This window comes from Ipomoea nil, unplaced genomic scaffold (assembly GCF_001879475.1).
Source record: "Ipomoea nil cultivar Tokyo-kokei standard unplaced genomic scaffold, Asagao_1.1 scaffold2921, whole genome shotgun sequence".
In the NCBI taxonomy this organism is placed as follows: Eukaryota; Viridiplantae; Streptophyta; class Magnoliopsida; order Solanales; family Convolvulaceae; genus Ipomoea; species Ipomoea nil.
The window spans coordinates 1479835-1621749 of NW_017619349.1; the positions used below are offsets into that span (position 1 = coordinate 1479835).

At 32.8% G+C, this 141915-nt stretch overlaps 14 protein-coding genes, 1 long non-coding RNA gene and 4 other non-coding genes across 22 annotated transcripts in view; 8 read left to right on the forward strand and 11 right to left on the reverse strand.

The window, feature by feature from the left end:
- Positions 1 to 10089: 10089 nt before the first annotated feature.
- On the forward strand, positions 10090 to 11971 carry LOC109161142 (protein UNUSUAL FLORAL ORGANS-like). Its single transcript, XM_019309492.1, has 2 exons — positions 10090 to 10968; positions 11285 to 11971. The coding sequence occupies exons 1-2, from the start codon at positions 10230 to 10232 to the stop codon at positions 11842 to 11844; spliced, it is 1299 nt and encodes a 432-aa protein (XP_019165037.1). The 5' UTR covers positions 10090 to 10229; the 3' UTR covers positions 11845 to 11971.
- A 2517-nt stretch (positions 11972 to 14488) lies between these two features.
- LOC109161143 (phosphatidylinositol N-acetylglucosaminyltransferase subunit C-like) lies at positions 14489 to 16044 on the forward strand. Its single transcript, XM_019309493.1, has 2 exons — positions 14489 to 14714; positions 14926 to 16044. Exon 2 carries the CDS (start codon positions 14950 to 14952, stop codon positions 15862 to 15864), a length of 915 nt encoding a protein of 304 aa, XP_019165038.1. The 5' UTR covers positions 14489 to 14714; positions 14926 to 14949; the 3' UTR covers positions 15865 to 16044.
- Positions 16045 to 16813: 769 nt separating this feature from the next.
- On the reverse strand, positions 16814 to 20259 carry LOC109161141 (putative pentatricopeptide repeat-containing protein At2g01510). 2 transcript variants are annotated; one of them, XR_002050889.1, is made up of 3 exons: positions 19973 to 20259; positions 17261 to 19811; positions 16814 to 17157 (listed from the first exon to the last, which is right to left on the reverse strand). XR_002050889.1 is itself a non-coding variant. In XM_019309491.1 (2 exons), exons 1-2 carry the CDS (start codon positions 20038 to 20040, stop codon positions 17429 to 17431), a joined length of 2451 nt encoding a protein of 816 aa, XP_019165036.1. In that variant the 5' UTR covers positions 20041 to 20259; the 3' UTR covers positions 17191 to 17428. The 2 variants fall into 2 exon arrangements, 1 of the variants encoding a protein (XP_019165036.1); XM_019309491.1 differs by lacking the exon at positions 16814 to 17157 and having other exon boundaries at positions 17191 to 19811.
- A 2438-nt stretch (positions 20260 to 22697) lies between these two features.
- Positions 22698 to 26395, reverse strand: LOC109161005 (sphinganine C4-monooxygenase 1-like). The gene is made up of 3 exons (XM_019309303.1): positions 25934 to 26395; positions 23866 to 24444; positions 22698 to 23196 (listed from the first exon to the last, which is right to left on the reverse strand). Exons 1-2 carry the CDS (start codon positions 26147 to 26149, stop codon positions 23893 to 23895), a joined length of 768 nt encoding a protein of 255 aa, XP_019164848.1. The 5' UTR covers positions 26150 to 26395; the 3' UTR covers positions 22698 to 23196; positions 23866 to 23892.
- A 4175-nt stretch (positions 26396 to 30570) lies between these two features.
- On the reverse strand, positions 30571 to 34200 carry LOC109161004 (protein HGH1 homolog). The gene is made up of 9 exons (XM_019309302.1): positions 34051 to 34200; positions 33814 to 33936; positions 33049 to 33246; positions 32852 to 32930; positions 32280 to 32425; positions 32057 to 32170; positions 31432 to 31563; positions 30738 to 30851; positions 30571 to 30621 (listed from the first exon to the last, which is right to left on the reverse strand). Exons 1-9 carry the CDS (start codon positions 34102 to 34104, stop codon positions 30574 to 30576), a joined length of 1008 nt encoding a protein of 335 aa, XP_019164847.1. The 5' UTR covers positions 34105 to 34200; the 3' UTR covers positions 30571 to 30573.
- A 635-nt stretch (positions 34201 to 34835) lies between these two features.
- On the reverse strand, positions 34836 to 40988 carry LOC109160999 (asparagine synthetase domain-containing protein 1). 2 transcript variants are annotated; one of them, XM_019309298.1, is made up of 14 exons: positions 40820 to 40988; positions 40426 to 40726; positions 39870 to 40063; positions 39634 to 39769; positions 38820 to 39077; positions 38528 to 38625; positions 37896 to 38010; positions 37640 to 37745; positions 37189 to 37282; positions 36574 to 36770; positions 36276 to 36375; positions 36083 to 36199; positions 35560 to 35616; positions 34836 to 35303 (listed from the first exon to the last, which is right to left on the reverse strand). In XM_019309298.1, exons 1-14 carry the CDS (start codon positions 40913 to 40915, stop codon positions 35196 to 35198), a joined length of 1977 nt encoding a protein of 658 aa, XP_019164843.1. In that variant the 5' UTR covers positions 40916 to 40988; the 3' UTR covers positions 34836 to 35195. The 2 variants fall into 2 exon arrangements, with proteins under 2 accessions (XP_019164843.1, XP_019164842.1); XM_019309297.1 differs by having other exon boundaries at positions 38528 to 38631; positions 40820 to 40915.
- Positions 40989 to 41080: 92 nt separating this feature from the next.
- TRNAT-CGU lies at positions 41081 to 41152 on the forward strand. The gene has a single exon. It is a non-coding gene; the product is annotated as a tRNA-Thr (tRNA).
- Positions 41153 to 41673: 521 nt separating this feature from the next.
- Positions 41674 to 41745, forward strand: TRNAT-CGU. Its single transcript has one exon. It is a non-coding gene; the product is annotated as a tRNA-Thr (tRNA).
- A 243-nt stretch (positions 41746 to 41988) lies between these two features.
- TRNAT-CGU lies at positions 41989 to 42060 on the forward strand. The gene has a single exon. It is a non-coding gene; the product is annotated as a tRNA-Thr (tRNA).
- A 180-nt stretch (positions 42061 to 42240) lies between these two features.
- On the forward strand, positions 42241 to 42312 carry TRNAT-UGU. Its single transcript has one exon. It is a non-coding gene; the product is annotated as a tRNA-Thr (tRNA).
- A 1169-nt stretch (positions 42313 to 43481) lies between these two features.
- LOC109161001 (magnesium transporter MRS2-5) lies at positions 43482 to 47875 on the forward strand. Of its 2 annotated transcripts, none has more exons than XM_019309300.1 (7): positions 43482 to 43664; positions 44644 to 45253; positions 45535 to 45605; positions 46173 to 46301; positions 46389 to 46733; positions 46903 to 46950; positions 47532 to 47875. In XM_019309300.1, exons 2-7 carry the CDS (start codon positions 44824 to 44826, stop codon positions 47760 to 47762), a joined length of 1254 nt encoding a protein of 417 aa, XP_019164845.1. In that variant the 5' UTR covers positions 43482 to 43664; positions 44644 to 44823; the 3' UTR covers positions 47763 to 47875. The 2 variants fall into 2 exon arrangements, with proteins under 2 accessions (XP_019164845.1, XP_019164846.1); XM_019309301.1 differs by lacking the exon at positions 43482 to 43664 and adding an exon at positions 43681 to 43822.
- A 521-nt stretch (positions 47876 to 48396) lies between these two features.
- LOC109161000 (probable inactive purple acid phosphatase 1) lies at positions 48397 to 53932 on the reverse strand. Its single transcript, XM_019309299.1, has 13 exons — positions 53815 to 53932; positions 53231 to 53424; positions 53031 to 53122; positions 52773 to 52839; positions 52515 to 52637; positions 51944 to 52036; positions 51717 to 51846; positions 51360 to 51441; positions 51037 to 51169; positions 50512 to 50717; positions 50300 to 50425; positions 49623 to 49932; positions 48397 to 48804 (listed from the first exon to the last, which is right to left on the reverse strand). The coding sequence occupies exons 2-13, from the start codon at positions 53411 to 53413 to the stop codon at positions 48493 to 48495; spliced, it is 1857 nt and encodes a 618-aa protein (XP_019164844.1). The 5' UTR covers positions 53414 to 53424; positions 53815 to 53932; the 3' UTR covers positions 48397 to 48492.
- Positions 53933 to 59297: 5365 nt separating this feature from the next.
- LOC109161006 (PLASMODESMATA CALLOSE-BINDING PROTEIN 3-like) lies at positions 59298 to 61618 on the reverse strand. Its single transcript, XM_019309304.1, has 5 exons — positions 61366 to 61618; positions 60805 to 61044; positions 60619 to 60658; positions 59665 to 59862; positions 59298 to 59616 (listed from the first exon to the last, which is right to left on the reverse strand). The coding sequence occupies exons 1-5, from the start codon at positions 61421 to 61423 to the stop codon at positions 59610 to 59612; spliced, it is 543 nt and encodes a 180-aa protein (XP_019164849.1). The 5' UTR covers positions 61424 to 61618; the 3' UTR covers positions 59298 to 59609.
- A 6964-nt stretch (positions 61619 to 68582) lies between these two features.
- On the forward strand, positions 68583 to 71494 carry LOC109160760. The gene is made up of 5 exons (XM_019308998.1): positions 68583 to 68989; positions 69138 to 69210; positions 70246 to 70297; positions 70518 to 70587; positions 71185 to 71494. The coding sequence occupies exons 1-5, from the start codon at positions 68834 to 68836 to the stop codon at positions 71269 to 71271; spliced, it is 438 nt and encodes a 145-aa protein (XP_019164543.1). The 5' UTR covers positions 68583 to 68833; the 3' UTR covers positions 71272 to 71494.
- An 870-nt stretch (positions 71495 to 72364) lies between these two features.
- Positions 72365 to 74643, reverse strand: LOC109161031 (protein KTI12 homolog). Its single transcript, XM_019309333.1, has 2 exons — positions 74503 to 74643; positions 72365 to 73607 (listed from the first exon to the last, which is right to left on the reverse strand). The coding sequence occupies exon 2, from the start codon at positions 73565 to 73567 to the stop codon at positions 72659 to 72661; it is 909 nt and encodes a 302-aa protein (XP_019164878.1). The 5' UTR covers positions 73568 to 73607; positions 74503 to 74643; the 3' UTR covers positions 72365 to 72658.
- Positions 74644 to 85528: 10885 nt separating this feature from the next.
- On the reverse strand, positions 85529 to 87326 carry LOC109161034. The gene is made up of 2 exons (XR_002050865.1): positions 87267 to 87326; positions 85529 to 86178 (listed from the first exon to the last, which is right to left on the reverse strand). It is a non-coding gene; the product is annotated as an uncharacterized LOC109161034 (long non-coding RNA).
- A 35037-nt stretch (positions 87327 to 122363) lies between these two features.
- On the reverse strand, positions 122364 to 127733 carry LOC109161032. The gene is made up of 8 exons (XM_019309334.1): positions 127594 to 127733; positions 126323 to 126382; positions 125740 to 125859; positions 125413 to 125491; positions 124810 to 124896; positions 123949 to 124011; positions 123301 to 123394; positions 122364 to 122756 (listed from the first exon to the last, which is right to left on the reverse strand). Exons 2-7 carry the CDS (start codon positions 126376 to 126378, stop codon positions 123317 to 123319), a joined length of 483 nt encoding a protein of 160 aa, XP_019164879.1. The 5' UTR covers positions 126379 to 126382; positions 127594 to 127733; the 3' UTR covers positions 122364 to 122756; positions 123301 to 123316.
- Positions 127734 to 128956: 1223 nt separating this feature from the next.
- Positions 128957 to 133154, reverse strand: LOC109161030 (probable mitochondrial-processing peptidase subunit beta, mitochondrial). Its single transcript, XM_019309332.1, has 9 exons — positions 132396 to 133154; positions 131701 to 131865; positions 131474 to 131611; positions 131235 to 131383; positions 130799 to 130907; positions 130148 to 130246; positions 130000 to 130065; positions 129610 to 129717; positions 128957 to 129354 (listed from the first exon to the last, which is right to left on the reverse strand). The coding sequence occupies exons 1-9, from the start codon at positions 133056 to 133058 to the stop codon at positions 129265 to 129267; spliced, it is 1587 nt and encodes a 528-aa protein (XP_019164877.1). The 5' UTR covers positions 133059 to 133154; the 3' UTR covers positions 128957 to 129264.
- Positions 133155 to 134943: 1789 nt separating this feature from the next.
- The window catches only part of LOC109161029 (alpha-1,4 glucan phosphorylase L-2 isozyme, chloroplastic/amyloplastic-like), a 7226-nt gene continuing 254 nt past the window's right edge, over positions 134944 to 141915 (reverse strand). Inside the window, exons 2-15 of the mRNA XM_019309331.1 lie at positions 141112 to 141344; positions 140908 to 141009; positions 140191 to 140367; positions 139765 to 140040; positions 139265 to 139536; positions 138669 to 138786; positions 138164 to 138577; positions 137639 to 137791; positions 137282 to 137410; positions 136758 to 136994; positions 136543 to 136619; positions 135825 to 136011; positions 135526 to 135726; positions 134944 to 135303 (exon numbers count right to left, since the gene is read on the reverse strand). Of these exons, the coding sequence (XP_019164876.1) occupies positions 135187 to 135303; positions 135526 to 135726; positions 135825 to 136011; positions 136543 to 136619; positions 136758 to 136994; positions 137282 to 137410; positions 137639 to 137791; positions 138164 to 138577; positions 138669 to 138786; positions 139265 to 139536; positions 139765 to 140040; positions 140191 to 140367; positions 140908 to 141009; positions 141112 to 141344 (2693 nt within the window). The 3' untranslated portion in view covers positions 134944 to 135186. The remainder of the gene's footprint in view (positions 135304 to 135525; positions 135727 to 135824; positions 136012 to 136542; positions 136620 to 136757; positions 136995 to 137281; positions 137411 to 137638; positions 137792 to 138163; positions 138578 to 138668; positions 138787 to 139264; positions 139537 to 139764; positions 140041 to 140190; positions 140368 to 140907; positions 141010 to 141111; positions 141345 to 141915) is intronic.

Consider the following 141915-nt stretch of genomic DNA (forward strand, 5'->3'; position numbering starts at 1 on the left):
GTGCTCAGTTGGTACCTTTGTAGCTCTACTTGAAGAAAAGTCATAGGATTGAATCCCAGATTCTACCTTATAATAGAGTCAGGTTTGCCAATCAAGCGTGAAATTATCACTACTGAAAATTATGGAATTTCCGACCACCTGAAAGTGATCTTAAATCAAGTCGAAAGCCTTGTTCCGACCGCTTTTGGTATCTGGAAAAACCTTTGTTGCTATTTCCGACCACTTTTTGATATTAACTTGATTTAAGATCACTTTTAGGTGGTTGAAAATTTCATAATTTCCAGTAGTGATATATAACACTAGGGATTGAGAGTGCAACTTTATATACAATAATGATACACTCTAAATTTGTTTAAATTAATTGACATAAAACAAAATTTTGAAAGTTAAACAATTCAAGATTCAAAAATGTTATTTTTCCCAATATAATATTTGGCTTTGTGCCTAAGCTAAAAGTTGTCCAACTGCTATTACTCGCCATAGAAATTATAATAAAATAATTATTTAAAAGAAAAAGAAGAGGTATAGTAAAAATTGCAAGAAATAATCATGGCCAAGGAAACTGCAGCCTGTTTTTACTCTTTAAGTTGTGAGTATCTCTTTATTCTCCTCTGAAGAAAAAAAAAATGATCTATTTAGCTAGCTAGAATCTTGGGATCAAATCAAGAATACTTAAGAAAAGAGAGATGCAAGGAATAAGCATTTGGCCGACCATGCATCACTAGTCAACCCCCCATGCATTCTAAGAAATTCTGTCATTTATTTCCACAAAACATTTCACCGAAAGGAGTTGCAAAATCCATTTAATTTGGTACACAACCTATTAACATAGTCTAACCTCAAAATCGGCAAACCTTACCAACCCCCCCCCCCCCCCCCCCCCCCCCACCCCCCTCAATGAATATGAGAGTTTTATGAGACTCCATATGTCTTATCAAATTCTGCTGCAATTATACCATGGACCAAGGTCTACCTTATATTGTAGACTCTGGTCAAAAGTACCTGCAGTTAATTATTTCTGTATCTATAAACAAATTGAAGGCACATCACATGGTAATTACAATCATATAACATGATAACTATAGACACAAACTATTAACTACAGGTATAAAATATGTTAATTGTAGAAACATTTTATGTGTCTGTATAACGATATAGAAATATGTTCAACAATAATTTGTTTTAGTGCAAGTGGGAACTATTGTAAATTATGTGTACGTATTCTAATTATTATTGTGTGGACCATGGTCTACACAATAATTTGCCTACGTATTCGATACATATAATATTGTTGTCCAAATTAAATACTAATTATTTGGGCTAGGCCCAATTAAATAAATGGTGGCAAATTATGTTATGTGCACATGTCCACTTTGCAAGGTGGGCACGACTCCATATCTATAATTTCTATACTGTAAATCTATAATTTCTATATTGTAGATTCATAAAATTTATATTTTAAATTTCAATTGTTGAATTCTGTTTTCACAAATCAGAGAACTATATGTTCATAATTTGATAACTATACTGTTTAGAAATTATGAATCTACTGTATAGAAATTATGAATCTACTGTATTTAAATTATGAATCTACTGTTTAGAAATTATGAATCTACAGTATAAAAATTATGGATCTACAGTATAAAAATTATGAATCTAGCTACAGTATAGAAATTATGGATATGGAACCGTGCATCACGTGCTCACAACATAACGTTCCATAAATGGTTTAACCATATGGGTATATAAATAATGTCTTAACCATTATTCAATGATTATTCTATTTAGATTAAAGTAATCTCACTGAACTCCTAGGATAATGCTCTAAATTAAACTAGCAATCCATGATATGGTTCATCTATTAAGGCTTCTTTGACACTTAGTATAATTCCTTATAGGATTGTTTATGGTTCGCACACCTTCTAATGGATCTCCGATTATATTTTCTCGCCATTGGATGATTTTTTGGGGTTCTAGATGGGATATCATATCCCTCTATGTCTAATTAGATTATTGTGCTATAGAAGGGTCGTCCTAGATGATGTTATAGGAGTATATGTTACACTCACTACTGGAAATTATGAAATTTTCGACCACCTGAAAGTGATCTTAAATTAAGTTGATACCAAAAAGTGGTCGGAAATAGCAACAAAGATTTTTCCGGATACCAAAAGTGATCGGAACAAGACTTTCGACTTGATTTAAGATCGCTTTCAGGTGGTCGGAAATTCCAGAATTTCTAGTAGTGACTTATGGTTGTTTAAAAATGGGTAATAGTGTCTTCTGTTGCTATGGAATGACTTTCTGTTTGAATCTCTACTATTGTAGGAGATACCCACTTAGCATACTTTTAATTTGTTGCATCATCATCACTAACCATATTAACTGATTCCATAATAAACTCGGTTCTTTTGTTATAGACTCTTCATTACTTTTTGGCCTCCGACCTTACGATAATTCAAAAAGCATTTAGTCCCAAAAATAAAAAAATAAAAAAAAAATGGAAGTACTGAATGTTCAGCCTAATTCTTGATAAGTTAATGCATGTCCTTGTGTTCATATGTCCTAGCCTTTGATGTCATAAGTCTGATTCATCTAACATTATCTTATACTTCATTTGTCTCATTTTATCTGTTATATTTATTATTCATTAGTTAAACCAACTCTTTCTTTTTTTTTTTTTTTTTTTTTTGTATTTATTTTCTTTAGTATTTTTTTACTTATTTTTAAATTTGATTTTTTTGTGTTTAATAGTACTTTTAGTGTATGGTAGTTTCTAAATATATAAATTTTGTATATTAATACTAAGCCTAATATTATAAAAAATTAGATTAAAAATAACTTCAGTCAAACCAGATTAACTGAATTATACACATAATATGTTAACTGAACGTATATAATATATTGCCTGCAAGTATATGATCTGAATGTTTTTTTTGACCGGGATCCATAGTGTAAGGTGGACACTGATCTATGGTATAGTTTATCTAGATTTTAACTTGGAGCAAAAAGTCTACAAAAATTAATACGAAAGAGTATAAAAATCCATTCATTATTTAAATATCAATGAACTTTTAAAAACTCTTTAAATTTTGAAATTGAATATCAATTGACTTTTAGAAAGAAGAAAAAAAAATATTTACAAAATTTAAATTAAATACTTATAATTTTTAAAAATTAATAAAAGTTATATGATTGAATACCCTTTAATCCACATATGTGAGAAGGGAAGAGGGATTGTGCACACAAACGCATTCAATCGGTCACAGAAACATAGGCCGGCGACCTGGCTTCCTCACATGCCAATGACACCAAGAAGATGGGATGATTTGGTTGTCAGATGTTGCCAGCAAAGCATCCAAATATCCTATGAGCCTCCCATGAATCTGTACTAAATAATACTATGCTTTGTCACCTCATCGTTAAACCAAGACACCCTTGAATTGAATAAGGGAATACAAAATATTTCGCACCGACTTAACTCGGTTCAGTCAACAATATTTAGAGAAGAGACTAAGGTTTGAACCTCAATATCAAGGCTTTGTCTACTGAGCCATTAGTAAGGTAGTATCTGTTCTATACTTTCTTCATCTGTTGCAGCCTAAAGAGTCAATACCCTAGCATCGGGATTTGATCCTATGACGTTCCTTCAATTAGAGCTATAGATGTGTTAACTGAGCAGTGGTGTTTGGCATATATATATATTTTATTAAGATGAAAATAACAAAATAAATTTTATGACTTAAATTTTTTCTTGAATCAATCAAAGTATATCATGTGAGTATAAAATAAAAAGTAGAAGTGCACATAATATTATCTATCTATAAATATAATATATCATCAAAAGTCATTTGCACTGAATTGAAGGATGTATGTCCAACACTGAAAGTCAAAAGTATTGAATTCATATTGACTGAAGTGTACTATATTATCTGAATTTACCACCTTCCCAAGTCCTCAATCCTATATAGGAGTGTGATCAGGTGCATACAAGACTTCCGGAGCAAAAGTGTGAATGCATCGGGTGGACAATCAGGTACTTTGTCTGCACCAAAATCCAACCATATATATATAGGTACACATTTGTAGTGGGCGAATCTGGTTCTGATACCAAATTGAAGCATGTGCTCCATCTCAACTAAAAGCTTAAGCTAATAGTTAGGTACACATTAATGGATATATGCTCACAATGAGAAATGAAAAAATTATGTTCATAGTTCATTGATGAATTATGTGACAACATCATGAATTAATCAAGTGATGAAATCTTGTTTACAAATTTAATTAAGCATTGCATCTCTGTTTAAAAAGTTGAAAGTTAGAGTTAAATACAATTTTGTGAGTAATACCAAACAATTAATGGAGAGCTATGTTAGTATAATATTTGTATTCGCGTGTTTTTAGTTAAAAGTAACTTAAATTATGAAAAGTTGTTTAAAAAAAAAAAACAAAAACAAATTAGGAAAAGCTGTTGGTGTGTTATTTTGTTAGTTTCTTAATTTTAGAAGGTATTGAACATTGTCAAATCAAGGAGATTCAACAAGTATGGAAAGCAAGTTAAAGAAGATTGGAGATTTAAATCCCAGAAGATCATGAAGGTTTCCTATTACTCTTGAAGGAGAAAATCTTGAAGATGTCTCTCATTATGATCTTCATTGAAAAAAAAAAAAAAAAAAAACTTGGAAAGTTTTCTTTTCGTGCAAGTTTGACTACTGTATAGTATTTTGAACTTAACTCTCTCAATTGAATTGGTTAAGATGTAATTGGAAAAGTATCTCATGTTGCTACATCTTTTTTAGAAGAAATCATTCTTAAATTCGAATAGTTAGGTGCTCGAAAATTCTATTTAAGTTAGACCAGTGAATCTGCCAAGTTTAATTTCCATCTAAATATGTTTCCTTTTACACTTGAAAAGATGTTTATACAAGGAAATAGTCGGCTGGGTTCATATGACTACTACATATTCCCAAAGGTGCTTTGAGAACAATTGGGGGATCAAATTCTATCATTCTAACAAGAGATTAAACAGTAGGTCACCCAAGGGATTTTCTAGGTACTACACTGGAGACAACAGTACAGTCTGACCTTGAGGAAATCAGTTACTATCATTTGTAAACAGGAGTTGCATCTGGAGGCAAGAGGGATCTTGTAGCACGAGGGAGTCATGTTCTCAATTCCCTGTGCATTACATAAAGAGTAGCGACGACATCAAGTGTTCAAGTTTCGTACTTGCTTGTATTAGTTTTTGTGTCTTATTTAATTAAAAATGCATAGTGAATTGAGCTTCTTTTTGGGCTAGGGCCTTGTCGATTCAACTACATTAAAATCTTTGTGTCTCGATTTTCTTTATGCATGTTTATCTATATGTTTGGTTGCTCTTTATGATTAGTACGTTATAACTCATAAACAAGTGATTGGTCTTCCTTAAATAAAACAAACGTAGGGATATGAATAATAATTCATGTGGTAAGTTTTTTTTTTTGAATGCTACTAGCTCTATTACAATATAGTATCTGTTCATATACTTTCTCAACCTACTGAAACACAAAGAGCCAATAACGCCTCCACTAAGGCTCGAAATCACAATCTTCCAAATGGAAGTCCAACCCGGATACCATTAGACCACATAGTCCTGGTATTCATGTGGTAAGTTAATCTTATTGTTTTCAATATAATAGTTCATGACACAAACAGACTGCACACATGTACTGTAATACGCACTACAATCCACATAATTGATTTGTGACTAAAATTTATTAGTTTGTCAATATCAAAGCCCGAGTTTTTTCAAGCTATTTTTTAAATTGGAAAATAATATTTGCATATACCTATCTTTTTTTTTTCTTTGAGCACAGATTTCTTCAGCAAAAGTAAGTATGCTAAAACTCAACATAATACCAAATTACTCAAGAGCTCTAATTAAACTGAAAAAGATTGGCATTATCTCATTCGATCCATACTTCATGAGTATTATTCGCATATCTAATTGAGCGGACATAATAATGTTTATTTTGGTTTACATTTACCAAGCATTAACCGATACGCCAAAAGCCACCTGTTAGGCTTAATTGCACAGTTTTGTTACCACTTGTTAGGATCAAACATTTATCACTATGCCAAAAGTCATAGCTAGTAATAGACGTAATTTTATTTTTCTTTATACCATCACATTTTAGAGAGACATAATGCTAGATTTGACCCTTCATATCTCTGTCCAACAATTTCTCTAACCATCTAGTGTGGGACTTGATCCTTCACGGGATTCCGGCAACAAGTACAAATGAAATGAGTTCAAGGGCTTGAAGTGGTACTCCCCTTCTCAAACAAATGCAAAATTTCCCAATCTGATCAGTAACCCTATATCGTTAAAAGGAGATTTCTTGAAGGGAAACACAATTTTCCAAATCTGATAAGCTCAACTTTTTCCATTTATGTGGGGGTGGCGACCCGATCAGGGACATCATAATAAAGAGATTGACATAAACAAGACATTGTTGTTTCTGTGTCTTGGGGGCCCTCAGAGGGAGACCCAGATTTACTTCTCGTACCAAAACCAAACAAAAGCCAACCGACTTCCTAAAAGACAACATTTATTACTCATTCAAAAAGGAAAGTTGTGAGGTAAACAAAAATAAATGAATAAAGTTGCTACCACCATCACTAGTACATGGGCAACTAAGTATTGAGTACCTATTAATGTTGTATTCGAATTGATAGGTAATAATAAATTTACTGTATCTTACTGGGTGATGTTGACGGATCTTATTTAGAGCAAGTCCAATAATTTGGAATTTTGCTCGGGTTTTTTTAGATCCTACAAGGAAAGAAAAGCAGGAGAGAAGGTGAAAGAAGGAAATAAAGAGAGAAAAAATAAAGGAATAAGGTTCAAATTGGCCATTGGACGTAACTTGAAAATGCAATTAAGCCACTGAACGAAAAAAAAAAAAAAAAAAGTACAATTAGGCCACTGAACAGTCAAAAAATGTGCAATTAGGCCACTGAACACTCCAAATGTATGCAATTTCACCGGATAGCAGGTTATCATCAATTTTAGCAGGTTACCTGCTTACGTGGCAGCTGAGTTGGTATTTTTAATAATTTTTAAATAATTTTTAATAAATTTTAATAATAATTTTTTTTTTAAAAAATGAGGAAATAAAAAAAATAAAAAATAAATAAAAATACGGGGTGGCCGCCCGTCATTTTTAAAAAAAAAAATTTAAAAAAAAATTTAAAATTTTTTTAAAAATTATTAAAAATGCCAACTCAGCTGCCACGTAAGCAGGTAACCTGTTAAAATTGATGGTAACTTGGTATCAAGTGAAATTGCATACATTTGGAGTGTTCAGTGGCCTAATTGTATTTGTTTTCGTTCAATGGCCTAATTGCATTTTCAAATTACGTTCAGTGGCTAATTTGAACCTTATTCCAAAAATAAATAAATAAATAAAACGTTGCCAGGGTGGTGGCCAACGGAAAAGCTACTTCTGATTTTTTTTTTTTTTAAATATCGCGTGGGTTTCACAAAAATCCTTCTTCTGCACGAACCCTATTCCTCTTTCTCCTACTTTCTCTCTCTGTCACTTAGGCTAACCCCATCTCTGGAAAGATGGGGCTTGCAAGTCATATTAGTGCATTTTTGGATAGTAATTTTGGTTTAATTGTAGGTTAAAATTGCACTAATATAATTCATATTATTTGGCTTTATTTTGTGAATCAAGAAACGTTGGGGTGAGAATGCAAAAAAAAAGGTGATTTATGAAAAATTGAATATGTACTATGTGGGCATATCGGAGAAACTGATAAAAGCAAATGAATAAAACATAATGGGCTAATCTTGTACCGTGAGGTCATGTCAAACATCATAATTGAACAATTTAATTATCAAATTTCAGTTTCAACTCATACATTTGTTTCAAATGCCAAAGGTCTCCTTCTTCATTACATGAACCTATACACTTTTTGAGGAGGTTAGCTTGAGGAACAGGGATATATTATAATCTTCATTGTTTTATAGAATCGTTAGGGATTTTTACTAGTTTTTCCATTCTTACACTTTTGAATTTAATTTCTTTCCTCTTTTTTTGAACTTTCTTTGGAAGACTTCAATGGTAGAGATCTAAACTCATTGTTTTTAGCTATGGATTATTGAAACTTTAGTTATTTTTGCAATAGTGAGTTCTTATTGTTCTTAATTTGGTCAAACGATTATAAGCATTAATTATCAATTTATCGTGCTTAATTACATGATTCTTTTTTAGTATAATTGACTATGTAGTAGCCAATACAGTAATGTCTTCTTGATTATGGATTGAAGTTTCTTGATAAAGGGTCCATTCTTGAAAATAAGTGGAAATTTCTTGAGCACAAATTTTAGATTATTCACATAATTTTTTTTGTCATCAACATTCTCCATGAAGCTAGCTAGTGCCTTCTCTAAGTTGCTTTGTGGTTGCTCATCAATAGCCATTGGAAAAACATTTTCTTGAGCACAAATTTTAGATTTGTTAGGAATAATTCTTAATAGATTTTGATGATGCAAAGGATATTTTAATTTATAGACATAATAGACCCCTCATTTCTTATATATTGTAAATCTAGACAGACTTCGTCAACTATCTGACTAGAAGGAAGCAACCGAAAGGAAGGGCTTCAGATTAAGACCGGAACGCAAGAGTTTGAAAAGAACATCCGAAAGGAAAGGGGATTGGAAGAGAGTACGTAGTCCAGAAGAAGTCTTTTGGAATCGTAACGAGAGGATAAAAGGCATTCAATGCTATCATCCAAGATCATGAGAACTTTATTGAAGAATTTATAAAGAAGATCATCCTCTCATAAGAAGCTCATATGAAGAAGAACAAAAAGAGCCATTAGACAAATGCAACATGTTTGACACCTAGGAGTATACATGCAAGATAAATTGGTGATAAGCAAGAGCGGCTCTTTTTGGACTAAAGTGTGCTTATACACTAATAGGGAAATGGTCTTTCAAAGTCCAACACTCAACCAAAATCATCTTTCAAGTTAAGGAAGTTGGGAGATCAACCTAGTAAGGAGGCTTCGATATTGACCCTTGGTTGCGCTAGCTCTGATCAGGCAGTGAAAAAACAAGTTGAAGATAGACTCGTGATTGTCTCAAGGACTATCAATTGGTATAAGTTGAACGTTTCGTGCCACTTTGTATTTCTGTAAACAAATACTTAGTAGAATCCTCCTTGGAATTTAAGGAGAAGAGTGAAGTAGGAAAATTTCTAAATCACTATAAAAATTTCTCTCTTCTCATTTTTATTACTTCTACTGAGCAACTAACGCAATACTTCGCTCACACACTAACACGTCAAAATCGTAAAACTTAGCTACATCTGTTTTACCTACAAGCTTCAAAACTTCCATTGCAAGGAAACTCAACCATTTCCTAACTTTGATTTTACAAAGTCAAGCTCACTTAGAGCTATTTCAAAAAGTTTACAAATATTTAGAATAGCCATATAATTGAAGCCAAGGTTGTGGTTGAGTGGAAGAGACTCAGTTATCCTTAACCAAATGTCAAGGGTTCCATCCTTAGTCACAGGTGCATGCCTACAATTCAACGAGTGAATTAGTCACTATGTTGGCCGATGGAAACCAGGTACACCCATATAATTGAAGAAGAGATGAAAAACTACATGGAACAAAAAAGGCCACGAAATACGTCTACTAATTTAGGTTATTGGTCATATAGTCTAGTACTCGTTTTATATATGTTTGTGTGTGGTGTGTCCTTTAGTCTGATGATTGTCCTTCCTAATTCCTATCCTCGGCCTTCACAAGAAAACACTGAAATGATAGATAGATGGATCAACATAGTGAAGACACAAGCTACGACAAAAAAGACTCTATAAAAGCATTGGCCCTCTCTTCAAAACAAGCAAACCCTAAGCAACCAAAGAGTAAAAGAAGACAAAGTGGAAGCCAAAAACTTATATTAGCCTCAATTCCTGCCAAGAATTATGTCTCTTTTCTGGCTTCCTCCTCTTTGGTGAAACTATCATATCCCTCTTCCTCTTGGCTCCCCCCATTATATTGCCTCAACAAATTAAACCCACCCCTCTTCTCTATCTTTGCTCCACTGAAATTTATGAGAACCCAAACCTCCATTTTGGTGAGATCTGCAGTTTAACTTTGTTAAAAGACAACCTTAACTTTCCCTTTTGCCCTTGTTTTTCCTCCCCTTCTCTCCTGCCTCAAAAATGGAAGCTTTTCATTCCCCACTTGGCTTTCCCTTTCCATATGGCTTTCCCACCATGGCAATGAACATATGTGGGACCACAAACCCACCACCCCCCATTGCCACCATTTGGATGGACAGTAGAATTTGGAGTAAACTCCCTCAGAGGCTAATTGATAGGATCATTGCTTGTCTCCCCCCACCTGCTTTTTTCCGGGCAAGATTAGTCTGCAAAAGATGGTATGCCCTTCTCTTCTCCTCCACTTTTCTTGAACTTTATCTCCAGGTATCCCACCATTGCCACTGGTTCATCTTCTTCAAGCACAAGACCTTGAAAACCTACATCTATAAAAATGGCTCTGATAGAGCAATACATGAAGGGTTCCTCTTTGATCCCTACACGCTCACATGGTACCGCCTTCCGTTCCCTTTGATCCCGCCGGGGTTTTTTCCGGTCACCTCCTCCGGTGGGCTGATCAGTTGGGTTTCTGAGGAGGCCGGCTCAAAGAACGTCCTTTTATCCAACCCCCTTGTTGGGTCCTTGATCCCAATCCCCCCAACTCTAAGGCCTAGGCTTTTCCCTTCAATTGGGTTGAACATCGCAAACTCTTCAATTGACCTGGTGGTGGCCGGCGACGACTTGACGTCTCCCTATGCAGTCAAGAATCTCACGACGGAGAGCTTCCATGTCGACGCTAATGGGTTCTACTCCATCTGGGGCACCACCTCTTCTCTTCCAAGACTCTGCAGCTTTGAATCAGGTATGTTAGATATATTATATTAAATCGAGTCGAAAGCAAAAAGTGGTCGGAAATAGCAACAAAGGTTTTTCCAGATACCAAAAGTGGTTGGAACAAGCTTTCAACTTGATTTAAGATACTTTCTGGTGGTCGGAAATTCCATAATTTCAGCAGTGATTATAACATTGACTTTCTTAAACCAAGTTCGAAAAAGTGATCATTCTAATTTCTAGTTTCGATATCTGCAATTTGACATTCACTTAAGCAATACATAATATTGATTTATTTTTCATCAGCAATCTATAGACTCTCTGATTTTGTGATACTTGATATCAAGGTAAGATGGTGTTCGCGGAGGGGAGATTCTACTGCATGAACTCGAGCCCCTTCAGCGTCCTCTCCTACCACCTCTCCTCCAACACCTGGTCCAAAATCCAAGCCCCGATGCGGCGGTTCTTGCGCTCCCCGAGCCTGGTGGCGAGCGCCGGGGGGCGGCTGCTCATGGTGGGCGCGGTGGAGAAGAGCAAGCTGAATGTCCCCAGAAGCCTCAGGCTGTGGGCACTGCAAGACTGTGGGAGCATGTGGGTGGAGATTGAGAGGATGCCCCAACAGCTATATGTGCAGTTCTGTGAAGTGGAGAAGGGGGAAGGCTTCAACTGCATTGGGCATGGGGAGTTTGTGGTGATACTCATCAAGAACTCATCAGACAAGGCTATGGTGTTTGATTTCTGTAGCAAGAGGTGGGTGTGGGTCCCTCCTTGCCCCTTTGTCCATCAAGATTCTAACAATGGTGGAGGAGGTGAGTTGCAAGGGTTTGCATATGAGCCCAGATTGGCTACCCCAGTAGCTGCACTTCTTGATCAGTTGACACTTCCCTTTCAGTCTTTCAGTGGTTAGTGGTTTAGTTTTAGTTTAATTTGTGGATTCATTTTGGGTGATTAGGTTAATTAGTAGCTAAGTGGATGGTAGGTCTTTGTATGTAGTTCATTATTATCTGATCTGTTTTGAAACTATCTAGTAGGGCTACTTTAATTAGGGTTTTTATTTATCTGTGTGCATCATTTCATTTCTGGCTATCATTTTCTCTTCAAATCTTCATGGAGATTAGCAATTGAGTATATATATATAGCATCTTCTTTAATAAGCTAAGTACAAGCTAATATATATATATATATATATATATATATATATATATATATATATATATTATAAAACAAGATATATATAACTGTTGCATTTGGCTGGGGCAACTCCGATCTCCAGTCAAGTTGGTCGGACGGTTGATTTGGTAATTGAAAGATTACAAATTTTTGGTTTGAGCTGATAGTTGTGGGCAACCTAGACTAACTAGTTTATTTACTTGTGATCCTTTGTTAATTATAGCTATATTTTAAGTGTCATACACTACATTTTTAGAGGCTAGGCTTCTTTTTTCTTATCCTTAGCTTGAATTGGGTTTTTATTACCACATTTTGAATGGATTAAGTTTTTTTTTTTTTTCTTGAACAAATTTAGTTATAATTTACTAATATAACATTTCTAATATTGTTTAAATACCAAATTTATAGGATTTTTATTTAATACAATATTAAATGTTTTGATGTTTTTTTTTTTTTGAAACACTATGATTGTTTACAATATAGAAGTATATGTTCTATACTTTTTCAATCTTTTTTTAGTACAAAGAATCAATGTTCCACCATTGTGGTTCGATTCTATGACCACCTATTTAGAATTGTAACAGATGTGTCATCACACTACATAGTAATTGACTTAAACATATAATACTTAGTATGGGGAAATGGTAGTTTTACTCCATCAATTGCGTGTGGGCAAATAGTCCTTTTAGTTCATCAATTATATGTGACATTACATTATGTGCCTAAGTCATCAAAGTTGTGGTAGAACTAGTTAATATAAGGTGATTGAAGCATTAATTTTGACATTTAAATGCTAAAACTATAACTTTTCAAGATTATTTTTGTAAATTTTGTAATATTTTTCTCCATGTATTCCCTAATCAACACTCTTTAAACTATAAATTTGATTTTATTAAGAAGAAAAATGCTTCAAAATTTCCCTAAAAATAAAAAAGTAAACAAAATTTGGATTTTGAGTATTTAACCGTCAAAATTAATATTTCTAACACATCATCACATCCACAATTTATAGATCAAATGTGATGACGCTATAATTGAGGGATTGAATAAACTATTTACCTACAATTAGAATATCAAAACTATCATTTTCCCTACTTAGTAATTAGTATTATTTATTTTAGGGTTTAATGGATGGTAGTCGACTATATATTATGTGTCAAATACTTACTCTTACGTTTTCTTCAATTATATTCCTAATAATCATACTGAGATTTAACTAATTTAGAACTAAATTATTGTTAAACTTTATAGGAAATTATATAATTGTCTTGATATCATCTATTACTCTATCCAGTGCACTCTAATCCAATATTTTTCTTTGACTCTTTGTGTTTTCTTGGTGCTTCAGTAGATTGAGAAAATAGTTAAGAACAAATATTGCACTCTGACAGAGTCGGTAGTACTCAAAATTTAATCTTAACGCTTTAATCGATGAATTGACCCGATAAGTCTGATGCCTTCCACGGATAGTCCAAAATTTAGTGGGTTCGCTCAATAGCCCAATTAATTTCTCGCATTATTAATTCTAAACTAAGTCCAACTCTCCAAGGTAACACATACATTACGATTTACCAATAGGTAACACATAAACTACGATTAATATGCACCAGATGGTGTAGTCTACGATTTTCCAATACGCTTCTTAATAGGTAACACATAAATTACGATTAACGTGCATATGTTGAAGAAGGTGAAGGAATGTGAAAGAGGGGGGTTGGGGAAGAAAGGCTATTTATATATTGCTCAAATATAACAGCATGCCCTATCCCTGCCACAAAAAATAAGCATGGTTGAAAAAATCACTAGGCGTTCGGGAGGCGCTTAGTCGGCGCCTAGGCGCTGTGTATTTTTTTTTTTTTTTTTTTTTAAAGTTTGTTTAAAATTTTTTAATTTTTAAGGCTGGACAACAATAAACTATTTAATACTTTAATAGTTAATATTAAAATATTAAATATTAATATTAAAACAGAGTTTGAACAATTTAGGGTTATTTCACTCAAAATCTTTCACTCAAAATGAAGTCGTTTTGAGTAAAATAACCAATTTAAAAAAGAAGGGAACTATAGCTAATTGATCAACTAGGCGACCTAGTCGGTGCCTAGGCCGTACTTAGGCGGCCTAGTCGGCCGTCTAGACCACCGATTATGGTGATACACTAGGCGGTTGTCCAACGCCTAGCGTCTAGGCGCCGATTAATCGGTACTTAGGCACAATTTTTACAACACTGATAATAAGTGAAAGACGTGCAGGTGACTATCAAAATGATGTCACAATCCATACCTCGCACACGAACCAAGTGGTGGTGCGCGTGTGGTTCTCCTTATCTTTCCCCTTCATAAGACTTCAAGCATCCCTAAAAGTGCATTTTGACGTTTATAGAGTGGGAAGAGAAAGATTTTGAATGTAATATAGGACAAAGGAAGTAAGGAACTAAGTAATTAAAGAAGCATTTTCTTTGAATGACTCCCAACAATGTCATCATATGACTTCCATTTTACTACCAATTAAAAAAAAAAAAAAAAAAAAAAAACCGTGTCTAGGCTCCAGGATTCAACCCAAATTCAGTTCGTAGCGTGCATTGAGATATCCGAATACCGATCTGAGCAGGTAATCTCTAAATCTCATCTGGGTTTTAGCTTTTACATGGGCTCACATTCTATTGCCTTCAACATGTTCGACAAAATGCTTAAGCAAAATATGTATGTATACCACTTTTTGTACAGGAATTATGTGATGATTTTCTTGTCATTATTATTGATTGGGCACAGCAGGATTGCTCATTTTACACTGTCTGTATATCTTACATTATGATTTACAGATTTTGTGAAGTTATATGACATAGATGGAAAGTATGAGGAGTGAGAACTCATTTCCAACACAACCTAAATGGAGAAAAGTTGCTTATGGAGGGATGCAACCTGGTTTTGATGACAATCACACAGATGAATCTTTCCTAGAAGATATGATTATGAATGCCAATGTGGTCAAAAGGGACTTGCTAAAGGTGATACTTGATTCAGTTTCAATTTCTCAGTATATTTGCACTGTTTGTCTTGTGGTTTTGGTTTGGACCTATACTCTCAAATCCTCCTTGAATGAAAACTCACTTTTGGTTTTAAATTTTAGCCTTCTTGGATTGGGTTTCTTCATTCTTCTCTTAACTGCACACATGCTCTCCTTCAATCTTCTTCTCGGTTACGTTCTCAAGATTTCCTTCTTTATTACCGGGCTGTATATGTTGTCTCCTGTCTACCATACACTTACTCGGTCTATAAGCTCGGATTCTATATGGGCACTAACGGCTTCTCTCCTCGTAATCCATCTCTTCCTGCATAATTACTCGGGATCCACTGTAAAAGCTCCCGGGGCTCTAGAAAATAATCCTACCCTTACAAGCAATATCTCTTTGAATGCTTCTATAGTGGCTTCACTTCTCATTGCTTCTCGCCTTCCGTCAAGGCTTCATGTATTTGCCATTGTGCTATTCTCCTTGCAAGTTTTTTTATTCGCTCCATTGGTCACCTACTGTGTGAAGAAGTACTCGTTCCGATTGCACCTGTGTTTTTCGTTTGGGTTAATGGTCTTGACATTAGCTCTTGTTCACCGGTTGCACACACTGCTATTTGTTTTGTTGCTGGCGGTGTTTATCTTTGTCAATTTCGTATGTCCTTATTGGCTGATACGGCTTCAAGAGTATAAATTCGAGATTAATGGCCCCTGGGACGAGGCAAAGCTTTGCTTTGCGATCACAGAATGAAGAACCAAGTCTATGGAAGAAGATCCAATATTGATAAACATATCCTACTTTAGAGTGGTACTTCATTTGTTTTGCAATTTCAATCTCTGGTTCTGATTTGTTACACTGCTCTGCCTCTGCTGAAATGTATCTTGATGGAAATATGTGAGTTTAGCTATTTCATATGGAGAGTTATATTACTCAGTAATTCTACGTGTACTTTCATTTCTTGCTCTTTATGATGCGTCGTGCTTTGATTGCTTAATGTAAAGGGATGGCAATAGGGCGGGGGTAGGGAGTATACTCCTCGTCTCGTCCCCCTTCCCACTTTCCAACGGGGCATATTGCCATCCCTAGATGTAAGGGGGTGGGTTATGATTTTTATCTATTCTTTTTTTTTTTTTTTTCCTTCAATAAAATTTAAACACTTAATGAGAGTGAAAGTTGGGAGTAAGTTTTTGGTGGGGGTGGGCATTTTGATTTTTTTCGTTTTGAAAAATGAAATCATTCAATTTCAAATTTTAGTTCAGTTTCGGTTCGGATTTCAGCTCGGTTTGAGGATTCCAAACATTTCCTAATTCTCTAATGCACATTTATTTATTTATTTATTTATTTATTTATTTTCACTAGTAATTTAAATTTAAAAATTTAGAAAAAAAAAAATCCACAATGCATATTTTAAATTTCTCCGTCTAAAATAAATCCAAACCAAATAGATTTCTTCACATGAGCCTACCGTCGAATAGCAATGTTGCAAACTCGCAGAGAAATGAGTTAGGGAATTGAGAATTTAGTATATATATATATATATATATATATATATATATATATATATATATATATATATATATATATATGGGTAAATTTGTAAATATAAAAATAATTTGATATAAATAAAATATATAAAAATAATGGTTCAGTACTTAGTTTCTTTAATAATAGTCCGCTCTCGGTTGGCAAAGACTTCATTTATTGACCGGAACAAAAGGGCTATTTTTTCTTTATGTTTCTTTTTCTTCCAAATACTGTCTACTGAACTATTGAGCTAAGCTCGTGCGGACAACAAACATCTCTCCCGCGCGGTTTATTTCCTGATACTGGTCATGTGGGACTCATCTGGTAACTTCATGGCGGCCTCACATGGAGTGGTTCATGCTCCTCTTGATCTGGCTCTTGCGCGGTAGTGATTGCTTGTAAGGAGGCTCTTTCATGGATGAAGGGGGCAAGACGTTGGGCCTTGAAACTGATTGCTTGGCAGCTCAAAGAGGGCCCCGAGCGTCCGACTAGCGCCTTCTGCAACATTGATGCCTCTGGCTGCATGCAAAAGAAAGCTTAGTGTGCAACTAGTTTCCACAAACTTAATCATGTATTCAAACAATATCCTAAACAAGGCACATTTATAAGGGAAGATACTTACAGCAGAGTAACAAACTATCATTTCAGTTTCGCCAATCATTTCCAAGGGACAGGCAGAGATTGTACAAATGTAATCGACGTTTTAGAGTTGCAAAGGTATCACAGCCTCATGGATAGCATAATCTAACAGCTCCAAGCAAATGAAGGATTCACTCGTTTACCAATTAAGTCACCAGTAGTCTCCACATGAACATGATCCATCTCTAAAACGATGGAATCTACTTGAATCTCGAACAATAATCTCCCTCCCAACAATTCTCGAAATTATTTTGATGGCAGCATGACAGTCTATACAAGCCCGCAAGTTTTTCATCACTACAATAGGTGACCCTTCTGGAGTACTAATCAAAGCAAAAGCAATAGCTAATCTTTCACTGTGATATTTAAGTGATTCTACTTTAATATCTTCATCTACATCGTGTATGGCACAACTCGTGTCTGGCTTGTACCCTTCCTTTTCCATCCGCTTCCCCAATGAATCAATTTTCCTTCTAATCGCCTCAATCTGTGGGTGGGCCCTATCATTTGCAGTAAATTTATGAACTATATGGCCAATTTCAACCCAGCTAATTGCTGCTACTTTCTTAATTCCCCTTTCCCTCATAGCCTTTTTCACCGATGCTACGTTGTTCCATTGGCCAGCCTCTGCATAGATGTTAGACATATTGACATAAGCAGCAGCGTCTCTTAATATGTCCATCTTGAATAGTTGCTCGGCGACTTTTTGAGCGAGCTCCTGATTCTTATGAATTCTGCATGAGTTCAAAACCGATGACCACAGGATCTCATCTGGCTCATACGGCATTTCAGTAATTAATTTTTCTGCCTCGTAAAATCTTCCCTTTCTGCACAGAACATCGACCATGGTGGTATAGTGTTCTCTCTTTGGGTCCAAATTGTATACTTGAGTCATGGAACTGAAATACTCTTGTGCAGCTTCGATGAGCCCATGGTGACTGCAGGCAGTTAAGACACAGAGAAAACTAACAGAATCGGGATGAAGACCTGATTCGATCATCTCCCCGAAGGACCTCAGGGTAGCTTCGCCATCACCGTTTTGAGCATGTGCTGAGAACATTGCATTCCAGGAGACTATATTTCTATCGGGCATTTCTTTGAAAATCTTTTTTGCATCTTTTATAGACCCGCATTTTGCATACATGTCCAGAAGTGCACTACCCGAGAAAACATTTGACATCAATCCTAATCTGATGACATATGAGTGTAACTGCCTCCCTAGTGCAACTGAAGCCAAGTTTGCTGAAGCTTTTAGTAGACTTGCAAAAGTGGCCTGGTCACCATGAACATTTTCTCTAGACATCTCCTTGAACACTTTCAGGGCTTCCTCGAAAAGACCCTTTTGGACATATACCGAGATTATGGCTGTCCATGAAACAGAACTGTGAGCCAGATTTGCAAAAATGGCATTTGTTTCCTCTAATCTGTCACATTTCGCGTACATGTCAACTAGAGCATTCCCCACTTGTACCTCTGAATCTGCTTTTGTCACTATTCCTTGTGCGTGGATTTGCCTTCCCATTTCTAAATTCTGAGTAGTTGCAGCAATGCTCAGCATAGTTGCAAAAGGGAACTGTCTTCTGTCAAATGTAGTGCTATTTAATTTACGGAAGAGAGTGAACGATTTTTCATACTGACCACCCCATGCAAATCCTGTAATTATAATATTGTATGAAACTCCATCCAACTCGGGCATTTCACCAAAGAGTTTATTTGCATCATCTAAATTGTCATGTTTAGAGTAAAAATCGAGCAAAGCATTGCCTACAAATACATTCCAAACATAGCTGGTCTTGATGGCAAGTCCATGAAGTTGTTTCCCAAATGCAGCATCATCTAATCCAACAACAGCACCTAGCACTGCTGCAAAAGTGAAATCTGAAGGCTTCAGACCCAAATGTTGCATTTCTTGAAATAGCTTTAGTGCTTCTTCATTTGAACCATGTTTTGAGTATCCTGTTATCATTGCATTGAAGCTCACTGAATCTTTTGCTGTGATTTCATTGAAGAGTTGAAGGGCTAGATCAAGGCGTTGGCATTTGCAGTAAGAATCCATCAAGCTATTGCCAACCATGGAGATTGAATTGAACCCCAACTTAATGATATGGGCATGAATCTGAAGTGCTTCTTTTGCAGTTGATGTGTCATCACAACCAGATAATAGTGTTGCAAAGGTGATATAATCTGGCTTCATCCCTGCTCTACACATCTTAGCATAGAGAGCGAAAGCTTCCTTGGGCTGCTTATTATGCGAGTATGCACCAATCATTATTGTCCATGACACTTCTGTACGTTCATCCATACTATCAAACATCTCACTAGCACGAGAAAGATTACCAGAATTCACATAACCTGAAATCATCATATTCACTGTGCAAGTATTTCTAGAAGGCATGCGTTCATAAAGTTCTTGGGCCTGAGCCATCTGATTGCTTCTAACTAAATTCTTCAGCTGGTAGTTGAGCCTAGATATTTGTGGGTCAAACCCAGTTTTGACGCTGAGGGCATCCACCGGAATTTCAACATAGTGCTTACTGCAGTGGGAACATTCTCAATTAAATATATATATATATATATATATATATATATATATATATATATATATATATATATATATATATATATATATATATATGCATATACTACAGAAGAATATAAGATGAAGCCAAAAGTAATAATTATGATAAACTAGTACCCACAGTAAAATCGCTTTGCAAACACTGCGACCGCACTCCAATGCTTTGTAGATTTTGAATAATTCATTATACTACAAGTAAAACCAGAAAAAGGTTATGAGCCTTTTAAAGTGCTACAACAAATCCAACAATATGATGATGGGACAAAGATAGGTGAAACTATGCGCAAATAAGTGAGTTAACAACAACACAACAGCATGTTCAGGTGATCAATAAATGATGTGTGTACTTAATGAATGTCTATGACTACGACTACTCAATATTCAAAAACCAAAAAGTCACCCACGCACGGATTGCGTGACCGTGTTAAACCCAATGAATGAACGAGCCAACTGGCTAGCTTGCCATAAAATGGGTAGGGAGCGACAATAGCATCAAAGGTTATTCTACCTTAGATGCTAAGGTCTGGCCGAGTTAGGCATGCCGACCTGGTTAAGTTCGGGGCGCTTGTTGCTAGTCTTGAACTTGAATACGAAGGAGATTCAACCATCTTTGCACGTATTCATACACTCCCATTAGTTTCCTCCTTTTTTTCATTTGTTCTATCTCATGTCACAGACTGCATTTTTTTCATCTTGGCCATTAATTTGAGGGGCAAATCCAAGTCACTTTCATACCATCTCTACCACCCAAAGTACATTTTTTAGGAATTTATCTCCGTAGTAAAAGGAAAATAAATAAATAAAAATTAATGGAATGCAACACACACAGGAACAGCTATAGGGAAAACTCACAAACAACCAGGGACGGAGCCAGGATTCCTTTTGAGTGGGGGCGAAGAAGCAAAAGTAAAATGAATTCAAAAATGTTCATCAATAACCTAACCCCAAAAATGAATTCAGATTTCAGACATGGCTTCATAATTCCATCATAATGTATCACTGCTGCCTCCTCAATATCCTCTACCCTAACATCAGACTCCTCATAACCTAAACTACCAACATGCCATCTTCTGTCTACACCCACTGTGTTTTTGTAGAAGGTTATCCAATAAAATCCAGTATACACATTCTCACTGCTCACATTCAAAACAATATTAGACATACTCACTGCTAAGTGCTCACATTCATATAAAAGCACATTCGACCAACAGTTTGATTGTGATTTCTTAATAGCAATCACAATTTTTTTTAAGGTTTACACCCTTTTTTTTCTTTAATCAATTAACAAAGTCTATTAGGCAAGATTAAAAACAATATTTTGGCAAAAACTTATGGACTAATTTCACATTCAAAACAATATTAGTCTATTAGACATACTCACTCACATTCATATAAATAAAATTAGAGAAATTAGGGCAAAAAATAATTAGCCACCAACCTGAGATTGTGAGACACTGAGACTGAGATTAGGAACCAACGACGACTCCCGCTATCCTGCTGGCGGCGACCGGTCACCGGTGTGGCCACCGACAGTGCGAGGACCGAGGCACAGCAGTAACAGAGAATGCGTTACTGTAAGGAAGAACAGTGGGTCGAGGCCGGAAGGGTTTATGGGTTTAAGCTCTTTAGCCACAGTGGTACTGCTACAGCACCACAAAATATTAAAAAAAAAAAAAAAAAAAAAAAAAAAAAAAAAAAAAAAAAAAACCTCGAGGTTTAGAGTTGTTGGTTCGTCACTTGACTTAAAAGTTATAACAGGAAGATGAAAAGTCTAAATTAGATCGCTTGTGTGTATATAAAGATTAAAATCTGATCGGTAAACTAATTGTGCGATTAGCAATTTATCCTGAAAGTGATCTTAGAATGGTTCCGTTGAAAATGAGATAACTTAAAGTTAAAATATAAAACAAAAAAAAAACTAAGAAACAAAACCAAAACCTTAAAACAAGTGATAGAGAGAATTTACTAAAATTTCATTCTCTAATTGCTTACAATTTGGTGGAAAATAATTGAGGATTGTAATTTAAATTTAATGAAATAATTTATTGGAAAGATTAATCCCATGATTTGATGAGTGGAAGAAAAATTGGCTAGGAATATTAACTTTTGTTAAGTTGAGTTTAGAATGATAAGAAATAATGAATATAAATAATAATATCTTCCTACATAATAATAATTGATAATAAAAATAAACTCTGTAGTAAATTATAAATTTAAAAATAGTATATTAAAATATTATAAATTTTTTAAAATCAAATTAAATTATTATAATAATATAATAAATATTATAACAATATTTACATACACATTATTTAATGACTTTCATCTCTAAACTATGCTCAATAGTCAATATAATATGAGGGTAATTTGATCATGCTAGGTTGAAATTTGTTCCCAAATGTAATGGGAGAAAAAGATGCCTAAGATGACCAAGAAAATATTTTCCTTATATTTGAGGATTTCAAATTCCTTTTGAAAAAAAAAAAAAAAAAAAAATTGTTCCATAAACCAAACAAATTATAATTCAATTTTCCTTCCCTTTTAGAAATTATAGTTCATTGAAAAATATTTTTCAGTGAACCAAGTGTTCCCTAAATGTGAGTATATCATAACTGAAGAGGAGTTTGACTTGAGAAACAAAACTAACATATTTAAACTTAAAATTCTCTTGTGTAAATCTCACATAATACATATAATATTATATATTCTTTAATGAAAATGTAATACCTTATACCTTTCTATGAATTCATAGAAAATTAATTTCATTTTCATTAAAACAAAATATTACACTTCTAACATAAAATGTACATAAAATTTTGTGAAACTAATATATAGAAGTGTATTTGTGCAAGCAACATAGCTTTCAATAATAGAATATACTCATAATAAATCATATCTTCTTCCAATTTTCATTTTCTGAGATAACAAAAGAGAGAAAAAGGACCCTTCTGTATACAATATACTGTTCCAATCCCCCAAGAACAAACCTTTCTTTCTGTACACTGTGTTCCCATCCCTCAAACAGAAGAAAAAGAGCAGAGTGCTGGCTCACAGATCGATCTCTTCATTTCCGCCTATAAACTTCCATCAATAATGAACCCCGCCACTGATAACAGACACTCGGTAAGCTAAGAATAGAATAGAATAGTCTTTTACGTTGACATGCTGGTTTGGTGGTATTCCCAAATCCCAATTCATCAATTGTTATCAGGATTTGGATTTAGGCTGCTGAATCTATAATGGTACAACGCGTTGCATTCTGTAAATCGCAGGGGCCCTACACCAGGTGGATCCACCGGCAATAACCAGAGATGCTATCTATACGATCAAACGTGCATTGCCTGTCATATAATGTCAAAACAAAATAAAACTTGTCAGCCAAACTTGCTCTTTCAGGTGTCATGAAATGAGCATCTTAGTCACATACAAATTTTGCTACCTTTTGCTGTAACTCAAGGATATCATTAATATCCGCATAACAATTAGTAGCTCATTAAGGGATCATGATGTTTTTCCCTCTTATTTCTAAATTCTAAATAAAGCAAGTTGTGCCAAACATTTACTACCTTAGATCTTAATTCACACCTCCATGTCTACTACTCGACTGATCATTACTCCATATCTTCTATAAGTTGCAACAAAGAAAATTACTCCAAAGTGATGGCATTTTAACTAAACCAGACAAAAAGAGAATAAGCAGGCCCCAATAATTCCAGTGTTAAACTGTTAATCCATATTGAGCTATTACAAATAACACAACGGATTTTACCACTAGCTTGTGTACTCCCATTTTTTCCACGAGTGGGAAATAAGAAGTCAAGATTAAGGAGGGGAGCAGAAAATCAAATGCTAAGATTTATACTAAATTCATTAATTAATCTTAAACACATGTATGAACTAAAGCAACTAATCATTTAACAATATATGCAAACATGTAGATATACACAAAGTACATGTTCTTGAGCATTTGAAAGAGGAAAGAAGAAAGAGAGAATTAAAATGGCACATACTCTGTAAGAACAACCAAGTATGTATTGTCAATAGTCCTTGCAATCTTTAGTAGGCCTAGCTTCCAAACCCCCATCTGCTCTTAGTTGTAGTTCGTAAGGCATATAAGTACCAAGTATTCTATCCCATGTCACAAAGAAAGGTTGTGAAAAGTTGTATTTGTTTCCATAAAGCTGGTGATGGATGTCATGGTATGCAGAATTATTCTTAAAGAAGATATGGAAAAGGTTCCCCGGAAGCCATAGACCACAATGATCATCAACTGTCTTTATAGTAGCAAAGGAGAAAAAGAAGATTGAAGCTCGAGGAGACATGCCCGAAGCAAGGAAAGACAGAGCACCACCAATAGTATCAAGAATCAGACCCTCAAGAGGATGATTGTATAAAGCTCCAAAAGCATACGGGACAACAATCCGGTGATGTTGAGAATGAATGTGCCGGTACAAAAACTTGTTTTGATGCATGTACCTGTGCATAAAATACTGCCAAGTATCTAATACCACCATTGCAATAATAAATTGCCTTGCAAGAACAAGAAATGATTTCTGGTTTATAGCAACCTCACCATCATTTCCAGTGACCTGCTCAAAAAGTCAATGTATAGACATACATGAGAACAAAAAAGATCATATCCTCACATGAGAGAACATATGACAAACAGATGACCACGAAAGGAGTAATATTAGATTATTAGCTTTAGAATTGTTAAGCACAAGGGAACAAAAGCTCATAATAAGCATTCATTTTCAATATTAAGTAACTATTTTGGATAAAGAAATTTTATATATAGTACCAAGGTGGCAGGAAAGGAATAAAATAAATTTGTATACCATATAAATATTACAGAATCACAAGGCTTGGATCATATCACATGGATAATAAATGAACAAGTGAATCAGCCATCATTAATGGACATTTGAAATACATCCATGAACTGACCAAATGATGAATAAGAATGTTCTTAGGAATAGTAGGAGATACAATGCCTTGCTTTTACTAATTGACTTATAAACCCAGTCAACTCAACTAAATCTCAGTCCCAATAAAGAAGAGGTCTAGTACATGGGTTCTATTTCTTAATTTAATTCTCCCCATGAGCCTTCTGCTAGTATATTGCTCATAACATAAATGAAACAACACTGACACTAACTGATTGGTAGACATAAAGAAAATGTTGTTCAAAGATTTTGCAAAGAACCCACCTGGTACCATTGAGCAGTAACTCAAAATGCCAACTCCTTTCCAATTATTAAACAAAGCAGAATAAAAAATAAATGAATACAACAACGACCAGTGAGGCAGTTTAGAGGTTGACTTCCAAGCATGTCATAAATAAAGAACTGATTGGTCTATATAAGTACAAAACTGAGGGGCACCAAACTGGTATTAGCATTTAGCACAGACCACTACCCTTAAAATTATTCAGCTAGAGCAACATCTATTTAGACCTCCTTGTCTTAGCAAGAGCCACAAAATACACGAGTACTCAATTTATAGAAACGAAAACCAATTTTGAGTGTAGCCACACAAGATTGATTGTGCTAATTCCCCTTGCTTAAATTCCTAATGGTGCTACTATATTCATTATTCCCCATATAAAACCAAATTTCTCCAATCTAAGGACTAGGAACTTTCAAACCTGCACCAATCTTTTTTTAGTACTACTGACTTTGTTACCATGCAGTATATGTTCATAGCTACTTTTGCAACCTACTGAAGCACAAAGAGTCAATACAGCCCCCATTGGGGCTCAAACCCATGACCGAGCCACTTCGTGCCACTAGACCACAAGGTCATTGGCCGATTAGTTATACTTATTCCTGCAAATTCCAACCACATATGGAATCCAGACCAGTTTATAGAAACTTTTACATAAACTTACAAAAATTCTTTAAAGTAAGATCCAACAAACAAATACAACTAAACTAAATCCAGCAAAGGAAGCTATTAATGATCCTTAAGCTCATTAACTTAAAACTCCTTTTATCTAGGGGACAACTATAGATCAAAATTCAAAAAAATTATTCTAAAAAACAAAATTTTATAACATGGATAATTATAAAATCATACCGCGAAGAGGATGGTGGCAACAATTGCCTGCACCGCCTGCTGGAGAACAACACCTTTCACAACATCCGCCTTGGAAACCAAGTTCTTCTCATCTTCTTCCTTCTTGGAATGCAGCCTGTAATTATGCAGACCTCCCAGGATTGAGTATAGCCCTGAATAGAGCCAATACACCACTATCGGCATAAACGTCCCCAACAGTTCATCTGAAACATCCATTTCCCTCTATACTCTCTTAGATGAAAATATGTACGTATATAATGTTCCGTAGTTGTATATAAATCTACGTACAAAAATATATAGAGAGATAGAAGGGGAAATTTAAAGCTAGGGTTTCAGATGAATTTGTTTGAGAAGGATTGAAAAAAATTTCTTTGGAAATATATAAATTGTCGGGTAGATGACGTGGCAAAACGGCGGCAAAGAACTGTTCCGAATCCCTGATGGTTAGCTACTTACCGACTGGTTATTGCATGGAACATGATACACACTTACACATAAAAAGTATATTATTTATGTACAATTGTATATAAAGTATATTATTTTGTATATTACTTCGTATCAAATAATGTATATTTAATATATAAATAATGTACTTTTAGTATATTAAAAATGTAACTTATATTCATAAAAATTTGAGTATTAAAAATATATTATTTTGTATAATATACATTTAATACACAAATAATGTACTTTTAATATATTAAAATATATTTTTTTTATGATATATGCAGTATTGTGTAGACCATGGCCTCCTACATAAAAATTTGCCCTACTAACTTCTATCCTTTGGGCTCTGGCTTTTCTCTCTGAACTTTGGAGAACAAATTAAAAAAATTAAAAAATGACATTTTTTTTTTGAAAGTTACTGGCTCTATTACATTGTAGTAAGTGTTCATATACTTTCTCAACCTACTGAAACACAAAGAACCAATAACGCCTCCAGTGAGGCTCAAACTCATAATCTTCCAAATAGAAGTTTAACCCGGGTACCATTGGACCACATAGTCCTGGGAAAAAAAAAATGACATATTTAGTCCATCAATTGTGTAATAATGGCAAATTTAGTCATTTAATTTAATTATTATAAGAATGATCTAATTTAGTCATTGAATTATTCGGGTGACCATTTTAGTCTCTCACAAGAATTTGCAAGCACCATTAGTCTTATATATCTAACGTTGATACGAAGTATAAAAATAAATCTTGAAATGATGTGAAATTATTTTTTATCCCACATAAAAAATATTTGAAAGATGAGCTCCTTTAATATAGAGGAGCAATGCTCCTCTTTCAAACATAAATGCTTACCCATTCTTTGATGGGTAAGCATTGAGAATTCAAAAAGACTCATTTATTTTGAGTCTTAATAGCTCCTCATTAAAAAAAAAAAAAAAAACAAAAAAAAAAACAAAACAATAATTATAAGGGTGTTTTGGAAAAAGTTTAAATTTTTTCCAAAATGTCTTGCGCAAACACGGTAAAATGCAGTTTTTTGTAAAATTGAGGGTTTGGATCAAACCGTTGCTCCAAACCACCATGTTACTAAATGTTGATTTTGACAGGTGAATCCGTTAAAATTTTAACGGATCTGTGAATCTATCAAAAATTTAATGGATCTGTGAATCTGTCATTTACCAAACAATCCCAAAGTTGGTGTTTGTTGTACTAGGAGCATACCTATCACTCCAACTTAGCTTGCATTTGTTTTGCATATTTGGTGTTATAATTGTATCATGTTTATTTATGTATGTATGCTTTTATTTTCTCATATATGTGTTATTAATATTTAAGAATTAAAACACATTAATTGATTGTTGGGCACAAAATTTCACACATTAATGGTGTACTCCTACGGGGCGTTTTGTTGGAAGGAAGGAATTAAGGGAGAAAGTAATTGTAATTCGGTGGGAAAAGAATAAGGTGGGAATAAAGTAGGAATTAAAATTGCATTGTTTGGTAGGGAGGAATAATGAAAATAGGAAAAGTGATATAAAGACTAAAATATCCTTTGTGTAATAATATTAATAATAACATTCAAGGACAAATATGTCTTTTCCTTCCCTCTCCCTTTGCATGAATTCATTGAATTGCAATTCATAGGGGGGACCTATGAATTGCAATTCAATGAATTAAGGGAATTGCAATTCCTTCCAACCAAACAATGTAGTTTATCATTTCATTGAATTGCAATTCTATCATTTCATTGAATTGCAATTCTATCATTTCATTGAATTGCAATTCAACTCCAACGCAATTCATGCCAACCAAACACCCCCCTAATGTTTAATTTTACATTGGAACAAAGTTCAAATTGGCCATTGAACGAAATGTGGAAGTGTAATTTGACCACTGAACGAAAAAGAAAAAAGAAAAAAAAAAAAGTGCAATTAAGCCACTCAACACTCCAAATATATGCAATTTCACCTGATAGCATATTAACACCTCATCTAGCAGGTTGTATGTTGATGTGGACGATGACTTGTCATTTTTTTTCTCTAAATTTCCTTCTCATTTCTTTTTTTTTTTTTAAATCATTTTCTTGCATAAAATCTGTTGCAATACGCACCTAGTCTTAGGGGTGTAAACGAATCAAATCGAGTCAAATATCTTACTATTCGATTTGAATTCGATTATTTTAAAAACTATTCGTATTCGATTCGGCTACATTATTCGAATATATTCGATGCGACTTGAATATTCGAATTCAAAATGTCTAACTTAATTTTTTAGATTCGAATATTTATCGAATACGAATAGTTCTCAAAATAATCAAATTCGAATCAAATATTAAGATATTTGACTCCATTTGATTCGTTTACACCCCTGGGACTAAGTGCATACTACAACAAATTTTATGCAAGAAAATGGGGTTTTTAAAAAAAAAAATGAAAATGATTTTTTTTTTTTTTTTTTAAAAGTCAAGTCATCGTCAATGTCAACATGCAACCTACTAGATGATGTGTTAACCTGCTATCAGGTAAAATTGCATACATTTGGAGTGTTGAGTGGTCTAATTACACTTTTTTTTGTTCGGTGGCTAAATTGCGCTTTCACATTTCGTTCAATAGCTAATTTAAACCTTATTCTTTTTACTTTTTTTCCTCCGAAATGTTGAATCCTCAACCTCAATGACCCTTACACCGCAACCCAACAAGGCATTTAGAATAATGTAAATCACAATAATCAATAGTTAATTTACATTTTCTCAAATCATATTTGGTGTTATAATTGTATCATGTTTTTTATAAAATAATTATATATAGGCCCTGTTTGGTAAAATGGCTGATAGCTGTTAGCTGATTGTGTTAATTAGAAGGTATAAATAGTTGATAACATTAGCTGATTGTAAAAAAGTGTTTGGTAAATTAGCTGTTAGCTGTTTGGTATAATTTCTTTTCTCAAAAAGCAAATTGAAAAAGTTGCTTGGAGTAGCATTTTGAATCTGAGCCTTTTGGAGTTAGAAAAAACTAATTAACCAAACATTTATGGTAGGGAATACCCCGACCGACATGCCTTTGTCCTTTTCTTCTTGTCTTTGCAGGTTGCAGGTCAGGTTTTTTGTGAAGAACCCGGTCGGTTCCCGACCGGGTAGTACCCGATTGGCGTTGCCGACCACCGAGCGGTACCCCTTAAGCGAGAGAGCTGGTGAGAAACACGTGGCGGCTCTACGCGTTGACAGGCAGGGCACCCGGGAAGGCGACACGTGGCTGCTACGTGGGAGGCATGCCGGACGGCCGGATTTGTGTCTCCGGCTCCGCGGCTATAAATACCCGCGATAGCAACAGTGTGAGGGACTTTGGACGATCGATAGGTTGTTGTTAGAGAATCCCGACCGCAATCAGTCGGTACTCAGAGCAACCACTTAGATTGTACTTAGGGTCTTCACCTCGATCAATAAAAGACATTTACTTGCTTTATTTGGTCGTGTTTATTTAATTATCGCATTACGTGACAATTAGTATTATCAATTTATATTGATATTTTAACTAAATCAAACAATTAATAGTGGTCAAATAAGCCAAAATTGATCTATAGACCAATTTTTTTACCAAACAGGGCCATAGAGTATGCACCAAATAGACCCTTACAAAACACCACAAGGTTAATCAGCCGCCAACCAATTTGGCTAAAATTACCTATTACCCCATCTATATATCCTTCTATTTTCAGTAATATCTATATATTACGGAATATCATTTATTTAAGAATTAAAACACATTAATTGATCGCTGGATAAGAAGTCTCACACAACACAACACGTGCATGCGGCTAGTATTAAATACAAGAGAGTGAATGAATTGGGAAATAAAATCTGATTAAATTAATAATATTTAAAACAAAATTTTATGCATCGCTACAAACCACAGCCACAAGACATGGTTAGGTTGATTGGTTCATGTTCACAGTATGCATTACTATACCCTCATCATAAAATGCTACAAATCAACCTACAATACAAAGATTGGTTCCATTTCATGATATGCATTAATATACCCTTTCTCCAATCAACACTATGAAAGGTTGTGTTTCATGTGGGGGCTTCTATACTCGTCAATACCTGGACAGTAGACTGGGCATTTATCCATCAGAAGTAATGGTTTCCATATACTTAAACCACATGACCGGCGAGATTTTGGCTGTTATTTGGCCGTTGATGCTTCTTCCCCAATGCTACCCTCTTGGATCAGCTAGCAAAGCAGAACATTTTGTAATTGATGAGTTTGAATGTAAGAGCCTGCTATTTACTAAAAAAGGCAGATAGAGTGGAAAAAAAAAGTGAAAAGAGAGTGGGATTTTGCAATACCAAGGAACCAACTCGCTCGTATGCTTCCATTGCTTTTGGATCTTCTTCGTCTTCATACCCTACTTGTAGTATCCTCGGACCATTCACGGACCAAAATGCACTTCGACCGGCCTCCTGAGGGAATCAAGTGCAGAAAGAGGGCACAACGCAAATCACCATTAAAATGTATGTAAATTATAGTGAAATACACCATTCTTTTTAGAGGGAAGGGTCAAATAAGCTCCTAAACTTTACTTGAAAAGTCAATTAAGTCCTTAAACTTTCAAAAGGTACAATTAAACTCAAACATGTTATTTTGGAGCATTAAAGCCCAAACCGGTTGGTGACCTGTAATTGCAGGTCAATAGGGTTCCGGCAACCCTCTGACCAATTTCCGAGGACAAATACCATCGACTGGCGACCATCAAAAGGCCAACTGGTCACTGGAGAAGGCGACCAACTAGTCATTGGAGAAGGCAGACCAACTGGTTGCTGGTGTTTGTCCCCGGAATCTCGCCGGAGTTATCGAGGATCGTCTTCAATGCTCCAAAATAACATGTTTATAGGTTTAATTGCAACTTTTGAAAGTTTAAGGACCTAATTGAATTTCCAATAAAGTTTAGGGGCTTATTTGACTCTTTTCCCATCTTTTTAATTCAATAGCCAAGGAATTTACTGTGGGTGACATCCTCCCAAAAGCACATGCCAAGTTTACCTGTAAGACGAGTAAATAAATAGCTTCCAATGATTGTACACGAATTTCAGGATCAGTCACAGGTTCGCGCTCAATGGAAAGTGCACTTGCAAGCTCAAGTGGCATTTTAGATGTGTCTTGCTCAGTATAGATCTGTTGCAAGTCAATCAACAAGTGGAAACAAATTATTAACTTCATCTGCATTTAGAAATTATAACAAAAATAATCATAATCATCATCATCATCATCATGCTACAATAAACATTATCTTTAATACCCAACTGAAGATGTTGGAAAGTGAAGAAATGAAATGAAAAAGAAGGCAGATGAGTCTTCATTAGTTATTCCAAACTCAAAAACACAAGTACACCTAGAGTATATGACCAACCTAAGTACTACAGCAAACCATCTTTAGTACACCCTTATAGTCATGTTAAGAATGTCTCGTCCCATCAAACAAGCTTCTTGCCATTACCCTTCTGTTCTAAAGCCCCTTTGAAATCATACGAGTGATGAGATGAGTACTTAGTAGAAAAATATGCAACTCTTAACAGGTATCAACATCATATAAAACTTGTGGAGATTCATTTTTAGCTTATAAAGGTAAAAAGCATTTGGAGTATCAGAATATGAATCAGTAAGTCACCTTATTTCCAGCAACTGGCAATAGGAGAGTTGGCCATAGAAACTCTGAAATTAAAAGCAAATTTTGTAGCTGATTTTCAGCTTCAAAGCAGCAGTTACGAATAGTTCCGGAGACCTATAGTAAAAAATTACTGTTAATATTAAAGAAAAGTTGCATTCCATAATCTCTACTTCATTATTATCCATATTGAATTAAAATGGATTTCTCACACACTGACACACACCCCTTTCTTTCGCAGCATGCTTCCTGAATCAAACTGCCGAATAATCTGCTTCAGAAGTCCTCGCTTGGGGTCCAGCAGAAGTTTCCTCCCTTCTTCTCTTTTTGAAATGTTCACCAATACAGAAGCCACATGCTCAAAAGGATCACCTGATGATCATAGGTTTTGATGAAAAATAATCTAAATGTCAATCAATAATTGGTTTATGGATTCAATCTATTCTTCAGGCTTAACTTTTTCTAACCAATAGGTAAGCGAAAGGATGTTCCCAGCTACTATGAAACCAAAATCGTACTATTTAGGCATGTGTTAAGGTTTATCTTATAAACATCATGAATTTCAGATAGTAGAGAAAACTGCCACGATTCCCGGTGTTACTACTTCTTAGATACCCTCATCCTTCTCTTCCTCATAGCCACCATAAGTGAAAATGTGAAATGGTCCTTTCCCAATCTCCCTCTGTCATTTACTTGCTCATTTTGTCAAATCAGGTGACCAAAGTTGTAAAATACAGGAAACAAGAAAAGAGAACCTACTGCAAAAGCCAAGGAAAATAGACTAGGATCTTCACACACCTTTATTCTCACTGGAGGATGAACAGAATGACCTCACGAGCTTCATGACATATAGGCCATGTATCTTGTCATCGCCCGACTAATTGACCAGGTAAAGAAATCAAGAAATTAGGAATAAGATTAAAATCCTATCAAGAGCTTATTCATCTTTAAGAACATGTTAATGTCAAATGAACAAAAAGGGAACAAGAAATAACCTTAATAAGGGAGTCAACACCGGCATCCAATTGTGTGAGATTGACAAGAAGCATAACCAGAAAATGAATAATTTCACAATCCTTCTTATAGAGAACCTCCATAACCATTTTGACCATACTCATCTCGACCATCTTACCTGCTAACTCTGGCTTTTGTGACAAATTCACAAGAGCTTGTGCTCCAGGTTCAGAAACCACCTAAATTGAGTGATCAAAAGAGCCAGGACAGAAAAGTTAATCATCCATAAGGAGATAGACCAAATTCCTTCATATATTACTTAAGACAAAGGCCACTACCTTGATATAGGACCACAAGTAACACAAACGAGAGGTATTGTTGATGAATTTTACACAAATCAGAGACCAACTATCTTATATAAAAGCTTTAGCCAATTCCTGAAATTATTGGGAAAATTGTAATTTATGCCCCTCCGTAATATGTCAATTATCAATGTCACTCCTAAATTATTAGTGGTGTAAATGTTGCCCCTCAATTTTCAAACCAGTACATATATTGCTCTTCCCGTACGAACGGGAGGAAAATTGAGGGGCAACATTTACACTACGAGAGGGGCAATATATGTACCGTTTTTGAAATTGAGGTTACACCTCTAATAATTCAGGACTGACATTGATAATTTGCATATTATAGAGGGGCATAAATTACAATTTTTTCCGAAATTATTTGTTCCTCATAGATATGAACTGTGTTTTTATCTAATTGAAACAGAAATAAACACATAAAAGCTACCAGGAAAAAAAAACCTTGTTTTCACCGAGCAGGCGTGACAAAGGCGGAAGCACAATGCTGGAGTATCTTCCCAGAGATTGCAGCCCATCGTCGGACCCCGTATAGTCACGAAGAATATCTACAGCCGCTTTCTTGATCTAAATTTGAGTGGTTTATATACACATACAAAACCAAAACCCTCGAAGTTTCAGTGGTATATGCAATAGATAAACACGATATTTATATATATGTGGATGAGAAATAATGCTTACGGGGGGAGAAGGAGATGAGAGGAAGCCAATGAGTTCTTCAAGTTCAGTCGCCATTGATGATTTCCTTCACAGCCGCAAACGTAAGACTACTGTCAGAGCCGCCACTGCAGGTTTTTCTTGAGCTCGGTAGTCTTTGCGACAGTCAAACGAGTTCTGAAACGGCGTCGTGAGGGTGATAGCATCTCAACATCTCCCTCGTTTTTATTTTCTTTTTTTTTTTCCTCATTAAAATAAAGAGTTAATACTCAATATAGTCATCGACCATGATTTTACTCAATTAATTTAGTCTTTGTTAAAAATTATGTTAGTTGACGATTAGAAATAGGGTTGTAATGGTAATTTCTCATTACAGTTGCTTCTCTCTTACTTCTCTACTACTTCTCTAAGGGCTAGGCATTCAAATCCAACTAAAAGAGCTATTTTAAAAAATTATAGGCAAATATTTATTTATTTAGGGTTGAAATTGATTTGGTGATGAAGAACTCCATTTTTTCGTGGAGCTTAATAAGGGGAAGAAGAATGAATAATCCCAAATGAGATGATGGATGAGAAATTACAATAAGGACCCTATTTCTAAAGTGGTTTAAGTCCCCAAATGTTTTGAATGAAGACTCAACTATAATATTAAAGTTGTGCCAAGGACCTTGTGGTTTAGTAACACCAAATTGCTTTCTCTTGTAGGTTCGAGCCTTAGTAGAGGCTATATCAACTCTTTGTGCTTTAGTAGGTTGAGAAAGTAGTTATGAACAGAAACTGCATTGTCGAGTCAGTAGTACTCAAAAAAAAATATTAAAGTTGTTCGATTTGTGGAATGTTGACCAACATATTCAATTAATAGATGTCTTCTATCCATTTGGTGACAACAAGGGAAATGAGAAAAGTGTTCAAACTATCCTTGAACAGTGCAAGTTTCCACTTGGAAAAGTGAAAATTTTCAAGTTTTTAGAAGAGATCTAGGGAAGAAGAGCATAAATAAGTTGGAACCTAACAAAGAGAGATATCTTCCCTGTTTCCTTAAGTTTTCATTCAACATAGCTTTGTCTTCTTCCTCTCCTCTCTCTCTTCTTCTTCTTCTCCTCATTGTTGCAGTGTGAAACCGAGCTTCTCCAAGCTCCAGTAAAGATAACACGAGAGTGCTAACAGATTTAGTTTGATGGCCCGTATATTACTACACTTCCGGCAGACGCTTGATTGGCAGCACGATTGCTTCCAAAATTCTTGCGATTTGATTCTCGTGCTATCCTTGAACCAAACTGTACATAGAAATGTAAGATAACTTATAATATGACTCAATTACGCAAAGCAGTCTCATCATTCAGGAATAATAAATCAAGGAATCTGAAGATCATTCTGGTTTACTGTTTAAATGGCCATTGCTTCCAAGGATATAAAGAAATTATGAAGGAGCTTGGGTGATATTTGAATTGGATATCCTGGTTTAGTTCCCTTGTGATGAAATTTTGTGCATACTGCAAAGTGCAAATCAAATGTAAAGTTCAGAAAGCACACCTGGATTGCTCTTTTGGGCAGAGAAGCTGCTTCAGATAATCCAAGCAACTGGGCAATCTTCATAAGAAAGAAGATTTCAACAGCATTCAGATATGTACATGGCATGGATACATAACTCAAATTTACAGTTTTTATATTTAGGGTCGGTTTGAAAACCAGAAAATATATTTTTTGTAAAATGATTTCCAAAAAGTGAGTCGTTTTCCGGAAAATATTTTCATGGACCAGGGTCCACCTTGTATTGTAAAATGAGCATTTTTTTCTTTGACTAAAATAAATATTTTCCATTGTATTTATTTTTCTTGAATAGCCAAACATCATAAAATCCGGAAAATGACTTCAGGAAGTCAATCAAGTAATTTTCCGGTTTCCAAACCAACCCTTATTTCACATTGAAAACTACCAGCCAGGTATATGTTTGTTTGATTTTTTTTAATAAAAAAAATTCTGTAACCAGATATGTAAAAAGCTAGATTTAGAATTGCAGTGTAAACTAAAAATAAACTTGAAAGAAGAGAAAGACCTCTCTCAAGATTTTCTTATCGCCGACACCACTTGGTTGATTCAGGTCAGCAATCTCCCACAAAGGAATATCAAGCAATGTCCTTATAACGTCCTCATCCAAGAAAGGAAATCTAGCCTGAAAAACATATAACAAGTGCATTATTAACTGGAAAACGCTACCGAAAAATGAAATACTAGAGTTACTGACATACCTCCTTGCCATTGTCGGCAATGCATCTATCATCTCGTCCTAGATTCCTCTTCCAAATCCTTTGCATGTCTAATTTCATTTCCTCACTCAACCCTAGCCAGCTATTTATTAAGCACAATGAACCAACCATTTGGAAGGAGCAAAAGACCCGTAATAAAGCCACAGTTGTAAAAGATTAAGAATTAACAGCATTATACCATGTTGGATAGGGGCCCAGAGAACCAGTATAATCACATTTTAATGCCCGTGAGCCTATTGGAGATGGAACATTTAAAAATCAACACATTCTCTAAACTCACCTTCCATTTCTAAATTTTGTCCTATGCCGGCCATATCCAGCACACTGCTCATCGGCACCAGAGCCTACCAGGAGAACCCTGGCGTCAGACTTATACTTGATACGTTCAAATCTTTCTCCATTACTAGCGCTCGTGTTTTGATACACCCAACCATCACCACCAGCTGCCAACCATAGTGCTATTCCAATATTCAGGTCCTGAATCAATTTTTAGGAATGACTTCAACATGTGATATAAAGTATTGTATTTTGATGAACAGACTGCTTCCCATTTTTTGGGTTTCTCCTCACATTTGTTTATAGCTTTTGGAAGTGTATAGCTAAACACCTTTATATCTCCTACATTTGATTAGTTTTTATTTCTTAAGTTAATAAATACAGTCCTTTATTGTAACTATGACCATCAATAATGCCAAAAGAGTAAATATCCAAACAACTTTTCTTTTCCAAGAACTCTCAACATACATTCAACTGAATGTCTGAATGTATTAAAAGCTCTTAGCAATAGTGATCTATTTGGATAAGTTTCAATTGGGCAAAAGCAACATACATCTTTTACTAGGAGAGATCATGTATGAAAATGCTTAGAACAGCACAACAGTCACAAGAAATGTACCATGTAGGTCTTTGCAGGATTTATAAGTGACATGACATGTTTTGTTTCGGAGGTCAACTTTAGAAGATCGGCATCAATTTCTACAAGTTTCCATCTGCAATTCAGACATTTCTACAAGTCAAACACCAAAGTGATTAAAAAAGAGAGACAAACGCAAAGATCATTACAGATAAATAAGACACAGAGCAGTAGCGACACAATAGAAGAACACATCGAATATTAACTCCAACAACCCTGGTAATGATCCAACATTCCAACTAGAGGGGCGATCTCATTGGATTTAAAAAAAAAAAAAAAACAGAGGTAAGCCTAAATTACTGCCTTGCTGAAATACCAAAACAGGGTAAGGAAAATTACTTTCGAAGAGCCATGAGCATTATGCCATTATCAACACACATCTTCAATATAAATGCCTTCTATTTCATGCAGAAGGACAAGGATAACTGCATACCTTCTTGATGGGGCAATTCTTTGAAGTTCCTTTAGACCTGCCCTAGCAGAAATTCTATCAGGGGCACACTGACCATCAAAGCTTACATTAAGTAGATCAATTTCATCTACATCCAAAAAGCAGAAGAAAGAATAAATTCTAAACCAATACTCTAGAAATAAATGATTCTTGATTAGGCAGCGAGAAAGGAGCTTAAAAAATAATTGTATAATTAAAATTCAAAAATATAATCCAGCAGATACACATAAGCACTCACATTCAGCATCCATGCACTGATCCATCAACGCTGCTAGTATCATAGAATCCAATCCGCCAGAAAAGAGCAGCGCTACTGGAGCATAGTTTTTATGATCACATCCAAGTGAAACTGCCTACATTAAGGAACATTATAAATACAACAAGAATATTATGAATATATTTAAAAAATTGAAAAATTAATAACATTTTTTATAAGTTTATAAAAAAAGTAATTGTAATTGAATCATGGTAAAAATTGGTTCAATAAAAGGAAAAAGGAGGCAAGGAGCAATAGGTAAAAGCAGCTTGTTTGACATAAAGAAAAGAGTTTATTCTTCGCAATCTTGTCCATTCCAGCATTTCCAAAAGCAAAAGGAAAATGTACTTCTGTGAAAATGTGGTGCATCAAACTCAAAGCACCAACAGGAATTACTATAGAAACAAATACTCCCACATTCACAAGCTAGTGCATCAAACGTAAGGCAGGAAAGGTCTTCAAAAGACATACAACAAGAAAGGAACATCAGAACATTAGTTTCAGATGTACCAAAAAAATAGAAAGAAACATTTTTTTCCTTTCTATAATTATGTATGAAGCATGGCACATGAGTGTATAATAGCAACACAAGTTCACATTAGTCAGTTGGAAACCTGATAAACTGTATCATTTGAAGTTCGTTTCATTACAGATTCTCTTAAAGCATTCATCACTTTCTGCAGTGGCAATGTAGATGAACACTGTATACGACCTGAAACTATTGGAAGAAAAAACTTGAGTCATGTTTGAGCCAAGCAACATGAAAATCAAATACTAGAGATTCCAAAGCATCTTAAATGTCATGGGACTCATGGCATCTAATTGCAAATAGTAAGAGTATGAGTATCACAGTTGTTTCTAACTGCATGCATAACATTAAACAATATAATTCAGTTCAAGTACTACCAGAATTATTGGGATTATTATCCTGCTCACGGCAAGAGACCTCTATCCGAGAAATGTGCAGTTCCTCTGGGGTGGGTTGTACGCAAGTTCTCTCCCACCTAATCAGTTCTTTAAGTTTTGGATCAGGCCAATCATGTTTCCTAATGTCACCAACCAAATCTCTATTGGTTTGATAAGCACCAATAGATAAACTGTACACTCCACATGGAAGTTCTTCCCAGAAGTCCACGCTATAACTTTGTTCACAGTCACAGAAGCCTGTAAGTAGGACTCATAGTAGACCATATATTAAAATATTGTATGAATGCAAAAATAATGGTTCATTATAGAGCATGCTTATAGATTGAAAAAAATTGCCAGCTGATGGCACATGCAAGGTGGTGTAGACTGTAGAGATATCAATGGTTTCTCCATTTCCTCTCTTAGTAGTTTATTTACCCTTTCCTAGTGATTGGTTTCCATTATCATCTGTCGAAAGCCCAACTCATAGTACTTGGGCATATTTTGATCTTAGCGGGGGAAAGACTGTGACACACCATGCCAACAGGCAGATATGATGTACCAAATGAACCTAATAGGCCGAGAATTTCAAGTCAAATTAGGTCTAAACAAAACACCCTAAATTGTTTAACCTTTGCAAATTTGCTGTTAGATTCATTATTAAATATTAATCTACCATTCTAATTATTGTCTAATGAATGTGAGAATTCACATAACTATCAAGGAAATTTTGCTAACGAATTACAGATTTTCTGAACTAGTATATACTAAGTAGAAAGAAGAGAAATGTAAAAGTCCATTGACAACTATGCACCTGAGCTTTCACAAGTTGAAGAAGGTGGTGACACAGAAGATAGCAGAAAACGAGAGTCCTCCTTAGTAGGCCAATGAACAAGAAGGCTCCGCCTGCCAAATGCATCTCTTCCAAACCACAATGTCTTTGAGCTATTCTACATGCAAGGACACAAAATTTCAGTAACACAGGCTTTAAAACGATGCATAATTGCAGCATTTAAAGTAAAGCTGAAAAGAACTTACCACTCATAGTACCTGCCAATATATCATAGCCCATGGTCCCTTGATTCGAGAAAGAAGCTCAGGAATTGAGCTCTGCAGTTGTCCATCAGAAAAATGAGATCTATTATGTCCACTTGAAATACAACAGCAGCATTCTCTCAAGGATTGCATCAGAAACTCCGTGTCATTGCCATTGCTAGCCACACAAATACCTCCAAAAACTTCACCTATAAATTACAATTTAAAAAAAAAAAAAAAAATCAGCTTTGGAAGGGAGAACTAGAAACAGGATGCATCGCCATTATGCCATACATGATACAGCTAATACCAAAGGATCTCATTTCACATATAATATTATCAGAATTCAGCAACAAGTTACATTTCCATTATCCAAATATGTTTTTTGTACAAATTAATCATCTTAATCATGTGTGAACACAGCATACACATATGAAAAAGCCAAAAAGGTACCAATGATTTTTTATGCTTCAAGACAAAAACGCACTAAAACCATATGGATTATCATTTTTCCACATGCAATAAACATGATAATAACGTAGCTTAATAACAATAATAATGTAAGCCGTACCATTGTATACAAGAATATTTCCACATTCATCCACCAAAGGCTGAACAATAGGATTAACTCCTCTAAGCTGCAATGTAGCCCCAATAAACCGTAATTCTCCAAACAATTCTTTACCACAACCATTACTGAGCTTGATGTCACTTTTTTTACTACAATTTTCATTATCAGTAATAGCAACAATTTCACATTCCCCTTCACCAAAAAAAGAGGTTTTGGAATGAAGAAACACAGTCTTGCTTCCTAAGCTGTCTGGACCTCTTCTACGCAAAGCAGTTTTGATATCTTCCTCTAAAAACAAAGCCTGTTTGATAAAATGTCAAAACAAAACGGAGAAATACTCGCGCAAATGCATAAATGTGAGTCAGTGCATCAACTTTCCGTAAAGTAAAATTACCTGCTGATGAAATTGAGGGGTCGGAGAGATGAAATCTGGGAGAAGAGACGATAAGTCGATGCGAATTCCGGAAACAATCAGCGCAATTCCACACATGTCGCTATCGCCTCTGTAATCTGCAGTTTTGCTTAAACCCTAATTTTTTATTTTTTGCTGCTGTGAAGCTCGAATTAGGGTTTTGCATGAACTAAATTGAGTAATTCTCTGTTCGTGTTTATTGAATACGAATATAATTTTTTTTATGGGAAAAAAGGACCGACAGCCTCCGTAGCATAGTGGTAGTGCGTTCGCTTCGTAAGCGAAAGGTCGCGAGTTCGATCCTCGCCGGGGGCTATTAGTTTATATATATAATTAAAATGTACTCCGTAATTACAAACCAAAACCAAAAAAAGCGCAAATTAACTACGAGATAGCATAGCACATGCACATCCCTTGCGTTGCTAAATCCCACCCTAATTTCTTAATTGAACTTTATGCATTCTACCTAACCTTTTTTGAGAATAAGAGAGGTCATTCTAGTATTTTCAACCTTACTTGGTATTTAAACCTTATCCTAATAACACTACTTTACATTTCTCATATTTGACAAGAAACACACAGCTCTCTACCTTCTCTATGGATTATTCGTGGGCGCAAATTATAACTACGAGTTAGTATTTTAATGCATAGCGGGTTCCAAGATGGAAATGTGTCACTTGTACTTTTCTAAGAGCATCCACATTTGTGGATTATTCACGGATTTTAAGAATGAGAGTATCAAAATGAGCGACCGCCTCCGTAGCATAGTGGTAGTGCGTTCGCTTCGTAAGTGAAAGGTCACGATTTTAAGAATGAGAGTATCAAAATGAGCGACCGCCTCCGTAGCATAGTGGTAGTGCGTTCGCTTCGTAAGTGAAAGGTCACGAGTTCGATCCTCGTCGGGGGCTATTAATTCCAAAAAATATAATTAAAATAAAAATAAGGGTCAAATAGACCATTGAACTAAATTATATAATTCAAAACATCCACATTTATGTGGATTATTCGCGGGCACAAACTAACTGCGAGTTAACATTTTAATGCCATAGCGGGCTCCAAGATGAAAATGTGCCACTTGTACTTTTCTAAGAGCATCCACATCTGTGGATTATTCACGGATTTTAAGAATGAGAGTGTCAAAATGAGCAACAGCCTCTGTAGCATAGTGGTAGTGCGTTCGCTTCGTAAGTGAAAGGTCACGAGTTCAATCCTCGTCGGGGGCTAGACCATTGAACTAAAACATATTATTTAAAAAAATGAAGAAGCACAAATTAACTACGAGTTAACATTTTAATGCATAGCGGGCTCCAAGATGGAAATGTGTCATTTGTACTTTTCTAAGAGCATCCACATCTGTGGATTATTCGCGGATTTTAAGAATGAGAGTGTCAAAATGAGCGATAGCCTCCGTAGCATAGTGGTAGTGCGTTCGCTTTGTAAGCGAAAGGTCATGAGTTCAATCCTCGTCGGGGGCTGTTAATTCCAAAATATAATTAGAATATAAATAAGGGTTAAATAGACCATTGAACTAAAATATATAATTAAGAAAAATGAACAAGCACAAATTAACTACGAGTTAACATTTTAATGCATAGCGGGCTCCAAGATGGAAATGTGCCACTTGTACTTTTCTAAGAGCATCCACATCTGTGGATTATTCACGGATTTTAAGAATGAGAGTGTCAAAATGAGTGATAGCCTCTGTAGCATAGTGGTAGTGTGTTTGCTTCGTAAGTGAAAAGTTGTGAGTTCGATCCTCTTCTGGGGCTATTAATTTTAAAATATAATTAAAAATGGAAATAAGGGTCAAATAGACCATTGAATTAAAATATATAATAAAAAAAATGAAAAAGCGTAAATGATGGAAATGTGCCACTTGTACTTTTCTAAGTGCAACCACATTAGTGGATTATTTGCGGATTTTAAGAATGAGAGTGTTAACATGAGTGATCGCCTTTGTAGCACAGTGGTAGTGCATTTACTTCGTAAGCGAAAGGTTGCGAGTGCAATCATCATTGGGGGCTATTAATTTTGGAATATAATAGCACACATTAACTATGAGTTAGCATTTTAATGCATAGCGGGCTCCAAGATGGAAATGTGCCACTTGTACCTTTTTAAGAGCATCCACATTTGTGGATTACTAATATATTGTTGGTTTTATGATTTTTAGGCAGTCAACGGCGGGCCAACACAACTAGGGTTGTGCAATCGGTTAATTGAAGTTTTTAAAAGTTTAACCATTAACCGAATCGAAGTTTGTAACCGAATCAATGTTTTTTGACCAGTTAATCAGTCAGTTGTAGATTTAGTAGATTTTTTAAAAATATTTAACAATTTAATATATATCAAAATTTTATCATGTTAAATTTATATATATTTAATTATATTGTTCGACGCTAAAAAATTTCAATTATATTGAGTAAGCTAGTAATAGTTGGTTGGTGATTTCAATATTTGATCTTGATTTTGTATGTGTGGGCTTTTTTTTTTTGGAGGTTTTAATTTTTAATTTTTTATTTTGAGTGACGAGGGAAACATTTATGACAGGATTGAAGGGTTCCAAATTTTTATTTTTTTTTTGAAAACTTAAAAAATTATTTTCTTAAAAATGAAATTTCACATAATATTTTCCTAAATTAATAAACACCAGAACAACGCACTGGTCAGCGACGCCACGCCTCGCCCCGACCCTTCCTGCAATCCAATAACCCAACATCACAACAAATTCCCCACAGAACCCAAGGCAAAACAAAACAATTTCTTTGCTCGGGTTTCAATCACGCAACACACCTTCCGATACAAATTCATGTCTTCTTGAAAAAAGGTGAAATCTTTTTTGAAGTGTTATCTTTAAATCCACGAGTGCACACATCCACTGTTCACCTCTGCAAGTTAAAGATCATTCATTGTGATGTTCAGTGCGGTTTTTACAGCTCAGTTTTATCTGAAAATGCATTTCTGGATAATTGGGGACCTTTCAAGGTTTTAATTGTTGTTTCATTTTGTAGTTGTTTAGGTACAAGTGGAAAATTATGATTTTTTTTTTCTCTGTTTTCTGATTTTGATTTTTTTGTTTGACTTATTAAAGTTATCTGAAATTTGCTAATGTCATGATTATTCTTAGGTTGAATTTGACCTAAAATATAAATCAAATTTTAATGAAAGTCAGAGGTTTAACAGTTATGGTTCCTAGGACCCTAGCTTATGATGCAGTAGAAAACAAGAACATTAGTCTTTGGGATTTCCAGTATAAAAATAAATGCATAGGTAGGTGTATAGATGGGTGAATGGTTTTCATTGCCTTGCTGCTTTATACTCCCTTTCTTCCATTTTATCTGTCTTACTTACTATTCATTGGTCAAACAATTCTTTCTTCTTTGCTTGTTTCTATTAGGTTTTCTTATAAATTTTTAAATTTGAATTTTTGAGTTTAATAGTACTTTTAATATAGTTTCTATATATATAAATTTTACATACTACTTCTAAACTTAATATTATGAAAAATTAAATTGTAAATAATTGTAGTCAAGCCTCGTTAACTGAACCCGACACGTAAAATGGGACGCAGGGAGTAATAAACTAAGCAGATTTAGTACAACAATGAAAAACTTGGGATCTGTTGTTCCAGGCCATGCTTCACGAGGAAAAGTAATTTTGCGGGTTTAAGTATGGAGTTCATTTTCTAGTAACAAAACTTAGACATTGGAATGGGAGAACTTAGGACTTTCTTCTTTTTTGGAATTGTTCTGTTTATGTAATTATTAGTTCATAGAATTTATTATCTACCTGAATTTGATATGCAGTGTTAATTCAAAATGTAAATGGATGGATGTCTTGACAAGAAGAGTGGTTAGTGCTTTATGTTACTCAGCTGAGATCCATAAGGCTGCATTACTGAAGAAATGTTAATTTTGAGTTTATGGCTATGAGGCTATCGTTCCTCTGTGAGACCCAAGTTGTTATATAAAACGTTAAAGAAGCAAATGGCAGAACCAGAATATCATTCTCTAACTTCAGATGCTGTTGAACCTAGGTCTTCTTTTAGCCATCAAAGGTTAAATGCTAACGTCAATGGGTCTGGGCTTCCTGGCCTTAAGAAGAGGGGGCATGGTATTGGGAATCGATCTTGGATAAAGATTGACCAGCATGGGAATTCAAAGGTTTTGGAATTGGATAAGGCGACAGTAATGAGACATTGTTCTTTGCCAGCTAGAGATATGCGGCTTTTGGATCCTATGTTTATCTATCCCTCAACTATATTAGGTCGTGAGCAAGCTATTGTTATTAGTCTTGAACAGATTAGATGTATCATCACGGCTGATGAGGTTATACTGATGAATTCTCTGGATGCAAGTGTGCTCCATTACCAGTCAGAATTGTGCAAACGTCTTCAAACGAATAAAGATCAGTCTGGTAAAATTCCTATATTGTTTGATGTTGAAATTAAGTCCTCAAGAGCCATTCATCCCGCTTTAGAAATAGTGTCATTTATTTTTTTTTGAATTTTCTCAATCATCTTGCATTATTGTCACCAAATTTTCGAACTAGGAGTAAACGTGCTGTAAGTTTCACTAAAAATAAATGTGCTTAAAGTAAAAGATGTACTACTCTGGTACTCTATTCTGTTGGAACGAGTTATGGTTCCTTTTGAAAATTACGGGTACTTTATGATTTGTTTCTGAAATTTGGTTCAGATGATCTTCCGTTTGAATTCAAGGCTTTGGAGCTTGCTTTGGAACTGACATGCATGTCGCTTGATGCTCAGGTATGCATCTTCCAATGCCATATGCCATTTTTGTGTTAAATTGGAAACGGGAATTGAAGCATGTGCTCCATCTCAACTAAAAACCTAAGCTGATAGTTGGATTGCACAATGCTCAACACGCCCCTTCACGTGTGCGATGGGTTCCAAGCAACACGTGAACCGTAGTCGCTTATCGGGTGACGTAGAGATTTGAACCCTTGACCTTTGGTCTAGCTCTGATACCAAATTGAAGCATGTGCTCCATCTCAACTACAAGCCTAAGCTGATAGTTGGATTGCACAATGCTCAACAACCGGAAAAAGGATATTGGTAGATTGTACTATAATAGGCTCACTTGCTGAAGTCCAGTTTGTTAGATTGGTAAATCTAAATAGCCTTGATTATCAAAGAATTGTATTTTAGAATGGAAGAAATCAGGTTAGATGTATTGGTGAAACATTTCTTTGTCCTTATTTAAGTGATACAAAAGTATGAATATAAAATTTCATCGCTAATAGGATTATCCTTCAAGAAAGACAAATTGTATGTAAGAATTCACTGGCTTTGACAGCATTGTAAATATCATAGGTGAAAGAATTAGAAACCGAGGTCCACCCAGTGCTTGACGAACTTGCATCATCTATAAGCACTCTTAATCTGGAACGTGTCCGTAGATTGAAAGGTCAACTGCTCGCCTTGACTCAACGAGTCCAAAAGGTTAGACTGTATATTTCATTGCTTTAGGTCATTATTGCTCGGGTAACTTCTTATACTGCTCGTACAAACTTTTCAATTCATCTCCAGGTTTGTGATGAAATAGAACACCTAATGGATGATGATGGAGACATGGCTGAGATGTATTTAACCGAGAAGAAACAGAGAAAAGAGGGTTTCCTTACTAGCGATCCATATGATCGCATTAGTACTTCTCGAAATATCAGATTACCGCCCAAATCTGCTCCGGTATCACCTGTGGGATCAAATAGCGGTGGAGGGCAGAGATTAAAAAGGGCTTTTAGCAGTATCAGCTCCAGCAAACATGGAAGCTTTATGAGTTCATCCAGCAATGGAGAAAATATCGATCAACTTGAAATGCTGTTGGAAGCATATTTTGTTGTCAGTGACAATACACTCAACAGCTTGCTGTCGGTAAGAGTGGCATAATTGAACCTCTACTTTCTCGCTCCAAATCTCTAAGTGTTGCTCATATGCGTTTTGGAGTAGACTGTTATTCACCAGATTGCTTAATGAATATCGTTGTTTTTAATATGAAGCAAAAATAATTTGGTTCCTCACCTTTTGTTCTCCGCCGATGCAGCTTAAAGAATATATTGATGACACAGAGGATCTGATCAACATAAAACTGGTAAGACCATATTACTTAACCACGCCACCCCAATTTTTTAATTTTTTTATTTAAAGGGAAAATTGTACTTTTCGTCCCTAAGTTATAAGGTAATTATAAGATTCGTCCCTACAAAACTCGTTGCAAATTTCGTCCTTTTTTCTAACAGGTCGTACTCACTATACGTTGCAAATTTCGTCCTTTTCTCTAACCAGTCGTACTCACTGTCCCTAAGCTATAACTGGCGTTGCAAATTTTGTCCTTTTTCTAACAAAACATTAGGGACGAAATTTGCAACGTCGTTATAGCTTAAGGATGAGAAGTGAGCACGACCTGTTATAAAAAAGGACAAAACTTGCAACGTCAGTTATAGCTTAGGGACCGTGAGTACAGCTTGTTAGAAAAAAATGACTAAATTTGCAACATCAGTTATAGCTTAGGGATGAGAAGTGAGCACGACCAACAAGTAGGAACGAATCCTACAATTACCCTATAACTTAGGGACAAAAAGTGCAATTTTCCCTTGAAAAGAGACATATTTGCTGTATATTCTTTAGCTGTGATGTGGTTGTCATTGCGATATTTGTTCATGTGTAACACAGGGCAATGTCCAAAACCAGCTTATACAATATGAGTTGCTTCTGACAGCAGCTACATTTGTGGCCACAATATTTGCCATGGTGACTGCAGTCTTTGGGATGAACTTTGAAGACACAATTTTTAATGACCCAGAAACATTTAACTGGGTTATTGCTATAACTGTAGCATTTTGTGGGGGTTTATATTCTTTATTCTTGATCTACTTTAGGAAGAAGAAAGTCTTCCCATTGTAAAGTTTACATTGGATTTGAATGGATCCAGTTCTTAGCTTTCTGTGGCAACATTGAAGGCCACTGTCCAAAATAACACTTCCACAATTAAAGAAAGCTTGCAAATCTTCTCTAAATACACTGGATTACAAAAATTACCATTTCTAAACATTCAAGTTAATTGTTTTCAATATTTTTGTGTTAATTTTTAGGTTTAAACCCTAAACTTGCGGGCCCCTCACCCCATGCCCTGGGGATTGTGAGAGAAGGTAAATTGCGAAATGTGCCTTGGTGATGCAAGGCCAGGGTCTGAGTGCTTGCTTTTTGCCCCAAGGCTGAGATCCTTCCTTAGGTTTAAAACCCTAAACCTGAGGGTCCCTCACCTTTGCCCTAGGGATTTTGAGAAAAGGTAAATCACGGATGTGACTTAGGGAAGCAGGGTCAGGGTCCGAGTGCTTGCTTTTTGCCCTAAGGCTGAGATTCTCTCCTATTGAGGATTCGAACTCAGGTATTTGTTGGGTCGCTACACCACACTCAACCTTTCGGCTTTCGCCACTGAGCTATGCCCGGGGGCATATTTTTGTGTTAATTCTTGCTTGACTGAAAACCCAGGCCATTTAGCAAAGAGGAATTCTTGTAATATTCAGATAGGAAACTATTTTGGGAAAACTCTATTTCATCATCACAAAATGCTCCAGTTATAACATAGATTTGAAGTGGATTGGACTAAGAAGTGGAGTCCTGTATCATAGCATCAAGAAGCAAGTGTTGTGCTAGGGCAGCTATCTACAGCACAAGCTAGGATGTCTCTGTAGTCTCTCGATATCCTGAAGGAATCGTAAACCTTACCATCTCTGCTCTTTTTGTACTCGAACAGCAGATTTGAATGGTCGAAAGCTGTCAGTTTCACGAACCCATGATCAAAGTCCCTGAAAAGACTCCACGACGGTTGGATGGGGGCAAAGTCCGAGTCCAAGATGCTTGCTCCTGCTCCACCAGCGACGACATGTATTGTCCCGTTCAAAGGTCCCTTGTAGAAGTTCTTCTCCTTGTTTGTGCAAATATTCTGTGGGATAAAAGAGAGAGGATGAACAATGCTTTTTGTCAGAAGAAAAGATAACAAGATGCTTTGTGGAGGAGGTGATTTCTGGTTTGATAGAAAGTTCTCTACATCTCAACTTAATGAAGCATTAATCATAATCTGGTTTGGGTTGGCTATATGGGTTCTATATTTCTCCATTTAGAGAGCTTTAGCACTAGTTCTGATCATGTTCCTTTAGTACTAAAGGAACATCTTAATAAAATAACGGGAAAAGAGTCAAATAGACCCTCCAACTTTACACGAGAAGGCAATTAGACCATTGAACTTTTGAAAGTTGCAATTAAACACTCCGACTTATTAAAATCGGTCAAATAAGTCTAATTTACTGGTAACCAGCAGGTTAGCGGTATGCAGGTCGTCGCTGGCTGCCGTTGACTGTCTCAAAAAGTCGACGTTGACCACCTGGGTTGCCTTCTCAACGGAGTGGTCGCCTTCTCATCGAAGAAGGCGACCATCTAGGTTTCAAAGGCAACCGGCAATTGACTGTCCCAGAGTTGTCAAAGTCTCGTTAGAACCTAGTGACCTATTATTACAGGTCATTAACCAATTTTGGGGTTCCAATGCACGAAAATAGCATGCTTATGAGCTTAACTGCAACTTTTAAAAGTTCAGAGAATCAGAGGTCTAATTTCTTTATCGTGTAAAGTTCGAGGGCCTATTTGACCCTTTTCCCTAAAATAATTGAAAGCTCATAGATTGTTGTCTCATCTCTTTGTCAAAGGATAGAATATAAATTGTTAGGACAAAAAAAAGAGAGCAGTCTTCTCAGAATTTGGGAATACCTGGTAAACAGGGCATGTTCGCTCATAATTGTGCACATGCCCGAAGATAGCGATATCAACTTTATACTTTTGCCAGAGCTTTTGAAGGCTCTCCCTCCCCATGGGTTCCTCAGTTGATCCTTGCTCAACATAGTATGAGCACGAAGAATAACCGAGGACTCGGTGTGCAAGGAAGATAAGCCACGGTTGTTTTTGTCTGTCTGCTGACGCCAGACAGTGTTCGATGAACTTATATTGCTCCGTTCCCTCTCTCCAGTCGTGTTCTGTGTCAGCTATGCAGAACCGGAACATGCCATAGTCAGTTGAGTACCTAAGAGCATACAAAAGACAAAAATGTTTACAACTATGTCACATTGAAACTCCCAAACTGACAAAGTCCCTAGCTTTTATGGGGTGTTTGGCAAATAGCTATTAGCGGATTGAGTTAGCGGGTCTGACTAGCTGATAGCATTAGTTGGTTGTAGCCGACTAGTAGAAAGATGTTTGGTAACTTAGCTGTTAGCTGATTAGGGTATAATTTATTTTCTCAAAAAGTTGATCGCAAAGCAGTTTTTTGAATTTTAGCATTTTAGAGTAATAAACTGTTATAAAAAGCTGAGTAACTAAACAATCATATTGGCTGTTTAACCAAGTCATATTGGATGTGTGTATTTAATACCAAAAATATAATCATATACCAAAACTTTTCTCGGTTCTCGGTGGGAGCATAAAACATAGTTTGAACCAAGACTCCACATTCTCCTCCCGAATCCATGTTCCCGTAGAATGATCCTGTTCCAGGCCAGTCGCGCTCATGGTTGCCACTGCAAGCCAATGCTATTAATCACCACAAAAGAGGAGCCAAAAACCGTTATGAGCTTGACAAGTTCTTAGAAGATTTGAAGTATACCTAGCAACCATGTAAGGAACAGTCGAAGCAATTGGCTCAATCTGAGCTGTAAACTGATCCCACTGTGAAATATATCCATTAGCATAACAGATATCTCCGATGTGGAAGACGATATCAATATCCTTTAAATCCTGAATGAGTTGCTTGGTAGTGTTAAGGGAGCCGGGTTGGAAATTATTATATTCATTGGAGCCATCAGCTTCATCCTGCATATGTAATGTAAAAGTTTACATCAAAGCAAGTTTATAATGAGAGCACTTTATTGAAGTTCAAAACCGGTATAGACCAACATGGCCATGACCAATTGAAGTTCAAAAGCCTGTTACTTTTTTTTTTTTTTTTGCATATGTTCGTATATACTTTCTCAACCTACTGAAATCCAACGAGTCAATACTGACTCCACTGAGACTCGAATCCATGATCCATGACCTCCCACTTGGAAGAATCACTTCATGCCGCTTGACCACAAGGTCTTTGGCGCCTTTTACATCTTTATAGTTAAGCTTCTATTAAGAGAATACAAACCTTTCCCATGTCACCAAAAATGACTACACGTTGTAGAGAGTTTTGCCCAGGGTAAGGAGAAGACTTAAACTGGTTTAATCGACCCCAAACATAAGTACCATTGAACAATCTATGCCCCACCTTGTAGGTATACCTGCAAATCTCGAGGAGCAAAACGGGTCATTTCACTGCTAAAATCAAAGCTTTAGAATGCATCGTGGGTCGAAAACCAAAACTCATCAAAATCAAATGGAAGTTGTGGGTAAATACCGAACAACAGTTCTAAAGACATGGATTATTTGCAAATCTCTAGTAATGGCATTGGATAGAAGAGGTAACATTACACTGAGTTGGGCCATAGCTCCTTCAAAAAACTAGTGTGAACAAACCCGGGATCTCGCCATCCCACAGTTCTAGCCGGTGCACCTGCAATGTTGCTTATTATTTGGTATTAAAAGTGAGTAGAAACTATAGGGATGCGAAAGCGGGACCCATTTTTGAAAGTGAGTTGGGATTGCAAGAATGTAAAGAAAACAGTGAAGAAATTGCAAATTTGATGATGTGGAAGTAGGACCCACTTCTGAAACCGAGTATTTTAGGGATAAGGATAGCCTAAGTCTTCTAAATGGTACTCCATATTCATAAACCATTTGCCATTAGAATGCCCATTAATAAACTCAAACCTCAAACATTCAACATACCACACATGCTGCTGATGTCGAAAGTCAGCGTCCCTGCAGGAGAACGCATCTGTTGTCCTCCTCGAGGGCCCCACTCCACAAAAGGCTCGGCTTCGCTGATATCATATCCACTTGTCCATGTCACCGTCATCTGATCAACCACCAAGGCCAAAGTAATTCGTTCTTCATTTTAATACAATTACATGCTATGCACAAGAATGAAGAGCTATATCAAATAATACACCTACTTCATTCCATGTCTTTCCCTGGGCTAACCGTGGGTATAAAGGTGCGTTTGGATTTGCAAAGGCAACTGTATTCGAGACTGCCACCAGCTTTGGCTGTTGCACGGGAATAAAATTATAGCAACATTAAATGAAATAATAGCATTTAGGACAAGAAATTCCATAAAGATAATTAGAACTTCATTTAGAAACAAATTAAACTAATCAGATAACAGCAAAGGAACATCGATAAAGCATGCTGATCTCTTACATTATAAACCTCAAAACTACATGCAACCAACCGGATAGAAGAAGTTGGAATATAAAGACAAATTTGAACTAAGTGAGATTTGTTCTATCAAATTCTTTCAAGATAAATAGTAGTATTTTGAGTTAATACCCAATTTAGTCATCGACTGTAGTGGTTTTTCTCAATTTAGTCCTAAACGTCTTTTTGTGCTTAATTGGGTCCTCGACTTTGATAATTTTACTTAATTGAGTCATCAGCTGTTAGAATCAAGAACTAAATTGGGTATTAACCACTATACTCGAGTACTAATTTGGGTAAACAAAGATAACACAGAAAGTAGCATACTGTCGAGAGTCCACCAGTGAACAACACAAAAGAGAAGTCAAATCTCTGATTGATCAATTGGAGCTTCAATGATCCTTTCCCCGTGTCTTTGTAACCAGGGCTCGCATAATTTGCAAATTGATACTGCACATCAAGTGAAGAACTAATATCACACTAATTCTTTTGGTAATCTTTTGCGGAAAAAAAAAAAAAAAAAAAAAAAAAAAAAGCATCCAAGAAGTACTTCAAAACTTTTCATTACATGTAAATGGTACAAACCTTTATGGGTGCTGTACACAATAGTGGCGGAAACATTCTTGGATTTTCACGAACACAAGTTGATTGACTTCAAAATTGTAGGCATGTGTCAAAAGATGAAAAGACACCAAAACTTAGTAAAACAGTTTTCATGCTGCAAAGGATATCGTTTCTCTCTGCAACTATCCAATGTTTACGGGTTAATTTATATTCCGATTATTAATACCATATTTGGAGTTAGAGTACAGCATAGATGTGAAGCAGAATTTTTCCTTTTACCTGAAGTTGGCTGGTGAAAATACTCCAATCCAATCATCAATTGAAGGGTTTGACACACTGTATTCTAGAGTAACCCATTCTTGGTTTTGGCCCTAAAAGACAGATAGGTTCAAAATAAGACCAAAACGAAGTTAGTTGTTTCACTTTTCAAAGCAGACAACGGGAAATTAACCTTATGAATGGCAAGAAAAAGCACTTACGTTGCCTCCAAGAACCGAAGGGGTGGCTTTAATGTATGCATCTTTGTCAAAAGCAAGAACCGTCTTATGAATTGCAATCCTGGCAAGAGGGTGCTCCTTGTGAGATGCTATCACTTGAAGGCTAAGCAGAAACCAGAATATCGGTAACAACTTCTTGGAGATTCCCATTATCAAAGCAGGCATGAACACCCACACTGTCCCAGAAAACAGCAATAATATTGATTAATCCTACAAAGAATATTATCATGCATCTTTCTAAACTTGAAAAAGGCCCATTGTCATGTAAAAAAAAGTTCAATTTGCTTAGCCAAAATAAGCAAACTCAACACCCTTACAGCTAAACTTTAATCTCCATTCTGCTCTTTAACCCTCACTCGGTACCAAGCCGAATAGAATATATTATTGATAAAATCTCACATATAACAATGACCAATGGACTAACTAAAACTCTAACACATGGTCCTACTGTAACACCCTTTCCAAAAACTCAAGAAATCAAGTGGGTATCAAGAATTAGCTAGCAAAAACTCAAGAAATCAGTTGAAACACCAGAAAAGGGCAGAGATAGGAAAAGGGTAACTGACCTTAACTCAATTCCGTGTAGAAATGAAAAATCTTGAGCAGAAACTATCTCTGCGGAAGTATCTAAAGAGGCAGTGAGTGTGAGGCTCCGTCCCAATGCTAGACGTCAAAATCAGTTCAAAAACAACGATGTTTGATGATTATTATCGTACGTGGACTCGTGGGAAGAAAGTTGGAATCATTCGAAGAAGATTCGGTTGTTTAAAGAGTGCATCAATGATTGATTAAGACGCTCTAAGAAAGACATGGGTTAATTGCTTTGATTTTACAGAAGTAATTATGGTTGTTCACACCTTTTAAACTGAATTGTGTAGTTGACATTCAAACTGGGTTAATAACAACTAATTTATATTAGGGAAAATGACATTTTAGTCTATTAATCATATCTAAATTGTAGATTTAGTCATTAATTATTATATTACTAGTTTTTTTTTACGTGATTTGCGTAACCAATGATTAGTTTTAAATAAGTATTTCAAAATATATCGATGGAATATTATATCGGAGATGTTCATGCATAGGTAAATAAATATTGAATTTATTTATTTAAATTGGTAATTGAAAGTATATAAATGCAAGATAATATATAAGAGATTGATTATATTGTCACTAAAATAAATATTTGCAATTTTGTAATAATGTCAGTCTAAAAACGATAGCCTAAATAAATACTATTTTTGGTTTAAATTTCACTAATTCTTCTTAATTTTTTTAGATAGCATTGTCATTGTCTTCATCTTCCGTACATGTTTTTTTTTTTTTTTTTTTATTGGTAGTGTGTAATTTGTTGGAGAATGAAAGTTCTTTCAAATACATATTTTGCCCTTATTTTTATCAATCCAAAAACCCATTTAACAAAGAGGGAAAAATGTCACTTTTAAAATAATTAATGGGGCTAACGTTGATAGTGAATAATTCAGATTTAAAAAAACACTATAAACATATAATTCTTGACCAGGACTATGTGGTCTAATGGTACCCGGGTTGGACTTCCATTTGGAAGGTTATGAATTCGAGCCTCGGTGGAGGCGTTATTGGCTCTTTGTGTTTCAGTAGGTTGAGAAAGTATATGAACAGATACTATAATGTAATAGAGCCAGTAGCATTCAAAAAAAAAATATAATTCTTGAGAAAAAAGTGTCATTTTTTCTAATTTAGCAATCTATAACCAAATATTTACCGTTTATAGCAATTTTACCCATTATAGCGCTCAACCCACGATTAAGATAACGCAATCTAAATTTGTTGAGTTGGACTATTATTTGGCAACTAAACATCCACATCATCATTTGATTTGACATTATTATCATAATTTTTAAATTTATGTAGAATTACAAACTAGCATAATTTTTATTTTATTTTTAAATTTTTTTTGCTTATTTCCTCACTTGGAGATTTGTTTCTTGTGATGTTTAATAATAGAATTCATTATTTTATTTCAATAACAAAAATTAATTTCTTTATTTGTTGATTTTATAATCTTGAAATGCTGATGTCCAAAGTATACCAATAATGCAAATCAATGTACCAAAAAAATTCATTCCGTAATTTCGTTTAATAATATACATGGTCTTTTTCCAAAAAAAAAAAAAAATATACATGGTCTTAAGCTCTTTTTTTTTTTTTTTTTTTTTTTTTTTTTTTTTGGGTATATCCAAGTTCCCCAATAGTTATGCTGTGCAACCGAATGTACCATGCGCATGGTGCATACGGTTCAAAACGACGTCGTTTTGATTAAAAACGCGCGTCCCACTTTAAAAAAAAAAAATCAGGTTCGACTCTCAGCAATAGCATTATTGTGGATATATAGTTATGAAATTGTGGATATATAATTATGAAATTGTGGTTATATAGTTATGAATTTATGGATATTTAGTTCATTCATTGTGGATATTTAGTTCAATCATATATTGTGGATATTTAGTTCATTCATTGTGGATTTTTACTTCATTCATTCATTCATTATGGATTTTTACTTCATTCATTCATTCATTGTGGATTTTTACTTCATTCATTCACTGTGGATATATAGTTATGAAATTGTGGATATATAGTTATGAAATTGTGGTTATATAGTTATGAATTTCTGGATATATAAAAATGCTATTGCTGGGAATCGAACCTGATTTCTTCTTTAAGTGGGCCGCGCGTTTTTTTAACCAAAACGGCGCCGTTTTGCAACCGTATGCACCTTGCAAGGTGCATTCGGTTGCACAGCATAATTTGCGCAGGTTCCCACAGCCGGACACAGTGACTAATTTTATCGTTGAATTGTAGGCACCTCTTTTGGATGGAACAGCTGGCCTGGATATCAGGGCCGGATTTTGGACTGTGCAAGCTGGGCTACCGCACAGGGCCCCACAATTTAGAGGATCCCCAAATTTTAGAGGTCCAATATTTAATTTTACCTAGTTAGTTTAGAAATAAAAACTAAAAGTTTTTAATTAAATTTAAAAAGTATCATGGCGAAATGGTAAGGAGATGTGTTTATTGTATTTCAACTTATAGGTCAAAGGTTTGAGATTTGCGTGCTACTTTAGCTTTGGACATTTTTCTATTTTTCAATCCTTTTACATTGTGAATTTGCGCACATTATTATTATTATTATTATTATTATTATTATTATTATTATTATTATTGTAATTTATTCTGCCACGAAAATCTAAAAATCGACCCTGCTGGAGATTTAAGGCTACTCTCCATTCCCAAAACCAAGAACCAAACCCTTGACCTTTGCATTGGTTAAGGATTGATGAGTCCCTTCCACTCAACCACACCCTACAGGTTATGGTCTTAATGCTTTGAAAACAAATGCCATAATACAATATTTAAATAAAATACTCTTTTTGTCATATTTTATATGTCATACTTACTATTCATTGGTCAAACAAACTCGATCTTTCTTCTTTATTTATTTTCTTTAGTGTTTTTTACTTATTTTTAATTTTGATTTTTTGTGTTTAGTAGTACTTGTAGTGTAGTTTCTAAATATATAACTTTTGTATACTAACACTAAACTTAATATTATAAAAAATTAGATTAAAAATGACATCAATTAATTCTCGTTAACCGAACCAAACACGTAAAATGGGACGGAGAGAGTAATAATAACATAGAAACATCTCCATATGAGGAAATAAGCCAAAAAAAAAAAAAAAAAAACATTTAGCACTAGTTTGAAATTCCACACAAAATTTAAAAATTAAGGAAAATGGTCAAATAGACCATTCAATTTTCAGTGAAAAAAGCAAGTATGTCTTTCAACTTTTAAAAAGCTTGATTTACACACTTAAACTCTTTAAAATTGTAAAATTAAACTTAATTTACCAATAACCAACATGTTACTAGTAAAAACATATTTATTTTAATTTTTCTTTGGCTTTTGGTTGCCGCCACCGACATTTGCAACCTCCTCCCGATATGGAATGAGGCAGAATGTCGTTGTCTCTAACCTCATTTAGAAGAACATGAAAGCACTTTAACCGGACTCAAATTAAAATTGGATCTCACATATATTTATATTTCAAAATAACCACTTAAAATATTTATTTTTTAAAAAATTTCCAACAAACTCATGTTTGCTTTTATTTCTTGGTGGCTACGGAAGCACATAAATTATAAATTGTAGGAATTATTTTTAGGAAAAGGGTCAAATAGACCCTCAAACTTTAACTTAAAAGTCAATTAGGCCTTTAAAGTTTTTAAAGTTACAATTAGGTACATAAACAAGTTAAATTAGTTCATTAAGGCCTATTTACCTGTTAGTGGCCTGTAATACCAGGTCACTTAAATTCCGGCCATTGTCCTGACAATAAAAAATCTACAACGGAGACCAATTCGTCGCCGGAGAAGGCGTGGCCATCTCCAATTTGGTTTTCCGTTTATACCCTGGTTTCTATCAATTCCTTCTCTACACTGCATTCACGTTGTTGCTTTCATTTTGCCATTTCTATATTGTTACATGATTTTTCCTTTGTTTCGACTGGCAGCGAGATAAGCGAATGTCACATTCCCTCCACATAGGATTTTGAAGGAAATGTGATTCCCTTCAATTTCTAAGGTTATGTAAGATAACATTGGTTATGTTAGTTTATCACTCACACACACATAATTATTTTTGTAATTATATATTTTTTATTTTTATTATGTTAGGTTAGCATATAAAATAATTTTGTTTCTCAAGTTCAAGATTTTAGTTAATATTTTAAAATCATGCAATTATATATGATACCGTTATCTTATTTATTTATTTTAACTTTTAAATTTATTAAAATATATGAAAATATGTTAAGGATATTATAGTGTGTGAATAAAAGGTAACCCTAAACCAAACATGATTATATTACATACCCCAATTTTAACCAAACACAGGAATCTAACATTCCCAGCAATCTAACATTCCCTAAAGTAATCTGACATTCCGTGAACCAAACGACCCCTAAAATTCGAGAGCCTATTTGACCATTTTCCCATTATTTTTTACCCGCTTTACTTATCTAGCATGAAATATGCTGAATAAATATAGAAGAGTTAATGAGAGTCCAATTCAATAAGTTCCACGAGTTTTAATAGTTTTTTTTTTCCTTATCTTTTTTTATTGATAACCTGTGTTTTAATTGCGAATACATTTTGGTTAGGAGTTTGAAAGTCTATGAGAGTCCATTTCAAGAAGATGAATTTGTAATTTGGGTATGGTTGGATGGAAAGGATTTATTCATCATTAATCAAAGGTTAAGAATTTGATCCTTGACTTTGGAAATGGTGCAGTTTTAAATCTTTCGGTCAGTTGTTCCACTCAAAAGAGGTGCCTACAATCTAACGAGGGGACTAATCCGAAATAGGTGAAATAGGGGATGTTTGTTTAAAAAAAAAAAAATTTAAAATATATTTTAAAAATTACATGTGTCGCTCAGTAACAGGGTAAAAAGATTTTATCACAAATTCGACGAATTATACGAAATTGGTTAGTTTAGAGTTTCACTTGCACCTTCTTTTAGATGGCAAAAATTTGTGTGAGATAGAGTCGGGTTAAGATGAAATGTAATATTTAGTATTACATTTGCTAGTATACGTATTACATTTGCATATTGATCCGACCCGTCCCACGAATAAAGATCGTCCGTGAGGCGGTCTAGCACAAGTGTAACCTTTTTAGATTAGTGGTCCAATCACATTTTTTTGGTGTACCCAACCACCTAGAGTTTCCATTGTCAAACACAGTGACTAAACTCCTCGCTGAGTTGTAAGCACCTCTATTGGGTGAAACAACTGGTCTGACTTGAAGATTTAAGGCTGCTCCACACCTAAAGCCAAAGATCGAACCTTGACGTTTGGTTAAGGATGGATGTGCCCTTTCTCCTCAACCACACCCCCAAGTTGTGGTTCTATTACATTATTGAGTGCAATTCGATGATGTATTAAAAATACACACACCTGCCCTGTTATATGTACCATTTGATTAATGCCTAAGCTAGCAAAAGAAGAATATAATACAATAGGCAATTGAGCTTAGAATTAAATAAAGAAATACAGAACACAACAGCCTTTTCTCTACTCTCTAGATGTACATGGAGAAAAAATCCAAAAAGAAGAGATCAGACCACCACTATCTAACACTACCACCACAACAACTTCCACTTGGAAAGGGGAATCCAATTCTTTTTTTTTTTTTTTCAAGAAAAGAACAAGAAAATAGACACAAGTCCAAGTGGGACTTCAGTGCAGGTGATTTTCACAATGCAGTAAAAACCAAGCCTCCTTTCTGGCAAAATTTCAACCATTTCTCAAACCCCTACACTCAATCTTTCCTTCCCCACCTTGCAACCATTCACCTGTCTTAGCTTGTTCAAACCCTTAGGCATATCAAGCTTGAAAACACAAGTGTTAGGGTGAAAAGGGCCGCGTAGTGTTTATGATGAGTCGCCGCTGCGCTACCATCCGGGTTAATCCCAACCCCTGTCGGTCCAGGTCCAAACCCGAAAGGCGTGTTGTTGATGATCCCGGGATTAGTTGGTGTGCCGTTTCCCGTCCCAGTGCTTCCACCCGTGTTGCTGCAAGAATATTAAGAAAATTAGGATCAAGCGCTTACCACTACACTCTTACTGGAACTCGAACTTCCCTCTGATGCCAGGATCAAGCCTTACCATAAAGAATATTCATTACCATACAATGGGAATCGAACCCCATCCTGCCGCTAGAGCAAGACTTCCAAGGTAACCCTTTAACCTAAGCCCCGCCCGTGGGGTAATAGTACTTAGACCCCCTCCCCCTCCCCCTCCCCAGGGTAATAGTACTTAGACAACCCCCCCCCCCCCCCCCCTCCCCTCCCCTCCCCAGGGTAATAGTACTTAGACAACCCCCCTCCCCCTCCCCAGGGAAAAAGGTGAAATCATACTTGAGATACACTTTAGAGAATCTGGAAATACCCTGTTTGGTAAAAAATTGGCCTATAGGCCAATTTTGACTTATTTGATCACTATTAATTGTTTGATTTAGTTAAAATATCAATATAAATGTTTGGTTAATTAGCTTTTTGCAACTCCAAAAGGCTAAAATTAAAAAAGCTACTCCTAGCAACTTTTTCAATTAGCTTTTTGAAAAAAGAAATTATATCAAACAGCTACCAGCAAACAGCTAATTTACCAAACACTTTTCTACAATCAACTAATGGTATCAACTATTTATACTCTCTAATTAACACAATCAGCTATCAGCAAACAACTATTAGCTAACAGCCATTTTACCAAACAGGGCCTAAATGAAAAAAAAAGATCTAAAAAAAAAAGAGATGGGTATAGAAGACATACCCAGGTGTAGATTGATAAACACATGATCCAGGAACTGAGCCTGCAGACAACAAAGAAGAATATAAATTAGTGAATCCACCCAAAACTCCATAAGTGAAAAAGGAAGGGTCTATGAAAAGGCTTCTCCTATGGTTTAATTAAAAAACAAGAAAAGGAATTCATGATTTTCTTAGTTTTAGTGGTTACCAGGTGGCTTATCACTGAGGGTTGCAGTGCCAAAAAAATCACAATTTGCTCCAGATTGGCTCTGCCTTTGATAATAGCTGTTCACAGCATAGTTGCAATGATCTTTCACAGTGTTGGGATTAAAACATGCCCCATTTTGAAGGATTGCACTACAATCAGCCCCACTTCCACAGGAAAAATCTATGTTCTTCTGAAGCTGAGCCACACTGCTCCCATCTTTGCATAAACAGTACATTGCACCTACCAAACACCAAAAACACAAAACCAGTTTTCGCTTATCACTACGCCAAAAGCTATAGCCAGTAGCAAAGACACAACTTTATTTCCTTATAAACCGTCATTTTCGATAGCTTTTAACATTTTTCTTTAAGAAGAAAAAGAAAAGACTCAATCTTTGAGCAAGCCAACATATTTTTTAACAAAAAACTGAAGTCCCATATCTGTAAAACATACTTGTATGACACCTGACCTCAGAGATTCTTGATTTGGTTAATAAATACTCAATCTTTGAACGATCTAGCAGAAAATAACGAAGATTTATATAAAGAAAACAGAACATACTTGAATGGCCAGCCAAGGCAAAGAGAAGCACTAAAGAGAGTACAAAAACAGCCATCATAGCTCTTCTGCAAGATCTTGGGGATGAGAAGCTTCAAATTATGCAAGAAAAAGTTATGAACTTTGGGTTTAGTGTTTTAACAAGGTTGGTGCTAGAAAAGACTAGAAAAGGTTGGTGGTAACAGAAAGGAAGAGAAAGTGTGGGGAATGGAGACTTTCTGTTGAGAAACAATGCTGATTGTGTGGTCTGGGTGGAGATTTTTATATGGGGAATCTATGTATTAGTGCTGGATTATTAAATGGTGGTTAAATAACCGGAGAGTTTTTTTTTTTTTTTCCTTAATTTCACATGACTCGGCTTTAGAATCATTATAGAGGTAAATTGTGAATTGTGCAATTAGTGTCCACTGGTTCCATGACCTTTTAAGTCAAGCATCAAATCAATTACGCTAAACCTCGAAAGACAGAAGAATGTTTGCTTTAAAAGTGAATTAATAGTCTAACGAGCTTAGCTCAATAGTTCAAAAATCATTCTTGAAAGTCTTGTTCTAGCGATAAGGTAGATATTCAATTCTCACCGAAGATATGAGCCTCACTGGGAGACTAAAATTAATCGATGAAGACTCTTTGTGCACAAAGTGTACAGACAAGTGTGAAAACCAAGGACTAACTAGGTGACTTGTCATTTACCTCCACTGAACTATTCATGGTTTATCTCCTCTAACATCCTTGAACACGGTTCTGTGGGTTTAGAATTAGTCCTATAAATCTCGATAACAACAGTGTCGGGATTATACTTAAAGTGAACAGATTTCTTGTGTGCACCAGCATTTGGCTCTGTTGTTGAGTCATTGAGTCACAATGATTTATATCTTCATAAATGCTTTATCAGGTGAGAGTATACTGTCTTTGGGATTGAGATTCAACCTTTGGAAGAATAATTAGTCATAGAAATCTAATGTATAATTTTATTTTATTTTATTTTACTTTTTTAAAAAAGAGTGTGTTTGGAAAAGTGAATTAGCATTTCAAGGCCAGAAATTCATTTGTTTTCTCTGGGATTTTGACAGTGTATGACTGTAGTGCTGTGTCGTTGCCTATGCCTTGAAACGGTCGTAAACTCACCCACAGAGTTAGAATCTAACTAAACCTTGCCCAACTCTGGTTATAACTTAACTCTAAAAAGTCTAACGGTTTAAACCCATACGTTACGCTTCACAAATATATCCCTCCAAATCTCAATTTACGTAAATACATTTATAAATTTATATATTTTAGAAATTTTACTACTTTGTAAATACAAAAAAAAAAAAAAGAATATATCATAAAAATTATTAAAGAAGATAAATGAATAAATATAATTTTATTTATCATTGTCATGAAATAATAAACATGATAGGTAAAATAGAATAAAAGAGTATTATAAAATGAAAAGTAATGAGTTTTATCATTAGTATAAAAAATTTAATATTTCTTTTAGACATAAATGTTTAATGAAAAAATAGTAGTAAAATTATAAGGGGTTAATGTAATATAAATAAATAATACATTGAATGCAGAAGAAATGTAAAGTCGAAAAGAATTTACATGTGTATAAGAAAATAAGCACCATTGTATAAGTTATTACATTTAAGAGTGTTTTTTAACTATGCTAACAAGTTAAAAGAAATAAAACCCAATAGGGTAGCTCAAGTGGCAAATGAGCTTTTTTTGTGGGGAAGAATTCCTGGATAATTAAGGTTTGATTATCACAAGTGACGATTTTCTTTGGGTCAGCTCCCGTGCCTCTCGAAACGCCCTACTAATGAACGACATGGCTCTCTGGTGAGATTGTCACAAAAAAAAAAAGATGTTTTTTTTTTTTAATTTTATTTACGAAAAAAGTTCACAACTAATATTTGAATGTGCAGAATTGAATTTAATTAGAATTTTGTGGTTACCAAAAAACAATTGTGGAAAGAATTTTTGTTTTTAAGTAGAGTAATGATTGAATCTGAATTTTTTTATATAAAATTTTAGACATATACTTTTTTTTTGTAGTCTTTAGCACACACATATGAATAAGTCATGCTAAATGAAAGAAGGGAAGTATAATTTTTAAAAGTATCTTATACGGAGTAATAAATAAAAATAAGTTTGTAAGTAGGAAATTAAAGAAAAAATGTTGGGTTTGGAAATGGTAGCAGCAGGGCCCGGTTGCAAATGTACTAAACGCATACGGCCTACAATTGTGGTGGCGTAGTGAGCAATTATGGTGTCGGCCTTGGCATTAAATTGTGTTGAATCACCAAATCCCTAATAGTATTTTGTGTGGTGAATTTCCAATGACAAGGACTCCCCACAAAACATTTACGAAGATGTAAATTACAGTAATTCAGCAAACATAGTCAAATATCGGTGTGCATAAGGGATCTACCCACTTTATGTATAATTCTTATAGTAATTCAGTGCTAATCAAATATGGTCAAATATCAATGTGCACTAAGGATTTGCACACTTTAGGTATAATTCCTACACTGTCATTGTTGAGTTTCGAACATTGATTTTTTCCTCCAAATACTACTTACTAAACCAGTGATGTAAACTCATACGAGCTCCTCTACATCTAATCTTGATAGACAGACATGATGTTGAAGTAAATTACAGTGACTCAACAACATTTTAAGTGAGAGAATTACCAGTATTTAGTATCTACAAGGAGTCACTGCATTATGATTGTCAGGTATCAATTTTACGTCTTTATTTATTTACAATTTATTACATGAATACCAATTGAACGGTTGGTATGGACAAATTCCTAATACTATTTTGGTCTAAATGGAGTAAATGGATCGTGGTCCTTTGAAAGTATATGTGACCTTAATCAAGTAATATTTATTTATTGTGTTAATTATAGTTAAATATTTTGAAATTAATAATTTAATAAAGTTTAATTATTATTTTGTTTAATTCGATCTATTAAAGACCCACATAATGCCCATGCCTTATTATTATTATTATTATTATTATTATTTTTTTTTTTTTTTTTTTTTTGACACAATCAAGTATGATGATGTATTTGTTCCAAAAATGGAAATGGCAAGACTACTCCGATAATTTCATACTTTGTTATTGCTTTTACTGGTCCGATTAATATTATCTAAATATTCCAATAATTTTCAATTTAAGAAAAAACACTGAAAATAAATAAATATACTGTAAACTTGTTCTAATTACACAATGTGAATATATAAAAGTAAAGATACAACTATCTCTCATGTTAGTCGTATTGCGAATAGAGTATGTAGCCCATAGCCTTGTTAGGGAAGCATGTTTTATGTATGTGCGACAAGAGTGGTCTTCTATACCTCCTTCTGTTATTGTCAACGATTTGTACTTTGATTTGCATTAAAGAAGTCCTTGACCCTCTTTGGTAAATGGCTATTAGCTGATAACTGTTAACTGATTGGGTTAATTAGAAGGTATAACTAGTTCATAACATTAGCTGATCGTAGAAAGATATTTGGTAAATTAGCTGTTAGCTGATAGTTGTTTGGTATTATTTAAATAATAATAAAAAAACAATAAAGATGCTTGTATAGTAGTATTGCCATTGTGGCATTGTGGCTTTGAAGGATTGAGTGCACAGAAATGGAAGATGCTGATGCTGTGTGCAAAAAGTTTTTCCTTTATAGCTCACTTTCTAAAACGAGGCAACATTATACCAAAAAGAAGACGAAAAAGAGCAAATTAAGACCAAGTTTGGTAATATGTTTTAATGCTATAGCATATGCAAAGCCAAAAAGGAGAGGGACATGCCAACCACACTTCAATGCTACAACCCTCAACCCCCCTCCTTTATGCCCTAATAGTCATGATTGCATCATCCCACAAAGCATGCATGTGGGTTTCATCCCACACCCAATTGGTTTCTAGTCACCATGATGTGAATTCTTTAATTTAATGTGAATCAAGTATCGATTTATAAAGAGTCCTTTAATTGTCTGATTTTTATTTTTCTTACAAAGATAACAAGCATAAAAATTACGATTTGGGGGAGAGGGGAATGGAGGGGGTTGGAGATGGAATTTGTTACATTGATGTAAGGGCTCGTTAAAGAATACTTTTTTTTTTTTATTAGGATATTGTTGCCACACTTGTAGGGGTGTATCCATGGATTGGGGTGGGGGAAGGGGAATGGGGTAGTTGTCTCTGTTAGATTTAAATATAGTCGAGAAAAGGGTCAAATAGACCCCTAAACTTTACCTCAAAGGTCAATTGGCCCTCTAAACTTTACAAAAGTGCAATTAAACCCTCAAACATGTCAAGTTGAGTCAACGAAGCCCAAAAACCGGTAAATGACCTGTTATTACAGGTCATTTCAATTCCGGCAACGAATTTCGACAACCGACGACAAAATCCGGTCACCGGCGACAAAATCCGGCCGTCCAGTCGTCTTCCACTGGATAAGACGACCGGACGGCCGCCTTCTCCATTGGAGAAGAACGACCAGATCTGACCGTCTTCTCCATTGGAGAAGGACGGCCAAATCTGGCCGTCTTCTCCAGTGGAGAAGACCGCCCAGATCTAGTCGCCTTCTCCATTGGAGAAGACCGGAATTCTTCGTCGGTGATCGGATTTTTCCATCGGTGGCCGGAATTCTCCGCCAGTGGCTGGAATCTGACGCTGGAATTGAAATTACCTGTAATAACAGGTCATTTATCAATTTTTGGATTTTATTGACCCAATTTGACATGTTTAAGGGTTTAATTGCACTTTTGTAAAGTTTAGAGGGCTAATTGACCTTTGATGTAAAGTTTAGGGGCCTATTTGACACTTTTCTCAATATAGTCTAACCATACATAGTAGAATCTATGAGAAACCTAATCTTGTAGTAGTGGAAGCCAAAGCAATGTAGATCTCTGGTCATAGTTGATCTTATTGTGTTGCCTCTTGAAGAATAGACCCTGCAAAATAATGTTAGCCATTTTGTTTTACACTTGACTCAAAACCCTTGGTATTATTCCGAGTAGCATGAGTATCATAACTTTAGATGCTATATAATTGATGTCATGTATCTTATCAATACATACTTTTATATAGGCATATTAGTGAAATATAGACTAAACCTGAATATCCAGTCTAACCAATTACTTAATATAATGGACCTAATCCACTTGCACCATATAATTAAAATCCACAATATATAATATATATTATATGAGAAAGTCTTACCGTCCCCCACTTCCACCCCGCTCCTGCCCATTCTTAGCTTGTAGTAAAACTTCTTGAGTGAGAATCAAAATAGTAAAACTTCCTCCTTTTGGAGTAGGATAGTCGGCCAACTTCACTTTAGTGAGACATAAAAATAAACTCTTATGCCCAGGAACACTCGTCATCAGTTGCGAAAACAAAAGACATGGCCAACTAGAATAAATAAATTCTTTGCCACCAGGCTTCAATTTAAATGCAATAGAAAAACTTCAAAGTGTTAGTAATCATCAATCAATGAGCATAGAAAGGCAATACATTATGGAAAGTCACAAGGTTGAAATGCTTTCCATTTGCTTAAAAACCATCCCATCAGTTTTTTTTTTTTTTTTTTTTTTTTTTTTTTTTTTTTTTTTTTTGTCAAAAATCATCAAAAAAAAAATGCTTTAAGATTAATTTGTTTTGGGCAAAAACTTGTGTAAGACTGTCTCACGAATCTTTGTCCGTGAGACAAGTAGGGTCAAGATAAAATGTAATATTTAGCATTACATTTGTTAGTATAAATATTACATTTACATATTAATTCGACGCATCTCACGAATAAAGATAATGAGACAATCCTATCCAAGTGTTACCTTTTATTTTGAACTATTATACACTAATAATTTTTGCTTCATGATGGGGCCAGGAAAACATGGACCCCACATTGGTATGGTCTGTCATTGTCTCCTATTTTATGTACATAATATGTTAGAAATGATCACAGCCATCTCTAAAGCCTAAAAGCCCACTTAGTTATGCGTCCCATCAGATTTATAATGGCATCCTCAATAGTTAAGCGTTCTTTGTGGTTTTTGAGAAATCTTTGCAAATGTAATTAGAAAAGAAAAGATGGTAAGAAAAAACAAAAAACAAATGCTAATTAAAAAAAAAAAAAAACAAAGTAAAACAGGGGCCATTAACACGCCACTGCACACGCCTGCTGGGTGCCATTATGGCCTTCACGCAGCATGCGCGAGATTGACTCAAAAAAGTAGTGGGTCCCATTTTCTGAAAAACCTTCATATTTATGGGACGAACTTGACTTCTCTCTCTCCTCACTATCTCTCTTTCAAGGTGACAATTTTTTCTTAAAAACTGTGAACAACCCCTTAATGGGGTTGCTCTAATTAGCAAAAAAGTCCATTTGTCAATGCTAACAATGGCTCATAACAACAAATATCAGTATTTGATTAATTAACTTTTTTGTAACAACTTATTTTTCCAAAATACAAAATTTAAATTGTTCAAAATAACTTTTTTTGATTAGCTTATTAAGAAAGTCATTTTATATGTAATCAGCTATCAACTAACAACTAATTTACCAAACACCTTTCTACAATCAGCTAATGCTATTAACTAGCTAGTCAAACCCACTAACCCAATCAACTAACAGCTATCATCTAACATATATTTACCAAACATCTCATATACTTTTAAGATATTAGTCTAGTCGATTAAAAGATCACTTAAGACTTGCTTTTAACGACAATGTAATGGTTCAAATTTTCGCACAAAAAAATTAAATTGGTTCAATTTATCTTCTTTGATCATGAATTAAAATGGAATTAATTCAAGATACAGTCTGATACGGTTAATTACCCAATGTATGTGAAGTGTATACTGTATGTATGAATCAAGAGTAGACATGGTAAAATATTAGCTCAAAGACTCTTTTTCATTGTTCTTGTGTGATGTATAGTACATATTCTAGAGATAGTGAGGAAGAAGAGGAACCCCTAAAATGAAAGGTTAATGCCCCTTATATAGGCATAAACATTGACGGGTTTGACTTTGACTTGTTGACCTGAATCGTTTGATCTCGACCCAATTATAATTGAGTATACGGGTTTATAGAGAATTCGAATCGGAATATATTCCCCATCAAGTAAAGTCGGAAATCTGGATTATCCCAAAAATAAAAAACTACAAAATGACATGGATGATTTAGTTTTTCCCCCTTCTCAGTCCATAGCCCAAAATGGCATTCAGCCCATTTACTTTCATTTCAGACTAAAAAAATAGTTAAAATCCCTAAGTTTTGATCACAAATTTTCAAAATTCATTTCCAATTTCATGTTCATAACGTTCCCAGCTTCCACAAATATATAGATACAGAATTGTGTATATGTGTATATAGCCCTCCTTCAACTCTTCCATTCCAAGAGGCCAAAACACGGAATCAAAAGAGCGTTTTTGTGGAATCGCTTCCGAAAACCGAAGAAAAATTCGGATCACGAAAATGGGTCAAAACACAGGGGCCAACAGTAAAGGTAAGAAGGAAGAGGTGAAAAGGGAGCAGGTCGAGGAGGAGGAGGAGGAAGAAGAAGAGCAGGAAGAACAGGACGGCGTGTCCGTACATTCTCCTTGCAAGCCTCCATCTTCATCTCTCCGCAAGGTCTTTCTCTCTTCACATATACGTATTGTTGTGTGTAGACTAGACGTGTATGCATATGCGCGGCGAGAATATGGGTGTTCTAACATGCTTTTATCTGTATTTCTTCTTTGATTACTTTTCCGTTTTGTTTTGGTTTGTGAAATTGTAGGAGCAATCGCAGGTGGAATTGGAGCTGAGGTTGCTGGAAGCTCTTGAAATCTATCCTCCCGCCAAATTAAGAGGCATTTTCTTTTCTTTTCTTGCTGTTTTTACATTCTGTTTCCTTTTAATTACTCTGTCATAATTTGAGTTGAGCTTGTGATTTCTTACAATTTGAGTCTACAGCCTATACCACTGGATTAAAGTCAGCTTGCTTAGAATTCGAAATCATACTCTTTTTTCTATAAAATAATGCCATTTTTTGATGTCAGGACAGTTTTATATAAAATTGAGTTGTGTAGTGTTTATGGGAATCTAGCAGTTTATTATTCATTCTGGGCTATGGGTATTCTTTAACAAATTTTTCTTTAGTTATCAAAAGATCACGCCCGTGGAATTATCTGGCATATTGATTTATTCTTGCATTTAGTTTCTTTCTCCGTGTATTATGTTTTGATAATTTGAAATGGAGTATATGGATGAAAGTGGATTTGTTCGATATGCTTCTCTCTCTCTCTCTCTCTCTCTCTCTCTCTCTCTTGTTCTCTCAGTGTGTGATCTCTAAGGTTTGGCTTGTTTTTGACCTTTAATTGGAGCATGATAGTCTCCAAATTAGGTGTTGGAGTAGAGTTATTGTGAAGCTGAACTTCTACCTTAGATTTGACAAGTACCAAATTATGAGTTTCTGGTGTAATTATATCTTCCATGGAAACCATGAAAATCTAATGGCATTAATGATTCATGACCTTTGTAAATGCTAGAGCTGTGATAGTATTACAAGTGCTATGGGCATGTAAGGCTTCAATCCCTAATGTATCTTGTATATCAAGGTCTTCTAAAGATGCTGCAACAAAAGAATATATTAATCCAATAAGATCATATTGCATTAATTGCATCTTGAATGATTAAAAAAAAAAAAGCTCGAAATAACCTCAATAATGATTATGATGTAGTAAAAAACTAAAAATGTTGCCCTATTTAATGACAAAATAGTCAGGATTCTTGAAATTGTTTGAGGATCCTTTTGTCTATTCTGCCTACAAGTTTCTGAAAGAGTTGCATTTTCTTTCTCCGACTATCTGGGTGTTGAGATACCTAACACTTGATCTTTCTTGCAGGAGTTCATCGTCACTTTGTCCTTTATGGGTTAACAGAATATCTGCGAAGGAGGTTTGCTTGACTATTCTGTGCTCTCTCTTTGTTCTTCCATAGGAAACTTGCACCAAATTCTTTTTTATGCTTTTCATAAGTTATCTGTTAGCTTTGTATTATGCTACTCCTAGAAGAACAAAACCAAATATTTACAACCCTAATACTAATAATAGAATATGATAACACTAATATAACTTCACCTTATCATCTGTGTTCTTATAGATTCAACTTCTTGCAGTTTTAATAAGCACTTCACTGCCGCTGATGTATTGAAGTTGTTGGATCGCTTCTACAACTTGGAAATGCTGGTAGGTCCATTAATACTAGATTTTGTTATATGTTCATGCAACATTGTGTGTAGCCCAGATTGTGGATGTGAAGGCTGCCACTTTAATGTGTCAAATGTATACATACAAAGTGTATGCAATTATGCATTTTGCTCCCCTAACTGTGAGTATTGTGATCTTAACATTGTTTACATTTCCTTTGATATTTAACCTTTGATAAAGCTCACCGAACTAAGAACATTGTGATCCAAATCTTTTTATAAATAACTCAGAATTGAAATTTTGTGGTAAATAATATGTTCTTTTCGTGTGTTAAAATGCATATTTTGAGCTTATTGAAGTAAATTTAACGGGGTTGATCAATGTGTATCCTAAAACAGAACTTGTAAAGCATGCAAATGGCAGGCGGGCATAATATATAAGAAACATTGAGAGCCATATGTATGGACTTGTTGCTATGCTTTAGACTTTGGACTTCACAAATATATGCAATTATTTTAAAGGTCCCGAGATTACTCATTACAATTGCTAGATGTAATGCTTGGAGTCACTGATTTTGACACTAGAAGTTCATAACGAACATTTCTTCCATGCTTGCTTGGTGTTTGTTAATTTCAGAAAGCAGACGATGATGAGGGAGAAATTCTGAATCAAGAGGAAGAATTTAGCTTGCCTCAAAGCTATTTCTCCAAGGAAGAATCTTAAATGTGTATGACAAAGCTAGGATCAAGTTTGTCTTTTTGTTTCCTTGATCGTTATCTTCAGACTACCTTTTGTAGATTGTGATAACTTGGCAGGGAAACTGAATTTTGTCTTCAATATCCTAAATAAACACTTCCAGATCTTAGAATATTGTCTTCTAAGTTATTGCTTGTAGATTTGTAATCACTATATATGCATAAATAGCCAGACACAGTCTAGTTTATTAGTTGAATGTCTTGAAACACAAGGTATAATTATATAAACTCTTAAATACTAAAGATTAAATTATCCATTATTCACAAATAATAAGACTAAAATACCCACACAGAATTACTGTTAGTAGGAATTAATCCTTGAAAAAAAGTGTAACTATGTCGGTTTATGTGCAATTGGATCACTGATATGATCCCACATTGGCTCCATAATTTATTAGCTTTTATGGTGGAGTTAGGGTCTTGACTTGAGTACCGTATAATTTGGTACTCTTGTTGAGAGGCCGGAGTGCGGTGGGATTGTGGGAAAGGGCTATCTAGAAGAGGGCTACCCGGTGCTTGATAAGGTTGGTATTCTTGTTGAGAGGCCGGAGTGCGGTGGGATTGTGGGAAAGGGGTGCTTGATAAGGTTCAAAGGAAACTGAGAAGAGTTCGGAGTGAAGCTGTCCACTCATCCGGTGCCAGCCTAGCTGAGGGGGGCGACTTAGAAAAGGGCTAACTAGTGCTTGATAAGGTCCGGAGTGAAGCCATCTAAAAGGGAAGAGGGAGCGTGAGCCGTCTAGAGTAAGCCGCCGTGGGCGTCGACTTCTCAAGGGGTGGGGCAATGATACAATCCCACATCGCCTCTACAGTTCACTCATATGCTAGCTTTTGTGATGGAGTTAGGATCTTGACTTGAGTACTGTATCAATCGCTGAACTTCAAAAGTGTGCAATTGAATCATCAAACAAGTAAACTATGTGCAATTGAGACATTTTTTTAAATTTTCTCAGTAGAATCTAATCATATTGTTTACATGGTATGAACTAAGAGCTGTCCTTGCCACTACTAGAATAACAGAAAAAGCCAGTTATGTTACTTATCTCAACTCAAGGCTTGGTCAATTGTGGCCAGAATAACCAATGAGTTGTAATACTTATTCCAAGCTCCATCATTTGAGACAAGATTTAAAAGCAAATAGCATTTTCCAACAACAAATTACACTAAAGTACTCTGTACTCAGTAATTAATTTCTGAGCTCCAGATTTACAACTCCATAAGCACAACACAAATTCCAGAAAAAGCTCCCCTTGGTCTGCCCTCTCACAATAATATATATTATGTAATGCTATAATGTTTGTTCACTAGAATATCAAGGCCATGAATCAAGAACTATCATCTGCATCATAATTAATTCTTCAATTATTTCCTAGTTCTCTGTTTAAGTAATCAACAAACATCCTCTTTGCACTAGAAGCATCTGAAGGAGGAGGTCTTCCACTCAAGCTAGTCTGCCCAGCCAGCTTAATGAAAGTTCGCCGCAGCCTACGCAACTCTGGCAAGCCAACAGATCTTGAAATATCAATACTCGGTAAATCTGGCCCAAGAGATACACCATTGAGAGGGCCCCCAAGCGCATTAGATTGTGCTTCAACGATGGCATTGATTACTTCTTGAGTAGCTTTGTCCATCTCGTACAGAGAATTAGCCTCCGAAGTGCGTGCAGTTTGTGTTGCGATTGTTGGCTGTAAGATTTTAACATCCCTGGTTTTAGAGTCGACTCTTTTGGTCAAGTATGAAACAGCATCTAAAATAGCCTGAGATGATTTATCAATCGCATCTCTTGCTGGCCATAATTCAAACAGCGGAGAATCCCATCTGTTTTTGCTATCTGGCCTCTCGAACCTTCTAAACAAATCTTCAAAAATTCTATCATCATATGCAGGCTCGCCTTTCTCCTTCCGTTCTTCGTTCCATGTTCGGCACATGTTCTCTTCTGTATCACAGTAGACAACACAGTATCTCGTCCCTGCTGCGCGGGCCAAACACCATAACTCATATCTGTAACCCTTTATGCTATTTAAGGAATCCACGATAATTATACTATCTTTTGACAAAGATCTATCGACTTCAGACCTTAAGACACCCCGTAGGTTCTTTTCTGCAGTCATGTCAGCATAGCTTTGGTTACGGCTAAGATGAAAGGAGGCTTCATCAATAATTCTGAGTGATGGCTTGGCCTCTGTGTCACTAAGAGCGTTAGCCAAGCAGGCTGCAGCAGTTGATTTCCCACTGCATGGTTGACCACATATAACAACTAATGCCATGCACGAAAGCTGAAATACACTCTTTTAAGTCTATTCTTATCTGCTCGAAGATAGAAATATACATTAGTTAGAGTAGAGATTATTCATGAGGTGATCAACTAATTAAGAACACACACTCTACCCGGTTAAAAGATTACTTCCATAGTCACTGTATTTCTTACATAATACAGCCAGTTTCTCGACCCATTCCAATAGGAGTAGTCAGACTTACATGCTCAATTGCTTAAACTGGATCCTTTTTAATTTTTCACCAATATTAAGCTACATTAAAGTTCTCGATTTTGATATTTAGATAGTAAAAATTGCAACATGAAAATACCTTAGATCACCATTCACCAAGCAAAAGAATAATACAGACAAATCAAAAGGCTCCATTTAAGTATGCAAGAATCATATCAGAAAGGAATTGTGATTTTGACCTCTAGGCCATTTTATGCATTTGGTATGCCCATTTCACAGCTTTTTTTTCTTTTCTTTGGTACTACATGGAATGAATATTTGTTCCCTAGCAAGGAAGAATAACAAATTCACACTATATATCATTGAATTATTTTAACATATTTAATCAAAGAATATCAGTTCCTCTCCAGAATTGGTTTCTTGCCATTCCACCTTACCAAGCATACCTAGGATCATTATTTTTCTTAAAAAGAAAATAATCCCAACACCATTATTTACTTTAAGCATCCCAACAGAAATAATGTCAGATAATCAGTACAGATTGTAGAACTCCCTTAACCCTCCTATACTCCAATTTTCTTTTCCATTTTATTTTTAACGTGGCAGCTCTATACAATTGCTACCTTTCTCCCTCTTTAGTCTTTACCCGTTAGTTTGTGAATCCAAAACTTTCATCGAACAGTTGGTGGGCACAAAACAACTGCAGATTATACAATATCCCAAATACATGGGCACAAGAAAACTGGATTCCTTACCTGAGAGTAACAGAACGCGGCTGATGCTGCTTCACAATAACGCAGCCAAACCGGGAAGCGAGGCGGAAACGAGAGAGGGAAATTAGAGAAAAAGCTGATTCTAGTTCTGAAACGCAATTTGGGCTCTCGGACTCTCACCATACTTAACGATGGGCCAGGCTATGGACTTTGGAGGCCTAATTGTTGAGTAAAGGCAATATATATCATGGACTAGAGTCCACGTAGCATTATGAATCCTGGAACGAAATAATGTACCGAACTCATATTTGTAAGGTATAAAATTTCATAACACAACATAAAACATCACAACACAAGACATATATACATATGTTATATATTTACTTATTTTTCAAATCTGATTTAGGTACATAATTTGTGTTCATAAGCGCAAAATTTCACAACACAACACAAATTCATAACACAAAACACAATTACTAATTTGTTTCAGGTATATAATTCATACTCTTAAAGTAATTAACACACCAAAAATACGCGCTCTGTTAAACTGTAACGACTGCCCTTTCTTTACTTAAAGAAACGACGCCGTTTTTGGACCATGGTCCACGATATAATTGCTGCATTATGAATCCTGGAACGAAATAATAATGTACATAATTCATATTTGTAAGGTATAAAATTTCATAACACAAGACATATACACATGTTTTATATTTACTTATTTTTCAAATCTGATTTAGATACATAATTTATGTTCATAGACACAAAATTTCACAACACAAGACAACAATTCATAACACAAGTACATAATTCATACTCTTAAGGTATAGAATTTCATAACACAATGCACCAAAACTCACAATATAAGTCACATACACATACATTAGGGTCCGCAATACACTGTGAACCCTGGTCCATGGTATAAGGATTGTTGAGTAAATAAACTACATTTACTAATATGGAATATTGAAAATTTTTATTATTAATTTTCATATTACTCTTTGTAGTGCAACAGATAGGGATAGATATAGTTATCTCTATGACACAAAGGTATAGTACTCTTTGTAGTTGGAGATGATAAGTCCTGTGATGATCCTACCACTTATGAAGATGGGAAATCAGATACCGATTCTAGATGTTGAAAATAATCCATGAAATTTGAAATGGAATCTATGTATTGAAACCATGCTTGGACTTTAGTAGATCATCAAGTATAATATCTTTTGGGTGTAAATAAATCTTCCAAAAGAAAAATAGGTTCAGATGGTAAAGTAGAGACTTTTAAGGTAAGACTGGTAGCAAAAGGTTATCGTTAAAGGTAAGGTATTGACTAGAGTGAACATTTTATTTTAACTTTATTTTTCTTGAATAATCAAACACGGGTAAATGACTTCCGGAAGTCATTTTTCGAGTTTCTAAGCAGATCCTTAATACATTTACGGGGCATTTGGTTGGAAGGAGAGAATTACATGAAAAAGAATTGCAATTCCATGGGAGATGAATTACTGGGAATAAAGTGAGAATTTAAATTTCAGTGTTTCGTTTACATGAATAAAATTACTTGGAATTTCAATTCCAATGTTTGGTATACATGGAAATTAAAAGAGAATAAGTAGTATAAAGTCCAAAAATACCCATTGTTGTTGTCAGACATCAATTTTAGGTTAAAAAATGGGAGGGTAATTTTGTTTCATCATTATCTTTTTTCTTCCCAAGATCCATGGAATTAAAATCCAAAGGGGGGACATGGGATTTTAATTCCATGAATATGAGGGAATTGCAATTCCTTCCAACCAAACTAAGAAATTTAGTGGCTTCTAGAATTAGATGGGAATTAAGTGGAAATGAAATTTAAATTCCCTCCAACCAAACGCCTTGTTAGTTCATCATTAGTGGGAATGTGAAGAACCAAATTTGTACACTACTACCTTTAAATTTAATGTTTACTAAATTAATATTTAACTAAAGAAGCAAATTTGGAACAAAATCAATAGTTAATGGACCATTTATGGTCAAATTGAAAGTCGGTGATGAAAAATTGATAAAAATCAATAGTCAGTTGACTAAGTCGAGGATAAAAAAATGATAAATGTCAATAGTCAAGGGATCAATTTTGGAATTAACTAATAATAATAATAATAATAATAATAATAATAATAATAATTTTTATTAGTGAATTATATTCATAATTCATTATTTATTACATTAAGAACCAATATTTATATTCTCTTAAAATAAGTTTTATGCATGAACCAAACATTCCTGGAAACTAATTGAAATATACGTTTGATTAGTATATTTCCTAAAAAGATGTTGTGACAGCTGTCTTATATAATCATATATAGCAATATATTTATTATTTGTTATCAATTTCATTAATATCAATTATACTTACTATATAAAGCTATATTCAATATAGTAATATTTATTATTTGATTTCAGTTTCACTAATATCAGTCAATCAATCAATTATAATTACTATATACAGCTATACAGCTATATATACTGAATATAGTAAAAAATAAAATCTGAGCAAATTCGTACAATTTACCATATATTCATTTCAACAATCAACACCATTAACATGACTGTATGATTATATATAGGAGAGCATTTCGTTGCTTATAGCTTCCAGAGCTATTCTTCCTCTTTGTTTTCAAAATGAAGTCGGAATATCAACTTCATTTGTTTGCATTCTTTCTCTTATTTGTACTTATTTTATCATCACCTACAAATCAAAATCAACATCATAATGATTTTGATATAAGATATGGGGCAGTGAAGAGATTGGTTCCTAAGGGTCCAGACCCTATCCAACCTCCCTCATCAATTTCAACCAATAGGGCGATAAAGAGATTGGTTCCCAAGGGTCCAGACCCTATCCAACCACCCTCATCAATTTCAAGATATGAGGTGGTGAAGAGATTGGTTCCTAAGGGTCCAGACCCTATCCAACCACCCTCATCAATTTCAACCAATAGGGTGATGAAGAGATTGGTTCCTAAGGGTCCAGACCCTATCCAACCACCCTCATCAATTTCAAGATATGAGGTGGTGAAGAGATTGGTTCCTAAGGGTTCAGACCCTATCCAACCACCCTCATCAATTTCCAGATATGAGGTGGTGAAGAGATTGGTTCCTAAGGATCCAGACCCAATCCAACCACCCTCATTAATTTCCACGAATGATTTTGATATGAGATATGGAGCGGTGAAGAGATTGGTTCCTAAGGGTCCAGACCCTATCCAACCACCATCATCAATTCCAAGATATGAGGTGGTGAAGAGATTGGTTCCGAAGGGTCCAGACCCTATCCAACCACCCTCATCAATTTCAAGATATGAGGTGGTGAAGAGATTGGTTCCTAAGGGCCCAGACCCTATCCAACCACCATCATCAATTCCAAGATATGAGGTGGTGAAAAGATTGGTTCCTAAGGGTCCAGATCCTATCCAACCACCATCATCAATTCCAAGATATGAGGTAGTGAAGAGATTGGTTCCTAAGGGTCCAGACCCTATCCAACCACCATCATCAATTTCAAGATATGAAGTAGTAAAAAGATTGGTTCCTAAGGGTCCAGACCCTATCCAACCACCCTCATCAATTTCAACAGATGATTTTGATATGGCATATGGGATGGTGAAGAGGTTGGTGCCTAAGGGTCCAGACCCTATCCAACCACCCTCATCAATTTGAACTAAACCTTCGCCAACCACCTTTGTCAATTTCAACATATGATTTTGGTATGGGATATGAAATAGTGGAGATATTGGTTTCTACAAATCTAAATCCTAAACAATGATCATCATCAACTTTAAAATAGTAAAGTAGCTAGTGCCTAGTTGTTCTAACCTTGACCATCCTATAAGATGGAGGGGAGATGACGTTGAAAAGTTGATGTTCAAAGCACTATATAATATATATGTTGCAGTTGATGAATATTTGCATCCATTTTAACAATTTCTTGCTTTTATCATAATAATAAAAATATTTGAGTTTAATAATAATTGTGATTGTAAAATGTTACTATTAATTATATATAATATCAAAAAAATGCGTCTTGCACGAACGTTAATATCTATTTTCCCAACACAATGGCTATATTGAAAATGATTAATGAAAATAATAGATCAATTAAAAAAAAATTCAAATTCAAGAACATGATAATTATTTATATTTTACAATATATATGGGAATTTGTAAATTTCAAGAAACGCATAAAACGTCAAGAGCTATACACTAAATCTCAGGTCTTTTTTTCAAAGAATACTCCTGAGGCCGTGGCTGAGGAAATCTCCGGTGCGCTGCGCATCGCCAGAACCACGGATTTGGGCCGATACCTCGGTGTGCCTTCGATACATGGTCGTGTAACACAAGGGTTGTACGCCGGCCTAATTGAGAGAGTAACAGCTAGGCTAGAAGGGTGGAAGGCCAAGACTTTGACTCTCGCCAGACGCATCACAATGGCCAAGGCAGTGCTTAGCGCGATGCCTACTTACACAATGCAGACGGTATGGATGCCGCGAGGGATTTGTGACAAGCTAGAAAAGCTCATACAAAACTTCCTATGGGGTGGCGACGGCGCCAATTGGGTCACAAGTCTGGTCAAGTGGGAGACAGTGACGCGCGACAAACAGAGGGGAGGTTTGGGAATTCGCAATCTCCACGACGTTAACCTGGCTTTTATGGCAAAGCTAGGCTGGCGCATGAAGACCGAGCCCGACACCGTCTGGGTGCAAGCTTTGCAACACAAGTATTTTGGGCGAAGTGGACTGCAAGGTGGGGCAGCTGGAGGCCGTGCGTCGAATGTGTGGAGAGGAATTACCAGCGCGACTCATGTGCTGGAACGGGGATTGACTAGGGTCGTTCGCAACGGGAGGCACACTCAGTTCTGGATGGATAGCTGGGCGACGGATCACAAGCTGTTCGAACATATTAGCGCCCCGCTCCCGCTGCCGGAGCTGTATGCGACGGTGGCGGATTACTGGGAGCAAGGACGCGGGTGGAAATAGGAGCTACTCGGCGATGCACTTCCTGAGGCCTGGAAAGCCAGGGTTAATGGCCATATTGTTCTAGAGGAGGAAGATGCAGACGATACTTGGGGCTGGAGCAAGGATTTAAGCGGGAATTTCACGATTAGCTCGGCTTATGAGATCTTGGAGGCGGAGCATGATGGGGTGTTAGACACGGACTGGAAAGCTATTTGGAAAATTTGAATCCCCAGCAAAATGGTGGCCTTTCTCTGGCTTGTGAAGCACGAGAAAGTGATGACTAACGTTGAAAGGGTTAAGAGGCATTTCACAAGTGATAATTCGTGTTTTTGTTGTGCAGGTACTCCGGAAACGCTACTTCACATCTTCAGGGACTGACCGGCGGTGGAGGGAATGTGGGAGTCGCTGCTCTCACCGGCAACAGTGCAGCGGCTCAAAGGTCTGGATTGGGCACGGTGGCTCGCAGTCAACCTGAAGGCCGGAACCCGACTGGGCTTCCCGGAGGGGTGGCGGGAGATTTTCGGGATTTCTTTGTGGTGGTGCTGGAGATGGCGCAACGCACGGGTGTTCGAAGGGCAGTTGACAAGCTACGCCCACCGTTGCCATTGGATCCGTGATCAATGTGCGAAAGTGAAGGCTGCCTTTCAGAAGCGTTGGGCGCCCACGGCGAGACATGGCACTGCTACGGCTGACGCGTCAGCATGGGAGAAGCCTTGTGCGGGATGGCTCAAGCTGAACGTGGACGGCTGCTGCAAGGGGGCGTCGAAGCGGGCGGGGTGTGGAGGCGTTATCCGAGACAGCCAGGGGCGATGGGTTCATGGCTTTCATCACCACATTGGGTCGTGTTCTGCGGAGGAAGCTGAGGCGTGGGCAGTCCTTCAGGAGCTTCGATTGGCGGCAAACCTCGGGGTGCAGCGGCTAATCGTGGAAAGCGACTCTGCTAGCATTGTTCAGGCCCTCAGTTCGAGCTCACATGGTATGGGTAAAAGGCGAAATGTTCTGCTGGCCTGCATACGGGAAAGAGGTAGATTTGAGGACGTGCAGTTCAGGCACATAGTAAGGGAGCAGAACCGGGTCGCTGACGAGCTTGCGGCCTCTGCGCTCGCCCATGCGTTGGGCACGACGATCCTCGTTTCTCCGCCGGGGGCGGTACGAACGCTACTTTGGGAAGACATGGTTGGAGCTAGAGTTCAGCGTGGAAGCGCTTAGCATGCGCTTGGTATCCTGTAGTAGCTAACCCCGGGTTTTTACCCTCCTTTTGCTCCAAAAAAAAAAAGTGACGTTTGATTGGACAATTTTGTGCCTTACTATCATATTTGATAAATGTTATATTATATTTATTTTTACCTACTTTCTTATCTTATTATTAGATTCAAATCCTTTAATACGGAGTAACTCTTATCTTCCCCTACTTTTGAAATAAAAATGAGAAATAAAAAAATAAAAAGGTATGTCCATTCATTAAAATATGAAACTTTAATATATATACTCATATATGTATGTCACTGTAAATGTATTATATATTTTTATATGTTTATTTATTTTTATTTTATTTACTTATATTATTTATTTATTTTGATTCCAATTCATATTTCCTCTACTTAAATCTATTACAATTATCAAACATTTGATTCTAACTACCATTTCAATTTCAATGTTTGAACCCACTTTATTAGTTTTATGACAATGCCTCACCTTGGTTTGTAATTTATTGTTATTATGTCTAACTAGTACTCTACCCGTGCGACGCACGGCTAAAATAAAATAAAAATAATATATATATATATATATATATATATATATATATATATATATATACACACACACACACACACACTAGTAATTCATCCGCGCGATGCACGGAAAAAAATTACATTATTATAAATATAAATAAAAAATAGAAAAATTAAAATATTTTAATTATTTAATATAATAATATTTTTGAGCTTCTATTGGTCAAGTATTTTTATAGAATACAAAATTACAATTAAAATTATAATTATAATTTTGTATGGTTAATATAATCTCTAATTATGTGCATATTCAAATAAACTTATAGAGATTATTTACATAATTACATTGATTTATTCTTAATTGTATTTCATCTATATTATAATTTTCACAATACAAATAATAACTAAGATAATTACATTTGGAAAGCAAATTTCAAATTTTGTATGTGTAAATTTAAACTCTAATTGAACACATTTTTTATATGTTATATAATATATAGCTATTTTATATTTCAAAAGTATATTTTTTATATGATTATATAATATATAGCTATTTTATTTTTTAAATGTTGTGCTTTTTTTTTTTTTTAATAAAGGATGTTGTGGCATTAATTATTTCCCAAACCATATAGCTTTATTATATAAAGGATGCAATTGTCCGTTATTATTTTTTATTGAGTTAATACCCAAAAGTAGTTCTCGACTATGACAGTTTTTCTCAATTTTATTCTAAACGACTTTTGTGACCCAATATAGTCTCAGACTTGTGTGTTTTTGTTCAAAGTATTCCTCCATTTGCCATCATACAGTTTATTTGAGTGATTGAATAAATCATAGAATTCAATGTACTATTGGAAATTGACGCTTTAATACTCTTATCACCATTAAGCTAGAGGAAACGAATCAGTTTAAAAGAAATTGTGTTTAAAAGAAATTATGTGTTAACCGTGATTTTTCCTATCAATTATTTAAGAAATATTTTTTCAAATTAAAATTTCATACCGTGCATTGTTGAGAAATTAATTTACGTCTTATACTAAATCAAAATTTTTGAAAATATTTTTTTAAAATTCCATATTTAAATATACTGAATTTACACTCAAAAAAAAAAAAATACTGAATTTAGAAATTTTGATACGTACGATTAATAATTTAAATTATGTTGGTTAAAACTCTAGGGTCCATTTACTAACTGGAAATTTTTTCAATTTTTTGAAAAAAATTGGAAAATTGGAGAACAGAAAACAAAAAATAGAAAACATGTTTACTAGCACAGTTATCCATTTTGAAAACAGGAAACAATTTTCTAAAAAAAAAAACTGTTTTCTAAATTGAAAACATAATCATATGTTATCTATTTGGTTGTATGTCACTATAACCACATAATTACATTCTCACCATTATCTACTTACATATTTATTCATTAATATGATTACATTCATTATCATCTTCTTTTACTTATCACTATCTCTTATCTTTTCTTCTTGCATTACTTAATTAAACATAACTGTTTGCTTATACTTAAAGTTAGACATTATTCACATTATCAAGTTTGAAGTGTTCAATCAAGCTTAAAGTTAGACATTATTCACATTATCAAGTTTGCATTACTTAATTAAACATAACTATTTGCTTATGCTTGATTGAACTCAATTGATTATTAGTTCAGATATTTTTAATTATGTTATATCGTAATACAAGTTTGGGCCGGATATCGGATATTGAAATGTCACATATATTACTATATTAGAATTCAAAGTAAAAATTATATATTTATATACATGTCATTCAAATGAATAGATCCAAAAATATTTTAAATATTAACTAAAAAAATATTAATATTATCTAAACTAAATTTTATGTGAACATAATAGGTTATTGGTTTGGATATATTTTTAGTTAAGTTATATACGTATATAAATTTGGTTCGGATATCAAATATAAAAATCTTACATTTTTTTTTTGAACGTTACTATCTGTTCATATACTTTCTCAACCTACTGAAACACAAAGAACCAATATCACCTCCACTGAGGCTCGAACTTGTAACCTTCCAAATGAAAGTCCAACTCGGGTACCATTAGACCACATAGTCTTGGTATAAAAATCTTACATATATTAGACTTAAAAAGTAAAAATTATATTTATTATAGAGTTAATTACCAAAATGGTCCCTTGACTATAGCGAAATTACCAATTGTAAATGCAAAACATTAAAACAAAAGAGATATTTAAAAAAAAATTACTAAAAACTATATGTGTAAATATTATTGGATATGGGCGAAAAATAAAACACATCTAGGCTTTATAAAAATATTCATAACAAAATATGAAACATAATTAATTTGATAAAATAATTTGAATAAAAAATACATTAGAATTAAATTACGCATCTCATATATATATATATATATATATATATATATATATATATATATATATATATATATATATATATATATATGTATGTATGTATGTATGTATGTATGTATGTATGTATGTATGTATGTGTATATATTTAAAAAACTACTAAAACGTGATTGTGTTAAAACCCAGTAGCCAATTTAAAAAACTACTAAAACGTGATTGTGTTAAAGCCCAGTAGCCAAAAAAAATTGTAGAACTATATTGACAACCATAAGATTCAAACCCCTAACCTTTGTTAATATTATAACCAAACACATGCTCTACCAACTAATCTAACTCAATTTTTAGTGACAATGAACAATTTTTTATACTAATACAAAGATTATATATGGGGTGGGGTGGGGTGTGGGGGGGGGGGGTAACTGACCTCCCTGCCTCCCCTTTGGCTCCGTCCATACTACTAACTCTATTATAAGGTAGTAAGAGTCAATACCCTACCATCAGAATTCGATCTTGTGAACTTCCCTCAAGGGGAGCCACATAAGTGCCATACGAACACAAGGTCTTTAGCTGATAAATAGTTCTTGTTTACGCATAAATGAAGAAAAAATATTTGTAAAATATACACACACATTTTTTATATTAGTACTTTTCTTATGTGTTTTATCGTATCCTAGGATTATTGTCATCCTTTCAGGTTTCCATGAATTTTGGATAGTCACTCCTAAATTGTTTTGGCACTTTAGATTACTTTTCAGGGATTTTAGTAATAAAAAAATAGATGCATTTGTAATCTTTGTCATTTCTTAATTGTATAATGAGAATATCATTTGTATATGTTGTTTATTTCTATTGTGTAATATTTTATTAGTATTCATCCCATTGTTAACAAAATATAAATTTATACCATGAAAATTAATACGTAGACAAGTTGCAGAAGAAAAAGATTTAACCTCAACTTAAGTATGTACCACTCATCATCCTATTAAGCATGCATTATATAACATTCTTTTTGGTAGGAAATTAAACTAATTAATATATTCAAATGAATTTAATTAGGAAATACAAAAGAAAATATACAAGCATTATAAAAGAAAAAAAAAAAACCATATTTAGTATGTATATAGGATAGGGTTCAGTTGAGAACAAGTTCTCATGTAAAAGTGATGACTAATCTAATCCATGTCATTTATTTAGTTGGAGTTGGAATGTTAGATAAACAGTTGAGAGTTGTTAATTAATAAATAAACGGCAAAAGGTGGGGTAAATTATATAAATTTTGCAAATTTGAAAGTTTGTGATGAATGTCTTAAACTATTGCTTTTTCCTTGCACATTTTGGTATTTTTGCTTGTTATACATTATATTATGAAGTCATTTTGGTCACTTATGGAATTATTGCATGTGTTAGGTGATTTGACAAAGAAAGGATGTTTTGAGGCATTCAATGAAGTATTTGATCAAGTTTTTTTGGAGCTGTCTTAACACGAGAGGACAATTGGATGACCAAAGTAATGATTTTTGGACTTTTGAGATGGACCATGTCGTGACCTGCCATCGAGAAGAGCACCGAAGCGATCACAACTAATCCCGGTTAGAACATTATTTTCTTAATATATATACATTCAATTTGAGGTTATTGATATTAATTAATGTTAACTCAAGTTGTAAATCTACTAAGCTAGTCTTACAAATTGCACACAATTATATTATAGGATGAGAAAAATCCAAATGATGAGGAAGTGGACATCCCTCTCCAGTATAGAAAAAGAGGCTGCAATTGGAAGTTGCAAACCAGAAAGCGTTTGCAAACTGGAAGAATTGAAAAGGTAATTTATTTATTGTGTTATTATTTAGTGAAAAGATCAACACAAAGATTATAGCAAAATTAATTCGATCTTAAAAGAACACTCTCATCTTGACCAATGAACAAAAAAATCTCATACATATAAACTCAATATATATACATTAGACATGTAATTAAACTGGATTTTCTTGACTGAAACTGATTAATTAGGAGCACCATATACCACAACATGTAACATGTTCAGATCACATATTCTCCAAGCAAAGTAAGCTTGGAGTTACAAATTAAATGGTCATCCCACTATTGTCTAGCTCCTCATGCCATAAAAATGAATATTTTATTATATTTTGCCTAAATTCTATAATTCTGCCAGTTTAGATTCCTTGTGAAAAAAGGTGGAATCCCCCATTTCTCGCAGCTCCTTAGTTTATGGAGGGGAGAATTATGGTGGCTCACGGTCTGACAGTTTGTGGAAACTCAAATGACCAACAGAGGTTAGATTTTTGCTCACTTTGAGATGTTTCTCTTGCCTCTTTATCTTCCTCTTCGTCATGTTCATCTCCTTGCTGCTTGTATCCATGCATGGAGATATTAGCTTCAACAACAAAGGTTAGAAATGATTTTAGGTCTTTTAGAACAGACACCATCTCTAACAGAATATAACCCGCCAGACTTTCTGAACCATCAAACAATGGACGCCTAGAGGTATAAAAATCCTTGCTATAAGCTAGCAAAGCCAAAGCACCATTAATAATATTTGTTGTGATGTCCATATATCCTTGTTTCTCAGTTCAGAAGAACGGGAAAGAAGTAGCCCACTGCAACAAAATACCCAAAATGAAACAATTAGAAAGGTAGATAAACAGAAATATTATATATAGCAAAATAAAAAGAATATTAATCTTACATATATATAATCAGATCTAAAAAAAATTAAATAGATAAAAGCAAAAAAATAAAAAATAAAAATCAAAACAGCCACAAAAGGAATCAAAATCTGTGGCTCACCAAGACAAAAAAAGTAATAGATTAACAAAAATATTATAGCAAAATTTCAAACAGTATCATTTTGACAGATGAACAAAACAATCTCAACCATATAATTCCTCAAAAAAAAAATCTGGGACAAATACACACAATATACATTATACAAGAAAAATAGAGGTGAAACATAAGATCGGATTCTACAATGTTGAATGTCCAATCCCACATAAAATCTATTTTTGAAGAAAAATCATACATATACACAGATATAAAAAAAATAAAAGAAAAATTCAAAACAGGCCGATAAGGAATGAAAGGTAATTTCAAAGTGGCTCACCAAAACAAAAAAAAAAAAAAAAAAAAAAAAAAAGATCAACGAAAATATTATAGCAAAATCATATTATATTGATCTTAAAAAACACTAATTTCAACTGGTGAACAAAGAAATCACAAATATACATATAATTGCTCAAAAAAAAAAAAAACTCAGACCTATATATATATATACTCAATATACATTAGACATGAAAGAGGTGAAATACATACGTGATTCTATGCATTTCATAAAATCAAAATGAAACAGAAAGAAAATAACCACCATACATATGTGTTTAAGTGCAAGTGCTAAACTGAAAAGAAATAGAACTCTAAGACAAAATCCCAAAAATGAATCAACAAGCAAATTTATGATTACTCGCATGGCTAAAATTATTAGGGCAATGCATAGAGAACAACAAAAAATCTCACTAAAAATCTCATATATAATCAGAGCTTCGAAAAACAAAAACAAAACAACTAGAGAACAAATCAAGAGTCTGGAAAGATATTCTTGATATGTCTCACCCAGAGATCAAAACAAAAATCAAAGGAAACAAGAATGGGACAAATGGAGAAAAAGTAAAAGTTCAATCTTAGAACTTACAAGACAATTCATAAAAAAAAAAAAAAAATTAGAGCAAGGTTCTCTACATTTTAAAGATGGTGTGTATTCGTTGATATGTTGAACACTGAAGTTTCAATGTTATATAGGAGGAAGATGGAACCTGAATGACGTAAGCTCTTGCGTCACGTTTTCCTAGCGTATATGGAAATTCTCAAAAATAAGATTTTTTTCCATTTGAAGAAATATTTTCGTCCATCAATTTATGAAAATTTTATAAAATGTCTAAAAATCTATATATATATATATATATATATATATATATATATATATATATATATATATATATATATATATATATATATATATATATATATATATATATATAAAAGTAAAATCCTTCTAGCCAACTTTTACCCCAGAATTTAGGGACATTTTTGTAATATCATCCATTATTTATATATAGATATTATATACAATTAATAATTAATAATATTTAATATATATATATATATATATATATATATATATATATATATATATATATATATATATATATATATATATATAAACAAAATCTTCCTATTTCATTTTTCCGCTCAAACTTTTGTAGTAGAAATTATAAATTAGATCAATTGAAGGTGTTAGCTCTAGACAATGATGGACAAGATTGTGTTGTTACTACCAATGTCGTCTACAAAGAGGTTTCAATAATGTTTATATGTTTATATAATTAAAAGTAAAATCCTCATAGCCAAATTTTCCCCCAAAATTTAGGGACATTTTTGTAATATCATGCATTATTTATATATAGATATTATATACAATTAATAATTAATAATATTTAATATACATATGGGAAGAAGAATATTATTATACTAGGAAATTTAAAATTTAAAATTAGATATTAGGGTAATAATATATATATATATATATATATATATATATATATATATATATATATATATATATATAAACAAAATCCTCCTATTTCATTTTCCCGCTCAAACTTTTGTAGTAGAAATTATAAATTAGATCGATTGAAGGTGTTAGCTCTAGACGATGATGGACAAGATTGTGTTGTTACTACCAATGTCGTCTACAAAGAGGTTTCAATAATGTTTAAATAAAATCGTTGATATTATGTTTTTTTAAATGACAAAATTGCTATATATCTAGACAAAAATATATATCTTTCATACAAATGAATTAAGATAACAATTCATTCATATAACTGAGTTGCTAGAGAACGAGCGCATTTGCCTAATTTATAAGAAAAATACTAAACAATGATAAATAAAATCTCCAAAGTTACAGCACCGCATGCGTACATCTACACATTAGCTATTAATTTTAGCAATTAATTTCTTAAATTCAAGCAATGATAACATCAAAACACATAAATGATCCAAAGCGTATCTTCAATTGCACTATATAATATTTGATGTTCTAATTTAAATAATTATATATCGATCCAAATATTCTTAATATATTATCACATATCTATTCCGTGCATTGGACGGGCGAAAATACTAGTGATTCTCTAATTTTAGAAACTTTAAACTACTTTTCAAATAGGCCGGGGACCCGGGGTGAACACAAAATGGATTGGAGAGGATTTGGGGAAAATCCGCATCCGCAAAGGGTGCAAATCCAATCCACTAATAGTAGATTGGATGCGAATCGAATGACGGATTTTAAATTTAAAAAATAAAATAATTTATAGTACAAGATTTCAAACATAATTTTGAATCTTCCTAAACTTCAATACTTTTGATATATATATATATATATATATATATATATATATATATATATATATTGGTTCTAAGCTTTCTCTTGGGACATGTTCTCATGGGAGTATGACCATATCATGTCCTCAAGTAAAATTCTAAAACCAATCCCAGTCTTACATCTGTAAAAATCGAAAGGATTAGATTTGATTTAAAAAAAAAAAATGCTATGGCATATATTATTGTAATTACCGTCAATTTTACTGTGAAACTTTTTATATATATGGATCCGTGATCTAATCCATCTGCTCCGATATGGATCCACTTTGTGAAAATCCGCCACTAGTGGATAGGATATGGATGTAACTTCTAAAAATTCGCTATAACAAATTCGCTATGCTAATCCATTACCTAAACGACGTAGTTTTATACTGATATATATATAGAAAAAAAATCTAATTTTGAGAATTTCCATACAAGAAATTAAATATGACGTAAGAGCTTACGTCATTCAATTAACATCTTCGTCCTATATAACATTGAAACTTCAGTGTTCAATACATCAGCGAGAACACACAATCTTTAAAATTTAGAGAACCTTGCTCTAATTTTTTTTTTTTTTTTTTTTTTTTTTTTTTTTTTTTATGAATTGTCTTGTAAGTTATAAGATTGAACTTTCCCTTGTTCTTCATTTGTCCCATTCTTGTTTTCTTTGATTTTTGTTTTGATCTGTGGGTGAGACTTATCAAGAATATCTTTCCAGACTCTTGATTTTTTTCTCTAGTTGTTTTGTTTTGTTTTGTTTTGTTTTTTTTTTTTTCAAAGCTCTGATTATATATAAGATTTTTTGAGTGAGATTTTTTTAGCTTACTTTTTGTTGTTCTCTATGCATTGCCCTAATAATTTTAGCCATGCAACTAATCATAAATGTGCTTGTTGATTCATTTTTTGGATTTTGTCATAGAGATCTATTTCTTTTCAGTTCAGCACTTGCACTTAAACACAAATGTATGGTGGTTGTTTTCTCTCTGTTTAATTTTGATTTTATGAAATGGAATCACGTCTTATGTATTTCACCTCTTTCATGTCTAATGTATATTGAGTATATATGTTTGATTTTTTTTTTTTTTTGAGCAATTATATGCATGTTTGTGATTTATTTGTTCATCGGTTGAAATGGGTGTTTTTTAAGATCGGATCGATATGATTTTGCTATAATATTTCACCTCTAATGTTCCTGTATAATGTATATTGAGTGTATATGTCCCCGATTCTTTTTGAGGAATTATATTGTTGAGATTTTTTTGTTCATCTGTGTTTGAGATTTTGCTATAATATTTTTGTTGATCTACTATGTTTCTCTTGGTGAGCCACAGATTTTGATTCCTTTTGTGGCTGTTATGAAATGTTTTTGCTTTTATTTATTTAAAATAAATTTTTTAAATCTGATTATATTGAAGATTTTTTTAAAGCAAGATTTTCTTTGGGATGGCAGATACAACATTGTAGAATTAGAACTTATGTTTCAAATTAAAGCTTTCATGTCTAATGTATATTGAGTGTATATGTTTAAGATTTCATTGTTCAATAAATGAAATGAGTTTTTATTTATTTATTTATTTATTTTTTTTTATAACAGAATGATTTATTTTGCTATATATAATCTTTATGTTTATCTATTAAGCTAGTTTGCTAGCTAATTGTTTCATTTTGGGTATTTTGTTGCAGTGAGCTACTTCTTTCCCGTTCTTCTGAACTGAGAAACAAGGATATATGGACATCACAACAAATATTATTAATGGTGCTTTGGCTTTGCTAGCTTATAGCAAGGATTTTTATACCTCTAGGCGTCCATTGTTTGATGGTTCAAAAAGTCTGGTGGGTTATATTCTGTTAGAGATGGTGTCTGTTCTAAAAGACCTAAAATCATTTCTAACCTTTGTTGTTGAAGCTAATATCTCCATGCATGGATACAAGCAGCAAGGAGATGAACATGACGAAGAGGAAGATAAAGAGGCAAAAGAAACATCTCAAAGTGAGCAAAAGTCTAACCTCTGTTGGTCATTTGAGTTTCCACAAACTGTTGGACCGTGAGCCACCATAATTCTCCCCTCCATAAACTAAGGAGCTGCGAGAAATGGGGGATTCCACCTTTTTTCACAAGGAATCTAAATTGGCAGAATTACAGAATTTAGGCAAAATATAATAAAATATTCATTTTTATGACATGAGGAGCTAGATAATAGTGGGATGACCATTTAGTTTGTAAGTCCAAGCTCACTTTGCCTGGAGAATATGTGATCTGAACATGTTACATGTTGTGGTATATGGTGCTCCTAATCAGTTTAGCAGTCAAGAAAATCCAGTTTAATTACATGTCTAATGTATATTGAGTGTATATGTATAAGATGTTTTTTGTTCATTAGTCAAGATGAGAGTGTGTTTTTAAGATCGAATTGATGATTTTATTATAATCTTTTTGTTGATCTATTACCTAACTTAGCTGTTTAATGCTTTTGGCTTTTATTTATTTACTAGCATTTTGTATGCGCGATGTGTAAAAATACATGACTGATATATATTATAACATTGACAAATTAAATTTAAATAATTAAAAATTATAGTTCAATTTATATATATACACAAATAATATATGTATTATACACACGTATGATTTACCATTCTTAGAAATTTAATTAAAATATAATCAATAATTAATTTAATTATATAATAATTTTAATAAATGCTAATTAAATAATAGAAAAAAAATGATAGATATAAGTGTATGGTAATAATGATGGAGTCATCAATGTTAGAATTAAATAGTAACAGAGTTATAACGGTGTAAGGGGTAGTTTTGTCTAACAAGAATGTAATAGGTACAATTTTGTCTAATAAAATTAAAGTATACAACATTTAAAGTAAAATGTATACATTTATTAGCATAAAAAGGGACGTAAATCAAGAATATATATAAAATTGGATAGATCAAGACTTATTATATTTTTAGATTGTTTTATTTGATTACATGTAAGAATTTTTGAAAGCTAGACTTTCTATGGGATTGTAGAATGTAGATTCAACATTGTAGATTACTAGATTTAGATCTTATGTTTCACCTCTTTCATATCATAAGTATATTGAGTGTATACATAAATGGGCTATCATAAATTGACAGACCCAACCTAGCGTTAAAAAATGAATCCAAAACGTAACCCTTATGATTTTACTTCCTAATGTATACACCGGAATTGGCTATCATGAAATATTACTTATTCCATCCTACTTAATCCTACTTTCTCTTTGTAGTCTGTCTAAAGATAATGTTTACGCTATTAATCTATATCTATTCTATATATATATAAAAATAAAATCCTCCTTCTAACATTTTCCCGCTCAAACTCATTATATTAATTATGGTAATAGAATTAATTAATCATTGAATAATATGGCAAAAAACGGAATATTGCATAAAGTATCATAATATAGAATAATTAATTAGAATAATATTATTATGGTAATACACAAAATTATGGTCATTATATATTTAATCCAATTACTCCAATAACAGGTAGTTATAGCATATATATGGGTATTACCGTGTATATAAAATATATAGGTAGTACCGTGTATATTAATCTACATTTCACATATCATCCGTGTATATAAAATATAGGTAATGATTAGGTAGTAGTGCATGACTAATTACCTTAATTAAATATAAATTAGGTTACTATAAATCTGTGCATAACATATATTAGATTATATTGCATATTTACCATATATGCATATTAGGATGGTATATTAAGCAGAGTAATAGGTGTAGTATTTATTAGAAGTTATTTTAGTAAAAATAATTTATTTTATTAATTAACCATATATATTTTCGTAAAATTAGCAATCAATTATTATTACATATTATATATTCCGCAATTCTCTTCTCCCACCTCCACTCTATCCTATGCGCAAAGCTCACGCGCTTATGTCTGTTGTACATCAACCACTAGCGGACGCCGTAGATTTTTAATTCTACTATCATTTTGTGTATGTCTTATGCGACGTCGTTCCTTCTGCGCCATAGTTTTTCTGGCTTTAATTCATCTTGCTTTTAACGTTGCAGCAAATGACGAATTGTAAGGAGAGAAACAAAGGTTGATCTGTGATTTCCACGGGTGAGTTTTTCATTATCTTAGTTTTTTTTTTTCTTTGTGGGTTTTGTGTGTTTTTTCCCTTAGATTTCTTCTACTCTCATTTCGTGTATATCTTGTGCGACGTCGTTCTTTCTGCGCCATAGTTTTTATGTATTTAATTCATCTAGCTTTTAGCATTGCAACAGATGACAGAGTTGTATGGGGAGAGACAAAGGTTGATATGCAATTTGCATGGGTGAGGTTTTTATTATTTTAGTCTTTTATTTTCCGTTTTGGGTTTTGTGTGTTTTTTTGTGCATTTTCTGATTTTTAAACAAGAAAAGTTGTTCATAAGAAAAAACAAATTTTTTTTTGTTTATTTGTGGAAAAGATACGGATCTAGAAAGATCAATCGGGAAACAGTAGAGTTCTTTGCTCATCAAATCGAAAAAATTTGGAGAGTGACGGATTCTCTCTATATGTAAACATATAGAGAGGGAAGCATGATAGGATCGGAATATTCAGAAGAAGGTGGTGGAAAGTTGTTCCTCTTCATCAGATGAATATACTTCTTCTAATTCTGATGAAGAATTAAAGGTCGGTTGATTAAAATATCTCTGTATGTGCATGCTTGAAAGTACCATTTACTGTTGTATGCTTTTATTGACATAAATTTAATTTCCTGTCATTAGATTCTTATAAAAATCATTATTCTTATTTTTATTTTTATTTTGCTTTTGTTTTTAGAGTATGGATAATTTGTTTCATTCAATGTTTAAAAAAAAAAATGTGAGTTGTGCTTTAAGTAGTGATAGGTATTTAATGGTGTTTTTATTGTTGTCAAAAACTCGCTCTTAAAACTATAGTTACACCTAAGAAATCAGTTTGACAAATCTAAAATCTTGTGTGTTATGCATGAATGATTTTATTTTTATTAATAGCATATATTATGATATGATTAATATTATTAAAGTAAGAAATTTATATATTATAAATTACTAAATATAAGTATGGTAACATTTATTTAAATTTTAATGAAATTAAAATATAATCCTCATATGTGGTGTCCCGCCCAAACTTTTATTAATATAAAGTTATTTTTGTCCCTAACATTTTTTTCCAACTTTATTTAGTTATTTGACTATTCTTGCCATTTTAGGACTTTCTGGATTGAGAGGTGGTCAAAGTACTATTGGAACTTTGGAGCGTAACAAGCAATGTGATGCTAAGGATGGTAGATCTGTTAACTAATTGACTAATTGATATGTATTTAAAAAGAATAACTGACTAAGAATAAAAATTGCACGGAAATTAAGTCAATTGAAAAAGGAAATGAATGTTAATAATTGATTGAAAATTAAAAGTGATCCAAAATTAACTGAAATAAAGAAGGAAATGGTCAAACTGTCCAAACAATAATATATATAAATTGGAAAAGGAATCTGTTTTTAATATTTGACTGGAAATATTAAAAAATAATTTGTTATTAATAATTTAACTAATTAATATGAATTAAAAAAATAATTGATTGAGAATAAAAATGACACAGAAATTAGTGAAAAAAAAAAAAACTAATATTAATACTTGATTACAAATTAAAAATATCCTAAATTGACTCCCATGGAAAAAGAAATACCCAGAGTCCTAGACCACTCAAACAATAGTATAGATAAATTGAAAAAGATATCCGTTATTAATAATTGATGACTGGAAATATTAAAAAAATAATCTGTTATTAATAATTAACTAATTGATATGTAGTAACAAACAAATAATTGATTGAGATCAACATTTGATACGAAAATTAGGCCAATTAAAAAAGGAAATAAATAATAATTTTTTGAAAGGGGAAATAAATAATAATAATAGATTAAAAATTAAAAATTAAAAATTAAAAATGATCACCGATTAACTATTTCGAATAGGAAACCAATTAACTATAATATAGGTATTATATGGGATACATATGAATCCGAGCTCATTGATTTCTCATATGCAAATTATATCATGCACCGGGTGCATAATCGATTATGCACCGCGCATCAAAACGACGTCGTTTTATTTAATGAAAAGAAACACAATCTTCGCAAAAAATAACTTTGTTCTTCAGTTTCATTTTTGTATACACTGCAGTTTCAGTTCAACACAACTACATTTTCGTTTCGATATAACTACAGTTTCATTCAATATTTAAACACTCAACTATGTGAAAATGTTATTTAATTTTATTTTATAGACGCTATAGTTTCATTAAAACACAACTACATGATCATTTCAATATAATTACAGCTTCATTGTACAATATACACTCAAATATGTGAAATGTCCAGTTTTCATTTTATATATACAAATGTCGTCTACAAATAGGTTTCAATAATGTGTAAATATAACCGGTGATATTATGTTTTTTAATGGAAAAATTGCTATATATCTAGACAAAAAATATATTTTCCATACAAATGAATTATGATATCAATTCATTCCTATAACTGAGTTGCTAGAGAACGGGCACATTTGCCTAATTTATAAAAATACTGAACAATGATAAATAAAATTTCCAAAGTTACAACACTGCATGCGTACTTCTACACATTAGCTATTAATTTGAGCAATTATTTGCTCAAATTCAAGCATTGGTAACATAAAAACACATAAACGATCCAAACTATACCTTCAATTGCACTATATAATATTTGATGTTCTAATTTAAATAATTATATATCGATCCAAATATTCTTAATATATTAAACAAATCCATTCCGTGCATCGCACGGGCGCAAATACTAGTATAAGAATAATGCTATTTTTCCCACCTAATTTTACTTTCTATTCTTTACATCCTCATGTGGTAGTAAAATTCTGTTAATTTATTGGTTATCGTAAATTGGTAGACCTAACCTAGCGTTAAAAAAATGAATCTAAACCCTCCTACACACCCCCGATTTTACTTCCTAATGTTTACGTTGTTATTGGCTATCATGAAATTCTTTGTTTTTTTTTTTGTTTTTTTTTTAAGGACTTGCATGAATTTTGTGAATGTTGCCAAATCTCCTCTTGGTCAAGCCCGTTGCTCAATGTCATCTTAATGAGATTTATCTATCATTTGTGATTTGAAGGCTATTACACATGAACACGATTTATCCCGTGCATACTCTCGAGTAGTGATTTCGACTTTCCCTCGTCACCGAATAAAAATGAATCTACTTATTAGTTAAACATAAAAGTGAGGCAATATCAAATGAGAACATGGTCCTCTTGTAAATTTATAAAATTGACTCGGTTTTTTTTTTTTTTTTTTTTTTTTTTTTTTTTTTTTTTTTACTAAAACCTTCAATTAATTAATGCATAATGATGGACAGCTGAGATCAGTCCTCACTTTTTATAGAAAAATTCAATTCTCAGTTTATTATGTTGTGTGTGTGTATATATCTAAAAACATAATAAGTGTCAATACAAGTTATGTCCTTGATTTTTGTCCCTTTTTTATATGCTAATAAATATATACATTTTGCTTTAATTGTTGTACATTCATTTGCATTGGACAAAATCACCCTTACACCGTTATAACATCGTTAGTTTTTAATATATCTACCAATGTTACCATACACCTACATCTATCATATCTTTTTCCTATTTTTAATTATCATTTTATTAAAATTATCGTATAACAATTAATTTAATTATATGTACTAGTGTTTTTAAAATTATTTTAAAATTACCATAAATTTACTTTCTATATATAGAAAGGTTCCCTAGTGTTTTTAAAATTATTTTTAAAATTTTCTGGATAGGTCAATTTAGTACACAAACTTACTTTCTATATTTAGAAAGGTTCCCCAGAGTTTATAAAATTAATTTTAAAATTTTTTGGAAGTGTCAATTTAGTACATAAAATTACTTTCTATATTTAGAAAGGTTCTCTAGAGTATATAAAATTAATTTTTAAAATTTACTGGATGGGTCAATATAGTACATAAAATTACTTTCTATATTTAGAAAGATTCTCTGGAGTTTATAAAATTAATTTTAAAAATTTTTGGATGGGTCAATTTAGTACATAAAATTACTTTCTATATTTAGAAAGGTTCTCTAGTGTTTTTAAAACTATTTTTCAAATTCTCTAGATGGGTCAATTTAGTACATAAACTTACTTTCTATATTTAGAAAGGTTATTTAGAGTTCATAAAATTAATTTTAAAAATTTTTGGAAGGGTCAATTATGTAAATAAAATTACTTTCTATATTTAGAAAGGTTCTCTAGTGTTTTTAAAATTATTCTGGATAGGTCAATTTAGTACATAAAATTATTTTTCTATATTTAGAAAGTTCTCTAGAGTTTATAAAATTAAATTTAAAATTTTTGGATGGGTCAATTTAGTACATAAAATTACTTTCTATATTTAGAAAGGTTCTCTAGTGTTTTTAAAATTATTTTTAAAATTTTCTTGATGGGTCAATCTAGTACATAAAATTACTTTCTATATTTAAAAAGATTCTCTACAGTTTATAAAATTATTTTTAAATTTTTTTGGAAGGGTCAATTTAGTACATAAAATTATTTTTTATATTTAGTAAGGTAATCAATAGTTTATAAAATTATTTTTAGAAATGAAATTATTGGAAGGGTTAATTTAGTACATAAATTTATTAATTATTTTTAGAAAGTTCTCTAGAGTTTTTAAAATTATTTTTAAAATTTTCTAAATGGGTCAATTTTGTACATAAACTTACTTTCTATATTTAGAAAGGTTCTCTAGAGTTTATAAAATTAATTTTAAAAATTTTTGAAAGGGTCAATTTAGTACATAAAATTACTTTCTATATATAGAAAGGTTTTCTAGAGTTTTTAAAGTTATTTTTCAAATTTTCTGGATGGGTCAATATAGTTCATAAACTTACTTTCTATATTTAGAAAGGTTTTCTAGAATTTATAAAATTAATTTTAAAAACTTTTCGATGCGTCAATTTAGTACATAGAATTAATTTCAATATTTAGAATGGTTCTCTAGTGTTTTTAAAATTATTTTAAAAATTTTCATGATGGGTCAATTTAGTACATAAAATTACTTTCTATATTTAGAAAGGTTGTCTAGAGTTTATAAAATTAATTTGTAAAATTTTTTGGATTGGACAATTTAAAAAATAAAATTAATTTTTTTATTTTGAAAGGTTCTCTAGAGTTTAAAAAATTAATTTTAAAATTTTTGGAAGCGTCATTTTAGTACATAATATTACTTTCTGTATTTAGAAAGTTTCCCTAGTGTATTTAAAATTATTTGTAAAATATTGTTGATGGGTCAATTTAGTACATCCAATTATTTTCTATATTTAAAAAGGTTCTCTAGAGTTTACAAATTTAATTTTAAAAATTTTTGGATAGGTCAATTTAGTACATAAAATTACTTTCTATATTTAGAAAGGTTCTCTAGTGTTTTTAAAATTATTTTAAAATTTTTCTAGATGGGTCAATTTAGAGCATAAAATTATTTTCTATATTTAGAAAGGTTCTCTAAAGTTTATAAAATTATTTTTTAAAATTTTTTGGAGGGGTCAATTTAGTACATAAAATTACTTTCTATATTTAGAAAGGTTCCCTAGTGTTTTTAAAATTTTATGAATAGGTTAATTTATTAAATAAACTTACTTTCTATATTTAGAAGGTTATCCAGAGTTTATAAAATTAATTTTAAAAATTTTTAGATGGGTCAATTTAGTACATAAAATTACTTCCTATATTTAGAAAGGTTCTCTAGTATTTTTAAAATTATTTTAAAAATTTTCTAGATGGGTCAATTTAGTACATAAAATTACTTTCTATATTTAGAAAGTTTCTTTAGATTTGATAAAATTAAGTTTAAAAATTTTTGGAAGGGTCAATTTAGTACATAAAATTACTTTCTATATTTAGAAAGGGTATCTAATTTTTTTAAAATTATTTTTAAATTTTTCTTGATAGGTCCATTTAGTACATAAAATTACATTCTATATTTAGAAAGGTTCTCTAGAGTTTATAAAATTAATTTTAAAAATTTTTGGAATGGTCAATTTAGTACATAAAATTACTTTCTATATTTAGAAAGGTTCCCTAGTGTTTCTAAAATTATTTTTAAAGTTTTCTGGATAAGTCAATTTAGTACACAAACTTACTTTCTATATTTAGAAAGGTTCCCCAGAGTTTATAAAATTAATTTTAAAAATTTTTGGAAGGGTCAATTTAGTACATAAAATTACTTTCTATATTTAGAATGGTTCTCTAGTATTTTTAAAATTTTCCTGATGGGTCAATTTAGTACATAAAATTACTTTCTATATTTAGGAAGGTTCCCCAGAGTATATAAAATTAATTTTAGAAATTTTTGAATGGGTCAATTTAGTACATAAAATTAATTTCTATATTTAGAAAGATTCTCTAGTGTTTTTATAATTATTTTTAAAATTTTCCTGATGGGTCAATTTAGTACAAAATTACATTCTATATTTAGAAAGATTCTCTACAGTTTATAAAATTATTTTTAAATTTTTTTGGAAGGGTCAATTTAGTACATAAAATTATTTTTTATATTTAGTAAGGTAATTAATAGTTTATAAAATTATTTTTAGAAAAGAAATTATTGGAAGGGTTAATTAAGTACATAAAATTATTAATTATTTTTAAAAAGTTCTCTAGAGTTTTTAAAATTATTTTTAAAATTTTCTAGATGGGTCAATTTTTTTATATATTACTTTCTATATTTAGAAATGCTCTCTAGAGTATATAAAATTAATTTTTAAAATTTTTTGGATGGGACAATATAGTAGATAAAATTACTTTCTATATTTAGAAAGTTTCTCTGGAGTTTATAAAATTAATTTTAATTATTTTTGGATGGGTTAATTTAGTACATAAAATTACTTTCTATATATAGAAAGGTTCTCTAGAGTTTATAAAATTAATTTGTAAAATTTTCTGGATGGGTCAATTTAGTAAATAAAATTAATTTCTATATTTTGAAAGATTCTCTAGAATTTAAAAAATTAATTTTAAAATTTTTAGAAGGGTCAATTTAGTACATAAAATTACTTTCTATATTTAGAAAGTTTCCCTAGTGTTTTTAAAATTATTTGTAAAATATTCTTGATGGGTCAATTTTTTTTTTAGTATAAGGAAAGGGGATAACCATACAAACTACGCCTACAACGAGGCTCGGAACCTAGACCTCCCACATAGGGGAGCAATTCGATACAGTGGACCATAAGCCACTTGGTCTTGATGGGTCAATTTAGTACATAAAATTATTTTCTATATTTAAAAAGGTTTTCTAGAGTTTATAAAATTAATTTTTAAAATTTATGGATGTGTCAAATTAGTACATAAAATTACTTTCTATATTTAGAAAGGTTCTCTAGTGTTTTAAAAATTATTTTAAAAGTTTTCTAGATGGGTCAATTTAGTGCATAAAATTACTTTCTATATTTAGAAAAGTTCTCTAATGTTTATAAAATTATTTTTTAAAAATTTTTAGAGTTGTCAATTTAGTTCATAAAATTACTTTCTATATTTAGAAAGGTTCCCTAGTGTTTTTAAAAATATTTTTAAAATTTTCTGGATAGGTCAATTTATTACATAAACTTACTTTCTATATTTAGAAGGTTCTCTATAGTAAATAAAATTAATTTTAAAAATTTTTGGTTGGGTCAATTTAGTACATAAAATTACTTTCTATATTTATAAAGGTTCTCTAGTGTTTTTAAAATTATTTTTAAAATTTTCTGGATGGATCAATTTAGTACATAAAATTATTTTCTATATTTAGAAAGGTCCACTAGAGTTTATAAAATTAATTGAAAAATTTTTGGATGGGTCAATTTAGTACATAAATTTACTTCCTATATTAAGAAATGTTCTTTAGTGTTTTTAAAATTATTTTAAAAATTTTCTGGATGGGTCAATATAATACATAAAATTTCTTTCTATATTTAGAAAGTTTCTTTGGAGTTTATAAAATTAATTTTAAAAATTTTTGAATGGGTCAATTTAGTACATAAAATTACTTTCTATATTTAGAAAGGTTCTCTAGTGTTTTTAAAATTATTTTAAAAATTTTCTAGATTGATCAATTTAGTACATAAAATTACTATCTATATTTACAAAGCTTCACTAGAGTTTATAAAGTTAATTTCAAAAATTTTTGGAAGGGTCAATTTAGTTCATAAAATTACTTTCTATATTTAGAAAAGTTCTCTAGTGTTTTTAAAATTATTTTTTAAATTTTCTGAATAGGTCAATTTAGTACACAAACTTATTTTCTATATTTAGAAAGGTTCCCCAGAGTTTATAAAATTAATTTTAAAATTTTTTGGATGGGTCAATATAGTACATAAAATTTCTTTCTATATTTAGAAAGTTTCTCTGGAGTTTATAAAATTAATTTTAAATATTTTTGAATGGGTCAATTTAGTACATAAAATTACTTTCTATATTTAGAAAGGTTCTCTAGTGTTTTTAAAATTATTTTAAAAGTTTTCTAGATGGGTCAGTTTAGTGCATAAAATTACTTTCTATATTTAGAAAAGTTCTCTAATGTTTATAGAATTATTTTTTAAAAATTTTTAGAGTTGTCAATTTAGTTCATAAAATTACTTTCTATATTTAGAAAGGTTCCCTAGTGTTTTTAAAAATATTTTTAAAATTTTCTGGATAGGTCAATTTATTACATAAACTTACTTTCTATATTTAGAAGGTTCTCCATAGTAAATAAAATTAATTTTAAAAATTTTTGGTTGGGTCAATTTAGTACATAAAATTACTTTCTATATTTATAAAGGTTCTCTAGTGTTTTTAAAATTATTTTTAAAATTTTCTGGATGGATCAATTTAGTACATAAAATTATTTTCTATATTTAGAAAGGTCCACTAGAGTTTATAAAATTAATTGAAAATTTTTTGGATGGGTCAATTTAGTACATAAATTTACTTCCTATATTTAGAAAGGTTCTTTAGTGTTTTTAAAATTATTTTAAAAATTTTCTAGATGGATCAATTTAGTACATAAAATTACTTTCTATATTTAGAAAGCTTCACTAGAGTTTATAAAGTTAATTTCAAAAATTTTTGGAAGGGTCAATTTAGTTCATAAAATTACTTTCTATATTTAGAAAAGTTCTCTAGTGTTTTTAAAATTATTTTTTAAATTTTCTGAATAGGTCAATTTAGTACACAAACTTACTTTCTATATTTAGAAAGGTTCCCCAGCGTTTATAAAATTAATTTTAAAATTTTTTGAATGGGTCAATTTAATACATAAAATTACTTTATATATTTAGAAAGGTTCTCTAGAGTATATAAAATTAATTTTTAAAATTTTTTGGATGGGTCAATATAGTACATAAAATTACTTTCTATATTTAAAATGTTTCTCTGGAGTTTATGAAATTAATTTTAAAACTTTTTAGATTGGTCAATTTAGTACATAAAATTCCTTTCTATATTTAGAAAGGTTCTCTAGTATTTTTAAAATTATTTTTAAATTTTCTAGATGGGTCAATTTAGTACATAAAATTACTTTCTATATTTATAAAGGTTTTCTGGAGTTTATAAAATTAAGTTTAAAAATTTTCTGGATGGGTCAATATAGTACATAAATTTTCTTTCTATATTTAGAAAGTTTCTCTGGAGTTTATAAAATTAATTTTAAAAATTTTTGAATGGGTCAATTTAGTACATAAAATTACTTTCTATATTTAGAAAGGTTCTCTAGTGTTTTTAAAATTATTTTAAAAATTTTCTAGATTGATCAATTTAGTACATAAAATTACTATCTATATTTACAAAGGTTCACTAGAGTTTATAAAGTTAATTTCAAAAATTTTTGTAAGGGTCAATTTAGTTCATAAAATTACTTTCTATATTTAGAAAAGTTCTCTAGTGTTTTTAAAATTATTTTTAAAATTTTCTGAATAGGTCAATTTAGTACACAAACTTACTTTCTATATTTAGAAAGGTTCCCCAGAGTTTATAAAATTAATTTTAAAATTTTTTGGATGGGTCAATTTAATACATAAAATTACTTTATATATTTAGAACGGTTCTCTAGAGTATTTAAAATTAATTTTTAAAATTTTCTGGATGGGTCAATATAGTACATAAAATTACTTTCTATATTTAGAATGTCTCTCTGGAGTTTATGAAATTAATTTTAAAACTTTTTAGACTGGTCAATTTAGTACATAAAATTCCTTTCTATATTTAGAAAGGTTCTCTAGTGTTTTTAAAATTATTTTTAAATTTTCTAGATGGGTCAATTTAGTACATAAAATTACTTTCTATATTTATAAAGGTTTTCTAGAGTTTATAAAATTAATTTTAAAAATTTTTGGATGGATCAATTTAGTACATAAAATTACTTTCTATATTTTGAAAGGTTCTCTTGTGTTTTTAAAATTATTTTAAAAATTTTCTAGATTGATTAATTTAGAACATAAATTTACTTTCTATATTTAGAATGATTCTCTTGAGTTTATAGAATTATTTTTAAAAATTTTTTGAAGGGTGAATTTAGTACTAAAAATTACATTCTATATTTTGAATGGTTCTTTATAATTTATAAAATTATTTTTAAAATTTTTTGGAAGAGTCAATTTAGTACATATAATTATTTTCTATATGTATAAAGATCCTCTAGAGTTTATAAAATTAATTTTAAAAATTTTTGGATTGGTAAATTTAGTTCATAAAATTATTTTCGATATTTAGAAAGGTTATCTACAGTTTATAAAATTATTTTTAAACAATTTTTTTTGAATGTTGATTTATTAAATAAAATTATTTTTTTATATTTAGAAATGTTATCTAGAGCTTATAAAATGATTTTTTAAAATTTTTTGAATGTTCAATTTAGTAATTAAAATTGTTTTTTATATTAAGTAAGCTCATCAAGAGTTTATAAAATTATATTTTAAAATGAAATTTTTGGAAGGGTCAATTTAGTACATAAAATTATTAACTATTTTTAGAAAGTTTCCTACCGTTTATAAAATTATTTATAAAAGAATTTGGATGGTTCAATTTAGTACATAAAATTACTTTGTACATTTATAAAGGTTCTCTAGAGTTTATAAAATTAATTTCAAAATTTTTTGGAAGGATCAATTTAGTACATAAAATTACTTTCTATATTTAGAAAGGTTCCATAGTTTTTTTTTTTTAAAATTATTTTAAAAATTTTCTGGATAGGTCAATTTAGTACACAAACATACTTTCTATATTTAGAAAGGTTCTCTTGAGTTTATAAAATTATTTTTAAAATTTTTAGGAAGAGTCAATTTAGTACATATAATTACTTTTTATATTTATAAAGATCCTCTAGAGTTTATAAAATTAATTTTAAGAATTTTTAGATTGGTCAATTTAGTACATAAAATTACTTTCTATATTTAGAAAGGTTCTCTAGTGTTTTTAAAATTATTTTAAAAATTTTCTAGATGGGTCAATTTTGTATATAAAACTACTTTCTATATTTATAAACGTTTTGTAGAGTTTATAAAATTTATTTAAAAATTTTTTTTGATGGGTCAATTTAGTACATAAAATTACTTTCTATATTTATAAAGATCCTCTAGAGTTTATAAAATTAATTTTTAATTTTTTTTGGTTTGTAAATTTAGTGCATAAAATTACTTTTTATATTTAGAAAGGTTATCTAGAGTTTATTGAATTATGTATAAAAAATTTTTTTGGAAGGTTAATTTATTAAATAAAGTTTATTTTTTTATATTTATAAATAAATGTTATCTAGAGCTTATAAAATTATTTTTAAAAATTTTTTGAATGGTCAATTTAGTACATAAAATTATTTTTTATATTTTTTTAAAGAAATCAAGAATTTATAAAATTATATTTTAAAATGAAATTTTTGGACGGGTCAATTTAGTACATAAAATTACTTTCTATATGTATCAAGGTTCTCTAGAGTTTATAAAATTAATTTTAAACATTTTTGGAAGGGTCAATTTAGTACATAAAATTACTTTCTATATTTAAAAAGTTTCTCTAGCGTTTTTTAAATTATTTGTAAAATATTCTGGATAAGTCAATTTAGTACATAAAATTATTTTCTATATTTAAAATGGTTCTCTAGAGTTTATAAGATTAATTTTAAAAATTTTTAGATGGGTCAAATTAGTACATAAATTTATTTTCTATATTTAGAAAGGTTCTCTAGTGTTTTTAAAATTAGTTTTAAAATTTTCTGGATGGGTCAATTTATTACATAAAATTACTTTCTATATTTAGAAAAGTTCTCTAGAGTTTATAAAATTAATTTTTAAAAATTTTCGATGGGTCAATTTAGTACATGAAATTACTTTCTATATTCTGAAAGGTTCTCTAGTGTTTACAAAATTAATTTTAAAAACTTTTGGATGGGTCAATTTAGTACATAAATTTACTTTCAATATTTAGAATGGTTTTATTGAGTTTATAAAATTATTTTTAAAAATTTTTATGAAGGGTCAGTTTAGTACATAAAATTACTTTCTATATTTAGAAAAGTTTTCTAGAGTTTATTCAATTACTTTTAAAATTCTTTGGAAGAGTCAATTTAGTTCAAATTTTTTTTTCTATATTTAGAAAGTTTCTCTATATTTTATAAAATTATTTTTAAAATTTTTTGGAAGGGTCAATTTAGTACATAAAATTAATTTCTATATTTTGAGAGGTTCTCTAGAATTTATAAAATTAATTTGTAAAATTTTCTGGATGGGTCAATTTAGGACATAAAATTACTTTCTATATTTAGAAAGGTTCTTTAGAGTTTATTAAATTAATTTTAAAATTTTTTGGATGGGCCAATTTAGTACATAAAATTATTTTTCTATATTTAAAAAGGTCCTCTAATGTTTATAAAATGATTTTAAAAAATTTTTGGATTGATCAATTTGGTACATAAAATTACTTTCTATATTTAGAAAGGTTTTCTAGTGTTTTTAAAATTATTTTTAAAATTTTCTAGACTGGTCAATTTAGTACATAAAATTATTTTCTATATTTAGAAAGGTACTTTAGGGTTTATAAAATAATTTTTAAAAATTTTTGGATGGGTCAATTTAGTACATAAAATTACTTTCTATATTTAGAAATGTTCTCTAGTGTTTTTAAAATTTCCTGGATGAGTCAATTTAGTACATAAAATTACTTTCTATATTTAGAAATGTTCTCTAGAGTTTATAAAATTAATTTTAAAAATTTTGGAAGGGTCAATTTAGTACATAAAATTACTTTCTATATTTTGAAAGGTTCTCTAGTGTTTAGAAAATTAATTTTAAAAATTTTTGGATGGGTCAATTTAGTATATAAATTTACTTCCAATATTTAGAATGGTTTTATAGAGTTTATAAAATTATTTTTAAAATTTTTTATGAAAGGTCAGTTTAGTACATAAAATTACTTTCTATATTTAGAAAAGTTTTCTAGAGTTTATTAAATTATTTTTAAAATTTTTTGGAAGGGTCAATTTAGTATAAAAAATTATTTTTCTAAATTTAGAAAGTTTCTCTATATTTTATAAAATTATTTTTAAAATTTTTTGGAAGGGTCAATTTAGTACATAAAATTACTTTCTATATTTTGAAAGGTTCTCTAGAGCTTATAAATTTATTTTATAAAATTTTTGGAATGGTTAATTTAGTACATAAAATTATTTTCTATATTTAGAAAGATTTTCTTAGTTTATAAAGTTATTTTTTAAAATTTTTTGAAGGGTCAATTTAGTACATTAAATTACTTTCTATATTTATAAAAGTTTTCTAGAGTTTATAAAATTATTTTGAAGAGTCAATTTAGTACATATAATTACTTTCTATATTTAGAAAGGTTCTCTAGAGTTTATAAAATTATTTTTAAAATTTTTTGCAATGGTCAATTTATTACCTAAAATTATTTTTTATATTTACTAAGGTAAGCAAGAGTTTATAACATTATTTTTAAAAATGAAATTTTTGGAAGGGTCAATTTAGTACATAAAATTATTAACTATTTTAAAATAGATCTCTAGAGTTTATAAAATTATTTTAAAAATTTGTTAGAAGAGTCAATTTAGTACATAAAATTATTTTCTATATTTAGAAAGATACTCTAGAGTTTATAAAATTAATTTTAAAAATTTTTGGATTAGTAAATTTAGTACACAAAATCACTTTCTATATTTAGAAAGGTTATGTAGAGTTCATAAAATTATTGGGAAAATGGCACTTTTTCCCCCTTTGTTATATACTTATATCACATTTTTTTACCTCTAAATTATTTAAGTGGCAGTTTTTCCCCTCTGATATATTAAATGGACATATTTACCCTTAAAATAAATTTTCATTTATTTTTCTTCTCCAACAAATTATAACCACGATTTGAAAAAATAAAATACATTAAGTGTTGAATTTAGAATATTTTAAAAATAAAAAAAATAAAATTTTAAAAGAAAGTTTGAACCAACCGTTCAAATTGGATCCAAAATCGTGAACCGACGGTTCAAAATAAAATTCAAACCGCGATTATATATACTTATATGTGAGAGTCAATATAAATGCAGAAAAAAACATACACTATTTGCAAATATTATAATTCTAATTTAAGCTATTGCTAGTAGTTGTTCCGATTTGAACCTCCGGTTCACGGTTCAGGATCCATTTTTTTCTAATTCACGATTTTAATAAACGGAAACCCAAATATTGGGTTATGTTATGAATCATAACTGAAATTTTTTAATTTGATTGCTATAGTGTTTGGTTCAGTTTGAACCGAACCGTGGTCATCCCTACGTATAAGCAATAATTTGTTGAAGAAGAGAAATAAATAAAATATTTGTTTTAAGGGTAGAAATGTCCATTTAATATTATCAGGGGGAAAAACCGCCACTTCTATAATAATTGAGGGGGCAAATGTGAATGCATGAATAACTCAGGGGGAAAAAGTGCTATAAGCATATAACACAGAGGGAAAAAATGCCATTTTCTCTAAAATTATTTGTAAACAATTTTTGAAGGGTTAATTTAGTACCTAAAATTACTTTCAATATTTAGAAAGGTTCTCTAGAGTTTATAAAATTATTTTTAAAATATTTTGGAAGGGTCAATTTAGTAAATAAAATTATTTTCTATATTTAGAAAAGTTCTCTAGAGTTTATAAAATTACTTTTAAAAATTTTTGGAAGGTTAATTTAGTACATAAAATTATTTTTATAACTTAAAAAGGTTCTCTAGAGTTTATAAAATTATTTTAAAAATTTTTGAAAGGTTAATTTAGTACATAAAATTATTTTTATAAATTTAGAAAGGTTCTCTAGAGTTTATAAAATTATTTTAAAAATTTTTTGGAATGGTCAATTTACTACCTAAAATTATTTTTTATATTTAGTAAGGTAATCAAGAGTTTATAAAATTATTTTTAAAAATGAAATTTTTGGATGGGTCAATTTAGTACATAAAATTATTAACTATTTTAAAAAAGACCTCTAGAGTTTATAAAATTATTTTTTAAAATGAAATTTTTGGATGGGTCATTTAGTACATAAAATTATTAACTATTTTAAGAAAGATCTCTAGAGTATAAAATTATTTTTAAAATTTTTTGGAAGAGTCAATTTAGTACATAAAATTATTTTCTATATTTAGAAAGGTTCTCTAGAGTCATCCATCCTGATGGACTGGAGGTGTTAGCTCTAGATGAAGATAGACAAGATTGTGTAGCTACTACCAATGTTGTCTACAAAGAGGTTTCAATAATGTGTAAATACAATTGGTGATATTATAAGTTTATAAATTGGCAAAATTGCTATATATCTAGACAAAAAATATATTTTCCATACAAATGAATTAGGATATGAATTCATTCTTATAACTAAGTTGCTAGAGAACGAGCACATTTGTATAATTTATAAAAATACTGAACAATGATAAATAAAATCTCCAAAATTACAGCAACACATGCGTACATCTACACATTAGCTATTAATTTGAGCAATTATTTGCTCAAAATTTGAGCAATGATAACATAAAAACACATAAACGATCCAAACCATACCTTCAATTGCACTATATAATATTTGATGTTCAAATTTAAATAATTATATATTGATCCAAATATTCTTAATATATTACAACAAATCCATTCCGTGCATCGCACGTGCGAAAATACTAGTAGTACTAAAAAAAAAAAGAAGAACTATTTATCAAATTCATATTTGCAAAGGTAGTTTAAAATTTTCTAAAATGAGAGAAATCATTTTTAGACATTTTATAAAGTTTTCAAAAATTTATGGACAAAAATATTTCTCCAATGGAAAAAAATCTTATTGTTGAGAATTTCCATATACGAAAATGTCACGCAAGAGCTTACGTCATTCAGAACCATTGATGTTCTAATTTAAATAATTATATATCGATCCAAATATTCTAAATATATTACAACAAATCCATTCCCTACATCGCACGTGCGAAAATACTAGTAGTACTAAAAAAAAAAAAAGAAGAACTATTTATCAAATTCATATTTGCAAAGTTAGTTTAAAATTTTCTAAAAGTAACACTTCAACAATCAAACTTTCCAAACTTGTACCTAAAAGTAACAGACAACCAATCAAAGAATTTTAAACATAAACATATGAAATCTTCAAACATTGGTTGTGTATATACACAAACATCAAACTCTTAAACAAAAAAAAATTCATGATTGTAGTATGAAATTCTAAAATTCTAAAATCTTACATGTGTGGATACGAATTTTTGGGACTTGTAATCTACAGATGGTTGTTCGGTTGGGGGTAGCGGTGTCAACATTGCTAAACCCTAGAGGAGTAGAGGACGAATGTCGGAGGCAAAGCTTGAGCAACGTTCAAGGTGAGATGATGAAATTGTAGATTTTAGGTAGTATGTGTGAAATTGTCCGAGTAACAAAATGTAGATTTACGGAATCCTTAACCCATAATCCATCCTTCATTAAAAGATTATTTTGACCAAAAAAATTATATTTTCAATTAGATCACTAAAACACATTGCATTTCATAAAAGTATGTCCCAAAACTCTTTTTAATTAGTGATATGTCCTTGAAAAGTTATAGGGAATGTTTGGTGAGTTCCGAATGTAGAAACATGTTTGGAACACGAAAATACCCCTTCAACTTATAAATGTAAATAGGTTATAAATTTATTTGATAAATTCTATATGCATCCTAGATCCATTTTTTTTTTTTAAAAAATAAAAGAGCTAATTCATTAATCATACAATGAAAAGTTTACAATAAGATCGATGGAATGATAAAACATTTTTACAATCAGACGTTGAAACAAATTTCCAATGCTACACGAAACTTGAATCCCTGACTGTTTTTCAAGATTGAAGCTGAATTCGTTTGGAGAACCTGGAGCTTCTTTGATATTGTTAATGATCTTGCTACCCAAGTCTGATTCTATTGTGCCTCTTCTGTCCATAGACAATATCTCTATTAATCTGAACTACATATCAAGGTTCAGATATTCTTCAGTGCTCGGGATAATTCGTGCCTTACTGGTCGCTTGCATAAAGTGGCGTTGGTGGTTCTGCTGACCATCCTAGCTCGTGTACGTTGGTGCCCAGTAAAGTCCGTAATTCTAGTCACGTGCGTACGAGCGGTTAACTCGTGCTGAGCTGAATACTTGATTAAATTGGTGATGGCAATGGAGATTGCCCCATTCGTGCGAACAGTCACTTTGTGCCATGCCTAACTAGGAAATGAAAAGGAAACTGAAGAAATGTTTTTTAGGGTGGAAAGAGTACGTTCTCTTAAAAACAAGGTGGGTACCTTTTAAAAAGTTGCAAAACAAAATGCGCTACTGAATTGTGGTCATGGGTGCAGGTAAGGGCGTGCCCACAAGACAATACATCCTGTCTGCTAGCTAACCACTAGTTTGGGCATGACCGTGGCTAGCAGGGAAGCTCTCCAAGGTTTCCGGTGATCGCTTCGGTGCTCTCTTCGGCGGCGGGTCATGCCATGCCATGGTCCATCCCAAAATGTCCAAAACTCCAAAAATCATTACTTTGGTCATCCAATTGTCCTCTAGTGTTAAGGTGGCTGCAGAAAAAAAAAAAAAAAAAAAAAAAAAAGAAAAAAAAAACTTGATCAAATACTTCATCGAATGCCTCAAAACATTATTTCTTTGTCAAATCACCTAACACACCACAATAATTTCATAAGTGACCAAAATGACTTCATAATATAATGTGTAACAAACAAAAATACCAAAATGTGTAAGAAAAAAGCATTAGTTTAAGACATTCATCACAAACTTTCAAATTTACAAAATTTATAAAATTTACTCGACCTTTTGCCGTTTATTTATTAACAACTCTCAACCGTTTATCAGACTAAATAAATGCATTACACAATAGAAATAAACAAGTATTAATTTTCATGGTATAAATTTATATTTTGTTAACAATGGGATGGATACTAATAAAATATTCCACAATAGAAATAAACAACACATACAAGTGATATTCTCATTATACATTTAAGAAATGACAAAGATTACAAGTGCATTTCTATTTTTTATTGCTAAAATCCCTGAAAAGTAATCTAAAGTGCGAAAACAATTTAGGAGTGACTATCCAAAATTCATGGAAATCGGGAAGGAGGACAATAATACTAAGATACGATGAAACACGTGAGAAAAGTACAAATACAAAAAATGTGTGTGTATACTTTACAAATATTTTTTCTTCATTTATAAAGTTTTCAAAAATTTATGGACAAAAATATTTCTCCAAAAAAATCTGATTGTTGAGAATTTTCATATACGAAAATGTCACGTAAGAGCTTACGTCATTCAGAGCTATTTCTCTCCTATATAACATTGGCTAATTTTCAGTGTTCAACACATCAACGATTACACACAATTTTTAAATTAGAGACAACTTTTTTCCAATTTTTTCTTTATAACATGAGTCATGTAAGTTCTAAGATTGAACTTTTGCTCGTTCTTCATTTACCCCATTGACATTTTCTTTTATCTTTGTTTCTATTTCTCGGTGAGATGTATCAAGAATATCTTTCACGACTTTGATTTGTTCTCTAGCTTTTTGTTTTTTTCCTTTAAAGATCTCATTATATAAAAAATTTGAGCAAATACCAATTTTGGTCCCATGAGTATTAGCAAAATGACAGTTTTGGTCCACATGTTTAATTCCTACCAATTTTTATCCACGACTATTGTTTTAGTACCAACTTTCGTCCACAACTTTTATTTTAGTGTCGTGGATGAAAAATGGTAATAAACTATAGTCATGGATGAAAATTGGTACTAAAACTATACTCATGGATGAAAATTGGTACTAAAACTATACTCATGGATGAAAATTGGTAGGAATTAAACATGTGGATCAAAACTGTCATTTTGCTAATACTCGTGGGACTAAAATTGGTATTTGCTCAAAAAAATTTAGTGATTTATTTATTTATTTTTTTGGCTTGCTTTTCATTGTTCTCTATGTGTTGCCTTGATAATTTTTGCCATACAAGTAATCAAAAATTTGTTTGTTGATTCATTCTTGGGATTTTGTTGTGAAGATCTATTTCTTTTCCGTTCTACACTTGCACTTAAACACATAGGTATGGAGGTTGTCTTCACACTCTTTATTTTTTATTTTGTGAAATGCATAGAATTAGGTGTTATATGTTTTACCTCTTTCATGCCTAATGTATATTGAGTGTATAGGTCTAAGATTTTTTTGAGAAATTATATATTTAGGAGTTCTTTGTTCATCAGTCCAAATGAGATCGTTTTTTTAAAGATTGATATGATTTTCCTATAATATTTTTGTTAATCTATTACTTTTTTTTTTTTAATCTGAATAATGTATGTAAGATTTGTTTTAAGGATAGATTTTTTGTGAGATTGTAGATTCAACATGTAGAATCAGATGTTGATGTTTCACCTCTTTCATGTATAATGTATATTGAGTGTATATGTCTAATTTTTATTTTTTTTTAGGAATTATATATGCGTTTGAGATTTTTTTTCATCAATTAGAATGAGTATTTTTTTTTTAAAGATCGATCTGATTTTGCTATATAATCTTTCTATTTATCTATTACTTTGTTACATTGTTTTTCTTTGTGAGACTCGAGAAAATCCTTTTATAGTTGGATTCCTTGTTTGGATGTTTGAAATATTTGTGTTTTACTTGTGCAGCAAAATGAGGTAGAAGAAAAGTGTGAAAAGGAAGAAACAAATTGTGAGTTAGTGGTTGAGAGAAGTTAGTAGGATTGCAGCTCCCTTAGGCCTTCTGAGAGTGAGGAGGAACTTTTAAGGCCTGCAGTTCAATATAAATATTACATTCAATTAGTGAATAGGTATGTGTTAGGAACAAGTGTAATTAGAGTTTGATGATACCAAACTCACTAGGATTGTAAATTCCTATTTTTTCTTTCGTATTTAGAACTTTCGTTACAAACGAAAGTCGTTGTAACTCAATGTATGGTTCACACTATGTAGTGTACGAATCTTAGTTGAGGCTAGTATGATAGGTATACTTGAAGACATGAAGACAACGAGGAGAACGAAAGATTGTTGGAGACGAAAGATGAAGGATCCAACTCTCAGATGAACATCATATGACGAAGAGGAGCTTTCGTCTAAGAGAAAGGTCGAAAGATAGTCAATCTTTCGAAGAACCTTTATGAGGAAACAAGTTTAAGTCAGACTTGTAAAGACAACTTTCATTAAGTGAAGTAATAAGAATGTTGTCTATGCCTCTAAGATGGGCAATCATTTGAGACAAAAGGTGTCCTAGGAATGATATTCACAAAAGACAAGGTGCATTTAAAGATTTGTACCATCTTGTCAGAGAAAAAAAAGACAAAAGCCACAATGCTTTTGACACCAACGGCTACACAGTACAACCACATTAAATGCTCAATGCCCACTGGTCTATACACACTGGTTAATAGGTTCGAAATCTTCATCTTCCTCCAACGGATGAATTTCCCCCCCACCTATAAATACCTCTCTTCACCATTGAAGAAGGGACTAGTTGTTCAACTATTGTTATCCTAAGAAAAGCTCTTCAAACATTTTCATTCTAAAAGCTTTTCAAGACCAGTGTGTTGTGTTTGTGAAGTCTTCAAGAAGATCAAACAATATTCATACTTCACAAACCAGAAGAAGTCTTGTTTTGTTTCTCATTAGAAGATTCATCCAGCCATCAAGTCAAGACTTCAACTTGTTGGAGAAACTCAACATACTCTTTCCAACACTCAACTCTGAGGAAGAAGTTGATAGAGGCGGAATAAACTTGAGGAGTTGAAAAACCTACCAAGTAGCTGTCTGGCTTAGTGATCAAGGAAGCTAGCTTGAAGTAGTTTGTACTAGGAGGTTTAGTTTCAAACCCTTTCACGAGTTGTGAAATAAGAGTGGAGTAGGCTTCGTTAACAACCAAACCACTATAAAAATCTCTCTCTCCATCTCTCCTTATTTACTGCTTTTTATCTTTCGTGCATTGCATATCATATTGACCAAACACTAAGAGCTCATAACGAAACTGTGCAAAGTGAATTTAAAACGAAATATTTTATTCCGTTGTGCATCACTCCGAAAGGAGTCTCTTTGAAAAATCGATTAGAGTCTATTCACCCCCCCCCCCCCCCCCCCCCGCCTAAACTCTTATTCAACCCTACTGGGACCAACAATATGTTGAAGTTATAGAAACGGAAACTCATATTAACCAACAAATTGCATCACTTGAAAAGAGGCTTATAGAACTTGAGGAAGCAAGAATCAATCTTCGAATTGTGAGACAAAATCTTGAAGCTAAGCTCATTTTCACAAATGCAAAATGACTTTCGAAGATATGTGCATTTGAAATATTATGGATGCAAAGAATTGTGGAAAGATATGATTCTCGATACACACCAGTTAAATGAAGATACGGTTACTCTCTATAGAAGATAAATGTGGAGTAAATGTTTGTAGTTGTTGGCTCGATTTAAATTGGTTGTCGTCTTTAGAATTGTACCTTAAATTGCAGTAAATAAGCCTATTTAATGCGACGTTGTCCATACTTCTTTCTTGTATGACTTTAGTTGTCACGCGACTCCTCGACGTTGCCATTAATAATATAATTCTTTTGCTTAAAAAAAAAATAAGGCTATCTAATAATGCAATTAAAATCCTTTGACATTAAAAATATTTATAATACCATCTTTGACAATTGTGGAGTAAATGTTGAGTTTAGTATAGAGTTTTAATTTATGTCGTGTAATCTAGCTAGGGATTGTATTGAGTTAGAAGAGTTCAGTTCGAGATTGATTGCATTCACTACTTAATATATTATTGTACTTTGAAAAGTATTGACAATTGAATAATCTTAGGTTTTTGAATAAAAAATTTGTGAAGTGAATTGAAGGATATATTCTCAATAATATATAAATCTCTAGTATGTGAAATAAGCTTCACATTATACACACAAGGCACACGTTGAGAACACCATTAATTTTCCCAATTCTCTTTACTTATCCCTTCAAAAACAACATTAACAGTGCAACCCCCCCCCCCCCCCCCACCCCACCCCCCCAAAAAAAAAAAAAAAAAAAAATCCACATTAACAATTTGTGAAGATAAAATGTACAAGAAAAATAATCTTGATTGAACGCATGTCACCATTTCCTCCCTAAGATCATAAAGCTTTTTTGTAACCAAACATTCTTATATATAACACTTAATAAACACTAAATATTAATTGCAAATAATAAAAAAAAAGAAGTTAAATTTAATAATATAATAAATAATTGTCTAAATAGTAGTAATCCTCTCATTGACATATTTTGTGGAATATGACCCACTAAGTAATTATTTAATTGTTATATTAATATAATAAATAACGTCCAAATTGTTGTAATTGTGTCACGTACTAAGAAATTTCATTATCGAAGCTGGCCCTCTAAGTAATTATTTAACCTTTTAATATAATAAATTATAATAAATAGGGCCACACTTGTGCGAGACCGTTTCACAAATCCTTATTCGTGAGATGAGTCGAATCAACATCAAATGTCATACTTATATGTGCAAATGTCATACTTATATGCTCAAATGTAATACTAATAATCAGGAATAAAAATTTTGTTACTTATAAAGAAAAATGTAATACTTTTACATTTTGATGTAAAATTATTATATTTTTCATCAAAAATATTATATTTTCCATAATAAGTAATGTTTGTAAGTGCCCCTTACTTATACGGGAAAATATAATACTTTTGAAGAAAAATGTAATACTTTTAAATCAAAATGTAAAAGTATTACATTTACCCTTATAAGTAACAAAATTTTTATTCCTAATTAGTATTACATTTAAGCATATAAGTATGATATTCGTGTGTATAAATATTACATTTTTTTTTCCTTTACCCGACCCGACTCGTCTCACACAAATTTTTTGACTAATAAATTTTGTCCAAATTGATTGCATTGCAATAAATATTACTTATTCCATTCCACGTAATACTACTTTCATTTTTTAGTCCATCTCAACATAATGTTTACACTATTGATTTAAGAATAGTGTTTTTTTTCCCTCTTAATTTTACTTCCTAATGTTTTTGTCCTAATGTTATAGTAAAACTTTTTTATTTATTATTGTAAATGGGTCCACTATTGATTTAAGAATAGTGTTTTTTTTCCCTCTTAATTTTACTTCCTAATGTTATAGTAATACTTTTTTATTTATTATTGTAAATGGGCCGACCCAACCTAGCATCTGGGAGGATGTAAATTATGGTAACTTAACTGAACATGAACCACAGAGGCTAGATATTTGCTTACTACGCACAAGGAGCCCCCTCACCCTCACTACCGCTGGTGAAACTCGATCCCTGGTCATTCTTTTCCACTTTCACCTCTATGACCAGTTGAGCTGCCCATACATGCTAAAAAAAATGCAATCATTATTGTGTGGACCGTGGTGTTGAAGCATGTAATTAACAAAAGTATTATTCCATGGATGTATAATTAACACACTTCAATTATTCAATCAATTTGTGTTTGATTCGATCGGTTAACAAAAAAATTTAATTCAAACTATTTATATTATAATTTAGTAATAATTAATTTTTGTATACATATAAACACACACACACGTAAATGAAAAAGATCATATGAGAACTTGTTCCAAAGAGAAAACTAAGAATCAATCTCATCCTAACATTTGGAAAAAATTGCACAATTTTGATGAAATTTATTTATTTTTAAAAAAATGTAGTAACATTTTTGTAAATTTCATCAACTCTAAAGTGTACTTTTCAATACTATAGAATGCACTATTTAATATTATGGAGTGCACTTTTTAATAATACAATGTGCAACCTCACTGTTTTAATGAATTTTTATTTTAAATGTGATGACATTTTTGTAAATTTGATCAAGTTTAAAGTGCACATTTCAACACTATAGAGTGCACTTTTAATACTATGGGGTGCAGTTTTTAACAATATAACATAATGTGCATTTCTGGATAATTAAGAGAATTTTACAAAGTGCACTTTGGTTTTATTTGATGTTTTTATTTTAATTCTGGTTTAGGGGTTCACTTTTTCAATAAAAATATTCTACATCATCAATTAAAAATGGAACGGAAATTAGGTAAAAATATCACTACTGCATCTGACATTTTAATTGACTAAAAAACAGAATAATTAGCTGAAAATGAATCTGATATTACTAATTAACTGAAAATATAAAAGGAAATGAATAGTAATAATTAACTGCAAATAAAAAATGATCTATAATTGACTAATATGAAAAAAATTTGTCACATCATTGCATTTTAATTAAAAATGGAAAGAAAATTTAAAATTACACGGAAATATTTCAATAATACTAAATATTCTACATTATCAATAGTAAATGTGTATTTTAAACAATAGTAAAGGTAAATTAAAAATAGAATGAAAATATTTCAATACAAATATTCTACATCATCAATTAAAATTAGAACGGAAATTAGGTAAAAATATCACTGCATCTAATATTCTATTTAACTAATTGACTGATAATAAAAAAGAATAATTGGTTGAAAATGAATATGATATTACTAATTGATTGAAAATATACACATATCACTAATTGACTGATATTCTACCATTATATATTTTCACCCGAGTCACCCATCCTGATGGACTAGAGGTGTTAGCTCTAGACGAAGATGGACAAGATTGTGTTGCTACTACCAATGTTGTCTACAAAGAGGTTTCAATAATGTGTAAATACAATTGGTGATATTATATTTTTGTAAATGACAAAATTGCTATATATCTAGACAAAAAATATATTTTCCATACAAATGAATTAGGATATCAATTCATTCTTATAACTGAGTTGCTAGAGAACGAGCACATTTGCCTAATTTATAAAAATACTAAACAATGATAAATAAAATCTCCAAAATTACAGCACCACATGCGTACATCTACACATTAGTTACTAATTTGAGCAATTATTTGCTCAAATTCGAGCAATGATAACATAAAAACACATAAACGATCCAAACCATACCTTCAATTGCACTATATAATATTTGATGTTCTAATTTAAATAATTATATATCGATCCAAATATTCTTAATATATTACAACAAATCCATTACGTGCATCGCACGTGCGGAAATACTAGTAGTACTAAAAAAAAAAAAAAAGAACTATTTATCAAATTCATATTTTCAAAGGTAGTTTAAAATTTTCTAAAATGAGAGAAATTATTTTTAGACATTTTATAAAGTTTTCAAAAATTTATGGACAAAAATATTTCTCCAATGGAAAAAAAATCTAATTGTTGAGAATTTCCATATACGAAAATGTCACGCAAGAGCTTACGTCATTCATAGCTATTGATGTTCTAATTTAAATAATTTTATATCGATCCAAATATTCTTAATATATTATAACAAATCCATTCCGTGCATCGCACGTGCGAAAATACTAGTAGTACTAAAAAAAAAAAAGAACTATTTATCAAATTCATATTTGCAAGGGTAGTTTAAAATTTTCTAAAATGAGAGAAATCATTTTTAGACTTTTTATAAAGTTTTCAAAAATTTATGGACAAAAATATTTCTCCAATGGAAAAAAATCTGATTGTTGAGAATTTTCATATATGAAAATTTCACGCAAGAGCTTACGTCATTCAGAGCTATTGATGTTCTAATTTAAATAATTTTATATCGATCCAAATATTCTTAATATATTACAACAAATCCATTCCGTGCATCGCACGTGCAAAAATACTAGTAGTACTAAAAAAAAACTATTTACCAAATTCATATTTGCAAAGGTAGTTTAAAATTTTCTAAAATGAGAGAAATCGTTTTTAGACTTTTTATAAAGTTTTCAAAAATTTATGGACAAAAATATTTCTCCAATGGAAAAAAATCTTGAGAATTTTCATATACGAAAATGTCACGCAAGAGCTTACGTCATTCAGAGCTATTGATGTTCTAATTTAAATAATTATATATATATATATATCCAAATATTCTTAATATATTACAACAAATCCATTTCGTGCATCGCACGCGCAAAAATACTAGTACTAAAAAAAAAAAAAACTATTTATCAAATTCATATTTGCAAAGGTAGTTTAAAATTTTCTCAAATGAGATAAATCGTTTTTAGACATTTTTTATAAAGTTTTCAAAAATTTATGGACAAAAATATTTCTCCAATGGAAAAAAATCTGATTGTTGAGAATTTTCATATACGAAAATGTACTTATCTATTACTTTGTTACGTTTTTCTTGGCGAGATTCGAGAAAAACCTTTTATATATATAGTTGGATTCCTTGTTTGGTTGTTTGAAATATTTGTGTTTTACTTGTGCAGGAAAATGAGGTAGAAGAAAAGTGTGAAAAGCAAGAAACAAAATGTGACTTAGAGGTTGAGAGAGGTAAGAAGGATTGCAGCTCCCTTAGGCCTTTTGAGAGTGAGGGGGAACTTTTAAGGCATGCAGTTCAATATAAATTAGATTACATTCAATTAGTGAATATGTATGTTGAAGTGATAGAAAGAGAAACTCATATTAACCAACAAATTGCATCACTTGAAAAGAGGCTTATAGAACTTAAGGAAGCAAGAATCAATCTTCGAATTGAGAGACAAAATCTTGAAGCCAAACCCATTTTCAGAAATGCAAAATGACTTTCGAAGATATGTGCATCTGAAATATTATGGATGCACTAAATTGTGGAGAGATATGCTTCTCGAGACACACCTGTTAAATGAAAATATGGTTGCTCTCGATAGAAGATAAATGTGGAGTAAATGTTTATAGTTGTTGGCTCGATTTAAATTTGTTGTCGTCTTTAGAACTGTACCTTAAATTGTAGTAAATAAGTCTATTTAATACCACGTTGTCCAGGCTTCTTTCTTGTATGACTTTAGGGGTCACGTGACTGCGTTGCCATTAATAATATGATTCTTTTGCTTAAAAAAGTAAGTCTATCTAATAATTAATGCAATTGAAATTCTTTGACATTAAAAATAGTTATACAACCATCTTTGACAATTGTGCATTTGTGCAGTAAATGTTGAGTATATTTTAGTATAGAGATTTAATTTATGTCGTGTAATCTAGCTAGGGATTGTATTGAGTTAGAAGAATTCAATTCGAGATTGATTGCATTCACTACTTAATATAATATATTATTGCAATCTGAAAAGTATTGACAGTTGAATAATCTTAGGTTTTTGAATAAAAAATATGTGAAGTGAATTGAAGGATATATATATCTCAATAATATATAAATCTCTAGTATGTAAAATAAGCTTCACATTATACACAAGTCACACCTTGAGAACACCAGAAATTTTCCGATCCCAATTCTCTTTACTTATCTCTTCAAAAACAACATTAACAGTGCACCAAAAAAAAAAAAAAAACATTAACAATTTGTGAAGATAAAATGTACAAGAAAAATAATCTTTATTGAACGCATGTCACCATTTCCTCCCTAAGATCATAAAGTTTTTTGGTAACCAAACACTCTTATATATTCTATCAACCAAGAAAAAAAAAACATAAACACTAAATATTAATTCCAAATAACAAATAATAATAATAATAATAATAATAATAATAATAATAATAATAATAATAATATACTCCGTAATAAATATTGTCTAAATTGTAGTAATCCTCTCATTGACATATTTTGTGGAATATGACCCACTAAGTAATTATTTAACCTTTATAATATAATAAATTATACGGAGTAATAAATAGGGTTACAATTATATTGTGTGAGACCGTTTCACATATTCTTATTCGTGAGATGGGTTGAATCGACATGCAAATGTCATACTTATATGCGCAAATATCATACTTATAAGGAAAAATGTAATACTTTTGCATTTTGATGTAAAAGTATTATATTTTTTTTTAAAATATTTTTTCTTCATTTATGGATAAATATTAATCTTTTATCAAATTCTTATTTGAAAAGATGTTTTAAATTTTTTTTAAAAGTATTATATTTTCTCTTATAAGTAACAAACAATTGTCAACAGTATTTATTAGGAAAAATATAATACTTTTGATAGAAAATATAATACTTTTATATCAAAATGTAACAATATTACATTTTTCATCAAAAGTATTACATTTTAATTTTCAAGTAAGAGACATTTTATTTCTTATTAGTATTACATTTGAGTATTTAATTAAGTATGACATTTACATGTTGATCCGACCTGTCTCACGAATAAGGATCCGTGAAATGATTTCACACAAGTGTGACCCTTGTTAAAATTAAGAGATTGAGAAACTTGGCAAGTGACAAATAGTCACCACTCAAAAACAAAATAGGTGAAAAAATACGAAAAACAAAACAAAACAAACAAACCAAAAAAGAGAGAGAAAATAGAGAATATAGTATAATAAAAAATTACAATAAATTACAGAATATCTATTATAGTTAACATTGGGAAATGTAGAGATTGAAATGGATTCTCAAATTGTTTTTAATGCTTTACATTCTCCTTTTAATTCTTCTTTTGGACTGATAATTGATGATATTAAAGAATTAGTATTCACGGTTGGTGGTGTTGAATTCTTTTTTGTTAAGCGATCTACAAATTGTACCGCCCATATTGTTGCTCAGGAGGCCTTTTCCGAGTCAAGGTGCGGGGAGTGATTTGATACACCCCATCTTTTCTTGTAAGTTGTCTTACTCGTGATTTAATGAATTAATTCTTCCTTCTCAAAAAAAAAAAAAAAATAATAAATAAAATATGACTAGGGTATCCAATTATGCAAACACATCATCCCACCTCATACAACATTTATACCCTTATCACATAGTTCCCAAAAGAAGCACACACCACTTCCAAACTATTGAAACATGAATAAATGCTATTCTGCTGGCCATTGAACAGAAAAATGGTATATCCTATTGATACATAAAAAGTAAATTATATCTTTTTATGCTTCAGTTATTGAACTACCAGGGAATCACTAAGCAAAATAATGACAGTGAGAAGCTTTAATATGGCTGTCTCACTTGATGCAACTTCAACAACGTTTAATCTATATTTAACACTAATTACCAGTTTCTGCAAATCCTTGGCCGCCACCGTTGAAATGGAAGATTTTATACGGCTCCCATAAAATAGAAAAATCTGAAAACAAGATGCTTTTCAGGGCAAAAAAAAACCTTGATTTACAAAGAAAACTGATAAAAAGATACAAAACAGTGATGTCTAAAATCAGCAATATATAATCTAGTCGATATATAATTTAGTATATAATATGGCCGAGTCGGCACTAGTTGGGCGGCCAGGGACACCTAACGCCGCCTAGGCAGCCGAGTATAATAATAATACTGTGTAGCCACCCTAAACCCTAAAAAAAAAAAAAAAAAAAAACATTCGGCCGAGTTGGGCACCATCTAGATTGAGTTAGGCGCCGAGTTGGCCAAGTCAGGCACCTAGTTGGCCAGCCGACTAAAAGGCGCCTAGGGCTGAAATCCCCTCAGCCTAGGAGTGTTTAGCGCCTAATCGGCGCTTAGGCGACCGCCTAAACCGATTTTTACAACACTGATCTTTTAACTTTTCTAAATAATACTGTATTCTTCACTAAGGTTCCAAAAAAATGTCCGTGTAGAGTGTAAACAAATAGATGGAGTTATGCCATGCATATCAGGATGGATAATTGGATATATACCAGTGCATTCCACAATTCACTGAGGATCAGATGATCGAATTCCATGGCGCTTGAAAAACTCTCTAAATCCATATGCACTGAGATCATAGTTGAACTGGAAAATTGAAAAGGGAAAATTAGACAAGAAAATAAGTGTTAATCAGAACAATAGCATTAGTAACCCAAAATATAGAATCACATAAAACCTTAACCCGCTAAACTCTTCTAAAGTCATGCATTTGATTGTCACATACTGGCCACAAAACGAAATGAGTAATAACACATTAGGAAGAAGGAAATATGCTGCACACACATGAAACTAGTACAAACATAATAAAGTTATGAGAACTTTGTAGATATATTTCAATCTTCTGCTTATCCACTCTTCAGAACAAAGCAAAACACAGACATGAAGTCTAGCTAATAAGATAGGAACTACTCATGAGTAGCGTATTTTTTCTAGAGCACACTGCTGCCCAAAGAGGTGATCGTTTCACTCTTTAGAATTCTCTCTAATTCACTCTTATCCTGCCATTTGGGTTGGGGAATTTTAGTCAGTTCACTAATAGGCATTCATGTTTTGTTAGCAGCAAAGTAGTTTGGCACACAAAGCATAATACTGCAAAGTATCTTGTTATACTAAACCCTAAAACGAAGATTGAAACTTACCGGTAAAACTTTTACAGAGTATCTTGTTATATTTGGATCTGCAGCCTTACCCTGATTAAGTGCCTGGCACACACACACACACAAAAAAAAGTATTATCAACTATTAGCAAATATCTTGACCTCGCCTTGAAAGTCTCCTTAATAGGCAACGCCCGAGCTCGCCTCACCCATTTCAGGCGAGGTGAGCTTGTTAGGCGCCCAGTCTCCACCAACCAGATGCCTAGGCGACGCCTTAACAACACTGATACGCTCCAGCTTAAGTGGGAGTGTTGAATAATAAAAACCCTAGACCTATTCCAATACAAATGAGATTGGCTCACTGCCTGTATAAATATAGAACCTTTGTATAGTTCAATTCAATACATAAATTATAAATATAATCGATCTTTATTCTTTCACACATATTATCAGCTTATGTTAACAATAGATATTGAATGTTTAACCTACGGGTCAATTTGCTTTCTTAGGAAGATTTTATGCAATTATTACACTTTCGTCAAAGCTTGTGACTCTTTCATTTGCAATTGTCACTTTCATTTGGCCATATCATGTCTGTTGCTTATTATTGCATGATCCTTGTGTAACTCTAAAGGTTTCCAATGCAGGTATACAACTTGGAATTCATTAGTACAAGTTTTTTCTGTAACTTAGATTTCTACCATGCAACCTTCTTAAGTATAGCAAATAGCAGTATAGCCATCCAATCCACATATGTCAACAAGCTAGAAATGTTTGATGAATCCACAAACCACAATCACTACTAATGTCATCTTATATATATACATATATAGCAAGGAAAATAAAGTAATTTTCATCAAATTGTGACGAAGTATCCAACAAAGAATGTCAAGTCAAACGTACTTGTTCTGGGCTATGAAATATCTCTACAAAAGGATATTCCTTCCTTTGCCGTGTTATGCAAAACCCAGGATACTTTGGGCACTCAACCTAAATTCCAACAGAAGACCAAAATGTTAAGAAATTCAACAAAGTTAAGGCATGCTAGAAAACTTGAGTACTAATGCTAATTTTTTAAATATTAGACATGAGAAAGTCAGAGATTAGAGGAGTAGTGGCAGGCTGAAGAAAAACCTAAAAAATTAAATGTTGGAAAGAAAATTTTTAGAAGAACAAGAACCATAGATACAGTTGTTGAATGTCATCATTGTAAAAAAACAAAAACATTTCTACTTAAAGGTCTACAGGAAGATCAAGTGAATTAAGGGGGCAATAGGTCACACCCATGTGGGAGGAGAGAAGGAGAGAGAGAGCAAATAGTAGCAGTGCTATGGATATGAATGTCTCTAGCCTCCCATTGCTTATTGTTTGGGTTTTAATTTTTGAATCTTTTTGTTGCGTTTCCTAGCTAGTGCGTATAAATCGGACCTTGTACAGCTTCATTCAATATATAGAAAAACATGAGTTCATCTGTTTTACACTTATAAAAAGTAAAAACCCACTTACACGTAAAAAATTTACATTCGGATAAAACTCAGCTGCAGCTTCCTCCAATACTTTGTCAAGATGTCTTGTATAGTTACCCCTATGAAAAAAAAATGTATATATAAACACACACATTATTTAAAATTTCAATATGTATATATATATATATATATATATATATATATATATATATATATATATATATATATATATATATATATATATATATATATATATATATATATATATATATATATATATATATATATATATATAAGATTTGGGATTTAGCAATAACAATGATAAACTAGAGAAAAAAAGGGATGGGAAGAATCAACTTGGAATTACTTGATAGTGAATGCAACAACCACAGGATGTCCTTGATGAAGAAGCTGGACAAACTCCCGCTCTGAGGTAAAGTGAATAACCTTTGATGGTCCAAGATCCTTCGGGTAGCCAGTGTAGTACCTTTAATTTAATAAATACATTTAAGTTACTTAGGACTAATTAATTGGACTGTGACGTCATAATGAAATATGAATACACAGTCAGTATAAACTTTCCAATTCATATTAATTCAAGTGAAGTTGACAAATTATAAGCAAATTAACTCCCTAGGCCATGCTTATCACATTAAAACTGCTACCAATAGAAAGTTAATACAACCAAGTTTTTTATACTAGACTAGAAAAGAATGAAAATCCACTGCACACAAGGTAGAACATGCTGAATCAGAAGATAATATGAAAAAAATCTGCATTTTGCAAATAAAGAATAAATGCTATACTTCTTGTTTATATGCCCATAAGCTAATATTTTACACTAAAATGTTTCTATGGCAACTTCACATGTATGCACATCAAGATTGAAGAAAACAAGAAAAAAAAAAAAACACCAGGTAATGTAATTGGAATCTGAAAGGCATACTCACTTGCAAGTAGCACGAAGATTTATCATCAATTTACTGAAAAGGGTTTGCTCCTCCATTACACTGAAAGTAAAAGGCAAAACAGAAATAGAGAAGAAGCATATGAATAGAAAGCACATAATTACTTGAATCATAAAATGACAAAAAGCAGGCTGCAGCAGTTTGTTTTTTACTGCATGGTTGACCACATATAACAACTAAAGCCATGCACAAAATCTGAAATACAATCTTTTAAGTCTATTCTTATCTGATTGAAGATATAGAAAGATACACTTACTGTAGAGATTATTCATGAATCACGATTTCACTTGCAAAGAAGTAAAAAACAATTAACTATGTAAGTGTGAGCACAGTGCTAATTGATGTACATCCTGACACCTTACTTTGCAAGAGATGACTGGACATGAGGTGGTCAACTACATAGGAACACACTCTACTCGGTTAAAAGATTACTTCCATAGTTACACTGTATTTCTTACATAATACAGCCAGTTTCTCCACCCACTCCAATAAGAGTAGTCACACGTAAATGCTCAAACTGTACCCTTTTAAATTTAAAAATTTTCACCAATATTAAGCTAGCTACATTAAAGTTCTTAATTTGATATTTAGATAGTAAAAGTTGCAACATGAAAACACCTTAGATCACCAAGCAAAAGAATAATAGAGACAAATCAAAAGGCTTCATTTAATTATGAAAAAAATCATATCAGAAAGGAAGTGTAATTTTGACCTCTAAGTCATTTCATGCATTTGGTATGCCCATTTCAGGCCCTTCTTTTTTCTTTTTTTTTTTTCTTTTTTTCTTTTTTTCTATACTACATGGAATGTATATTTTCTTGGAAGAATAACAAATTTACACTATATTTCGTCAAATTAACTTAACATATTTAATAAAAAAAATATCAGTTCATTTCCAAAATTGGTTTCTTGCCTTTCCACCTTACCAAACATACCTAGAATTATAATTTTTCTTGAAAAGAAAATAACCCCAACACCATTATTAACTTTAAGCATCCCAACAAAATAATGTCACACAATCAGTACAGATTGCGGAACTCCCTTAACCCTCCTACACTCCAATTTTCTTTTCCCTTTGTTTTTCCTTCAATGAACGTGCAGCTCTATATAATTGCCACTTCCTCCCCCACTCTATCTCTCTTTACCCGTTAGTTTGTGAATCCAAGTCTTTCGTCGAACAGTTGGTGGGCACAAAATAACTGCAGATTATACAATATCCTAAATGTGTGGGCACAAGAAACTGAATTACTTACCTGAGAGTAACAGAACTCGGCTTATTTTGCTTCACAATAACGCAGCCAAACCGGGAAGCGAGGCCAAATGAGAAAGGAAAATTGGAGAAGAAGCTTATTCTAGTTCTAAGACGCAATATATGCTCTCGGAAACGCAGGGGTTTTGCAACTACAAAATCATTTAACAACTAATTAGATTAACTATTGATATATAAACTAATTAGATTAACCAATAAAAAAAAAGTAATTAGATTAACCAATGATATATAAAAATTGACAAAAGTTTGTGAGAGATTGCCTTACGAATCTTTGTCCGATTTGTAATAACTGGGTGGGTAAGTATCACAATTTCAATTATAAATATTACAATATTTATCATTAGTAAAAATCAATTTTATCTTAAATAATTCACAATTTCACATATAAATATTATATTATTTATCATAAATAACAATTTATTTTCATTTATAATTGGCATTAAATTTGTTACAATAAGTACTGCAATTTCTTTTACAAGTAGCATTTCACATCTAAGTATTATAATATTTAAAACATTAAAATTACACTTTGTAAGTATCATAATTTCAATTATAAATATTACAATATTTATCATTAGTCATTTTACCTTGAATAGTATCACAATTTTATATATAAATATTACAATATCTATTATAAATAACAATTTATTTATTTCAAATTGATACTAAAGTTTTGTATATTCATAAAAATTATATTTTAGGATTAAAAAATTTGAAGTGCTTACAATTTACAAATATGTGCTGTTTATGAACCTGACAACATATTAAGTGGTTAGGCCAACAGATACACAGGAAGAACTCAATTTTACTTAAATTTTCAAGTTAATTTTTGCAAATTCAATATGAAATCCTGTAGCACTTCGAAATTAGTTTAAAAGTTTATGTAATAATAACCAAATAGTATCAAATAATTGACTGCACTACCAAAAGACAGTAGATGCAAATTGATTATGAAAAGGGATGATCAAAGTTCGATATGGACCAATAGGTTTGAATCGAATCGGACATTGTAATAACTGAATTAAAATTGAAACATAAGAACAGTTTTGCTTATGGTTCATAATTGAAACTCAAAAAGTTCTGGTTTCAGTTTATTAAAGTTGAGAATCGGTTAGTTTCGGTTCCAAATTGAGAAAAAAATAAAATAAAATAGTATCCATACTATTGTAAATTTTATCCATAAAAAAGAATAAAATTCAAATCAACAATTTAAACTAGAATTAATTCCAATTCTAATTTATTATTTTTCAAAACTATGAATCAACGATTTAGAACCAACTAGAACTGTGGTCATATCTAACGACTTCTACTTACTACTAACAAAGCGCAAAGAACAAACACATAAATGAAGTGTTGAAACGAGTGGCTCTTATTTCACAGTAGCTATAAAATAGTTACATTTTCATAGCACCAAAACATACAATCACCCAATTGCTACCAGTTCTGCAAAAGAAACAATATAATGCTCATTACTGAGACTTGATACATCACCATTTGTACAAAAGCTAGAAGGTGATCCCAGAAAAAACCAACTTATTTCCACCAAAACTTGTGCAGACTCTGAGTGTTATGATGCCTAACACAGGCTCTTGAAGAAAAACCGCGTTACAGAAATATAACAGAAAAAAAAAAAAGCGGGCAAAGGAATAAAGGTTTAGTAGCGCAGCCAGTATGTCCTGCGTCTAAACCAGTTGTAATCGGGTAAGTAGCCCTGAATCGCTCCCCTTGCTGCAATTGCAATTTCCTGTAATGGTAAAACGTTAATCTTCAAGATTTTCACGCCATAGAGAACAAATAACAAAACTTTTTGCAAATGCACTATCGCAGCAGAGACATTTTCTTCGGGTGCAAAAATGCTTGTTTGTAATCAATCATGATCATTCCAGATTCCGGACCTAATGGCTAATGCACCCCAAGTTTCTAAAGCCAGCTATAATCACTGGCACTTAACTACAAAGTAGTGACAGAAACACAGGTCTGAGAGGCCTTGTGGGCTTACCCGGTCAAAAATAAAACGGTTGGCAACTCTTTTTATGGTGCTGGCATCCACAGCATCAATCCTGGCAAATAACTCAGCATATGGAATTCTTCGGCCATAGGTTATTAACTGCACAAAAATCACCAGAAATGTAAGTAAACACACAACTTTGTGACACAAGTCACACAACAAAGCATTAAGAAAAAAAATGGGATGTGCAGCAACCAGAAAAAAAAAAAAAAAAAAAAAAAAAAAAAAAAAAAAAAAAAAAAAAAAAGGTTCTTATATGCCAAAGCAATTGGCTCGATCAACTACAGGAAGATGTAGAGGTTCTCTGAGACAAACATGTTGCCAGAATACTTCCACTAGCATCTATAAATCTAATACTGTGACTACCACATTATTGAGTACCTGATGTCCGATTTCTTCAGCAGTAGCACTTGATCCATTAATTTGGAGTATCAAGGAAGATTTTAGCTGCAAAAGACACAGTTATTGCATGGGGGACAGATAACAGCAACAAAAGAAAGAAGTTAACAGACTAATCAGTGATAAGAACCTGATTACGAGCACGAATAACATCAGCTTCAGATACTCGGTAGCATAACTTGCATATCTCATACATTATTGAATAAGCTAAGTCATCCAAGCAATCAGGCTAGCAAAGCACAAAATCCAAAAGTAAGTTCCCTTCATGTGAATCCATCACATATTCACAAGTCATCAGCACTAAGAAACATATATCACCCTTCACTCTTTTGCAAGCCACTTATTGTGGAAGTATGGAATTATGATCAGCAGAGAAAGATGTGCATGAAGCTAAAGAAAGTTTGAAGCTACATCAAAATGTACAAGGAAAAGTAACATCTTATAGGAAGTAAAACAGAACCAAATAAATATAAGGAATGTGTTATTTTCCTATTCTCATTTTTTTCCGAAGTATTTATTAGCTCTAGAAGTATTAAATTAGATACTAGAGTTTACCAACTTATACAAAAACTGTAAAGCTTAGTATTGTTTATTCACAAATGAAAACTTGATCAAGATAAATATAAGAGATTGTAATGGTACACCAAGAACACGCACACAAACTGATTAGAAAATGGGAATAAGCAACTCATTTTCATAATTGGAAAACTAGGTTTAAAGCAGAATATTATCTTTGTTCTTTGAAGACCATAAACATACCATTTCCTTAGATTGCACTCACCTTGGCTTCAGCATAGACGCCAAAAAGCCCCGTGTCTTTATAGTTGATGTTAAAACCCGTCACACTCTCACCTATCTCATTAATGGCCACTCTTTGTACAAGCGCTGAACTGTTAACATACAATATACCAGTGCAATTAGAATAATAGTTAAGCCACACAAAACCACAAAGTGAAAACAAAATATAAATTTCTCAGTAATGTCTCAATACTTTTTTCTTTGTTTTCCAATTTTTTGATTACATATTATGGGGGATGAGGGAGATAGAATTCAAACCTATGAATAATTCCATATATTTAAATGTGTTCAAGCATAATTGAAAGCATAAGTTGTTGGTGATAATACGTATTTATTATTTTATAGTTATCCTCAACACCTTACTACTCTAGCAAAAGAGCAAAAATATGTGGCTGCTTTTAGCAATAAGAAAGACCAACCCCATGTGCTTCCCCCCTCCACAGCTTTTGTTCCATGAACCAAACATTTGTTGCAAGACCATCAAAGCAGTGGAATCAGGGTCTGTCCATGATGCTCCGTTGAAGGCAACCGCAAATTGAGCAAGAGGCAGATCATCAATAATTCGAACCTATTATTACAAAATAATACAGCATGTCAAAGGTCAAGAATACATGATATTGAATATGCAGATCATAATTCTTCTAGGTATCTAGCACACCTCTGAACCAGTGAATATTGATGGGTTATTTGCAACCAACTGAGGCGTGGTAACAGGATTAGCAGATAGTTTGGTGAAAAACTTCTTCACTTGTTCAACAAAATCCTCATGTTTAACAGCTCCAGCAGCAGAAATCACCTAAAGCAAATATGGTATGTATGAAGCACAGCAAGATTCACAAAGAACATAGGAAACATACAGACAAGAAGAAAACAATATTCCAATACCATTCTATGCGCTGCATAATGGGTTGAAATGTAATTCTGAATGTCCTCCTTCGAAATTTTCTTTATGTTCTCGGCAGATCCAATAACAGTTCTACCCAAAGGAGTGTACTGGAATGCAGTTGCATGTAACTGGTCACAAATGATTTTCTTGGGATCTGTTTCTCCCTACATGAAAAATTCTTCAAAAAATCACATCGAGGCTAGTCGAGATCTAAAACAATTTCCCTTTGTCCACAAAAAGGAAACATAAAGTAATGAATGCTGAAATACTGTCTTAGATATTTCTGGAAAAAAAAAAAAAAAAACATGCACTTGATTGCATAACAGAACTCGATCTTCAACCATCACAAGAATCCAACATGGGAGTAATAGCTTGTTTAATTGGTGTAGAGTTAAATTTGGGAATCCTATTTAAAAATGTAAGCCAATCTAGTGGAGAAACAATAACGTAAAAAATAGAATTTTGTTAGCATTAAAGAGCCAGTTCGAAATTCATGTTCTTTCCCTCCAATGAACCAGCTTGAACTCATGGATCCTTCTTCCCTTATACAGAGTAATTTTGTATTCAAGTCATTTTAAGGCGACAATTAATAGTATAATCCAGTTCCTCCATAATCATTTCAATCTCGATAAACGTACAAGAGACTGACTGCAGTTTAAAAATGAAGCAAAAACAAACCATTCGTATTTCGTACCTCTTCCATTTCTCGGAGAATCACTTTGCGCTCATGATTAATCTTCTCATCCTCGAACTTCGGGTTCTGCACTATGTCAGATAGAAGTTGGAGCGCCCTGGTCACGTCCTTGCTCTGGACTTTGGCACAGTACGTGGTCATTTCCCTAGAAGTGGAACCACTAATGTGCCCTCCCATGTTCTCAACCTCCTCCTCAACGGCCTTGGGTAGCCGCTTCTCGGTCCCTTTGAAGATCAAATGCTCGAGAAAATGCGCCACGCCGTTGTTGTCATCAGTCTCGAACCGAGACCCGGCGTCGATCGACACACCTATGGCTGCGGTCTTCGCGGCGAGATTAGACTCGGTGGCCACACGTAAGCCGTTAGGGAGAGTGGTGACTTTAGTCTCCGGGACGGAGAGGATCGAGGTGTGATCGGTTTGAATCGGGTGGGGGGAATTGTGCTGGAGGAACCTCGGGTCGGGTGTCTCGAGTTTCCTGAGCTTGGATTTCACCCGCTCGGCTAAGCGATCGTAGATCATGAGGTCCGGAGGAGGTGGGGAGGGTGGTGCCGGAGCTTCCGCAGCCTGAGCTAACTGGGAGGCGAAACGCGTGGGTTGAGTCAGGCATGGCGCAGTCAGGTGCCGAGAGCGGCGCGTGAAAGAAAAGAGGTGGCGCGTTGTCATTCCTCCGTTGTTCCAATTCGAGCTGTTTTTTCAGTTGAGCGACGGAGATGAGAATGGAGAAGAAGATGATGATTGAATCGAGCTAACAGCTTTTTGGAGAAGAATTTTCCGATTGACCAGTTTACACGTGCCACGTGTTAGTTACTAATATAAATACTAAAATATCCTTGGTCAAAATTTGTGCCTAGTAAAATGGGTGAAACTTTCTTCCTATTTTACAAGGGAATATATATACCGGAAAATTTATATTACAAATATTTACAAATATAGATATAAAAATTAAAATATATAAGTATTTATACGAATATTAGTAAATTTTGACTGTGATAAATAAAAAGTTTGTTTTGTTTTGATATTTAGGAGGTAAAAAATTTATAGAGAAAGTTTAGAAGTTAAGGATAAAAAGTTTATTAAAAGAATAAAAATTAAAATATACAAGTATTTTCTTGAATATTATTAACCATAAACTATATAGTAAATTTTGATACTATTGAAATAATAATGATATATCATTTTTATTGCCTTAAAAATTGAGATTAAAATGCAAAAAGGTGAGTTAGTTAAATCCAAATAAAATTTTGAGAAAATGACACTTTTTTGCCTGGATTATATGATTCTAGCATATTTTTCTTCTGAATTATTCATGTAATCATTTTAGCCCCCTTAATTATTTTAAAAATGGCGATCCCCCTTCCCCCTCCCCCCCCCCCCCCCCCCCCCGCCGGATATATTAAATGAACATTTATACCTTTAAAATAAACATTTTATTTATTTTTTCTTCTCCAATAAATTATTGCTTATACATTGGGATGATTACGATTCGGTTCGAACTGAACCGGACACTATAGCAATCGAATCGAAAGTTTCCGGTTATGATTTAGAACCAAAATTTAATATTTGGGTTTCAGTTCATTAAAATCATGAATCAAAAAAATTGAAAATCCTGAACCGTGCGTGAATCGGCGGTTCAAATCGGAACAACTATTAGCATAGTATAAAATTAAAATTACAATATTTGTAAATAGTGTATGTTCTTTTTCACATTTATTCTAATTCTCACATATAAGTATATATAATTGCGATTTAGTTTTGATTTTGAACCGCTAGTTCACTATTCCTGATCCAATTTAAACTGCTAGTTCAAATTTTCTTTTAATTTTTTTTTATTTTTAAAATAGTCTAAATTCAACAATTAATGTATTTTATTTTTTTCAGTTTGGAATATGAACCGGCCGTTTCGAAATTTGTAATCGGAACTTTTCCTTTGGTTGCGGTAGTTTCTGTTCGGTTTAAACCAAATCGTGGTCATAATTTGGTGGAGAAGAAAAATAAATGTTATTTATTTATTTTAGGGGTAAATATGTCCATTTAACATATCGGGAGAAATTGCCACTTGAATAATTCAGGAGAAAAAATTAATAAGTATCTAACTCAGAGAAAAAAAGTGTTATTTTCTCTAATTTTCAAGTATTTAAACATCCAATAATGGAATGACACATAGGTGGCAACATTCTTACTCAATCACAAAGATATTTTTTGTCAAAAAAAATTGTATTGTACAACTCATTTATAATATAATGTATATATATATATATATATATATATATATATATATATATATATAAACTTTGTCAAAAAAAATTGTATTGTACAACTCATTTATAATATAATGTATATATATATATATATATATATATATATATATATATATATATATAAAGACACATTATAACCCTACATGACAAAGGACCATAAAGACGTAGGTACCAGCTCAAACCAAGAAGGTCAATAAGTTGTTCTCACTTATTTTATCAATGTGAGACTCTTAATAGACTGCATTCATGTTTCCAACAAGTTTTTGACAATGCAACACTTTCCCAAGAAGAATTTTAAGTGCATGGCTGCAATTACATGACAAATGATATACATACTTCCATGGAACTTCAAGACAGTTTAGAATACAATATCTCTGCTCTCTAATCTGAAACAGTAAAGTTTGTTGCAAATCTCTCTCTCTCTCTCTCTCTAGTCTCTATATATATATATACCTTGAAGAGGCAAGGGTGAGGTATCTCCCAAAAACAAGCTTCACCACTTCATACAAATAATCCTCCTCATCAACCAAGCCTTAGGGTAATACTACAGGTTCTATCATCCATATATCTCTTGCATATTGATGGATCGTCCTGTCGCTGCTAAACTTGGATGATCCCGCAGTGTTCAAGATCGACATTTTGGTCCATTTCTGCATCATCCACCACCAACACATTAGATGCAAATCACAAATATAATGGTTGTTTCCATGTATTATGGATGAAAGAATGGTCATATAGTACTAAATTGAATTGTGGTCATGTTTCAGACACATTGACTAAACCCCTGGCTGAATTGTAGGCACGGGACAACTGGCCCCTAGGTTTCGCTTATCATAGATGTAACTTGATGGTGATGACAGATATATATATACCTTTTGGTCTCGATATGCCTCGTCAACCTTCTCTTGGCACTCTAAGTAACTTGGGAAGTCCTTTCCAACGAGAAAATAATCAGCACGGCCATAGCCCTCGTTTCCTTCCAAGGACCCCATCAGCTCCTCGTAGTTGTAGGGGCCAAAGACGCCTGTCCTAACAAATGCCTTCACTTCTTCAAATCTCGGGTCTGGTACAAACTGCATAGAGTTTTGAAGTCATAGATGCATTAGGTTCTTGAGTGCCTGCCCAGAATGCAGAACAGATAGGCGACTTATTCGTTCTGTGGCTAACTCACCTTTCCCTCAGCTCTTTCTTTGCGTAGACCAGCAATTTCATCAGCACGAGCACCAAAGAGAAAGAAGTTGTTTTCCCCAACCTCCTGCCTTATTTCAACATTCGCCCCATCTAATGTTCCAATCAGGATGCAGCCGTTCATGGAAAATTTCATATTGCTGGTTCCACTGGCCTCCATTCCAGCAGTGCTAGCAAATTTTGGAATGTCAGAGTGTTAGGATCAAACGCTTACCACTACGCCAAAAGCTATAACTAGTAACAAAGGTTCAATTTCGAGAGGCTGGCAAGTTGGGTGGGTGGGTGGGTGGGGGGAATTGTTGGACGGAGGCCTGAAGGGCCAAGTCCCGGTTCTTGAAAATGTGACTGTATAAAGAAATAAAGTTGTGTCTTCGTTATTAGCTATAACTTTTGACTGATTTCTAAATGAAAAAACTTTTTCAACCACTAACAACATGTTTGGTTCATGGAATGAATTTTAAGGGAATATGAATGCTATTCTATAAAGAATGGAATAGGCAAGGAATAGAACACGAATTGTATCCTATTGTTTGGTTTGCTAAACAACTCATTCCCAGGAACTAAATGCATTAACAAACAATGGAATAGACCTATCCCCAGGAATGTCATTCCATTCCAGGCTGGCCTATTCCGCAAACCAAACGTGCTGTAAGTTTAGTGAGAAGAGGGATGTGCATGTTGTATTTAGATCAAACACATACCTAATATGCTGGGACAACTCGCTCCCGGGGATTAGCACTTCCGCCACACTGACATTGTAATCTGGGACAAAGATGACCTGAAAAGAAAAGGAATACACAAAAGTTGTGAATGAATTTGTTATACTTGAATTGCAGAGGGATAGACTGTGCTAACAATGTTCTAATGGAATATGAAAGTGGATAATCTGTGGAAAATATGATGGTCAAAATGGTACCTTCAAGAGATCACCTATCTCAGGATCGTTGTTTACAGTAGCCCCAACATCAGTGATAAATTTCACAATCCTTTTAGCCTGGATGTATGTGGCAAATGCTTTTCCTCCAAATATGCAAACCCGAGGAACATATTTTTTCTTTCTCTCTTCTGCACTCATTTCCTTCATCTTTTTATACCGATAAACTATTCCCATAATATTCAAGAGCTGTCTCTTATACTCATGAATGCGCTTCACCTGGAAGAAAGATAGTTTGGTCATGTTTGTGCATCTGGAACAATAGAGAAAGGGTAAAGCAACAGTTGATCAAGCGCTTACCAGTACGCCAAAAGCTATAGCTAGTAGCGAAAACGCTTATACTGCCATATTTTCGAGTGGCAGGGTGTTGGACTTGGCCCTTCATGCCTCCGCCCAACAATCCCCTAGCCACCTGGTGGTGGACTTGGCCCTTTACTGGCCTCCGCCCAACAGATTCATTTGTCTCCTTATACCAAATGAAATATTTCTGGTAAATAGAAAATCACCTGCACATCGAACATGGCATCAGGGCTGACAAGATATCCAGTTTTTTCTTTAAGGAAGGACACTATCTTCATCTTGTTCCTTAGTTTTGCCTCCCTCCACTGAGACTGGAGCTCTTCATTATTGGCAAACTATTGGCAAAGCAAGAACATGATTTTTAAAGTTTATGGATTTTTGTTTTGATGCAAAGAGAGGTAAAATATCAAGCAAGTAAATGATCCCCCTGACCTAAATGTTTCACCTGTTAAAAGTAGACATTTCTTATCAAGGAAATCAACCATGCTTTAAATTTTTATTTTTAAATAATACTCTGCATTGCTACTTAAGTACTTATAAATTGAACATATCCAAATTTCTACCTTTTGAAGTTCTGCCAACTTTTCGGTGTTTATCAACCAATCTTCAGATCCAGTCCAACTCGTTATTATTTCACTCAACTCTGGGTTACAAAAGCCAATCCATCTTCTTGGGGTTACTCCATTTGTTTTATTTTGAAATTTCTCTGGCCACAGCTGCCAACAACCAAGGAGTTTTTAGAGTAGTGGAAGTTCCTTCCACAACCTTAATTAACACTCAAAATGATGAATTCATTTCTTGCCCCAAAAGGTTAAATCCCCAACCCCAGCCCAACAGAGTATCTGGGAGGAGATAAATCACGGTAACTCAGTGGTTCAGCAAACAGGACTAAATGTCGGTGCGCACAAGGGATCTACCCACTTTGGGCATAATCCCTACACTGTCGTTGCCAAGTTTCAAACCTTGGTTTCTTGCCCCAAACACTGCCTACTGAACCAGTGAGCTAAGCCCGTGCGGGCATGATGGATTCATTTCTAAAGTCAAGAGATGAAGGAGAGAAAAACAGGCAGACTAACTAAGCCAATTACCTCATAAAATTCATTAAAGACTTCCTTTTTCACTATTTCACTATGAATCTCAGCAACACCATTCACTGTATGTCCACTAACCACACATAGATTAGCCATACGGACCATCTTTGGCCTCTTTTGATCTGGTTCAAATTTCGCCTTTATCTTTGTTCCAGGATCCTCTACTTTCTCAGCTTCAGTTTCTTCATCATTCTCATCTACAGCACTGGTCTCGGCTGATTCATCTTTCGATTCATCCTTAATTTCTTCTTCTTCTTCAACTGTATCAACAATGCTTTCCTGTGTCTCAAGAAGCAACTCCATTACTGTACCAGGCAATTCAACATTTTCTAGAATTCTCATCCGGTTCAACTTCTCTTGCAACAACTCAAGATCTGCAGTACCATATTCAGCAACGATAGTATTGACGAACTGCAACATGTTTCTATTGAATCAGTACATAAATAGGTATCAAAAAGGACAATTATGGGGGATGGAGTGGTTTCAATTATGGCCATGTCACCTCCTCATCTATCATCTTTATGATCTCCACATGCCTAGGAAGTAGTTCCTGCAAAAGTTCCAAACTCCATTTTTCCAGAGCCTCTGGCAAGACAGTGTGGTTGGTGTATGCCACGGTCCTGGAAAGTAATCAAAATCCCAGAGAATAGCATTATTGGAACTGTTTCATAGCATCTAGTTGCAGCTACAAGAAAGCAAGTGAATAAATCTCTTAATAAATTAAGTTAAAACCGATGGCAGTGCTTGGCCTTTTAGATTGCTGTGTTAGCCCGTGTATACTCCAGATCTCAGAGTCTGTGTTGGGCGGAGGCAGGTGAAGGGTCAAGTCCAGCATCAGGTGGCTAGCGGGATTATTGGGTGGAGGCCTGAAGGGCCAAGTCCAGCACCCTACTTTTGAAAAACGTGACAGTATAAGGAAATAAAGTTGCGTCTTTGCTACTAGCTATAGCTTTTGGCGTAGTGGTAAGCGCTTGATCCTAACAAGTAGTATTAGAGCCAGGTCAGGGGTTTGGGGAAATTGTTGGGCGAAGGTCTGAGGGGCCAAGTCCAGCACCATGCTTCTTGAAAATGTGGTGGTATAAGGAAATAGTTATGTACCTTTGAGTGATTTCCCAAGCATTTTTCCAGCTTAAACCTTTCACATCAATCAAAATCCTTAATAATTCTGGTATGCATAGTGTCGGGTGAGTATCATTCATCTGTACCGCAACCTTGTGAGGGAATTCATCCCAGTTCGCTTCCGCTCCTGATCTCTTCTCAAACCGTGCAATAATGTCCTGAAGGGAAGCAGAACATAGTGTGTATTGCTGCTTCAATCTCAACGTCTTCCCCTCTAGCGACTCATCACCAGGGTACAAAATATAGCAAATCTGTGGCATTGGTGATGAGTTAGTAAAAATGGGTTGTGAAGCAAGCCGGCATATAACAACTTTTCTTCGTGCACTCACACAATATTATCTATTAGAAAAAAATGACAAGATATGCCAACTAACAACTGAATAAGTACAGTTATGATTATGAACAGATACTACATTGTAACAGAGTGTAGTACTAAAAAAAAAAAGTACAGTTATGATTAACAGCTAACGAAAACAGACCTTTTCAGCCCTCTTAAGGGCCTCATATGCTTTGGGGTGGTCTCCAGTATTAAAAGCTTGTAAATCAAAAGCTTCTGCAGCAACTTTTGTTGACCATAAACGAAGGTTAAGAGTGGTTTTGGTTTTGTATCCCGGGATCGGGACATCATAGGCAACCGCTATTACATCTTCTCCTCCAACCCATTCCTTCCTTCCATCAGCACCTTCAATCACTTCCCCGTAGAATTTCACAGGATATGAGATATCGTTTCTAGCAATCTCCCAAGGGTTGCCCATCTGATACAACATTGATTCTATGAATAGATAGAATAACAAGGATATCTCCATTCTCCCAATGCTATTGATATAGAAGAAAACATTGATAAAGTATTTTTATGCGAGTAAATAAAGTCTACATAAGCAGCAAAAAACTCATAAATGTCATACCTCAAGCCAATTTTCAGCAACTTCCTCCTGACCATCTTTCGTTATAAGCTGTTTGAAAAGGCCGTATTTGTATCTAAGTCCATAACCCCATGCAGGGTAATTAAGTGTAGCCATTGAATCTAAGAAGCATGAGGCAAGCCGTCCTAATCCTCCATTCCCTAAAGCGGCATCTGGTTCCTGTCAGTCATCAAGTAAACAACTCAAGGGAAATTCTTCATATCTCCACAGCTGAAGAGGACGTGCTGAGGATCTATCTGAAAGTTATGATAAAATACAAACTGGAAGAGCCTCAATGTAAGGATCATCAAAGCCATTATTACAACTATAATGCCATGACTGCCCGAAGTTATTGTTGGGCAGAGGCTAGAGAAGGGCCAAGTCCAGCACCCTGCCTCTCGAAAATATGGCAGTATAAGGAAATAAAATTGTGTCTTGGCTAGGCACTTGATCCTAACAAGTCGTATAAGAGCCAAGTCACAATTCGAGTCCCAACTAGTGTAAAAACTGTGTAGGCTGGCGGGTGCAAGTCCAGCACCAGGCCGGTCCTAACAGTTATCATGAAACTAGAGGATGATGGCAGAAAGTACATAATTTTAATGCACAAGATTGAATCAACAATATTAAAGAAACAATAGCATCTCACAAGGAAGGGTGAAAGGATGAATTTAGAGTATATATATTCCCATTAATGAATGCCAGTGTTGCAAAAGACCCAACCTGCTTAGCTACATCCTCTAGGTTGTGCCCGAGCTTTTTTAAAGCCTCTGCATAAGCTCCTGTTAGCTCCAAGTTACCAATTGCATTGAGCAGTGCTCTACCCTGCATGTTGAGCACATATATAATATATAAACATAAATGTGCAGTCCAACTATCAGTTTAAACTTTTAATTGAGATAGAACATATGCTTTAATTAGACCAACCTGGAGAAATTCCATAGAAAGATAATAAGCCTGTTTTACATTCATCTTCTCATAATAATCATATGTAGCATTCCAATTTATAATGAGCATATCACGAACACTCCCTGCTGTTGCATTGAATGCCTTTGGAAGCTCAAACCGCTCGGGAGAAAATGATGGCGTGAACTCTGCATGGTATTTTATACTTGATGCAAGAGATGCTGAATCTGGTTGAAAAGCATCCAATGCCAGCCCTGAAAGTACAAAATCAAATTCTTTAACTTTGGTTGAGAACTTAAATGTATATTCTTTCTTTCTCTTCTAGTAGACCTCAAGGACCCTGCATCTCAATTCAGCTCTGAATAAATAGCAGGCCAAATTCATGGAAAAAGAACTCTAATTCCTTGAAACTTTTTAAATGAACAAGTGAAGGATAGCATAATGTTGGGCGAAGGCCAGTGAAGGACCAAGTCTAGCACTAAGTGATCAGAGAATTGTTGGACGGAGACCTGAAGGCCAAATCCAACACCATGCCTCTAAACAAAAGTTTGCATATTCGCTATTTGACATAGTAGTAAGCATTTGATCTTAACAAGTGGTATAACTGTCTGTTAAGACTGACAGGTGCCGGGGGAATTGTTGGGCAGAGGCTCGTGAAGGGCCAAGTCAAGGCCTGAAAGGCCAAGAGCTATAGTTTTAGCCTAGTGAAAAGCATATGATGTGTAAAAACTACAGTTTTTAACAGAAGAGAAGTATGAAAAAAATGAAATTTCTTGAAACTAGAAAGGGATTTGAACGCTGCATTAAAGGAATAGCCAATTTTAA

What these genes read in the sequence shown, in the direction of transcription:
- LOC109161031 (XM_019309333.1), bottom strand. Translation starts at nt 73,567, where the DNA reads ATGGCATTAGTTGTTATATGTGGTCAACCATGCAGTGGGAAATCAACT.
- LOC109161004 (XM_019309302.1), bottom strand. Translation starts at nt 34,104, where the DNA reads ATGGCGACTGAACTTGAAGAACTCATTGGCTTCCTCTCATCTCCTTCT. An exon ending in GTGTTGACTCCCTTATTAAG is followed by an intron (nt 32,931 to 33,048) that starts GTTATTTCTTGT and finishes CTGGTCAATTAG; the next exon opens with TCGGGCGATGACAAGATACA. An exon ending in TTTATTTACTCGTCTTACAG is followed by an intron (nt 30,852 to 31,431) that starts GTAAACTTGGCA and finishes TGATTCCCTCAG; the next exon opens with GAGGCCGGTCGAAGTGCATT.
- LOC109160999 (XM_019309297.1), bottom strand. Translation starts at nt 40,915, where the DNA reads ATGTGTGGAATTGCGCTGATTGTTTCCGGAATTCGCATCGACTTATCG. An exon ending in ATAAGAAAATCTTGAGAGAG is followed by an intron (nt 35,617 to 36,082) that starts GTCTTTCTCTTC and finishes TTTCTTATGAAG; the next exon opens with ATTGCCCAGTTGCTTGGATT. An exon ending in TGCCCAAAAGAGCAATCCAG is followed by an intron (nt 35,304 to 35,559) that starts GTGTGCTTTCTG and finishes TTCTATGTACAG; the next exon opens with TTTGGTTCAAGGATAGCACG.
- LOC109161030 (XM_019309332.1), bottom strand. Translation starts at nt 133,058, where the DNA reads ATGACAACGCGCCACCTCTTTTCTTTCACGCGCCGCTCTCGGCACCTG. An exon ending in GGAGGGGGGAAGCACATGGG is followed by an intron (nt 130,908 to 131,234) that starts GTTGGTCTTTCT and finishes GTATGTTAACAG; the next exon opens with TTCAGCGCTTGTACAAAGAG. An exon ending in GCGTCTATGCTGAAGCCAAG is followed by an intron (nt 130,247 to 130,798) that starts GTGAGTGCAATC and finishes GTGCTTTGCTAG; the next exon opens with CCTGATTGCTTGGATGACTT.
- LOC109161001 (XM_019309300.1), top strand. Translation starts at nt 44,824, where the DNA reads ATGGCAGAACCAGAATATCATTCTCTAACTTCAGATGCTGTTGAACCT. An exon ending in GCATGTCGCTTGATGCTCAG is followed by an intron (nt 45,606 to 46,172) that starts GTATGCATCTTC and finishes TAAATATCATAG; the next exon opens with GTGAAAGAATTAGAAACCGA. An exon ending in ATCTGATCAACATAAAACTG is followed by an intron (nt 46,951 to 47,531) that starts GTAAGACCATAT and finishes TGTGTAACACAG; the next exon opens with GGCAATGTCCAAAACCAGCT.
- LOC109161000 (XM_019309299.1), bottom strand. Translation starts at nt 53,413, where the DNA reads ATGCCTGCTTTGATAATGGGAATCTCCAAGAAGTTGTTACCGATATTC. An exon ending in TGTGTACAGCACCCATAAAG is followed by an intron (nt 52,638 to 52,772) that starts GTTTGTACCATT and finishes CTTGATGTGCAG; the next exon opens with TATCAATTTGCAAATTATGC. An exon ending in GAGCTATGGCCCAACTCAGT is followed by an intron (nt 51,170 to 51,359) that starts GTAATGTTACCT and finishes CGAGATTTGCAG; the next exon opens with GTATACCTACAAGGTGGGGC.
- LOC109161006 (XM_019309304.1), bottom strand. Translation starts at nt 61,423, where the DNA reads ATGATGGCTGTTTTTGTACTCTCTTTAGTGCTTCTCTTTGCCTTGGCT. An exon ending in TGCCTTGGCTGGCCATTCAA is followed by an intron (nt 61,045 to 61,365) that starts GTATGTTCTGTT and finishes GGTGTTTGGTAG; the next exon opens with GTGCAATGTACTGTTTATGC. An exon ending in GTTTATCAATCTACACCTGG is followed by an intron (nt 59,863 to 60,618) that starts GTATGTCTTCTA and finishes ATATTCTTGCAG; the next exon opens with CAACACGGGTGGAAGCACTG.
- LOC109161005 (XM_019309303.1), bottom strand. Translation starts at nt 26,149, where the DNA reads ATGGATGTTTCAGATGAACTGTTGGGGACGTTTATGCCGATAGTGGTG. An exon ending in TTGCCACCATCCTCTTCGCG is followed by an intron (nt 24,445 to 25,933) that starts GTATGATTTTAT and finishes CTTTTTGAGCAG; the next exon opens with GTCACTGGAAATGATGGTGA.
- LOC109161032 (XM_019309334.1), bottom strand. Translation starts at nt 126,378, where the DNA reads ATGGAGGAGCAAACCCTTTTCAGTAAATTGATGATAAATCTTCGTGCT. An exon ending in AATCTTCGTGCTACTTGCAA is followed by an intron (nt 125,860 to 126,322) that starts GTGAGTATGCCT and finishes ATTAAATTAAAG; the next exon opens with GTACTACACTGGCTACCCGA. An exon ending in TATTTCATAGCCCAGAACAA is followed by an intron (nt 124,012 to 124,809) that starts GTACGTTTGACT and finishes TGTGTGTGCCAG; the next exon opens with GCACTTAATCAGGGTAAGGC.
- LOC109160760 (XM_019308998.1), top strand. Translation starts at nt 68,834, where the DNA reads ATGGGTCAAAACACAGGGGCCAACAGTAAAGGTAAGAAGGAAGAGGTG. An exon ending in ACAGAATATCTGCGAAGGAG is followed by an intron (nt 70,298 to 70,517) that starts GTTTGCTTGACT and finishes AACTTCTTGCAG; the next exon opens with TTTTAATAAGCACTTCACTG. An exon ending in TCTACAACTTGGAAATGCTG is followed by an intron (nt 70,588 to 71,184) that starts GTAGGTCCATTA and finishes TGTTAATTTCAG; the next exon opens with AAAGCAGACGATGATGAGGG.
- LOC109161142 (XM_019309492.1), top strand. Translation starts at nt 10,230, where the DNA reads ATGGAAGCTTTTCATTCCCCACTTGGCTTTCCCTTTCCATATGGCTTT. An exon ending in ACTCTGCAGCTTTGAATCAG is followed by an intron (nt 10,969 to 11,284) that starts GTATGTTAGATA and finishes CTTGATATCAAG; the next exon opens with GTAAGATGGTGTTCGCGGAG.
- LOC109161141 (XM_019309491.1), bottom strand. Translation starts at nt 20,040, where the DNA reads ATGAATTATTCAAAATCTACAAAGCATTGGAGTGCGGTCGCAGTGTTT. An exon ending in GCAAAGCGATTTTACTGTGG is followed by an intron (nt 19,812 to 19,972) that starts GTACTAGTTTAT and finishes TTCCCACTGCAG; the next exon opens with TAAGCACTATGTTGAAATTC.
- LOC109161143 (XM_019309493.1), top strand. Translation starts at nt 14,950, where the DNA reads ATGGAAAGTATGAGGAGTGAGAACTCATTTCCAACACAACCTAAATGG.